At 43.6% G+C, this 144,179-nt stretch overlaps 1 long non-coding RNA gene across 1 annotated transcript; it reads right to left on the bottom strand.

Moving 5' to 3' along the window:
• Positions 1–14,654: 14,654 nt before the first annotated feature.
• Positions 14,655–89,008, bottom strand: LOC116660445. The gene is made up of 3 exons (XR_004315972.1): positions 88,618–89,008; positions 19,576–19,679; positions 14,655–18,565 (listed from the first exon to the last, which is right to left on the bottom strand). It is a non-coding gene; the product is annotated as an uncharacterized LOC116660445 (long non-coding RNA).
• Between the last annotated feature and the right edge of the window lie 55,171 nt (positions 89,009–144,179).

The following is a 144,179-nucleotide window of genomic DNA, read 5'->3' on the forward strand; positions in this document are numbered from 1 at the left end:
ATTATAGCTTTGGCCTTGATCTTCCATCCAGACTTTAAAACTGGATGTTGAACAGACTGGTTATCTCTCAGATAAAGCAGAGTTACCCCAGATGCTGGGCGATTCCAACATTCCTATGAAAAATACAAACCAAGTGCTTTACCTCAAAGCACCCCCTCTTCACCTACACTTTCCACTTTTCTCCTGCCTCCCACAAACAGGGTTGCACCTTCAGTCTCATTAGTCCTAGTTCTCACATGGTATGTCTCCTCTCTATCCACAACCCTTTCAATTTCTGGATTCAGACAATAAGATTCTATTGAGCATCTACTACATACTTTCTCCTAGGCAGTAGGGAGGTGAAGATACTGAACACATGGACCCAATCTTCAGGGGCTTTATAAGCTAGTAAATAATGGGAGGCATAGAAATAAACACCATAAAGAATGATGCATGTAAACACAGAACAAAGTCAGGGCCTGTGATGAGCCCTCAAAAGGGGGAGTGATCAGATCTCCCAGAAGACAGAGGAGGGGAACCTTCAGCTGCATTTTGAAAGCTCAGTGGATGTTCTCCATAAAGACAGAGTGGATGATATGGTGCCATGCACACTGCAGGGAGAGAGGGACACGTCAAAGTCACGATGCATATGAGAAACCACAACAGAAAATGTCACAGGAACTAAAGCAATTTAAAATGTAGGGTATTCATTTTCTTAAAATAGCATTCATTTGAAAACCTAACTACCAGGAGAATCTAAGGAAAGAAAAGAACTAGCGTTTCTAGAGTTTTGCTGGAAAATGTAGGGTTCGAATTATTAAGGCTCTGGACAAGTCTGTCTCCATTAGATCTGATGAGAGTAGCTACTATGCACCCTTCCTTTCATGAGACCAAGCGACAAGGGCCAAGTTCAAGTTCTAGGAGGGGAATGAGAGCAAAAAGGAGGATTATCAGAGGAAATCTCAAAAGGAGGGAAAGGGTAAGAAAGCCAATCAAAGATCCCAATAGGTGGGGCAAAATCGCTTCCCCAGGTAACTCTTGACAACTACAGGGTGGACGGAGGAGAGGCACTTGCGGAGGGCCTGTCTCACCACATCCATTCCAAGGTTGACCATTTCAGAAGTTGGCTGCATTCAGTATCAGTGTCATGTCTTTCTATAATGAATGTCACAGTCACTACTCACAGGAAAGAATGACTTTCTGGCACCTCTTAAATCACACCACAGTGTCCACTCTTCCTGGCCCCACTGCATCCCTGGACACAGACAGAACCCCAGCCCAGGCTCACCAGGGCAATGGCAGAGAATCCCTCCTGCGCCTCCCCTACTGCTCAGACTCGGCCTCCAGGCGTGTGCTCACCAAGACCCATAGCATCTACAGGAGAGATGTCACCCCAGGATTCTTCTCTCTTTATGTGTGAAGAGGTCCCACCTGAAACTCTCCCTCTGCCCCAAATGGTGCGCAAAGGCGGGCAGTCAAATGGTAGCATTTGTTCGATTTAACGACTGTCCAGCATTTTCTATGGCTAAGTAGCTACACGAGTTACCACTGAGCATTTTAGTATGTACAGGACATGCTCCCTGACCACCACAAAATAAATGGGCAATTCAACCAGAGCGTCGTAATTAGTCTACTGTTAGCAAACACAATGATCACAGAGTGAATCTCCAACATGGATATATGCTCAGGGCAGAAAAAGAAAATCAATGGGCATAAAGTGATTGCAAATAATCTTGACTCATTGCTGACTTCAAAAGTGTAGATTTTATTATATAATAAAGTTATATATGTATGTAAATACTAATATAATATATAGTCTTTTTCTCTAGGTCAACAAATGTACCTTTATTTTTGTTTCCAGGCTTATAAACACTTTTTACAGTATTGTGGTCTTAAAAACATAAGAGAGAAAATATTTCCTGCAATTTTCCCAGAAGGTTGCACATGATCAGAGAGCTCACGGCAGAGCAATAAGCAAATGGACACAGCAATGCAATTCCGACCCAGGTTCAACCATTCATTTTCTAGACTGTCACCACTAGCTGGACTGGAGATTGACTTCTCCTGAGTGGTTCACACTAACAAGGAGAGAATCATATCTATGGTCACAGGTTCTAATTTTCATAATTTTCCCCTTTGAAAAAGCCTGCTGTTCAAGACACTACAAAAATAATAATAATTCAAAAATCAAAACCCTTATTATAATCTCTATCCACCCATCACTCCGGGTAGCAGAATAAGTAGGCTGGAATTAGGTACTCATTTAAGTATTTCCAAACAGACTTAACACTTATTATTTTTCAAGGCCCCGTGACAACTTTGGAATTTTCCATCTAAAATTGAGATATGATACGTGAATGCAGATAAATACCAGTATGTCTAGAAATTAAATTTCACCTGTAAGTTTATCTCAACCCTAGGCCACTAATCAAAGATTACTTGGGTCGATTAATTAAATAGTTTAATTCTAGCACACGAAGAAATGATTTGTTAATTAAGCCAGAGGAAATAATATATGCAGACAGCAGATGATAATCACACTGTCTGTTGGGTACAAACATATTGACTTGATGAAACAGCACGTCTAAGCCTGAAAATCACCAGTGTCCTGTTATCATCGGGTCATCCATTAATTCCATTAATCACTAATCTGTCAGATAATGATCTGGCCTGGGAATAACTGCCGCCATCTTTTGAGAATTTATGGCACATCAAGAGTGGTCCTAAGAACTTCAAAGACATCACCGCTCAGATAATCCATCCAGCAACCCAATGAGGTAGCACTATTCTGATTTTCACTTTATGTACAAGGAAACAAAGAACCCAAGAGGTTAAGGAAGCTGTCCTGAGTTTGAAACTAACAAGCGGAAGTCCTGGAATCAGGAGCCGCAGGCCCTCTCCGCTGTACCAGACTCGTCCCACCGGCCGACCATCCTTCCCTGGGAGCCGGTGTCGCTCTCTGGTGTATTGTCTTTGTCTGTGGTGGACCCTGGGGGCCCCAGACTGGCCCCCTTGGAGACCATGCAACCCGAAGCATCTGGCCTGCTTTCTCCCTGCCCTGCAAAGGGAGAGTGAGAGACGCCACCGGAAAAAAGAGACTGTCTTTAATTTCCTCTCCAATTGTACAGAAGATTCCAAATACATAAAATACTATCAAAACTCTATACCAGTCCAATTCTCAACAGCAACTGTGACCAAAGCAAAGCACCATGCCGAACGAGTGGGGTAATTAAGGGTCCCTTTATTTCACAGCATCAAATATATCATCTCAAATGGACAAAATTACTGTAAAAGTAAAACATACAACATAAAGTTGTATAATGCATTTTCTCTGCATTTTATTCTTTAAATAATCTCTTATTTTTCTTACCTTGTTGGTATAAATTTGCCAACTATTTTTCTTTGGAGGAATTGTTCTCACTTGGAGATCATGCCCATCCTACTACTTTATTTTATGAAATTATAGAGATAGCAGGTGATACTAGTTTTACTTTGTTCTATTTTCAACACTCGATATGACAAAGTAAGACTTTGGCAACGTTAGGTTCCTCAGGGAAAACTATTGCTGTGGTTGTCTTTAAACAAATCCGCAAAATCTAAAAGTCTAGAAATGACCGCCTTTCTCTTCAGTCACTCCCCTCCGTCCATCCCTCAGGTGGAGACCTGGGGTTGGAAACCTGACCTGTTTCATGTGCTGGGTCAGACCTTTAGGGCTGGAGTGGAAGCTCAAGGAAAATCTCAATCTTCTTTAAAAAAAAAAAAAAAAATTCAATTCCTGGTCCAAAATTTAGCTGGAGTCATGTTGAATTTAAGTCTTCACATTAGAAGTTTCTTTTTTTAATTGATGTATAGTTGATTTATATTATGTTAGTTTCAGGTCTACAACACAGTGATTTGACATTTTTACAGATTATACTCCATTTAAAGTTATTACAAAATAATGGCTATGTTTTCCTGTTCTGTGCATTATATCTTTATTGCTTATTTGATTTATACATGGTAGTTTGTTTCTCTTAATCCCATGACTCTGTCTTGTCCCTTTCTCCTTCCTTCTCCCGACTGGTAACTACTAGTTTGTCTTCTATATCTGCAAGTCTGTTTCTGTTTTGTTATTTACCTTTGTTTGTTGTACTTTTCATATTCCATGTACAAATGATAACAGAGTATTTGTCTTTCTTTGACTTATTTCACTAAACATAATACTGTCTAGGTCCATCCACGTTGTTGCAAATGGTAGAATTTCATTCTTTTTATGGCTGAGTAATATTCCGATAGATAGATAGATAGATAGATAGATAGATAGATAGATAGATAGATAGATAGATAGATAGATAGACACACACACAAACCCCACATCTTCTTTATCCATTCATCTGTTGATGGACAATTAGGTTACTTCCATACCTTGGCTATTGTAAACAATGCTGCTATGAACAGTAGGGTGCATGTATCTTTTCGAGTTAGCATTTTCATTTTCTTCTGACATACACCCAGGAGTGGAATTACTGGATCATATGGTAGCTCTATTTTTAGTTTTTTGAGAGACCACCATACTGTTCTCCTTAGTGGCTGCACCAATTTACATTCCCACCAGCAGTATAAAAGGGTTCCCTTTTCTCCACATCTTTCCCAACATTTGTTATTTGTGATCTTTTTGATGATAACCATTCGGACAAATGTGAGGTGATATCTTTTTGGATCTGTCTCCTAGGGCAAAAGAAAGAAAAGCAAAAATAAACAAATGGGACCTAATTAAACTTAAAAGCTTTTGCACAGCAAAGAAAACCATCAATAAAATGAAAAGACAACCTACTGAATGGGAGAAGATACTTGCAAATAATATGACCAATAAGGGTTTAATATCCAAAATATACAAACACCTTGTACAACTCAATATCAAAAAACAAACAATCATATTAAAATATGGGCAGAAGACCTGAATAGACATTCCATACAGAGACCAAACAGGAACATGAAAAGATGCTCAACTTCACTTGATACAGAGGTCAAAGTCCTAGACTTGGACTCAAGAGATCTGGGCACAGATACCATCTCCATTCTGTCTGAGCAATCTCTCAATCTCCCTCAACTTCTCTTTTTCCATTTCTAGGTCAAGGTGTAAGATCTCTAAAGGTCATGCATTAATCTTATGTTTTATGTGATTCCATCAACTTCCCATCTTCAAGCCAAATCAATGAATTTCGAGCAGAAGAAACTTATCCTTTGGACCTGAGTTTATTAGTATTTCTACGGTAATGGTTCTTCCAGAGCATCTCCTTGTGTGATAAAGGAGACACTACTGAGGGGGGTAGGGCTGTTCTCTGAATCCGAGAAGCCCAAATAAAGGCAAGAAGACCTCCGTGTAGCAGTGTTTTTACAGACTTCATGAAAGGGGAGGCATTTTGAAAATTAGGGGGAATTTAGACACCTCTTCCCTCCTCCATTTGATCACAAGCTCAGATGACTTTAGATATCAGGCAGTTCAAATCTAGAGGGAGCTGGCGGGGCCAGTAGGGAGTGGTGAGGACTGTGGTGAATTGGAAAGGGGGCAGCCTACTGGCAGACATTCAAATTCAGATATTTTTACAATTCTGTGTCAGCCAAACTGAATAAAACTGTCACCTGAATTCAGCCTCTGTGCTGCCAAATTTCAACTTCAGATCTGAACTGTTCGGTCCCTGAGAAAGGGGGCTGGTCCTTGGGATACACACTTGCGGGTTTTGTCCAACCCATCAGATAGGAAATGAACAGCAGGCAGGAACTCACAGAGGGGCGGCAGCCACAGAGGGCTGTGCTCTCACTGGTCCATCATCTAGTGTGGAGTCCCACAGCCTTCCCCCAGAACTGTTTCAGGCTTTGTGGGGAAGCAGGGGGACTGAGTGCATCATGGACCAGCACTGATCACCCTGCTGATGCTCCACGGTGTTGGCCCTTACGTGCTTTCTCATAGGCCTCCTGCTCCAGGACTGTCCTACTCAGCACCTAGGTTTAACCTCTCCACTTCTTCACTGTGAGTCCCACCCTCAACTGCCCCATCTCCTCAGGAGAAATGTCTGTATAACCAGGTGTGGTGGCAAATGTGGGACTTGAGAAGCCAGGGTGAAAAGACCAAGGGGTCCTGCCCCGCTTCCAGCATCTGCTGCATCCCACAGAGAAAGCAGAGCATCTCCAGGCATCTGGGGCTGAGCAGAGACCCAGCGTCCAGGGAAGAGCAGGCACAAGTCAGGAAGGACCTTTTCCCGCCTGGACAACTCCAGAAGGACGAGGACCTGGAAGCCACGGGAGCCAATCACCTGCCTGAAGAAGCTGACCTCTGAGACGTGTAGGGGGAAAGGGATGGCAAACCGAAAGGGGTACAAGGGTTTCAAGTATGCACTGAATGTCCTGAAAATGTGAACCAGCAGGGGTTGCGGAGCTGAGAAGACATGGCGAGGCAGAGCCTAGAGTAGTAAGATTATTCCTGCACTTACTTCTCTATATTATTGTTAAAATGAGAATTCCAGACCCATCAGCCTCTTTTTTCTGTTGTTATAACTGCTGAAGTCCATAATTGTTCTCTTGCACATGTGGCTAGGAAATCCAGCCTTCACAGGGGCCACGTGGAAAAATCCCACCAGGTCCTAAAGCAAAAGCTGTCACACCCCAGCAGCGTCATCTTTCTCCCATTCTATTTGTAATGAGCATTGCCTTTCCTGGTGGGTTTTTAAAAAAAAAAAAAAATTAAATAAAACCTTAGCCAAATTTACACTGCAGAAGTTTCTTTTATGAAAAACAGATGGAAAAAGCTAACTTAAAAATGCAAATCATTACATTATAATGACTTCTTAATTTTAAAAGTTACGAATACAGCTTCCCAGGAGGGACGAAAGGAGACGGTGACAACAGCTGCTGAAGAAAGATCAGAAGCGGGAGGTGCCTGAAAAGCAAGGAAGGCTGGAGACCTGCAGAGATCATAAGGAATATTCCTAGTCCTTGGACGTGGTGGGCTGAGCGCTCACACAAGCTCATTTCGGCAGCGTTTATTCAGGTAAAGGAAAGAAATGGAGACACCACCAATCCTCAGGATGCAGGTTACTCCCAAAGGTGTCTGCATGTGCTACAAGGAATACAGAGTTCTAGCAACAGACATTTCATGTCCTTCCTCCACACTTTCTGCTCAGCTCCTCAGACAGGAATATGAAACCACAGTTCACAAATGTTCCTGATCCTAAGATATTTACTCAGATGTTAAACTCCTCCTGGAATGGGTATTTAGCACAGAGATTTCTTTATATTTTCATAACTGGCCTCTCTTGAAACCCACTGTTGAAGAGAGTTGAACTCTTAAACACGCTCTTATTTTTGGAAAAATTTGTTGGGCTTCCTCCCTCAGATTAACCCCTCTCCTTCCCTCTTTCCCAATAAAGGAGAGATTTTAGAAATATTTTCAACTTACCAGTAAATTTCACTGTTGCCCTTGTGAATAAAATTCAATATATATGCAAAATATGCCTCCTTCTCCCTTTTGATTCTTTGTACTTTTTGACTAGCAAGTCATCACAGGTTTAAAAAACACACATGCTGTCTCCTGATTAATACATTCAGTGTATCCGAGAGCTGACCCTGTCATCGGTGGCGTCATCTCTCTCCGACACACTGCTCGGGGCAGTCTGGCCTGTGTCAGAGCATTAACTGTGTCTTCTGGGTGAAGGGCTGACACGCATGTGCTTTGTGCAGCCCTGGTCTCAGCAGAACAGACTGAAATTAAACAGCTGGAAGTATTTTCAAATTTCTGCCTGGGGACCACTTAATGTATAGGAACTCAGCATGAATTTCCCACTGAGATAAAAGTGTAAAAGTTGTTCTTTCTTTTTCCTCTTTTTTGTTTTTTTCTGAAAGTCACCTCCTTTCTCTCCCAAACAGAACATCAATAGAATATCATGTCTTTCAAGTTCTTATCCTAGGTTAGGGGAAAGAAAAGGAGTCCTAAACTCAGCTGTCATTCATCTCCTAATAAAAAAAACGGATCAAAATCTCACTGGGGGAAGAAACAGAAGAGGAGGATGCATTAGAGCTTATGGCTGCTTTTTTCTCTCTACCGGAATGAGGCAGATTCCACTACAACTGCTGCACTGAAAGCCAGGAGCAGGAATCAGTTTGACTGCCATGTGTGGGGAACATGGGTCTCCCGGGGGCTCTCAGTCAACTCATAGCTCCGGAAAGCAAACACAGTCACCACAGCATCATGCCACTCAGCGGAGAGTTGAGTGTGATATACAAGGCTTTGTCTTGAACTGCATCCAGGGCGTCAAGTTGCTGAAACACCAAGTGCTCCTTCACTGCGTCTCCACTTCAGTGGAGGATCTCCTTTCAGATACTCCACCCCACACCCAGCACCGCCACCCATGGGACCTGCCACGGAGTGTGGCCCCAAGGGTCGCTCATGCTCCTCAGGAGGCTTCCGTTCATTCGACCTCGAGCTACTTACTCAGACTCAGCGTCCATAAGCATCCAAACAGAACCAGACGTCTAACAGATAAATCTGACAGCATTTGGACGTGAATCAAGAACCCTTGCAATGAAGCAGCAGCTGTCTGATTACAGAGACAATACGAGCCTTTCAGAGCTATCTATCCGTCCTGAGTTTGGGGTCACTTTTGCTTAGGTCATGTGGCTACATCCGGGCTCCAAACACAGTTAACTGTAAGGTTAGGGACGCAGAGAGCAACTGGGTGGCCTGTGAATGCACTTTTGGAGAAACTTTCAGAACCTAGAGGCATGCATCACCTTTCACACAGAAGAATGAAACTGCAAAATGTTGGAATGTTCTAGTGCCTTTGGCGTGTGTCAGCTAAGCTAAGCTAAAAGCACATTTCCCAGCGTCCTCATCCCCGTGTGGTCCTGGGTTAGTGCTGGCCACAAGGGACATTTCACATGAGATTTGAGATACAGAAGTGAATTAGCAGCTACATCTTTTCACGCTCTGAAGGCCCGCGCAGGGCTCAAGGCACAGTGGCAGCTCACGCACATTGTCACTGACCTGCTGGGTCACCTCGATGGTGTGGGGTGTGGGGGATGGTGGGGGATGGCACCCAAGTCACAGCCCCTCCAGGGCCACAAGCAGGACACTAGGAAACAGTGAGTGAGGCACTTACCTCGGGGCACACAGTGCACAGGGGCATCCAAAAGCTCAGTAATCAAGATAGGCAATATATTCATGTGATTTTTTTTTAAGAATGAGGGAAGATATATGGTAAACAAATTACCGAAATATTAAATCGACTGGATGGGTAACAGTGCTGGAATGAGCCATACTGCAGTTTGAGGCAAAAGGAAAAATCAGCAGCACTGAGCTCACAAGCCATGAGCTCTCCTTCAGCTTGTCCGGAGCCTGGGACAGGCTCACGTGCAGCCTCGGAGCTGAGGGTGTCTGTCCCAGGCATTGATGTAGACAGTGTGTGGCATTCACAAGTTCCATTCTGCCTCACTGGGTCCAGCTCTTCCCCCTCAGGTGTTCCAGTTTGTCAGTTTTCCCTTCTACATCCAGCAGTCCTTTCCAGTGGTCACTGGGGTGGCCCTACATCAACGCAATCTCAGCGCTCAATGCAGAAACCGGACACCATGTCGACAGGAGGCACGGGAAGCCCCAGCAGCACTCCATCCACCGTACCATGGTGGTGGTTCTGCTTCCCTGATGGATGAGGGCGTGACTGCTGTCTGCCAGCTAGCTTATGTCAACTAGGAACACAACTCGAGTTCCACGAACAGTTAGGCCAAGTTGAACAGTGAAATATCTACAGCTTTCCCTCTGTCCGTGTGAACCATCTCTTTGACAAGGTCAAGATGTTGCCTGGTGCATTTTTTTGCTAAATGACCAAAGGTTCCCTATGAGTGGAGCCTATGTTTACACCTGAGAGAAAACTGATAGCCAGGCTGTCCCTGCACCTCTACCAAGACAGAGACACTCTGCAACTTTGGTTTGTCTTTTTCTTTATCAGCAATAGAGACAAAGCCATAGTGCCCTGATGAAGGCATAGAGTGCACTTAAACTCAAATTCCACAAACCTGAACCCCATTGGAAGAAGCTACTACTGTTGTGTTTGAAAGCACCAGCTGCAAAGTGAAGTCATACTTAAAATATAATTAAAAGGGAAAAATTGTTTATCTTCTTTTAAGGATTTTTATGCTGGTCCCAGGCTATAAGATCATAGGTTAGTTTCTGAGTAACTTTGGTATTATTATAAGTCCTGAAGCTGGTTAAGGTGGAGACTGGGGCCGGATCACAAAAAGACTCACACTATCTCTGGGGAAGATACTGCTTTTTGAGGAATTTTGGCTCAGTTGGATAAACCATGGCTTATCCAAAAGTGAGTGACTCTGCTCCTGAGACTTGCTGTGAAACAAACTGGGACACAGAGATGTGGACACCTAAGGGCAGCTGCTGGGGGTTAGAGACTTCACTGTGAAGAGAGCCACTCTCTGTGACAGACCTAGACCAGCACTATTGATATCCTTGTGGGATAATTCTTTGCTGTAGGGGATGCTCCTTTACACTCTAGAATGTTGAGCAACATCCACAGCTCCATCTACTAGATGCTAGTAACACCGTCTCCCCCAGTGTGGCCACCAGAAAGGTCTCCAGACATTGCAAAACATCTGCTCAGTGACAAAAGTGCCCCCAGATAAGAACCACTGGTGTAGATGACAACACAGCCTCCTTCCAGCTACCCAGGCTGATGCTGGGGTAGCAAAGCCAGGGTGGGACCAACCCAGGGTCTGATACTGAAAGTTCAGGGGCAGATAAGGATGAAGTCTGCCTACAAATAAAGGCAGATTGTAGACAAGGAGAGGCTGATACCAAGTCAATCTCCAGAGATATCATATGCCAGATAAGAGTCAGATCAGGCTCAGATGAGGGACCAACTAGAAGACCAACCCAAGGAACCTGAAAGGGTATTTTGCACTGATGTGGTGGACATCGTGTGTTTGGTAACAGAGACTGGGAAGATTGAGGACCTTAAGAGCATCCTTTTAATATTCACAGACAAAGCTTTTCAGCCCTTCCAGACAAAATTGGTTGAGTCAGTTAGCTGTTGCTTTGTAACAAACTGCACCAAAAACTCAATGGAGTAAAAGAAAAATATTTTTATCCCCCCTAGTCTGTGGATCAGCTGGAGGGTCTTCTGGTCCTGGCTGGGCAGTTCTAGGCTCCTAGACTCTTTTAGGTAGTTAGGATAAACATAACAGAATATCTAATGTGAGATCTTGTAATCTTAATTGTTTAATTATGAAACATAAACTACTCTTCTTGATTACTAATGTATCATTCCACAGGAATCATGATGGTTCAATTCTGTCTGTCCTGTCATCCCTACTATTATTATGCTGTCAGCCTGGCATAATACTGTCAGCCTAGAAGTCACTCTTGCCAACACTAATTGGCCGTCCCACTCAGCTAATAACCCTATTTAAATGTTAGCACCAAATAACTTTGACCTTTTTCTAGGAAGTTGCTGTATGTCAAAAAAAAAAAAAAAGGATCATTTCAGGTAGCATGATACAAGATTAACATAGAGAAATCAGTTGCATTTCTTTACACTAACAAGGAAATATCAGAAAAGGAAAGTAAAAAAACAATCAAATCACATCCAAAAAAATAAAATACTTGGAAATAAATCTGACCAAAGAAGTGAAAGACTTATATGTGGAGAACTACAAAACACTGAGTAAGGAAATTAAAGGTGATTTAAAGAAATGGAAAGATATCCCATGTTCTTGGATTGAAAGAATTACTATTGTTAAAATGGCCATGCTGCCCAAAGCAATCTACAGATTTAATGCAATCCTTATCAAACTACCCAGGTTATTTTTCACAGAACTAGAACAAATAATCCTAAAATTTACATGGAATCACAAAAGACCCAGAACTGCCAAAGCATTACTGAAGAAAAAGAATGAAGCTGGAGGAATAACCCTCCCAGACTTCAGACAACACTACAGAGCTACAGTCATCAAAACAGCATGGTGTTGGTACAAAAACAGACATATGGATCAATGGAACAGAACAGAGAGCCCAGAAATAAACCCACAGACCTACAGTCAATTAATCTTCAACAAAGGGAGCAAGAATATACAATGGAGTAAAAACAATCTCCTCACCAAATGGTGCTGGGAAACTGGACAGCTGCATGTAAATCAATGAAGTTAGACTACTCCCTCACATCATACACAAATAAGCTCAAAATGGTTTAAAGACTTAAAAACATAAGACAAGACAGTGTAGACCTCTTAGAAGAAAACATACACAAAACATTATCTGACATAAATCCTAGCAATGTTCTCCTAGAGCAATAGAAATAAAAGCCAAAATAAACAAATGGGACATAATGAAACTTACAAGCTTCTGCACAGCAAAGGAAACCATAAGCAAAACTAAATGACAACCTATGGAATGGGAGAAAGTATTTGCAGAAGATGAGACTGACAAGGGCTTAATTTCCAGAATATATAAACAGCTGATACAACTTAATAAAAAAAAATCCAAAAATAGGGAGAATAACTGAGCAAGCAATTCTTCAATGAAGACATACAAATTTCCAAAAAGAACATGAAAAAATGTTCAATATCACTAATTACCAGAGAAATGCAAATCAAAACTACAATGAGGTATCACCTCACACCAGCCAGAATGGCCATCATTAAAAAGTCCACAAACAATAAATTCTGGAAAGGGTATGGAGAAAAGGGAGCCCTCCTCCACTGCTGGTGGGAATGTAGTCTGGTGCAGCCATTATGGAAAACATTATGGAAATTCCTCAAAAAACTAAAAGTAGACTTACTGTATGATCCAGCAATCCCACTCTTGAGCATATATCCAGAGGGAACCTTAATTCAACAAGATACATGCACCCCAATGTTCATAGCAGCACTATTTACAATAGCCAAGACATGGACACAACCTAAATGTCTATTGACAGATGACTGGATAAAGCTGTGGTATATTTATACAATGAAACACTACTCAGCTATAAAAAATAATAAAATAATGCTATTTGCAGCAACATGGATGGACTTGGAGATTGTCATTCTAAGTGAATAAGCAAGAAAGAGAAAGGAAAATACCATATATCACTTATATATGGAATCTAAAAAAAAGACAAATGAACTTATTTACAAAACAGAAACAGACTCACTGACATAGAAAACAAACTTACAGTTACCAGGGGGGAAGTGGGTGGGAAGGGATAAATTGGGAGTTCAAGATTTGCAGATACTGACTACTATATATAAAATAGATAAACAAGTTTTTTCTGTAGAGCACAGGGAACTATATTCAATATCTTGTAGTAGTTTATGGTGAAAACAAATATATGTATGTATATGTGTGACTGAACTATCATGCTTTACTAGAAATTGACACAATATTGCAAACTGACTATACTTTAATAAAATTTTTTAAAAAGATCATTTCTTTTTCTACATTCCAGATTACTCAAATTGTGCTTTTTGTTGTCACATGGACCCTTGCTACACACACACACACAAATGGCTTTACATTTTAAATTGACATTCACTCTCAGTCTTAAGTAATAGTTTGCCAGTTCTAACACAAATGTAACAATGGCAACAAAACCAACAAAACAGCTAGCATTTATCGAGCGCTTACTGTGTACCAGGCATAGAGGGTGTACATGGATAACTCTTTTCATCTTCTCAGTGACCCTTTTTTTACAGACAAAGAAACTAAGGCACCAGAAGGATAAGTGACTCATCCAAGGTCTCTCGGTTGACATGGAGTGGGATTCAAACCCCAGCGGTCTGCTCCAGAGTCCGTGTTTCCATCCGTACACTTTAAGTGCCTCTCCAATGTTGAATAAATTACAGATATTCGATGGAATTTTGATGTCTTGCCAATCATTATGAAGTTAACATTTCTTTTGGAGGGAAAGTTAAATATAAGTGCAGCCATTTGGTTAAAGATACAAGATTGGTGATCACTTTGAAATTCAAAGACTGCTGACTTGGCTAACTAGAGATGACATTAATTCCTTTCATTTGCTTTATGTAGATATCACTGTAGGCGAAACACAAATTATTTAGTGTAATAGAATCCAGTCTCTTGCTATAATATACCATAACTTTGTTTCTGCAACAGTGCTCTAATTGACTCTGATCAAACATTTTTCAGTTATGTGGTGTTGTAAAGTCTGGATGTTTTAAGAAACTGAGCTAGAAATGGTATAAGTCAGGGAAAAAGGAAGTTAAAGTATGGGAAGGTACAGTTCCATCAATAGTTCTGCAGAGGATCCAATTAAAATGTAAATTCATCCTTTAAGAGAAGAATAATTTGATCAACAGAAAACTAATGTGGGAGAAGAACACGTGTCATTGAGTCAGAAAAGCTGGGGGTGGGGAAGGACTACACGGCAGCAAATTAACCTTTACAGGAAGGGAGGCACTGGTGTAATAAATGCATATGAAATATAAAACACAGATTAGAGTTCCTTTTAACACAACTAGCAAAGTAGTCATTTGAAAATCCATTTGCAAATAAATCAGGAAAAGTTCTTTGGAGAAGAAACATCAATAAAGTTATTAGCAATATCAAAGAACTGGTTTCTCATAGAGAAATGACATTAAGAAAACTGAGGACGGTACACGTCTTTTTACTAACTTAAAATACGTAACAGTATTTCTACATTTGAAACAAGTTATTTTATTGCAGTTTGACACACATATGGAGACATCACAAGGCTTACGTGTGCATTTCAGTGAGCTATCAAGATTACATCCATGTAACCATCACTGAAGTCAAGAAACAGAACACCCCCCACAGAAATCCCCTCAAGCGTCCTCCCTACTAATCCCTCCCAATTTTTCCCCAGATACAACAACTCTCCTGGCCTTTAACACCACAGACTTTCCCTTTCCCTTAAGCTTTATAAAATAGTGACTCTCACAGTCAAATATTCTTTTCTGTCTGACTTCTTTCTTTTCACATTGTCTTTGTGAGATTTACCCATGCTGTTTCATTCTGCAGTGTTTCAGTGATTCCCATGGCTATACAGAGGCTTGTTGCATTATTGAATTTACCAAAATCTATTTGTTCTACTATTAATGGACATTGGGGTTGCTTCCCATTTAGGACTTTCATGTCTCATTTCATTGGGAACATTCCCACACACGTTGTTTGTTGCACACACATGTGCATTACTGTTAGGGGTGAAACTGCAAAGGCAAAGTACATGCGTGTTCACTTGAGTAGATACTGCCAAACTCTTTTCCCAAATAATAGAGCCAATTTACACTCCATCAGTAGGGCAAAGGAGTTTCTGTTGCCCATATCCAGCCGCCACTTTTATTTTAACTGAAAGGTAACTTTATCACACCGCTGCTAATAATCACACGCAGTGATTTAGCAAACCTCGTGCCATCAGCTCTGTGGTCACAGAGAAATTCAAAGCCTTTTCCTCCTGCTCCCCTACCACGTTCGCCCCCCAGACTTTGACTATCCACACGTTGCTTCTGTCGTCGCCCAATACTCGTCCCATGAGGCTTGTCCACCACCTGTACATCGAAGGTGGTGCCCCCTCCCCACAACCACCCTGGTCACCGGTCATCGTTTAATCACTTGTTCTAACCGTGACCATTTATGCAGTACTGACTGTGTGTTTGTCACTGAGCTCGCACTAGGGATAAAGGTGACTACGACCTGGACTCTGTCCTGAGGAGCTTACAGTCCAGGAGGGAAAACATATGAAAGTGGACAAGTGCAGTAAGTTACAATAAACATAACTGGAAAAATGTGTGGATGTAACACAGGTGTAAAAAGAAAGGGGGAGGAAGGAAGGAAGGAAGGAAGGAAAGAAGAAAGGGAAGGAAACAGGTCGGTTTGCTTGAAAAGAAAAGACAATGGATGGAACTTTGGCCAGAATCTTGAAAGCTAAGTAGAAGTACAGGAAAGGAGGTAGGAGTCAAGCAAATACAGCACAGATACAGGAGCAGAGGCTGAAGGGTGGAAATGGCCCGCTGCCCAGGACCAGTCCTGAGCAGATCCACATAGCTGGGGCTGAGACAAAGCTGGACGGTCCACAGACCTGACCCATAACCTCTGAGTCTCCCTCTCCCCACTCCCACCATGGCCTCCGCCCACCCAGACCACCCTGCCTGATCCAGTGCCCCCACCGACTGTCCCATCTCGGGCAGCCTCCTGGCTGCGCTTCCACCACAGCCACCTGATGCGGAGGCAGCCCCACAGTCTTCCTCTTCTCCTCTTGCTCTGGATGATGGACAAAGGGTTAGCAGCCACAGAGAGGGAATCTCCAGACAAAATGTGTACGACCTTGCCTGCATTTTCTCTGCTGGTCACTTCCCCAAGGCTCAAAGACTCTGGTGTTCTGTTAATTATAAAGAACTTGACCAACAGGGGACAGGCTTCTGCTGTCCTGACGCTTCCACAGTCTGCTAAATTATTTTAAAAGTTAATCAGTCCATAATGCTTGTCTGGAGAGCCTTATGTACGAAGCATGTAAATTGCTGGGCGCGCACTTCATGGGGTGGACCCAGGGTTACCCGCGGTGGTGAGAGAATGGCGCACTGTCTTCCCCTCAAAACATGTCCCGGGTCCTCACCAGCCTACAGTCTGACTGAGGAAATAGACATTCATCAGAGTTCCAGAAATACATGCCAAGTTACAGCCAATAGAAGTGCACAAAAGAAACGTCCTCGGTGCTCACAATATATAATGGGGGGCGCCTGGAGGGGATACAGACAGCCTTTTCTGGGGAAGCAGTGCCTGACTCCCCTAAGGAAGAGCATCTGTCCTCAACTCTGTGGCGCTGAGGACAGGGAGGGAGCACTCAGGTCCTGGGGAAGGAAAACCTGGGCGACACCAAGAGGGCACAGGAGGATGGCCCCTCTGAGGACGTGAGAACAGGCAGGTGTGGCCAGAGCGAAGAGGGCTGGGGAGCACTTCCGGGATGAAGAGGGAGGAGCAGGTAAAAGACAGGCCATGCAGAAGCTTGAAGGCCAGCTCGAGGATTTTAGATTTGAGTTTGCACTCCCAGTAATGACTCAGTAGCTACTATGAGGCCAACCTGCCCTCAAATTATTTAAAAAAAAAAAAATCTCCCTTAAACTATTTTTAAAACTACTAACTTGAGACCAGATATTATCAGCAACTGCCTGAGGTGCTGGAACATGACTAAAACAGGCAGATACTAGGCGGGTGGTGATATTTGAAAAAGGGGCAGGAGCTGGGTGAGTTTCTCGGCTTCGTCTTCTGCCCTGAGCGCAGGCCCCCATCTGTAGTGCGTGGGAGCAAATGAAAATTTGCAGTCTTATTGGACTGAAGATGGAGGCACAGAGACAGAGCAACCCCAGCAGCTAGAAACTATGGTGGGGGGTCATCTGGTAGGAGGAGAGCCCCGAACCCTGGGCATGAGCTCTGCCCGCATCTCTGGCAGACTCAGGACCATGCAGGCCCAGGGGAGCTCGGTGCTCCACCAGGAAAGCAGCTTCCACTTTTAAATGAAGTCTTTGAGCTTACAGTTTGAATTAAATCATTACAATGGGTACTTGGGGGTCACTGTTTTGGGTTTTTTTTTCCAGGGGGGTGGGTTTCCTGAAAAGATTTGTAGTTTTGCCTTTTCCAGTGGTGGTTCTGACTCCGTAATCAGCGGAGCAGGTTGTGCTGGGGCCACAGTGGGCCACAAAGAGACTTTAGGGGGCAGCTGTCAAGTCCCACAAGAGGTGATGGTGCCTCGGGTGGGCCTGGAAGAGGCATGGAGTCTGAGAAGTGGACATGGGGTCATCAGAACCTGGGAAGGGGCTGAGGGACACGAGGGCCAGGAAGGCCTCCAAGTTCCCTGACTAGAAACCAGTGGGGTCGGGGGCTGCTGGGGGGTGAAATTCATGGCAGCACGCAAGACAGGAAGGAGACAGGCCTGGCGAGGATCACGTCTGCCTTCAGACAAGTGCAGGGTCAGATACACTTGAGACGTCCCAGCAGAAATGCCAAGTAGGCTGTTTAACACAGGAGTCAGAGAAATTCAGAGCTAATGATATAAATCTGATATAAATTAGTAAGACAACTGGACTTTGGGGTAATGAAGCGGTGGGTATGGGTGAGATCCCCTGAGGATAGAATACGGGGAGGTGGGGGAGTAGGAAGAAAAAGGGACCTAAGATTTAAACTTCAGAAATCCCTCAATTTCATGACCAGGTTAGTTGGAAACAGAGGAAACAGAGAGGCAAAGTAAAAAGAAACCAGAAGTTTTGCAGCTACACAGTGGGTCAGTCTTAACCTGCTATGACCCCCAATTCAAGGGCTTTATCACTGTGTTTACCCGTAACTCACCCCAGACTGTTCTAAGAGTTAACCCTCAAATTCACCCTAAAACCTAATCTCCCTGGACTTTCGGGAACCCACCCCACTGAACAGCGAAGAACCAGCAGCTTCAGCACATCCGCTCTGTTCTCACTTTTAAGTCCATCCAGCCCCACTCTCTGTTCAGCATCCTCAGGCCACAGGGCTCACGTCGTCATCCAGAAATGATGGCGAATATCACAGCCACCTAGAGCACAGTCAGAGGGTCTGATCCCTTCCCTTGAAAGCAACACAAGAAAGGAAAAAAAAATGTTCGGCATGAGCAAGCCCGAGGGTCTATAAAAACTAGCGTTTTAAACATTGTGCGAGTCCGCGTGAAGGAATCATTTTTAGTTGGTTTTGCTTTGCTGTTTTCTTTTAACAAATCAACGCTTAAATGAACGATCTGACGAAATTGCCTGGCTCTGGTTTTGAGGGCCACTGTGACCTACATACAACCACATACCAGCCTTAACAGAGCTCAGCCAGAGCAGAGAAACGTGGAGATGAGATCATGACCAAATGTCGCTTCTACAAGGTTTGCTTGGAGCCCGTTCTTGCCCGTGGACATCCCTTCGGGGCAGCAGCCTGGGGCTCCCCCTGCTCCCTCCACCATCCTCAGGGGTCCAGGCATCTCTTGAGGTCCCATGACCATTTCAAGGGGCCACGAACTCAAAGCTATTTCCATAATAATACTAAGTCAATATTTGGCTTTTTCTACCTCATTCTCTCTCTGATCTTTAGCAGAGTTTTGATGTGATATCAAAGAACATCCACAATTATCTGGTGGAGAAACAAACCATTAAATACCTGTCACTCTTCCAACAACATATCTGCAAAACAACGAGTTGCCAGGACTGAACACAGGCGCAGATGAGAGATAACAGCTGTCTTCCATTAAAAAGTTATGTGAAAAAGAATGAAAACAATGCCAATCTCTCACCAATTTTTTTTGTTTTGGAAAATAGTGTTATTTTTCACTGAAATATGTTGTGCACATTATAACATAATAGATTGATCATTATTGTCTTTAATGAGTTATAAAATAAATACCTTTCAAATTAATTTAAAAATTAATTTAAAATCAATATGGTACATTTGGATAGATATAACCCATAGAAGTAAGCTCTCTGGGGCCAGGGGCAGGTGAACGCCAGGTCCTACCCACAGGTATGGGTCCAGGTGACTGGAGAGGACTCAGCCTGGGACCCGCCCCAACTAGCCGCTGCTAACCCACCAGGTGGACTTACCTCCATGTGGCTGCTGTTCTTCCAGAATCCCAGAACCAAACTGGGCAAGAACCTGCAGCCCACGGCATCCCCATGAGCTCCTCTAGAATGCACCACTTCCTCCTCTGCAGATAGAAGCCCAGAGAACAGACATTAGACCAAGACTTATACACAGCAGCACCTACCAGTACACCTGGACCAGTTGTTAAAACAGTAAAGAAAGTCTGTACCCCAAGTCTCCAAAGTGCTCCTCCCCCCAAACCCCACAGGCATAGCCCCATTATCTGTGAACAAAAAAGTTAGAGCCTGAGTCTGACTCCAAAGTGTCCCATCCCAAAGCATCCCATCTCACCCTCTCCGCTTCCCCAGGACCAGGTAGGGCCCTCACGGTCCTCCCCATGTTCTGTACTGGTTGTTACGTCCAGAGCATCCCTGCCCCTCAGCATCCACGTGGTCCCAGCACACAGCCCCTTCTCCACCCTCTCTCTGAATCCTTCTCCTTATAAAACTCTGACCCAGAAGAGTCAGACTGCAGGAGTTTTCTTCCTCTACTTCATCTCATCTTCCTACTCCAGAGCAACCAGCCCCTTGGCCTAGATTTCAAAGCAGAAGGGCCATCCTTACAGGCAGGCTGTGGAAGGCATACTGCTCTGAGTGCACCAGCCTCTGTCTTTGAAATGCTAAATGAATTCTGCACGTGCTGAAGCTCTAATTGACTCTTCTTCCCACATCAAGACCCAGCAACTCCATGACCTGTTTCTCAAGTTTTGGAGAACGCTTCCCTGCAACAGTTCCCAGCATGTTGGAAGAAGGACAGGTAGTTAATGGTTTTTTTTTCCCCCGGGAAATTGTGGATGCTCTTCTTTGATGTTGCCGTGTTTTCCTTCCCACTCTTCCCTTTCCAATCACATCGTTGGTAAGCCAGTGGTTCTTAGACTTCGCTATGTATTAGAATCACTGGGGGAGCTTCAGAAAGCACTGGTGCTCAGACACTCATGTCATCCTCGGGGAGAGACCCAGGTATCAGCAGTGTTTAAAGCTTCCCAGAGATGCCAATATGCAGGTAAGGTTGAGAAGCAATGTTCTAGGCTAGAAATTTACCATATATCTTCTCAATTTCCCACCCTGTAGCACGCCACCACCAGGTCTAGAACTACCCGGGGAGAAGTGCCTTCTCTGCTGGTTCTTGCCATTGGAACCTGCTCCCTGGCTGGCCGGGCCAGTGGAAGCAGGCTTCAGACCAGGTACAAGAGTCTTACACTCAAGAAGACAGCCTTTCTCCATAAGATTTAGGCTCATTTCTACTTACTTATGTCTTTGCTGATAAGGAATAAACTGGCCAAGGAGCCCTGCCTCCATTTGTCCTGCGGTCACTCCCAGGAGCATGCAGGACACACCTGACCATTGACAGTGCACCAGCCAAGACCACACGCCCCACATCAGAGTCACCTAGGCAGCATTTAGAAACTGCTGATGCCCGCCCCTCTACCAAGGTCCTTGAGGCTCTCTGGAACGGGGCCAGGGGAACAATATTATTACTGTTCCCGAGCTAATCCTTATGTGCAGCCAGAAACAAGAACTGCCAAGCCTCCCGGCCCAGGGAATCTCGGCGGGTCCCGCCGCCTGCCTTCCTCTACTAATACCTGGGTGACGCCTTGGTTCACCTCGCTTTTCATTTCAGGTTTTCTCCTGTCCTTCAGCTCGTAGGTCACCTGAGCCACCTGTGCTGCTGTCTGCGAGTCTGCCAGCCTGCTCTGCCCCGCCCTGACGGCCCGCTAAAGCCCCACCTCTGAGCGCCTTAGCGCAGATGGGTATTGCCCTTGAGTGACAAGCTCCTAGACGCAGCCTGAGGGTCTTTCAGCCACCATTTCCCAAGGGGCCGGTCGAAGATCCACTTTAAAAAAAAGGTTTTATTTTTAAATTAGTACATACATTTTTATTTTAAAAAGTAACACATATACGAAAGAAATCCAAACAGCGTCAAAATGTGTAACAGCGAGATGAGGGTCTTTCCTGCTGGAGTTCTGCAGTCCCTTCCCAGAGGGAGGGACTTCTAAACAAAAGCGTGTTCGTATTTGAGCATCTCTCCCCAGAGGGACTTTTCCATTTTGTAGAAACAGAAGAGATTCCTGAGACCTGACTACTCCGTGAGACTCTTGGAGGGAGAGGGAGGAGGGTCCCCGAAGCCTGTACCTTTAAGAGCTGCTCGGGGACCAAGGATCAGACGGCATATGATGAGAACTGCCGTGGACTACAGCCCCTGACACCTCAGGGGGCTTTCAGCAAATGTGATAAGACGTCTGTGAGTCTGTTTCTGCTTTATAAAGAAGTTCATTTGTGTCATTTTTTTTTTTAGATTCCACATACAAGTGATATCATATGGTATTTTTCTTTCTTTTTCCACATTACTTAGTATGACAATCTCCTGTTCAAGATTTGTAGATACTAACTGCTATACATAAAATAGATAAACAACAAATTTCTTCTCTACAGCACAGGGAACTATATTCAATATCTTGTACTAACTTATAATGAAAAAGAATATGAAAAGGAATATATGTATGTATATCTATGACTGAAACATTATGCTCTACACCAGAAATTGACACATTGTAAACTGACTAGACGTCAATTAAAAAAAAAAAAGTAATAAGATGGGTCCTAACTGTGGGAAGAAAATGGGGAAGGTCATTACTGGTACTAAATAAGTGTTGTGGGCCAATCTGCATTCTCCCGAAATTGAAGTTCCAATTCCCAGTGCCCAAAATGTAACTGTATTTGGTGACAAGATCTTTAAAGAGGTGATTAAGTTAAAATGAGGTCTTTCCCTTGGGCACTACTCCAATCCGATTGGTGTGTCCTTATGTGAAGAGGAAATTTGGACCCACAAAAACAGGCAGCAAAGGAAGATCTATGTGAGAATAAGGAGGGAAGGCGGCAGTCGAGCCAAGGAGAGGAGCCTCAGAAGCAGCCAAACCACTGACCCCTTGATCTTGGACCTCCAGCCTCCAGAATTGTGAGAAAGTCCATTTCTGTTGCTTAAGCCCCCAGTCTAATATTTTATTACGGTCGTCCGAGCAGACAAACACAAGTACGTCCACTCGACTCCACTCTGGTCACCTACGGATGTTACGGCGGGCTAGAAACACTGGACACTCCTGCATGATGTCGTCAGCCTCCAAGCCAGGAGGCCTCCTTGTCGGTGAGACCTACCACTCCACGGTAGGTTTCTTTGTGTGGTTCAGTTAGTACATTTTTGGCTAAGAAAGCACAATTTCCTTGTACCAACCTCAGGACAAGAGGAACAAGCACGAGAATAAGGTTTTCAGGCTTGATGCACGAGGTTCAACGTTCTTTTAAAATTTAAAACACGAATGTCCAAAAGTGGTCCACATGAAACAGCTAACATAAATACGCCATGTAACAATAGGGATATTTCTTGATGGGCAGAAGTGTGGCTAAGACTGACGAGGAGTGTTCGAGGAGCCCTGCATGACAAGTTAGCTCGCTCTGAATCTTTAGACCGAAGCCCTTGCTTTCTCAGGCCTGAGCGTGATCGAAGTTGTGGGGGAGAGGGGGAGGGGATGGGTGTAAACACACCACGGCTCATGCAGAAGAGCTGGGGCTGCGAAACTAGTGGCTTCTGGTGGAAAACTCGCTCACAAGGCACATGGCTTCCTCCTTGCTCTTTGAAAGTGGACCTGGCTTTGATCAATAAGCTATTATAAATATGATGCACAGTTGCGAGAGAAAATCACTTCTGTTTCAGAGGAAATGGCACAGATGAAGGCGCCGCCATCGCCTTTGAAAGTCAATACCCCCTGCGGTGATGCAGCGGCTGCAGTCGTGGGCAGCCCTGCAGGTTAGCCGGGCAGCAGGCGGGCAGTCTGGCTGACTACTGGAAGGGCGCTGCCTCCAAAAGCTTGCAGAAGCTAAGGTTTTCTTTGGAATCAGGGCAATGGTCGATTCAGGGGTTGGTTTTTTTCGTTTGGTGTTGTTTTGATTTTGGTTTTTTTTTGTTGTTGTTGTTGTTTTTGCTGAAACACTTTTTGGTAAACAATAACTGTCAGAGATCTGTTCTCTTGCAAATCCAATATATGCCGTCTGCCCTTCCGGGCACTCTCTTAAGAGGTCTGCCCCAGCCCACCAACCTTTTATTACACTGTCTGTAATGCTCCTAAAAATACTCCATCAGATCCAGTGTGATGTTGTGTATGTGCCAGTTCATTTAAATTACAACTGTAGAGACGTCAGCTGCTCTAGTAACAAATGGAGAGCCCAGCGGTGGTCTGAAGAAGTGATGGTCAGGAAGCAGCTTCCTGGGTGTCTGTTACCTACATCTCAGTCACCAAGCTGGACTGCACATATTAGCGCACTCAGTGTCTGAGATGCATCTTTATTAATGAAAATGGTGGCCTCTCAAACTTCACCGAGGGATGTCAGAACTAGTTTCTTCTTAGCAAAATTAAAGGTATTCAAGATGGCAAAAATATTTCAGAGATACCCCCCACTCTCCAAAGGGTATAAGAATTCAGAGAAGCTTGTTGTCACCCCCTTAGGAACAGGGCAAGGGCAGGGCCCCTCAGCATCCTGGGTTTAGCCACCCGGGGCTGGGGTAGGGGGTGGTTCTGGTTGTCAGAATTGCAAAGGCAGAGCCTGCTCCAACAAGTTGTCATGTCTCTCTAATTTCACCAGAACACCTACGGCACAGAGAGCTGGGACTTCATGTGTCTTATAAGCAGGTTGGATCTCTTGTGTCTTCTGCTAATAGGCATATGTTTAGTAAATACCCACATGAGATACAGGAGCATCTGAGCTGAGACTTGCCTTCATTAGAAACTAGCATTGATGTTGTAAGGAAGTAGCTAACCTGCAGTCACCTCTAAGGCTACACGGTGAAGGCTACACTATCAACCAAAAAGAATCAAATTGCCTCAAGTCATTCTCCAAACCACCTGGATGACCCCAAGCCCTGTTAGTGTTACCTACTTTCTCTAACCCCAATTCAAATCGAGACTTCCCTTCAACCACCTCCTTCTGCAGAAAGTCTTCTTCACCTAAGGTCTTACTTTGCATCCAGAAAATAAGGGTTAGAGAAATTACACTATACTCTCATCGTCTGGCCATGACCTTTGGGGCAATGTTTTCTAGGTCTAAGTATTTGAAGCCAATTTTCTAAGACCTCATTTTCTATGCTTGCAAATTATTTTCTATCTCCTTAAGCAATGAGCCAGTCCTATGAACACAGAAATGCTTGCCACATGTATCCCCTGTTTCTATGCCTACTGTGAGCATGATTAACTTCAGGGTCAAGAAGAGAGACCACAGTTTGGCTCTGAGCCCCAAGAAATGATCCAGGAAAAGAGTGTGGACAATGATGGTACAGAAAGACAGCACTGTTAGTGAGCCTTTGCATTCATGCATTTTACAGTGAAAACACCTGCATCATTGAATTTATGGAACCCTAGGAAAGAAGTCTACTGCCCCAGAGGCTTAGGGTGGTCTCAATTTTTCCTTCAGCTAATGCTTTAAAGGGAGGTAATGTGGCATTTTCTCAAGAAACCTGGATTTGCAATTGATGGGTTCAAGTTCATAGTCAACCATAGTGAATATAACATTAGGCAATGTATTTAGTATCTTTGAGACTCCAGATGTTCATATATAAAATGGAAATACTGTTTATGCAATAAGATCATTGTGAGGATTGAATAAGTGATTGGTGTATTATAAAATCCTATACCACCATAAGGCTTTGTTATTTTCAAGTATTCACTTCTTTTGACACCAAGATCATCTTGAAAGTACTATTTCAGTCTGAAAGTTCCATTGAAATTACACAAATAACCTATTAGAATCTTTAAATAAAAAGGAAAAAATTAACAAAAAGTTCCTTTTTGAGTTAAGAATGCTGCATTTTGGAAAGATTTTTGTTTTTATTAAAACAGATGGTGAATACAGAATTTCTCATAGACTTGATACCTGACATTTGGGACTTTTTCATTTCTTTTCAAAGTAGAGATAGAAGTAATAAATTAGAATGAATATAATTTATTTCTATCGGCAGCCCAGATGGTTCTGGAGGGCAGAGCAAAGCTCTAAGGCGAGCATGGTGACCCCAGCTAGCTCCCAGAAGCTCTGCCCGCGCTCATTTCCCCTGCTGAGATTCAAACGACACTTCCATCCCTAGCACTTGGAGGGAAGCTTGCTGTTCTCGACTGCAATAACTTTCTTGGAATGACAAAGTAGACACATATATATCTTTGCCTAAAGTCAAGTTTTATGAGACCATCTATTCCCATTCGTAGGCAGGTCCATTTTTTACTGAATTAACATTAAGAAGAAGGCATTTGGCTTTATCAAGCATGTTTCTTCCACTTTAGTAGAATAAGCAGTTCAAAATGTGCCAGAAAGATGATGAAAGCAACGAAACCATTTATCTGAAGGGAAAGAGAGATAAGATCACTAGGAGCCTGCAGATTAAAGAACCTAATTTCTGTTTTAGATTGATATATAAACACACTTGGAGACAAAACGCGGGCAAAGGACACATCTTCAATGTTCTCCCTCCAATTTTAACTTTAATTAATTCTCTGTATTTCATAACAATGTATTTCCTAATCACACAGGGGCTTGCTTCAGAATTCTAAGTAGGACTGTTACCGTTCACAAGTCATCCTTGTGTTTCTAATGACTCAGTTTTAAACTATTAACAGATATCTCATCTTTGGTTAATTAAATAGGCTAATTTTCCTTGCCTAACAATTATTCATAATACTCTGATATTTTTTAAACTCCAAAATAACCATCTGGAAAATATACACTCTCAACTTAAGTTTGTATCTGTATTAGAGTTCTCCAGAGAAACCGAGCCAGTAGGAGGTATATTGATAGATATGTAGGAAGAAATGTATTACAGGAATTGGCTCATGCAATTATGGTGCCAAGCAGACCCACAGTCTGCTGTCTGCAAGCAGGAGAACCAGGAAAGCAGGTGGAGTAATTCAGCCAGAGCCCAAAGGTTGAAGATGGCGTAAGTCCTGGGGCCCCTAGACCTGAGAACCAGAACCCTCAGTGTTCCAAGGCAGGAAAAGATGGACCACTCAGCTAAAGAAGAGAGAAATTTCACTCCTCATCTACCTTTTCTGTCTGTTTGGACTTTGGACAGAGTGGAGGATGCCCACTAGTGAGGGTGACTTCCCTCAGGTTACTGATTCAAAGTCTAATCTCTTCCAGAAGCAACTTCACAGATGCACCTAGAAATAAAGTTTTAACCAGCGATCTGGCCATCCTGTAGCCCATTACAGTTGACGCATAAAGTGAACCGTCACAGCATCCTACTATTTCCAATTGGGAAAGTGTGAGCGTAGATTGCTGAGTAAGATATTCACGATCCCCAGACACAGAGGGGCCCGAATTTCAAAGCACTTCCCGTTTCGCAGCACAGTAATCTGGGGTAAGAGGGAATTCTTTAAGCACGCAGAGCAAGACGGAAGTAGAATGTGTGTGTGGTTTTGACAGCCCTCCTAAGGTCAGCTCGTTCTTGCCTGCAGATAGTGGTGGTCTCTGGAGACGAGAAAGGGTGGGAGGTTCCCTGCCCCATGGCTTTGCTACCACCAGAGGGCACACCACTACGGAAGCAGGTTTCAGACTCACTTCTGCCACACACAATTCTTGGCAAGCACACACGTTGCAGGTTGCTCGGCAAGCAGGCATGAAGCAGTCTGTTCCCGGAAGCTCGATGGAGCCCCAGCTCTCAGGCACTTCAGCACCCCTGGAGCACCTTGTGTGATCCAGACACAGAATTCCCAGTTAAAAGGCCAGAAGTGAAAGGCAACCGAGCCCTAGGCCAAGGGCAACGCTCCAAAGGAGCACACAGAGCCTGCAGGGCCCCAGACACCTGCATCTTACCCACGGGAGGGCAGAGGGACACGGGCAGGGCTTATCCAACCCACGAGCACCAGGTACCACGAGTACCTCTCACTGCCCTCAACAAGAATTCTCTCCAGTGGTCTTTACATGGATTCACCAGTCTCCACCGCAGAGATTTGCAGATGAGGATGGTTGAGGATTTGGGGCAGAGGGCGCTGGGCTCTGGGCTCCGGTTCAGTATCTTTAAATTGCTAAGCACGCCTGTGGATGGAGTGTGCACTTCTCTTCAGGACCTTATAAATGCTAACCAACCACCCCCAGGATAGAAAGTAAAACTAACTAGCTCACCATATAAATATTTCACACTGTCTCTGCTGAAGTATTTCACAGGAAAATCACTTACGTGTGACCAATGGCACTCAGGGTGACGGCCAGTAGAAGGCAGAGGGACAGTGTGACCATTCTCTTAATTTCTCTGGCCTGTTCCCTTTCACACAGCCCAGGTTTTCTCAACTAGGGCACCAGAAGGGATTTTTCTCCTCCAAGTTTGAACAAAAGACCAAAAAGATAAATAAAAAATAGCTAGAGATGAAAATTTTAAACACGCAGGCACCCCAAGAGGAAAACTGGGGTTTAAGTAAACAGACGTAAAAAACAACGTGCGTTATAACTGCTTTTTTCTGATAAATGTTCTAGAAAAGATTCAGATAGGTGCCTTATAATCTTACAGGGCTTTTATTTGAGCAGTCGTCAAAGCTGAGATGCGCCCAGAGAGCCCAGGTGGTCAGGACATCACAGGAAGGTGGTCCCCAGCCCAGCGTCCGGTTCCCAAACAGGCTAATGGATTTCAATCTGTTTCCATTTCAAATGCACCACATCCAAGAAAGCCCAAACCCACAGCCTGCCCCCAGGGCAGAGTAAAGTTGATTTACACAAGACGAAGACATATGTTCCATTCCATATAAGTTATCCGCTCTATGTTTTAAGCTCACAGGGATTTAACTTGTGTCAGAAAGAACAATGCTGGCTGGGCTCAACAGAACTGTTTACCAGGGAGAGACCCTGTTTGAGAAGCATGTCTCTGAAACTCAGTTTTTCTCCCTTGGAGGGCAGGATACCTGAACTCAGATTCACTGCTTTGCTGTGTCTACTTACTGGTTCATCAAATATTTACCAAGAGTCCCCCTGCCATGCGGCACCAGGGCTGACCCCGAGCAGCTACAAAGAAAATAGGATGTGGTTCCAGCTCTCAAGGAGCTTTGATTCTGAGCTTGATTTAAAAATCAGAAGAAATGGCTGTGAACGGTGGTGAGTGACTCAGTACAAATGAATGTCAGAGTCCAGAAATGATATAGTGCCAAAACAGGAGACTGTATAAGAAAAACTCCCATTTTTCCTTTAGTCTCATGCCATGCACCACACTTCACTTCTGACACCCAATATATGGGGTGTCCTACCATTCAGTTCATTCCGACACTAACCAGAGTTAGTGCAGACCACGCAGGGGAAGGGCTCAGACCCACAGGACTGCCCTCCACTTCAGACCCCAAAGGCAAGCAGTGGGTCCCCAGGTTGCCCCCAACTTCAGTCCAACTTGGCTACCAACCAGGGGTTCTCACAACCCTCTCCCTGAATTAAATCATTTGCTAGAGCAGCTCACAGAACTCAGGGAAACACTCACTTAACGTTTACCAGTTTATTGCATAATAAAGGATGTGATGAAGGATGCTGGTGAGCAGCCTGATGCAGAGACACAGAGGTCTGGGAGAGTCACGAGTGCAGGAGCTTCTGTCCACATGGAGCTGGGGTGCCCAGTATATGGATGGGTTCACCGGCCTGGCGTGATTGACTGCTAACTCTATTTCCAGCCTCTGCCCCCACTTGGACAACGGGGGGAGGAGCTGAAAGTGACAAGCTTCCAGTCACGGCTTTGTCTCTCTGGTGACCAGCCCCCACTCAGAAGCCCCCCAAGGGTCACCTCATTAGAACAGAAAAATTTCATTACCCAGGATCTTTGAAGGGATTTAGGAGCTTTGCACCAGGAACCAGGGTCAAAGACGAAATATTAGAACAAACGATTCTCCTAGCATCTTTGTTTACAAGCGTTTCCCGGGCTCTATGTCAAGAACCGGGGGCAGAGACCAATATGTACATATTTCTAATTATTTCACAGAGACACCGGAAACTGAAGTGGTCAAAAAATAGAAATAAAACAAGCCTCTTAGAGAAGCTGGTTCTGGCGGGACTTGAAGCTGTCACAGAATATGTTTGGAGAGAGGAGAGTGTCCACTCGAATAAAGAGGAGGAACAGGCAAAGAGACAGTCATAGGAAAGGGGATCTGGTCTCCTGCAGAACAAGACAGCCAGAGGTGAACACGGGTGCCAGCGCATAACGGGAAGAAAATGTCGACAAGACTGCAGTCTGAACCCAGAAGATACTGAGTGAATTTTACCCTTTGCCCTGTATGCAATGGAGGCCTTTCAAAAAGGGAGGGTACATGATAAATAAGGTATTTTAGGGCCTAAAGGTTCCTGCAGTAAGAATGCACTGGAAGGAAGAAAGACACAAGGCAGGACAGTCTGTGGGAAAACAATTTCAGTGATGCAGGCATGAAGCAGTGTGGGTCTAGACCAGAGAGGGGCAGTGAGACTGGAAACCAAAGTGTTCTGTTCATTTTCCCCTGGGGAAAAAGAAAGCACAGCTACCCCAGAAAAATCGCTTTGGCAGGGGCCCCACATAATAGATTGTCCTTCAGTGATTTCTCCTGTGGTTTTTTGCTTTAACTGACCACCAAATAATTGCTCCGGCACCAGCCTATTTATCATCCTCCCAAGTCCAGCCCAGCAGACCTGAACTGAATGAAAGGATTTCGGAACTGGTGGGCTCACTGGACTGCAAGATCACTTTCCTGCTGATCTTCCATTGCTGTTTGAGGCGGTTTCTGTCTCCCGGGCAGCACAAGCAAGGTATGCCTACACATCACAGCTGACACCTGGGGCAGGCCAGGTTTTTGCCCCCAGCATAGCTGTACAGCGCTTCAACTCGGTGTGTCTTTGAATACCATGCTTTACCTTTTAGCCTTACCAAGGATCTATGAGGTTATAAAATCTTTATTACAAATTTTTAAGTCAAAACTGAGTGCTACCTGTGCATATATGAACTGAATGCAGCAACTGCTGTCCTGGGGGTATGTACTAGATATGTAACTGTGCTTTAGGTTCTCCCTAAAATCCAAAACCATTGCTGCCTGGTCCCTAGATCCTAGAGTCAGGAGCTCTAACTAATAGATAATACCTCAAAATTACCTCAACTACAGCTGCCACTTGGCTGCCCAGTAACCAATGAGATTCTTTTTATAAAAATTTCAACTTCTGTTTTCTAGTCTAGCATTTGAGGATCTTGGAACTCACCACTTCACCCTCACAACAAGTAAAAAGCTGAACAAGCTGAAAAATTAACCACATTCAAGGCTATTAAACACACTTTGACAATTTTTAAAAAGTAGAAATTAGATAAAGCCTGCTCTCAGACCACAAAGGAATTAAACTAGAAATCAATAATAGAAAGATAGCTGGGAAATCCCAAAACACTTGGAGAGTACACAAAGCATTTCTAAATAGCACGTGGGTCAAAAGATAAATCTCAAGAGATATTTTAAAATATTTTGAACTAATTGAAAATGAAACTACAATTTAGAAAAATCTGTAGAATGCAATGAAATCAGTGCTTAGAGAGAAATTTGTAGCATTGAAAGTATATATTAGAAAAGAAGCAAGATCTGAAATAAAAAATCCAAGCTTCCACCTTAGGAAACCAGAAAGAGGAGTAAAGTAAATCCAAAGTAAGCAGAAGAAAAGAAATAATAAAAATTAGAGCAGAAAGCAGTGAACTTGAAAATAGGAAATCAAGAGAGAAAACTGATGAAACCAAAAGCTGGTGCTTTGAAAAGATCAATAAAATCAATAAGCTGCTAGCCAGGCTAACTAAGAAAGCAGCAGAAGAGACAAATTACTGACACCAGGATTGAAAGAGGGGACATAACTACAGATCACACAGACATTAAAAGGATAATAAAGGAATACCATGAACAACTCTATGCCCACAAATTTGACAGCCTACATGAACTGGGCCAATTTCTTGAAAGATACAGTCTTCCAAAACTCACACAAGAAAAAGACAATCTGAGTAGGTCAATATGTATTAAAGAAACTGAATCAATAATATGTGGTTTTCCAAGCAGAAAGCACCAAGCTCAGATAGGTTCAATGGTGAATTCTACCAAATATTGAAGGAAAAATTAGACCGATTCTCCATAATCCCTTTCAGAAGACGGAAGAGGAGGAGACACTTCTTACTCATCCTGTGAAGTTATCACTACCTTAATACCAAAACCAGACAAAGACTCTACAAGAAAACTAGACATAATAACTTTCATGAACATAGATGCAAAAATTCTCAATCAAATATTAGCAAATCAAATCCAACAATGTATAAAAAGAATTATATACCATGACAAAATAGGATTCATCCCAGGTGTACAAGGCTGGTTCAACATTTGAAAATCAGTTAATGTAATCCATTATATGACAAGGCTAAAGAAAAAAATCACATGATTTTATCAATAGATGGAAAAAAAAAGCGTATGACAACATCCAACACTCATTCACAATAAAAATTCTCAACAGACTGTGAATGGAGAGGAAATTTCTCAACGGCATAAAGGCCATCTACAAAAAACCTACAACTACTATCACACTTAACAATGAGACACTAGAAGCTTTGCCACTATGATAATGAGCAAGGCAGGGGTGTAACTTCTCACCACTCCTTTTCAACACCATACTGCTAGTACTAGCTAAGGCACTAAGATTTTCTTTGAAAAGGAAATAAAAGGTATACAGTTTGGGGAAGAAGAAATAAAACTGCTCTTGTTTGAAGATGACATAATTGTCTATATAGGAAACCAAAAGAATCAACAAAAATCTTCTGGAATGAATAAATGATCATAGGAAGTTTGCAGGATGTAAGATTAATTACTAAAAAGTCAGTCACTTCCTTACAAGCAATGAACAAATGAAATTTGAAATAAAAAGCACAATACCATTTACAGTAGATCCCCTCCAAAATGAAATACTTAGAAATAAATACAATAAAATATACACTAGAGCTTTGTGAGGAAAACTATAAAACTCCGATAAAAGAAATCAAAGAAGAAGTAACTAAATGGGGATATTTTCCATGTTCATGGATAGGAGGACTCAATATTGTCAAGATGTCAGTTTCTCCCAACTTGATTCAAAATCCCAGCAACGTATTTTGTGGACATTGACAAACTGATTCTAAAGTTTCTCTGGAGAGTCAAAAGACCCAGAATAGTCAACACAATACTGATGGAGAGCCAGGTCAGAGGAGTGACAGGGCCCAACTTCAAGATTTGTACTAAAAAGCTACAGTAATCAAGAGAGTGTGGTATTAGTGAAAGAACAGATAAATAGATCAATGGAACAGAATAGAGAACTCAGAAATAGATCCTCATAAATACAGCCAACTGATCTTTGACAAAGGAACAAAGGCAATACAATGGAACAAAGATTGTCTTTTCAATAAATGGTGTTGGAACAACAGGACATCACATGCAAAAAAAAAAAAAAAAAGAATCTGGACACAGGCCTTATACTCTTCACAAAAATTAATGCAGAATGGATCACAGACCTAAATGTAAAACACAAAACTATAAAACTCCTAGAAGATAACATAACACAAAATAATAATGACCTTGGGCAGAGTGGTGATGTTTTAGATACAACACCAAAGGTGCAATCTATGAAAGAAAGAATTGATAAGCTAGACTTCATTAAAATTTAAAATTTCTGTTCTGTGGAAGCTGTAGCCAAGGGAGTGAGAAGACAAGCCATAGGCTGGATGAAAAATTTACAGAAGACATATCTGATAAAGGATGGTTATCCAAATATGCCAAAAAAAAAAAAAACCCTCAAAAATAGTAATTTAAAAACTGGTTTAAAAGTGGGCAAAAGACCTAAACAGATACTTCACCAAAAAAAGATATGCAGGTTGCAAATAAGCATATGAATAAATGTTCCACATCATAATTCATTAAGAAATTGAAAATCAAAACAACAATGAGATGCAACTACCACCTATTTAAATGGCCAAAATCCAGAACACTGACAACACCAAATGCTGACAAGGATGTGGAGCAACAGGAACTCTCATTCACTGCTGGTGGGAATGAAAAATGATGCAACCACTTTGGAAGAGTTTGGCAGTTCCTTTAAAAAACAAACATACTTTTACCATAGAATCTAACATTTATTCCTTGGTATTTACCCAAATGAGTTGAAAACTTATGTCCACACAGAAACCTGCACAAGGATGTATTCATAATTGCCAAAACTTGGAAGCAACAGGAACCAAGATGCCTTCAGTAGGTAACTTATAAATAAACTGTGTTGTATTCAGACAATAGAATGTTGTTCAATACTAAAAGGAAATGAGTTATCAAGCCATGAAAAGACACGACATACCCTGAAATGCATATTACTAAGTGAAGGAAGCCAATCTGGAAAGGCTACATACTGTATGATTCCAACTGTATGACATTCTAGAAAAGAAATACTTTGGAGACAATAAAAATATCAGTGGTTACAAGGAGTTGGTAGGGAGAGAGGGATGAATAGATAGAATGCAGACAAATTTGGGGGCAGTAAAAATACTCTGTAAGATACTATAATGGTGAATAAAGGTTACTACACATTTGTGAGAATCCGTAGAATGTACAACACACAGCTACATAGGATGGCTTCTCAGGAGTGACAAGCTATTAGCTCACATTCATGGAGGCTGGCGATGTGTCCAGCACTGTTAAATGAATTCACTCAGAAGCAAAGGGTATTTTTCTCTTAGCACATCCATTCTGCAGATGAAAAAACTAAGGATAAGAGAGCACATAAGAGATCTCCACCTGGAGGGAAGTGGAAGAGATCTGGAAGGCATGTGAGATGTTTACAGGAGCTTCTGGAGTCCCCTTCACCTGGTCACTTTTCCAGACGATAAGCAGTGAACCCTAGCATCTCTGACAGCACATCTGAGGCGCTCATGGTTGCACACAGGAGGATATATTGTTTCAGACGTTATTCTTCCAAGCTACTAAGCCCTAGATGGGAGGACTTGGGAGGCAGGCTGGGAGGACAGGATGGGTGGAAAGCTGCTGCAGTCTCCATGTCATAAGGAACTGCTGCTGCCCCTCACGTAGCAGTCCTATGGTCCTGAAGTGGCTCAGACTCTGGTCTGGGTTCAGGAGCTGGGTGGGGGCTTTCCCACGGCGCTGTGCTTGCTACTCCATCCCCTGTTCAAAGATCAGGAATGCAGTACAGGATAAGGGCCAAAATACAGAGACTTAGGGAATGTGAGAAGGCCTGGATGAAGACCACTGATGAAGAGCAATGATGGGGGAGAGTCAGGGTCCCCGAGACCAAACTACAGGAGACTTATCCCCAGGACTGGAGAGGCTCATGGCCTCCATCCACAACTGCTTCTTCTTTGGTTTTGCATTTTAGACATGTATCCTCTAGTTTTGATGACTTGGTCTGGGCTGAGGTTGCATTGTGATTTCCATTCTCCAATGTAATTCTGTTTCCTTATCTCCGTTGGAGAATCAAATAGCATATTAATATAATACATTACACTAGATTTCACCTACAGCATGCAGTGAAAGCTATTTTCCAACCTTTTCAGCCTGAGCTCAAATAAAGTTAATCAAATTTAATATGTCATTAATAAAAGTTGGTCTATGGACCAATAGTTATTTGGGGATGGGGGTTGGGGGAAAATTTTTGAAGGATAATTTAAAGGTCCATTTGATTTAAGATGAGTTCACGTTTAGCAGTGCAATTTCGCTGCATTTACTATGTATCTCTGTGATGTATGTAAGGCAGGAAAACCAACCTTTATGTTTTCTATCTATAATTAATGAGTGGCTTCTAGCAGTGTTGGGGAGAGGAGGGAATTGTGATTACAGAAGATCAACTCATTTGAGAAATGTCAAGTCTTCTAGAGGCCAGTTGAAACCAGCCCAAGTGTCAGCTTTCTCACTTTTGTATTATGAGATTTTACAGTCTTTTTCTTCAAGTCATGATTGGATGAAACATGATTAGAAAGGGGGCAAAAGAGACATGATATGATGATGGTTTAAATTATTAAAGCCAATTACTGGACATGAATGCCAACAGTCACAGTCCTGTGGGTTTTCTAAGGAAGTCCTGGGGAATAGGAGGGTCCTCAGCCCTTCTCTGGCCCTTCAGAGCAAGATCTCCCCAACCGGTCTCTGCCTACAGACCAAGTCCACCCTGGTGAGGCAGCCATAGTGGAAAATTCCAAGAAGAAGCCTTGGTCTCACTAGGCATCCAGAATTTGATCTCTCTTCCATCAAATGGAGCCCAAGATCTCAGGGCTGCTAACTCCTTGGCCTTTCTGTCCCTCCTTCCCGTCACCTGGGAGTGGCCTCCAGGAGAACTGTAGGGATCTGTGATTCCATCCACACTTGGCGGGGAAAGTGCCACACTGCAGGGGAAGTGGGAGGTCACCCATACTGCATATCTCCCATCTCTACCACTGCAACCCCCTTCCTGAGTCCACCTCCCCAGGAGACCATGTCGAGCCTTCTGGCGAAGAGTGCTACTCTTACACCTCCATCTACTGACAAGGGCCTAGTTTAGAAAGCACAGTCTGGTGAAACTACAAGCCAACCTGACCCAGCATTGCCCACCACATTCACTTTGCTAACCGGCCTGCAGTGCCCATCAAGTGGACGCCATCGCTCCCTATGACCCCCATCCCTGAACAAAGATGTGTCTCCCCCATTCCTGATCGCTCCTTTACAGTGCACATCAGTCTGCTTAGCCTAATCCTTTACTAAAAGAATCCAAACACAGCACAGTTTATTTCACTAAGGATTTGGTGTTTTCAGCACCTTGGTCAGTGGCTCTCAGCCCCGACGGTGCACCTGAAATTCTGTCTGTGTTTTTTTCAGTGCTGATGCCTAGGCCTCATTTCCTGGAGACTATAACATAACTGGTCTTCGTGGAGTCCAAGCACTGGCATTTTTGCTGTATGCGGGAAGGCAGCCAGGGGTAAGAATGTGCGTAGTGAGTCAACGAGTTCACTGCCAAGCTCTCTGGTCACCACACAACTCCCATGTCAGGTGGACCCTTTCAGCAACCCTCTGGTCTGCGTCCACTGGGTCTCTTGCTGCTAAATGACGAGCTCGTGTGCTAAGGGTGCTTCCCGCTTGTTCCCCACACCAGCTCCCCGAGGTGAAGCAATGTGACTGCCAGGAGGGAAAATACGAAGAATGAGGCCTTGACAGTGCTCCTTAGTGAAATGTCTGACCAGATTACTGGAGCAATCAGAATGACCAAACTAATGCTTCAGGTAGTGCCTTATGCCTGGAAAACTACAGTAAGAAATTCATGAAGCTTGAAAGGGGTCTTGTGAGGCCCCTTTGTCTGTGGCCATTCTGCACAGATGAAGAGAAACCTCTTCGCTGACTTCTAAAGGAAGACTCCACAAAAAAAATTCATCTAACTGGCTCCAGGGCAGAGCATTGCTGCTACCTAGAAATTCCTTCACTTGAGTCCCCCTCCAGCGGCTGTGGTTCTGGTTTCCTACTGAGAGAACAGGAGACAAGCCGTAGAGTCCAGTCACTTCCTAGCAAACAGCAGCACAGCTTCAGTTAGACGAAATCATGTTTTACTTCAGTTTTGCCATATTAATAAAATACTGACGCATTAAAAATTTGCCCCACTGCAAGGCAGCATTTCAAGGTTTTATGTTATAAAATGGCATGAGCCAATACAATATCTGATATTGTAACACCCAGAAACCACCAAAAAGTATAAAGAAAAAACAAAGAAATGATAGCCCAGCCAAAGACTCCAGACCCTCACATATTGATCTTTTATTTTGTACTAGTGTTATCCGTTTCAAATCAAAGATTTGCTCACAGGATGAGAGAATAAAATGATGAAAACACAGAAAGGTGCCACCTATAACAAGATATGTTACAAATTTCATGAGAATTAATCATATAATCGTCTAACAATCAATAAATTGTGCACCTCTTTCTCACTGTAACATATATGTGGACTCTGGTGGAGATAAAATTTATTTGAAAAAATTGATAAGAACTTTGATTGAAATTAAAAGAATCTCTAATGTTGGTTTCCTGGTTTTGATATTGTACTAGAGTTGTGTGATATAAGGGGCAACTGGGACCTCCCTGTACATTTTTTTTTTTATTGTTGTGAACCTATAATTATTCCAAACAAAAATTTAAAAAACAAAAAAGAAAGAAAAAATATTCTACCCACAAAGGAACTGAAGTGGGACCTTGGATGGAAAGAAGCCTATGGTCTGTAGAAGAACCATAGGATCAATCACCATCAGAGGTAGCAACAGTGGTAACAGTCATCACAGTAGCACTGGTAGTCAGCACAGTAACAGGAGTAACTGTAGCAGTCGCAGTAGCAGTAATTGTGGTAGTGGTAGTAATTGTTGTAGTAGTAATTGTAGTGGTGATAGTAATTGTCGTAGTGGTAGTAATTGTTGTAGTAGTAATTGTAGTGGTGATAGTAATTGTCGTAGTGGTAGTAATTGTCGTAGTAGTAATTGTCGTGGTGGTAGTAATTGTCATAGTAGTAATTGTGGTGGTGGTAGTAATTGTCGTAGTAGTAATTGTGGTGGTGGTAGTAATTGTCGTAGTAGTAATTGTGGTGGTGGTAGTAATTATTGTAGTAGTAATTGTGGTAGTGGTAGTAATTGTAGTAGTAATTGTGGTAGTGGTAGTAACTGTCATAGTAGTAATTGTAGTGGTGTTAGTAATTGTGTGTAGTAGTAATTGTAGTGGTTTAGTAATTGTTGTAGTAGTAATTGTAGTGGTGGTAGTAATTGTCGTAGAGTAGCAATTGTACGTAGCAGTGATTTTAGTAGTAGCAGCAGTAACGGGAATCACCGTCATAGTAAGCTTAGTAGAGTAGCAATTGTTGTAGGAGTACTAGTGGTGGTGGTAGTAATTGTCGTAGTAGTAATTGTGGTGGTGGTAGTAATTATTGTAGTAGTAATTGTGGTAGTGGTAGTAATTGTAGTAGTAATTGTGGTAGTGGTAGTAACTGTCATAGTAGTAATTGTAGTGGTGTTAGTAATTGTTGTAGTAGTAATTGTAGTGGTGTTAGTAATTGTTGTAGTAGTAATTGTAGTGGTGGTAGTAATTGTCGTAGTCGTAGCAATTGTACTAGTAGCAGTGATTTTAGTAGTAGCAGCAGTAACGGGAATCACCGTCATAGTAAGCTTAGTAGAGTAGCAATTGTTGTAGGAGTACTAGTTGCAAGTAGCAGTACTAATGGTAGTAGTAGGCAGTAATAGTAGTTGTCAGGAAGCATGTACGTTCCTCAACTGTTGGGGCAAGGTAAAGAAAAAGTCCTGTTAAGGTAGAGGGGAAACATCTTAATTAAATTGAAATCTGTGTAAATCTGTCTCGTCATATTTACCAAAAGAAAGCAAGAAGCTTCCCCAAATACTTCAACCCCAAACTGTATATTTCTCACTTAACTTCCCGGGAATTCAATCTTTAATTTGAAAGCATGTGAAGGGCTCACAGCATGTGAAATAGTGCATTGTTCATTAAATCTAAAGAAAGTATTTATTATAGGATATGGAATTTGTTTATATAACATTCATATTAATTCCTCAGCCTTGTATTAACTGCCCCCTACTCTTTAAGTTGGGTGGGTTCTTCCAGTTTTCAGAAAGCACCAGACTCTCTGGGACCTGCATGGCTTTCTCCCTACAGGTCAGCTTGAAAATAAATAATCACTGTAGCAGATTCAAGCCCACACGATTCAAAATTCATTTCTTTGTGAGGTGTCTCCCACTGTCAATCCAGTTGAGACATAAGGTGATGGGGCTGGAGAGGGAATATGGCAAAGATCCTGGAGATGCTTCAGATGTAAAGCACCTGCTAGGTGCCAATGCCATTCTAGACACAGAAGACTCGACAGCGAATGAGACAGTCGTGGTCTTCCCTGTTCTCAAGAAAGAGTGACCATAAGCACAAAATCCAACAAACAAGGCCATCTTGGGTAGGGTTACAAATTGGAGAAAATAAAAAGCAGACAATGTGATAGAGAACAGAGGTTTGCAGCAGCCCTGGGTCAGGGAAGTCCCCCTGCGGGGCGACGTTTGAACTGAGACCCAAGAAAGAAAGTCAAAGGGAAGAAAGGGATTTCCTGCAACAGAGACATCAAAGGCCTGAAAATGAAAATCCATTTGGTCTTTGTGACACAGAAGTGGCCAGAAGGACAATAATTGGTGAGATCAGAGAGGAAGCTTGGGGCCAGGTTATTAAATCTGGATTGTTTAGTGTGGATGGGTTGGGGGTGGGGATGTGGGGCAGGGCCTGTAGTGAGAACTGTTCCTAGCTTTCCAGTTGGTGCACTAGGTGGAGAGGGTGTCACCCACTATAGTTGGGGAAGGGCCCGAGTCTGGGCCTGGACTTGTCCAGCAGAGGGCGCTGTGAGACACCTTCCGGTCTCAGGTCTCTGCTTGTGGGCCAGGGTAGCGCAGGGTCCCAACTGTGGGGACCCCATCCTTGCAGCTGCTCCCCTCTACAGCCTGGCCCCCTCCCCTGGGGCACTGCTGGGGGCAGGTGCAGCCTCCTCCGCTCTCAGGGCCCAAAGACCCCACTCCAGCCCCACCCTTCTTCTCCCCTGAGCCCAGGGGGTGTCACCCCTCCCCACGTGTGACTCCAACTCTTCTGCTGGTGCCTGTGCTCATTCCCATGGCTGCCGGAACAAACTGCCACAAACACAGTGGCTTAAAATAACACAAATTAATTTCCTTGTAGTTCTTGTAGGAACTGAGCCTTCCCTGCGTGGCATTCAGGACTCATCAGGCGGGACAGAGAGCTGGGCTTTCCAGGTTTACACTCCTCTGTGTGAGCTGTTCTCCTCTGCTTTCTGGAGGTAACTGGCTTGGTCTGAGACTAGCTTCCACTACAAACGAGTAGGAAAGTTTGGGAGACATGACTAACCTCCAGGCGCCTGTCCCTGTTGAGCAGATACCATGCTCTGCTGAAGCGCACCCCAGGGACGTGTCAGGTGCGGCTGCCTCAGGGCAGCTCTCAGCAGAGAGACCGAGTGAAGGCCCATGATGTGCCAAGTCAGGGGGAACCGGATGGATCACAGGACCAACCTCCCCTTTCCAAGTGGCTCCCCTGTAGTAGTAGTCAGTGGTCACATGGCCTTGCTGAGCTGGGCAGGACCAGCACCGAAGCCACCAGGAGCCAATAGAAGTCTGGCTGCCACACACCACTGAGGGCCCAGGTCAGGGCCCAGGGATGCACTGCCCACAGACGACCCTGTAGTTAATCCCTCGTCTCCAGGCCCTGCGCTCTCCCACCAGGATGAAATTCCCGGACAAAGCCCACTGTTAAAGGCAGTGCACATCCTCCCAGTCCCTGCAGGCCTTGGGTCCCAACAACGTGACCATTCCAGGCTTTGCAAGGTAAGACTGTGCGCAGGGCTGCAGGAGGAAAGTGTGGCGAGCTCCCAAGCGGGGCTGTGGCCTTAAATGCAGAGAGGCCCCATGAACGTCCTGGAGGTAGTGAGTCACACACCGGAGATTACAAGAGAGGATGTGCGGGAGTTCACACCGACAGAGGGCACGCAGGCTGGCGAGAATGGAGCGTGTGCAGGCACACAGGAAATTGCACATGGTTCACATGGAGCCATCTGCATGGACTCACGGGAGGGAGACTCACATGAGCTCACATGGAGGGAGACACAAGGCTCACGAGGGGAGATGACTCAACCCTTCAGGACCTAATGCCCTTCCCCCAACTCCCCCATTTACAGAGAAGAATGACCCGGGAAGGCCCAAGACTTGTCTCACCCCCCGCCCCAGCTCAGGTCACATCTGGGACTAGAGACCAGGATCCGTGTGACACGGTGTGATTTCTTTTCTTTGTTTCTTTCTTTTCTTTTTTTTTTTTTGTGGGTGGGGGGGGCTTCTTTAATTTTAAAAGAGACTGAGACAGAATTTCTCTCATTTCCAATTTTGTGCACAGGCGGGGCGAGGAGGCCTGAAGTCCAGTTTTGAAGCTCTGGGGGCACTTCCTCAAAGGCTGCCTGTGAGCTGGTGACAGAGTGGCAGCTCTGTTCACTGCAGCCTGTGACTGTGGAAGAGGAATTAGCTGAGAAGCCAGGTGAGCGCCTCCCCTGGGGCTGCGCTCGTCCCTGAGCACCGCCCGCGTCTCCTGGGGTGCTCCGCTCGCTCGGGCGCTGCTCACGCGCCGCCTGCTCCGGAGCCTGGCCCAGAGGGCGCCTCTCTCTCAGCCCGAATCCTCCTTTAGTTTGCTTCGCAGTGTTTGTGCCAAGGGGGATTTGACTGTGCGCGTCTTGTCTCTTTACTGTCTCTCTCCTCTCTAGAACGTTAGCAGGGTGAGGGCAGGACCTGCCCCTGGTCTGCAGAGAGCCTGGCGTGGAGCCGAGGCGCAGTCAGCACAGCTCAAGTGAAATAAATGCACGAGGGTGTCGGCTGAAATAAAATGCACAGCTAAAAGCTGAGAGTTTGTTTTATTTGGTGGACCTTCTGAGGACTCAGCCTGGATGGCAGCCTCTCAGACGGCTCTGAGGGATGGCTCCAAAGAGGTGGGGGAGGAGCCGGGATTTACGGGAGCTTTTATAACAAAGACCTAGGGAGGCAGAACACCAAAAGATGGCTGTTAATTAAAGAAGACTGATGGCTGAGGTTTAGGAACTTAGCGCTTTTCTACGTGGGAAGGTGCACAGGTCTGGGCTCAAGGAAATCATCCCTTTGATGTGCCCCTAGCTCTCTAGGGCCAGTGTCCTGTGCTTTCCGATCCTGAGTCCCCTCAGGGGGCACCACTAGGGGTGGCCACAGAGGCCAGGCTGCCTGCTGTCTACATTCTGAGTCCCCCCACTCACTGTCGGGGGCAGTGGTAGCAGCTGATGACTTGATGGCCACAGCATGGCTTGCGATATTTTTCATTCACAGAGGGTTGGTTCCATTTCTAAAAGGCTATATTGGAGGATCTATGATGTTACATTAAAATAAAAAATTCTCTGGTGAGTTCCCAGAAAGCAACGATCTTGTGTCCCTACAACTCACTCTTGTTCCTGAAACAGTCATCATAGAGTAACCACTGAGTGGTGTAGGACTGTGTCTCTTTGATCTTGCCACAGGGGAGGCACTTCCCTGAGGGTTGATCTCCCAAGCCCACGTGCCGTGTCCCAAGGGCGGGGGAGTCACACCACGTACACGCCTCATCCCTGGCGACCATCCCGTGGCAGAAGTGAGCAAATGTCATTTTTCACACAGTTCCCTAGACTCCTGCTGAGAGCACATTTGTAAATGATTCAACGGTGATGGAAACTGACACTACACCGGAACCTTTCATCTTCCTGACAACTTGTCATAAAATCAAACGCAATCCATGACGGTGGTCTTTCGAGATCATTCCATGCTTGGACGGTCATGTCAACACCAGAGCAATCTGGGATGTGTCAGTAGTGGAGGTAATTCCAAGGAGCCTGTACTGTCAGCACTCCAGAGTGGGTCCTCGGTACGAGTTCACTGGGCTACAGGGTTCCTACCAGAGGAGCCACATCGGTGAGGAGAAGCCTGAGGGAGAAGTCACCGTCAGTTCACCCTCGAGGACACCCCTGACAAGTGCTGGGGTCAGACTAAGTGAAAGGCGTAGACCGGGTTACCCGGGCAGGTCTCATGACCCGTGATGTAAAATGTATGTTTAACACAGGCCACTCTGTCACCTGGAAACTGCTGCCCTTGAACAGGCGGTAAGCAGTGTGATGGTTTCTATGAGTTTTAAATCACATTGAAGGACAATAAGCAAGTATCCCAACACCCAGCAGAATCCTGATCCTTCTTCACGAGACCTAGATGTTCAAGGAGGAAGTTCCAAATCTTAGCAACTTCACAAGTGTCAGCATTTATGCCCTTTTGCCCCTCTGCCGCCACCATCCACACGCACACCCCATTCACACTGGGAAAAGCCTGTACCCACAACAGCCTCTTTAGTAATGCAGCGTGGCGAAGAGGGCTGGAGACTGTTATGTTGTTCTTCTGCCCGAACCCAAGTGACAGGAGGAAACAGTTCCCAGCCCTCACAACCCTAAGATGCTAAAACCTGATTTGCAATTAGTTTGGTGCTGAATGCAAGTACCCAACAGAGCAGCACGGTAGCCAGACCCACGATGCCACCGCACGAAACCATTAATAGTGCGCTTGTTGGAGACGGTTTGAATGCAGAACAAAAGGTACCTTGGAAATAATGGCCAGCTACAGAAACCACATTCCTGAGCGGCGAGGCCTGAATTTAATGAAATGATGTGAAATGTCTGCTTGAAGCATTTCAAGGGTTTGGAATGTACTCCCTCACTCTTTGGAATGGTTTGGGGTTGCACTGCTAATTAATACAAGTTCTCAGTGAAGTTCTGTGCACGTGTGCATGCGTGCATGTGTGCGGGTATGTGTGCATATGTGTGTGACAATAGCAAATACCTACACCAAAACGCACAATGCCAGAAACTGCATTTCTCTGGAAAGGAACACCATTAAGTTTTAGCATCCACATGCATGGTTTGGATGTATGCAGGAGCCTGCTTTAGGGATCAGGATGGTCATGATTCTGTAATGATCACTTCCTTTCCACCACTGCCAGCCTCTGTCTGCAGAGTTGTCTAATGGAGGTCCACAGAGAATAATCTGGAAGCCAGGAGGCCACAGGGACCTTCAGCACACAAGCATTAAGACATAAAAACAAACTCGGCGAATGCAAAAAGAAAATTAAATTACCTTTAAAAGGGTTATGAAGCCAGCTAGGAATGCTGAGGAAATTCATATAAGCCTCTTGCTGGCTGTCTTTGCTCCTAGAATCTAAATTCCAAATGGTGTTGATGGGTACTCTCTCCAGTCCTTAAAAATACACCGATTCCTGTCACATAAGGATGAGGGTTCAATGAAGAATCAACATACAGTTCTCATAGGAGATGGAAGAAAACGTCAGAAAAGACACTAGTTAACAAACGAAGAGAAATGACAGCCTCAATCTGGATTTGGAGAGCACCTCATAAATTGTTTGCACAGACGTGACATTATTTACATGGTAATTTCATGCTTCTCAGTACACAGACGACAATAAAACTTTTTAGGTGGCATAATGGGACCATTAATTCTATTAATGGATCAACAATTCTTTCTAGACATTTTCTGTTGCTTCACCATCTTGATGTAATTGGCAGTATTGTTACATCTGCATTTCATCACCTCCTGGGAAAGGCAAGTCAGAAAGAAAATGAGTTTGCTAGCTTGCCCAGAAAAATAATATTTACTAGTGTCAAAATGTTTGAGGCACTTAGCTTCCTTTATTTGGAATGACCCCTTAGCCAAAGTAGTGGGGAAAAAAAATGTTTCAGGACTAAATAGTTTTCCACTCATTGAAAGAACAGAAGAAAGAGCTTTGTCTCCAATCCTTACTTCAGAAAGCACCCGAGACATGAGCCCGTACCAGCCACAAAACCCTAAGCTTCTCGAACTTGATGTTGCTACTGTTCCCTCAGACTCAGCTGAGTCAGCTCCATTTCGGTGGCAATGCTCTGGAAGCAAAAAAATGATAGATGACGGTTGTGGTGAGCTCCATTTCCCAAGCTCAGGAGGAATTCTCTCCCCTCCGCAATCACATTTCATCACTTAATGTGCAATTTCCGCAGAGTACTCTCCAAACGGGGAAAGATAAGGAGGATGCCCTGGGATAGATTCAGATTCAAGAGATTCGAGCCTCACCCTTCACCTGGAAAAATAGTCCATGTTGACCATCTGTAAATAGAATTATAGCGCCACCAACAACCATCCCTGATGCAAAAGTGCCTCAGTGAACAAAAATTAAATGCCTATGAAAAATGTTCTCTGCCCATCAACGTCTATCTGTTCTGGCCTTCTTTGCTTTTCCCATTTGTCTTTATTTTCACTGAGAGCCATACAGGATGCTGCCTTTCACTCCAAGCACATTTCTTCACAGCTGTGGCGGGGTGTGTATTGTCCTTGTCACCTATGGAGCTACATGGGAGAAAGAAATTACTTATTGATTTTCCTTCCTGTGGAATGGTGTCTTTGGAACAGTTTCTTGCACTAGGTCAGGGATGCACACAGCTCCAGCAGTGGGAACTTAGACACTGCCAGGCTGGGGGTGTCCTGCTCACCTGCCAGCCCCTCTCGGCCGCTGCCCCTCCCAAGATCACCAGCTCCGAGCTCTTTTGATAAGACACACAAAAAAAGAGTAGGCACTTCAGAAGTTGAAAGAATGAACAAAAAAAAATGGTATTTTCCCACCTGACCGGTTGAAACAGCCTGGTGTGAGCTTTGTTTTATTCCTTTATTCTCAAAGAGGTTTGGGATGGCTCATTCTGAAAGGACGATGCAGCTTAGACGTGCGGAGAGAGCAGAAATAGACAAAGGCACAGAGCTGGATCAAGACCAGGCACAGGCAGCCGGCAGGCCCTGCATGCCAGGGGGTGGGAGGAAGCTGGGTGGGAGAGGTGAAGGACTCCTAAGAGAGGGAGGAGTCCTTCATAGAAGGCAGGGGCACCTGCGCTTTGTCCGGGGAGTGGCAAAAATCTGGCCCACCCCTGTTGTCTGTGTGGTTTTTGTTTTATCATGCGTGCTTTGCTTTGAGCGAACATTGATATTATAACATTATGTAAGTGTCCCATGTACAGCATCATGTTTCTTCTTGTGTGTACCCTTCAGAGTGCTTACTTCCCACCAAAAGTGTAGTTTCCAGATAAGCCTTTATTGGATCAGAGTGCTCCACCTGAGGCCAAAGTGTCCCGGCCAGTGGCTCACGTAGACCTGCGTCTGTAGGGACGGATGAAAGCTGAAGGTCTGGGGAAGACGGAGTCAGGCAGCAGCTCACACCCCACTGGCCCCGGGCCCCCACCCCACACTCTCTGTCTTTGTTCCTGCTGTGATCCCACTGGCCCTCGAGGGGGAGCCTCATTCTGCTCATCCTTCTGACAAATCCTCTTCTTGCTACAGAGATGCCCCAAACCCCAGCTTCCTGCCATCAGCTTAGAGCACTCTGGAAGTTCCAGAGGGTCATTGGGTGATACTGGCTTTTTTTTTTTCAATGATTATAATAAAAGCCAGTTGAAATCTCTTTCTCCAAACTATACTTTAATTTTGTCCCAATGAGCTGCTCTCTGTAGGAGATAACAGTAAGCTGTGAAGAAGACAGTTTTTAAAAGTCATCCGACTACCTCGTGCTTATAGATTAAGCCCTTGCTGCAGCTTTTGAAGAAGTAAACAAGAATCTGACTCAAATCAGGTTATGCTTGGTTGTAGTTAAAGAGAAAATGCCAAGGGGAATAAGTCATCAACTCTTCTAATAACAAAATTATATAGATACAGATACACAGATATGTACATCCTGTTGGTTCTGTTTCTCTAGAGAACCCTGGCTAACACACATGCACATATAGTAGGATCTCATTTTGATAAATTACTACAACAATGTAGATTTAGTTGTCAACAACGGATCGCAGTGTGCCCCCAGTTTGTTCGGGCCGCCCAGGATCTATACTCTTGATAGGCCCTTCCACGCTGACTCTGGGCTGAGCCGTTTAACTCGACTTTTACCAGTGAGACCACAGCAAATGTGATCTAAGCAAAGACTAGAAAAGTGCTGCATGTTGGAGCCTACCTTTCTGCTCCTCTTGAAATCGGAGGCCATCGTGTGACCTGGCCCAGGGTCGGCTGCTGGAGGGAGCAGAAGCCACTGAAGATAGGTCCCAGATGTCCCACCTGTGCAAGTCAAGGCCGACCCACCAGCTGACTGCAGGTAAGGAGGAAGCCCAGGTGAGGTCACCTGAGACTGGCCTGTGCCGGATGCCCAGCTGAACCCAGTCCAATTGCCAAAATGAAGAATCATGAGCTAAATAAACAGTGGGCATTTCAAGCTTCTAAGTCTGGGGATGGTTTCTTAATGAAGCAAATAATAACTAAAACATTACAATACAACAAAACAAGCCGAGCAGTCTATATCCTGAAGAGTCAACAGCGGTCATTTCTATGTAGAAATTATAGATGACTTTCTACTGTTCTCAGTACCTTTTCCCACTGTTTCTAATGAGTATACATTATGTCTCTGGGCATAAAAAATAATAAAAGCACATTTTCATTTTGAAAAATTAATTTTTTAAAGTGATCTCTCTCTTCTCAGATTTTCTGCAGTAATTACTGTTTGCACCATGAATTCGCCAATTAATCACAAAGTGTTTTGATATCTTGAACTGATTTAAGGCTCTCATTGCTATTCGACTATGGGAGCAGAACAGGGGAAGTGCATGTCTGTGTGTGCATCTTCCATAGTTATTACATCTAGTACTGGCATAGCGTAGACTCATAAATGATTTGCTTTACTTTGACCTGAAATCACTATTTTGTATTAACAAGCAAGGCAGGGTAAGAAATAGAATATTTGCAAGAAAAGGAGAACCCCTGGCCGCGGTAATGTCCAAAACTAGTGAATTGCCTACAAACCCAATACCAGTGCATCTGGGGCCATCTGTACCTGCCTTTGCCCTGCATAAACAGAAGTTCCTTTGGTTACATTACGAATCCACTTCCAATTTCAAGCTTAACTCAGATAGATTTAAGCAATAAATATACATACAAATCAGTAAATTAAACAAATTATGGAAATTTAGAATACACAGTTAAAATTCTGTTAAGAGAACTAACCTAGAAAGAGAATAGGTTTTGAAGACAAGTGAAGCAAATAATGGAAAAATGCGTAAGCCAGAAGAGTTCAAACGTGAAGCTTCCAGAATATAATTTTTAGACAATATAGCCAAGAAGCCAAAAAGCATCCACCTTCAACCGAGTTAATAAAGAAACAAAGAAAGCAGGCATTGTGCAGCTTTCTTTGATTTTTCAAAAAGACTCCATGTAAACTTTCAAGAGGGAGGTGATACAGAAGAGGAGACACAGGCTGGATGAGAAAAGAAGCGGGAACGTAACTGCCGTCAAGTTCAAGACGGTCACTGGGCCACCTGGAGGAGGGCTATGAGGCATCATAAAACCAAGTGGCTCTGACAGGACCTGAACACTGGGGCTCTGACATCTGCCGTCGGCACTAAAATGGGAGGGTGGAAAGGAGAATGAGAAGCAGTGTGACCAGGTTTAAAAGCGTTTGAATCATTTAGGTAATTGGGTTAGCAGATGGCAAACGCAGTTCGTCCTTCAAGACTGTGAAATAATTCGTCTGGGAGACGGAAGCTAATCTGGTAATAATGACCCTCCGTTTAGGTAGCGTTATTCTTCACCAAGTACCTTTCACCAAGAGGTTCCCATAATGCCTCTGCGCTGACCGTGCACAGTGTAGTAAGATGCTGGCTGCAATGGAACAGCCCTCTGGGGGAGACGTATAATCTGTGTGACTGGGGCCGGATGAGAAGGTGCTGCTCGGAGGAGAAGCAGGGAAAGCCCAAGGTGGTCTGTAAACAAAAATGTCTTCTGGACACTCACTGGACAGAACTCAACCAGCAGAATGTTTGCTGGATTCTGAATGAGGGATTAGAGTGTTAGCTCCTTGGGGTAAGATTAAATATATATATACACCAGATTTCAAGATTTTTTTCTAACTAAAGGGTTAAGGAGTTTAACTTTATCTTCCCAAAATGATGAAACACACACACACACACAAACACCTTTCAACTGGCCGAATGAAACTATTTAAAGTTTTGTAAATAATCCCCAAGACTGAGCAGGTGATTCAATGAGTGGTGGTCCCAGGGAGAATGATGAGAACATTGTTCTTTAACTGGCTGCTCTTGTTTCCCTCCTTCAGGGGCAGATTTCTCTCCTTTCTTTGCCCCACCTCCACTCCTCCTAGCTCTTGGTCAAGCAGAGGGTGTGGGATGTAGTTTTGATGGGACATGGTTAGACTTTAGTGCAATAAACAACCAGATGTCCGGTCCTGCTCCCGACCACTCCACCAGTCACCTCAAGTAAACCAAGATAAGCCTCTGGAACATTTTGAGAGCTTAAATTTTCCATCCACCTAAAACAGTGATGTCACCTATAGATCAAATATGGCTTTGGGTGAGTCAGGAGTGGATAGCCTTCTTATGTGAGATGATGCTTGAGCAATCAGAAGCCCAGAGAAGAGAGATGGAACCTTCCCTGCACAGCTTTGGAGGCACTTGAATTCCAAGTTCCCAGAGCCCAGCTGTTAAAAACACAGCACCTCTTGTTTATATAACCAGGGAAATTTTACCTGAATCATTTCTCCCAAGGGGAGTAGGTGGGAGAGAGTCCAATTGAATCTACAAGTCATACTGCTGTAAGAATGAGGAAAGGGCTAGGTCTGCAGATGCACAGAAGGAAGAATGAGTAACCAGGACCAAAGGGACCGTGATTCTTTCTTCCATCTCCCTGAGGGCCTTCCTCCTGTCAGAGGATCAGATCCAAGCCAGCCCGCAGCCCACCTCACAGTGAAGTCACCTGAAAGACTGAACTTAACACTAACGTGCGAGAGAGGTAGCAATCTCAGTCTGTACCATGCAGACTGCAGGGCCTTGGACCGTTCCCTCCCCCAAGTCCTTTCTCAGCTATACTCAGGAATCATAGCATTCGGTTCCAGGCATCGTATTTCAAGAGAGACATTGACAAAGGGATGTCTGATAAGTGGGGTGACATGCCTGGTGAGCCCTCTGGAACCAGATCATTTAGGGAGTAATTGATGGAATTAGGGATGTTCATTTTTTAAACTGGGGGACTTAAAATATTTTGAAGTGTGATCATGCATAAGAGAGATTTAACTCAGTCTGTTTAGATAACTCTGGAGCAGCCTTGTCTGGTAGAAATATAAAGTGAACCACATGGATGATTTTAAATTTCCTTCTACCAATTTAAAAAGTAAAGAGAAATTGGTGAAATTAATTTTGTACTTACATTATCATCTCATTACTGAGATATAATTGACATAAAACATTATGTTAGTTTCAAGCAGGCAACATAATGATCTGATATTTGTATGTATTGTGACATGTTCGCCACAATAAATATAGTTAACATCCATCACAACACAGAGTTACAGTATTTTTCCCTTGTGATAAAAACTTTTAAGATCTACTCCCTTAGCAACTTTGAAATATTCAATACAGTATTAACCATACTCACCATTAATTATATCCCATGACTTATTTATGTTACAACTAGAAGCCTGTAGTGAAATTAATTTTAATAATGGACTTTATTAACCCAATATATCCTAAATAGTATCATTATAACAGATCATCAATATTTTTAAAAAATTACTGAGATATTCAATAGCCATTTTTTCTTATTGGGTCTTTGAAATACAAAATGCATTTGACACAATTCACACCAGCCACTTTTCAAGGACTCACCGGACACATGTTGCCACTGGCTGCCACACTGATCAGAACAGCTCTAGAGCCTAAATTAGGCCATGACATCCTAGGAAAAATATCAGAGGATCTGTCTTCAATGTCCTGTGTGACCGAGGCCCAACCTTCTCTAAATTATTATGAGCCATAAATGTTTGCTGCTGGTGGTAATTCCTCAACTGAAAAAAAATCCACAGCTCTTGTCTCTTTTCAACTAAAGCTAACAAAGGGCCACCTTTGTCAAGGTCCCTTTCTCCCTGTCATCTTCCACACCTTCCCTCCTCCATGTGGCAAATGCCTGCAGCTCCTCCTCTGTCCTGCCCTCTTCCACGTCCTCTCACGTTCTGCGCTGTCACACCACCTCCAGGCTCCATCTCACACCTAGTTCCCGCACTGAACGCCCATGGACTGAGTCGTGACGGCGCATTACTGCAAACCACAGGCAGCTTGACAACACCATCCACAGCTGCAAGCAAGGGAGACGAAGCCCGGAAGCTCTCACAGCTACAGCGCTTCAGCCCGACATCAGTGCCCTCTGAGTTTCTCGTCTGTCTCGCAGTTGTTGCTGTTGTTGTTTTAGCAGACACAAGCTACAAAACTACTGTGAAAAGTATGTCCTCCAAGACTTGCCTATTTTTGTCTAATTCCAGGAGCCTAAACAGTTTTCTGAGCAAAAATTTTGTTCTAGAAAACCTCAGAGTGTGTTACCCAAGGGGTATTCCACCAAGAGAAGTCCACAGCTGGTGTATCTGGCAAAAGTCAGACCTACGGCTGTTACAGGTGTCTCAGAGTGTCTTGGGAATTGCAGAACTTTGGCCTGTGACCCTTCTGTAGATCCTTTTACATATGGCAGCTTTATAATACTTTATGCTAGAACGAGAAGCTAATAAATAGGGCTCTTATCCCTCTCTTTCTCTTTGACATCAGAAGAAATGGCCTCTGGTTCTCTCTAGTTGCATCCTCTCACTGTTCTTGGCACCAGATGATGCCAGCAAGTAAAAGTTGCTAAGTGTCGCTTTTAGAAAGAAAATAAGATGCATGTTAGGTCTCAGTGTGACTTAAGCAAAGTGCCAAGTTCAGGACTTTTTAAAATATCCACACCATAGGTATGGGAGAGAAAAAAAAAAGTGTCAGAGCAATCTGTGAATCCAAATCCTTTTTAATTGCGATGTTGACTGTAGTTTTCATCTGCTGGTTTAGCAAAATGTCTGCACACCAAGAAAGACTACGTGTGTTAGCAGGTATGACCCTGCCAGCGGTCTCCACAGGCATGGGGAGTGGGGAACTGAGGAGTGCGGATTCTTTTAAGGCGTTATTTAAGGTTCTCCTCAACTGTCCACACCGCATATTGATTTCCTGTCACAGCTCTATGTCTGGCGTGTAGGTACTCTCCATTGATCTAGAGAGAGCATTTTTAGTGCATCAAAGAGATACAGAAGGTGAGTCTCAGAGGGAAAGACGGAAGCCATGCTTTTAGGGCTGGACACGGCTAAGCAGTGTAAAAGTCACATCAAATATGAAGCTAAACTTGAGATTTTTTTTTAAAGCTTTGAAATCTGTTGATGTATGAGACTCAATGGGACACAAAAAAAGGTTAGAATTATTACTTCTTTTAACGGAAAAACTCCCTTTGGTGGAATGGAAATAAGCCATAGGACCTAATAAACTAAATTCTGCATATACCTTTTCATGGAGGACTTCAGGTTGTAAATTACAAGTGTGTAGGTTGTGAAGTTCAATCAGCAAGAAGTGATGTTGATAGGTCAAGGTCATGAGTCACTCCAAGGACAAGCTGGTTAGTTTTGCTCCATCATCAAAAGCTGTCCCAGGAACCCTGATGATGGAATCCATGCTGTTACCAGCAGCAGGGAGAGGCTGACTTCATAGAGTCTATTATGGCAAAGGGCAAAACTGTTCTGGAACAGAGCTACCCACCTTCGAGGCCAGAATGCCAACCAGCCACAAAAGCCCTGAATGCACCAAAAGCTTAGATTTGAATTCACTGTATTAGTGCGGCTGCCATAACAAAACACCACAGACCAGGTGGCTTAGACAACAGAAATTTATTTCTCATGGCTCTGGAGGCTGGAAGTCTGAGATCAGGGTATCAGCACGGTCACATTCTGGGGGGAGCTCTTTCTCTGCCTTGGAGATGACCACCTTATCCTTGTGTGTTCACGTGACTTCTCCTTGGTTCAAGCACATGGAGGAAAAGAGAGGCCTCTGGTATGTCTTCCTGTTCTTATAAAACCACCAGTCCTATCAGATTAAAACACTGCCCACTGACCTCACTTCACTTTACCTCCTAAAAGCTTTATCATCAAATACAGTCACATTAGGGGTATAGGGTGTCAACATATGAATTAAGGGGGGGGCTCAATTCAGTCCATAACACTTACCTTTCTTCACAGCTTTATTTCATCTTCCTAAGTAGACTTGGTCTTCACTTAAAAAAAAAAAAGAAAAGAAAAGAAAAGAAAAAGAAAGGATATCTTTTTTCCTCTGAGTAAGACAGAGTTTGGACATCCTTTACCCAAATTTTCTTGGGTACTAATAGAGTTGAACATGTAAGTGAATAATAAAAAGATAATCCACTTATATGTATGTGGATAACTAACTCAACTCATGAAGGCTATGAAGACAAAAAGCAAGGTCAAAGGAAGACAATTATGAATCTGCAAATGTGAGTTTCCAGTATGATGACTTGCGTGGTTTCTGGTACTAAATAAACTTCCAATGTCAAATGAATGAATGAAGGAATATTTTCCAATAATGAATTAAAATCAAAGCCAGAAATGACCTCATTTGTCAATGCTTATTCAAGGCTAAATTTGACCTAAAATGACTTCCCTTTTAAAGTCAGGATTTCAAAATATAAAACTGTAGCATTTCAAAGACAGATAACTACATTTCTTATCAAATGCACTGGTTCTTGTAAAATAATTCAGTTTAATATATATCCAGTTTAATTAAAATTTATAAGTGGTTGTGGACCAAACCAAGTGTATCTTAATTAAATCTGAACATGGCTCACAGATGTTAAGGGCGACCCCAATTTTAATAAAGGAGAAGCAAATACAATCATTAGAGCCTTGGCTGAGTAATTCTGGTCAGGTGGGAAGCAAGATGAATGGGAGGCAAGACAGTCCCTTCTACTCAAGGCTGGAAGGTAAATGACCTGCTCATCAGAGCATACAGAAGACGGGGTGACCTGCTCAGGAAGCTGCCGAAGTGGCAATAGGGAGTTAATGTGCGAACGTTCAAGTCCATCACCAGGTAACAACCTTACACCTGATAAGGAAGGAGGCAGCACCCACTCGGACAGTTCACACATCTTGGAAGGCCTCAGTCAGTTCTGCCACTGTTCAAACTCATCAAAACTGGAGGCAGACAGTCTCAGCAAAGCCCTTGCTCGAGGCTGTGAGTCCGCATGAATAAGGTTACTCGGTGAAACATAGGGCACCCAGTTAAGTTAGAACTTCAGATGAACAACGAATAATTCTTTGCTATAGGTATGTCCCATGCAATGCATATCCTGCATTTTTTTCCCTAAATTTGGCAACCCTCTGCACAAACCATCTCCATCTTATGACAAAAGGCTCGTCAAGAAGCTTCCTGTCACCCCATGGGCTGAACAATCATTAAGGGCTGAAGGAAGTCCGACATGGTAACTGCACACCTGGGTTCCAGCCCTTAGAGGGCGTGGGAGAGACAACATGTGTTTTAACCATCAGGCGATTCCTATCCTCCTGGCTGGGAGTCCTTCTTTTTAATCTGTCTGCCTCTGAGCAGACCAGACCTGGAGGAATGTGTCAGTCAGAGGGGACTATGTGGTCAGATAATCGATCTAGAAAGGTTTATCCCAGGTCTCTTCTGTAAACAGAGCTGTGCCGTTGATCGCATCTGAAATGAAGCCCCACAGCAACCTGCCCTCCAGGAGCCACCCTGGGGGGACTAAGAAATGAGGCCCTGGAGGGGGAGTGGCTTTATCAAGGCTTAGCTTGTTCTCACTGGCAGAGCCAAGACTAATGCTCTCCTATTACAAGTTATCCATCCATGAGCTTTTTAGCACATAATGATGTTTATAAGTGCAAATGACACTCAAAGAAAAAAGATATTCTCTTCTAATTTGGATGCTCAGGAAAGATTCAGATAGTTAAAATATATTCATTCATTCATTCAACAATATTTATTCATTATCAACCCAATGACAACACTCTAGACTCACAGATGCAAGCAATGCCTGCCTGGAAGGAGACTGACCAGATGCTCACCATGCCCTATCCTGGCTCCGCTGGGCACAACCAGACTACATTTCCCAGCCTGCCTTGCAGCTATGTGGCCACATGACTGAGCACTAGCCAATGGGATGTGGGCAGGAGTGGTGCTGGGTGTTCCCAGCCCAGGTCCATTGAAAACCTTCCATATGAAAGTCTCCATCTCCCTCCTTCCCCTGTCTGCCAGCTGGAGGCAAAGGATCCAGCAGAACAGTCCCAGCAGAGGAAGGAGAAGACAAAAAATGGGGAATGGAATGCTTGTGCATCACACCTTCACATGGAATCGCCATTTGAAGAAAGAAAATAGGTAATCTTCTACCACGTGAAATCACTCAGGTGCAGAAGCTATTCATTACAGAAGTGAGACTACCCTGATACACTGCCTTGGTGGCATTTATAACGGCAGTTAGAAATGGGTAGATTAAACAAAGATGGATACAATTACAAATTAATTACAACTTGTGAGTGTTCTACAAAAACAACCAAAGTGCAACCGTCAAGAATAACTGAGACGGAGGGGCTGTTTTGAAATGTTTGGACCTGGCTAATAATGAGCCAGTTATAGTAAGGATGGCAGGGTGGGGCGAGTGAATGCTTACACAGCATCCCCTCTATGGCAGGCCCTGGGATAAGCACTGCAGACACCTAAACTCATTTGCATTCTCAACACTCCCCTACAAGGGGTCATATTCTGATCCGTTAAAGCCCGTGCTATACCAGTTGTTAAGTCTTTTCAATATTGCCCCTGGGTAAGGGGATGACTGGTGGGGAGTATTTCAAATAGAGCAGTGGCTCTCAACCAGGAGTGATTTTGCACCAAGAGATATTTGACAATGTCTGGAGAGATTTTCAGTTGTCACAGCTTAGCGAGAGTAGATGCTACTGACATCTACTTGGTAGAGGCCAGAGACACTGCCAAACATTCTATAATGCGCATGACAGCCCTCACAACAAGGAATTATCCAGCCCCTAAAGGTCAATAGCGCTGAGGTTGAGAAATCCTCGGAAGGAGAAAAAAGTCTGGGCAATGCCACTAACACAGGAGAGGCCCAGCGCAACTGGCGTTGAGGGAATATTAGACAGAGTAGAACAAGTCAGCAAGGTAGGTGGGACACACAGAGCACCCTGAAAGCGATGTTGAGGCCTGGGTCTTTATTTTAAAAGTACAGGGGGAATAAAATGGGTCACTGATGACTGAGATAGAAAACAGAATAGAAACGGGGTCAAGAATTGTAATGCTGCCACTGTGGACCAGGTGGCATGTCACGAAGGCTGGAACATGGAGTGATGGTGGAGGTAGAGAGAAGCAAATCGGTTGGAACTGCACCTCGGAGCCAGGAGTGGCGGGATTTATGGATGGCTGGCGTGGGGTGGGGGATGAGGAAGTGGGAGGAGGGGGGAATTATACTCACAGCTCTGGCCTTGGTTGGGGGTCATGTACTGACTGTGGAAAGAGGGGAGGAAAATGGCAGGATGACATGGACATGGCGATTCTGAGATGCCTGGGAGCCAACAGATGGATTCATCAAGTGGGTGGCTGGATGCGGGAGTTTCAGGCTTGAGATTTCCATGTGGGAGTCATGAGAACAAATCATTTATCTCAGGAGCAGACAGAGAAGGGGGACAAAAAGTGAGCCCCAGGGCCCTCAAATATTTAGCAGTTAGAGAGAAGAGGTGGAATAAGCAATGGAAAAGAGAAAGAAGAGGCCGGATGGAAAGAAAGCCTAGAGGGTGATGTTCTAGCGGAGAGAATCTGTCCAGAAGCAGGGACATCATCTGTGCCAATGACAGCAAGAAGCTGGATGAAATGGAAGACGGGGGCCATTGGTCACCCTGAAGAGAGTAGCTCAGAACAAAGGTGGGCCAAGACCAGATTAGATGGTTCTGGGTCTGAGAATGCAAACAAATGGAGAAAGGAGGTATAGATCAACCTGAGAATTGAGATTTTTTGCTGTGGAATGGAGCAGAAGGACAGGGTGCTCCCTGGAGCAGGAGGAGGTGAAGGAAGAGTTAAGAGGATTAGAAAAAATGCAAAAAACACTGTTTGGATGCTATGAAAAATGGTCCAGCAGAGAGGCTGGTGATGCTGGAGGAAGGAACCTGAAGGGGTTAAGTCCTTGAGAAGACAGTAGGGTTGTGGGCTCCAAAGAGCAAAGGACTGGCCTGGGGAGAGAGGAAGGGGATGGACTCCTGGTGCAGGTCGGTTTCTAGATGTGATGGTGCTACATTAAGGTGTTTCCATCCAATTCCTTCTATTTTCACAGCACACTAACACCTAGCTGATGACCTGCTTGGGGACAGGATAGGTAGGAAGACAGGGGGTGGAAGATTTAAGGTGAAAAATGAGGCATGAAATTGTTATCCCCAGAATGGAGAGCAAATAGTCCAGGAAAAAAAATGGATTTGGTGGATGGTGCTGAGAACTCACTGGAAGTTTGAGACTGTGATTTAGAAGTAAATTGAATCAGCCCAGTTCTCCAAAATTCTCCAACAACACCTGACAGCTCAGATGCAGACCTAGACAAAGCAAGGGCTGGGTATTTCCGAGACTGGAGTGGGACCGCTGGGGTGGGCTCTCCTGGGTGCACCCAGATCTCCCTTCAGGAAGAGATGCTCCCCCTGCCGCAGACCAGAGCACTGCCCACTGACAGCCCACAGAGGAGCACCCCCATGGCGCCTGCCCCGGCTGAAGGGGCTGCCCCCCCTGCAGTCAGCACTGGTCAGTGCAGGGGACAAAGGCCTTCTTACCTCGATGAAGCAATGCATAGGGTCAGACTGTATCCATCAGTGCAAAGACAGTCGCGTTTTCTCAGAGGAGACGGGAAAGGAGGCAAGTTGGCCATGTTTTTAATAGACTATTTTTTAGAGCAGTTTTAGACTCCCAGCAAAATTGAACAGAAAATATAGAGAGTTCCCATTTACCCCCTGAACACCCTCAACAAACACACACACACACACACACACACACACACACACACACACACAAAGCCCCCTCATTATCAACATTCCCCACCAGAGGGACACATTTGTTACAATCAATGAATCTCCATTGACATACCATCACCCCAAGTCTATAGTTGACATTTGGGTTCACTTTGACAGCACACAATCTGTGATTTTTGACAAGTGTAGAAGGACATGTATCCATCATTATAATATCACGCATAGCAGTTTCACTGCCGTAAAAATCCTCTGTGTCATCACCATTTTGACTGAGTTACCATTTCATTTTCTAGGCTGCCATAACAAATTACCACAAACTTAGTGACTTAAAACAATAGAAATTTATTTCCTCTAGTTCTAGAGGCCAAAAGTCCAAAATCAAGATGTTGGTAGGGCTATTCTCCCTGGGGAAGAATCTATTTCTGCTTCTTCAAGTGTCTGGTGATTGCCGGCATTCCTTGGTGTTCCTTGGCTTGTAGTGATACCTCTGCCTGAATCTTCACACATCTTCTTCTTTGTGTCCCTTAGAAGGATGCTTGCTTTGGATTTAGGACACACCGAGATGCTCAGATGAATCATCTCAAGATCCTTAACAAAGTGTTCCAATGGGTTGCATCTGCAAAGACCTTTTTTCCATATAAGGTCACATTCACCCAATTCCAAGGACTAGGACACAGATATAACTCTTTAGAGGCCACCATTCAACCCACTACAGTTACTTAGAGGTGACTTCCTCTGAGGGGCAGAGATGGATAGAAATGTCTCTGGCCTTCTCCACCAAGGGGAGAAAAGGATAATGGACTCCCATGGATGAGACTGGAGGCCGTGCTGGGCACCATTAACAGGCTGGAGCTGGTGGAGAGGGCACAGGTGGCTCAAAGTGTCTAATTCTGACACCTTTAATACTCGAGAATTAAGATCAGCTCCCTCCTAGACATCCTTGCATGCCGTTCTCAGTGACTCGTACTAAACCCAGTTGTCCAAAAGTAAGTGAACAACAACCAAACCCTGGGTAGATGCAGCTGTTTCAGTAATTATGTACCCAACAACATACCTGCACCAGAGCTGAGACAACAAAAGAGAAAGAAGGGATTTCCGGCTTTCACTGTCATATGTAAACAGCCAGCAGTACGGACCCCCGCTGTGCAGCAAAATGTCCAAATATTTTTAAACAGCATATGTCAATATCTACTCCCAATCTGGGGACAGGCACACTCACGTATAATTTCCTTAAATAAAATGCTGGATTAATTTTCTCTTGAAAATTCTTCTTAAAAGGTTATTGCTTCTTAAAGTATGGATTTACAATTGACCCCACAACCCACCTACCCAGTTTTCAATCAGTACCACTGGGGATAGATTGTTTAGACATTCTACGCACATTATCTTGAGACAGGAAGGAAGGGGGCAGGGCACAGCCATTCAAGGAATGACGCAGCAATTAACATCAAAATGGTGGACGATTCAACTCCCAGTAGGCTTTGAGACTCAAGATGGCAGGAGATTTGACTTCTAGTAGACCTTGAGCCTCATTATACACCCATTATAATATATTAGCATGGTGAATAACATGCCCACAGGCGCCATGGCAGCTCCAAGACTAACCATAAAAGGTCAGAGTGGGCAATGGCCAACTTCCTGGGAATCCCAGCCCCTTCCCCAGGGTGGTTAAAATGGTCCTCCCACTTGTTAGCATGTGAAGCTACTAAGGCCATAAAAACGCAACATGGCACCTGGTGTCCGCATCTCACTCCCTCATCTTCAGAGATGGCCTGCAGTCTGTGGAGTGTGTACCTACTTCTACTTTAACCTGAGCATCCAACCCCCACAGCTCGTGGCCTTTCTCCTGCCTTCTGAAACAGCCTACACTCCAGGCAGTATGTATCTCTCTAAATAAATCTACTTTTACTGAACTGTGGCTTGCTCTTGAATTCTTTCCTGCACGAAGCCAGGGACCCACACCTGGCGGAGCACATCCCAGGGACTCAACGGAGAGCTGAGACATGGGCTTCCTTACACCCCATATCCTGCATCAGTTTCTGAGCAACACAATAAACAGGGCTGGATTTCTGGGTCAGCCCTTAAAGTCATTACCTTAGAGTCTAATTAGAAGTTGTTTAAGATATAGAAACTATGCAATGAAAAAAAATAGTAAAGAATACAGTTCTGGTCGTGTTACAGCAAACAGCAATGATGAAAAGGAATGTGTTGTTAGGTCTCCTGAACTGTGGTCAAAGAAAGCCTGACTCGAGGAGGGTGAAGGGTGAGGCGGGGGTAGAAATTATGCAGGGCAGTTCGGGGACCCCCAAAACCCCAGCCATTGGTGATGCCTGTTCATTTCATCTCCAGTGTCATCTTGAGAAAGGCTTGGGTCACCCTGACACATGGTAACAATCAGCCCTGCCCCTTACCCCTTCTCAGCAGAGGAGTCTAATGAGTTTATGTGTCTTATTGGGTTTTTGTTTTTGTTTTTGCTTTTTGCCTGGCTCACCAAGAGAACTAAGAAAGAGAGTGTAAAGGAAATATTTTTGAGGATACTGAACAAAATTATAGAAAAAGATGTGGGAGGAGGTGTGAGGTAGGCAGGTGTGTGGATCTGAGAGATGCTGGGAATGGTGGAGATTGTCAAGCCCCTGGGCAATGGGAAGAGGACAGCAGGAGCGAGACATGCAGAAGATGCTCTGTAGGTTCCCAAGCCCCACACCTGCATTTCAAGTCCCCACACCCCAGCCTCCCACCCCTGCTGCTCGGATAGGTGCCTGCACCTGACAGCCACTGAGGAGGAGGAAGTAAGCAAGTGGCTCTGGTATATCCTGATACATACTGGTACATACTGGTATATCCTGGTACATCCTGGGAGTGTGTACCTCTGGAATTGCTGGGAAGACCACGTGACGGGGGAGGTGGCTGCTGGGAGGCTGATTCCAAGTGCTGCTGCCTGAGGAGGATGCAAGGGCTCTGCCCTCCCTAAGGCCCTGCCCTCTGGGCTGCACACCTTCCCTCTGCGGGACGGAGATGCTCGTGAGCATCCTGGGTCATTGAGAAGGGAGGCTTGGCCCAGGACAAAGCAGCTGGGGCCAAACAGATCTCAGGGCTCACACTGACCTGGCCCCTCAGCACCCTCAGGTGACTTCAAAGGATGATCAGTAAAAGGGCAAGGGTCACGGCTCCTCACAGTGCCTGCTTGTGGGACCCACTGGATGCTGGCAAGAGAGTCTGCACAGCTGGTTCAGCAAATACCAGGAGCCCAGTGATCAGGGCAGAACGGACTGGACTGGGCTGACTCCCGTCTGTCCTTCTCATGACCCACTGACCTGGACCTTGCTCCCTGGACCACAGACCTAACTTTCTGCCCCCACCCTCTCAGTTCTCCAGCCTGCACCTTCACAAAGCACTGAATCTTTAACCAGTAGGGTGACAAGGTAGTCTGGCTCTTTCTTCATTTCCCCCAACCCATTTTTTATAGTATAAACATTATAAATCAACACACAGGGGCTCATTTAGCTTTTGAGAGCCAAAGACAAGTCCATGAATCTCAAACACCTTTTTCTTTTTCAAAAGGCTCGATTCCTGAAATCAATAGCCTTGAATCTCAAGATTACTATCTCTTCATAAATTCTAAAACCCAGCTAAGAAACCCCAGGAATAAGATGTGATTTCTCCACTATCTGCACAGTTCACTGTTCACGACTTTCTCGAGAGAAGAATGTGGAAGTCCCCAGTCCATGGAAATCCTGAGATTGAGGAAAAGTAGGTGTGAAAAACACCAAAAATTGTATGTGTATTACACTGGTTAATAAATCAAGATGTTTTCCCATAATAACAGCTGCATAACTGCTGCAAAAAAAAAAAATGTCTTACATGCTTGTAGAATAGTTGGTCCCTGTTGTGGGTTATCTGCGTATTTGGCTGGGACAAGGGAGAGCCCTGCCTTTGAATAGTAGATGCCTGGATTCTGATTAATTTATGGATTTCTGAATTATTCAAAGGTTCTATCCTGAACGTGAATTGTGACCATTGTTTGAAGCAAATAATAAATAGACTTTTTAAAAAGAATGAACAATAAAGGTAAAATGAAATTGTTAAGATAAAGCCTTTGCATGTGTGGGGTGTTTTTGAATCACACCTCTGTCACCGGTGAGGAAACTGAGGCTAAGGGACTTGCCTGCAAGTGTAGAGGGTCAGGGACATCCTGTGGTCTCCAGGGGTCAGGGCATACGGCAGAGGGCACCTAGCACTTCTAGATCTTTCTGGCTTTTTCCAGACAGAATTGATTCCTGAGGACTTTCATCAGCCTAGGGCTTTTTCATCCCTGTCTCCATGCTCCCGTGAATGAGAGGTTTCCAGAATCAGACACTCTGAGAATCCCACTGATTATCAGAGGCTCAGAGTGTCATCCTACATCCAACTGTGAACAGAAGACGTCAGAAAACCTGCCCACCTCCTTCACCCTCCAGAGGAGACGGGGCCACTTCCAGCCTTGGTCACTTCTGGGGGCTGCATTCACTCTGATCCCCACCCCAGTCTGAGAACTGCCTGGTGTGCTAGTTAAATAGTGGCCCCCAAGATGTCCTCATACCCATCCCCAGATCGTGTGAATGTGTTACCTTATATGTCAAAGGAGCACCTCAGATGTGACAAAGGAGCACCTCAGATGTGACAAAGGATCTTGAGATGGGACGACTATCCTGGATTACCTAGGCGCGCCCACGTTTGTAAGCAGACTGGAATACAATGACACAGCCAAGGAACGAGCAACCTTAGAAGCTGGAGAGCCAAGGAATACATTCTCACCTTGAAATCCTCCCTTACGGGGATTTTAGCCCCGTAAGACACCTTGCAGATTTCTGGAAACTCCAGAACTGTGCCAGAATAAAGGTGTGTTGTTTTAAATTCATGATAATTTGCTGCAACAGCCAAAGAGAAAAAACACCCCTGGTTTAGAGCCAGAGAGAGCCCCTCCCCTTCCATGCCCCAGTTCTCTGGTCTAATGGCCATCACAAGGCTGCTCGCGGCCCTGGTCATTCAAGCTGCATGGTGAGCACACATGCCTGCAGGGACAAGATCAACCAAAGGGTCCAAGCAAGAAGCACAGACCCTGTCTGCCTTTGATTTCTCTTGCTTCTGGGGCAGGAATTTCAATGCTGAAATCCTATCACCACTATAAAGCAGTCAAGTGCAAGTTGTGTCGGTGACCAGAATTAGCAATATGTGGCTACTGCCTTCTCCATCAGAGGCAGCAAACTGGAATGAAAAAGCTAGCAGCAAGAAAAAGGCACTAGGAAAGACGGCTTGGATGTCACATGCTTGGGTTCCAGCCCTGGCTGTCTAATGACCCATCCGGTGTCGTGCAGGGCATCCTTTAAATACTTTGCATTTCCAGCTTTTCATCTCTAAGATCAGGATTAATTATGCCTTCTCTCCAGAGATGCTGTGAAATCCATTCAATTAAGGCTGTACTAATTTTCTCACTGTTGGTAACTAGTCTGTGACTTGAATACAGCCTGAGAGATGGAGGCTGTAAACACCTTTGAACCAGGTGAGAGAGCGGTACCATTGTTAGACACTTCCTGGACCCTGCATCTCTCACACATAGCTGGGGGACGGAGTGGAAGAGAGGAAAGCGAGGCTGTTCTAGAAAAGAGAGGACCTGCCATCACTGGCTAGGCAACTTACCTCCCCAAAATACTCTGTGGCAAAGTTTTCAAAATGTTGATGTGAAAGACAATTTCTACAAAGCGAAATGTTGGTAGAAGTCCAACCTGTAAAACTGCTAAGTGTGGCATTATTTGGATTGACACAGGGAACAGATCTCAGCACCCAGCCAGGTCCCCTGCGGCCGCCCCAGATCCGCCGGAAAAACGTTGTGTGGCTCTGGGGAGCTCAGCCCGAGACCACTGCTCCGCTCTGTCCTCGTGGCTGTTAGAGCCACTGGTCCCACTGGGTCTAGAATGTTTTTAATGAAAACAGGGGCCTTTCACAGGAAAAAAACAGAAGCCCAGAATTATTGTCTCATCAGGCAAATGTCAGACTAGTAGCAGAGTGTGAATTATGGAGCAGAAGGGAGCTCCAACAATCCTATAAATCGGCCCCTTGTTTCCCATCACCCCAGTCACCTGACTTTCAGCCCTGTGCTATTTATATTAAGCCACATGGCCCCTCACACCTTCTCACACTGTTTCATGTTTTCCTCTCTCTGCGGCCCTGATTTGCCCCTTTAGAGGTTAACCCCTTCCAGCCTCCTCTGCTCTTCTGTCATAGTGAGCTTCATACAGTCACATGTGCCTAAAACACTCTTACTCTTCGATGTGCCAGCCCATCAATTCTCCATAATTGCAAGGCAGTAGAAAATAAATGTTGATTTATCCCAAATGCAATCCCATTCGTTAACCAAGGGAAGGCCAAAGAAATCTAACTATAACACAGTTTCTAAAAACGCCGGGGTTGCAAACACAAATCGTTTAATGTGTGCAGATTTTAAGGATGGTGTTTTGAATGATTTCTGCGGTCTGTCCTGACATCTCATCAGGAGTCCTATTGTTTCTACCCTGGTGGCCCTGGTACCACTTAGCCCTTTGCTCGTTGCATGTCCCGGGCCTACCCTCCAGTACCACTCGGTTCTACCCACGTGACACAGTACCCCTCTGACAGCAGGTGGACACTAAGTTGCAGAAAGGGATGTGAAAGGCAGAATAGGCCCCAACTGAGATCGTTTGCCTGATGCGGTCAGAGGAATGGCACCCAGCACCTGTTAACATGTTCATTCCCTGGAGCTCACCCACCCCTCCTGACCTGACCAGCCCCCTCGCTGGCTCGCTGCCTCTTTTCCTGCTGCCTCTGCGCCCCTGTGCAGCTCAGGTGCAGTCAGCTGCCGCCGCCTAAGCTAAAACCCAAGGAATTTCAGCAGGGTCCTAAGGACAGTTGATTCCCCTCTGGATCTTGCTATCTGGGGGCACAGGGCTTCTCTGCTCTCATACCACAAAACCATCAGAAGTTTCTGCCTTCAATGGCACTTGTGGGAAGGCAGGGCCCTGGGGCTCCCTTTTCAGGGGTCCACCAACATCTGTGCCCAATTGCTTCCCCAAGGCAGTTGTCCTGGTCTGAAAAAGGATGGGCACTCTGCTGGGGTCATTGCTCAGAGCCTCCTGCCTCATTGTCCTGACACCAGTTCTCTGATATCCACTGGGTGTCCTGCGATTCCATTCAGTTCGGACACTAACTCCTCAGAGTTGGAGCGGAGCCCACAGGTTAAGGGCAAAGTCCTCCACAAGACCATCCCAACTTCATATCCCAGCCACAAATCTTGAAGGCCACCTCCACTCCTGCCCAATGGCTTTAAGTTCAGAAGTCCCTCGTGACCCCCTTGGTTTTAATAATTCAGTAGAACAAGTCATACACTCACGAGACTGCTGCACTTACTATCAGAATTTTATTACAAAGGACATAACTCAGGAAGAGCCAGATGTCAGAGACGCACAAGGCCAGGTCTGGAAGGGTCCCACACGCAGAGCTCCCACGCCCTGTCTGTGGAGTCCAGACACATCACCTTCCTGGCGTATCAAAGTGGTGCTCAGATAGGATGCTTTTGCAACTTTGGGTGTCTAGACTTTTATAGGGGTCTTAGTATGTCATTGGCCACGTGACTAGCCCCTCTCTCATATCTAAGGGCCCATATCTTGAGTTACCTCATTAGCATAAATTCAGGTGTGTTTGAAAGGGTTCATTAATAAAGGACACTCCCATCACTCAGAGAACGCACAGGGTCTTGAAGGTGTGGGCTAGAAGCTGGGAACAAGGACCAGATACGTTCTTTATCATACTACACTCAGGCTTCACAGCCCACAAGCCAGAGAGAGACCCACCGGCCTTTCTCCACGCTCAGCTCTTAACACCCACTTCCTTAGGGGATGACTGTACCAGACGGGAGGATGCGTAATGGAAGAGATGGAACGTGCTGGCTAACATTTGCTCCCATTATGCTGCCATAACCTGCACATATATTCTTGGTTCCTGATCTTTCAAGCACATATAAGCACTCCCCCAGGCACAGTGACCACGCATCTCAGGTTCTCATTTATTTTTCTATTCAACAAATATGCAATAAGTCCCTGCAATACGGTGGGCTCCCAGTGAAGCTCTGATATAGAGACATCATAGCGGACAAAGTGTCTGCCCCCAGGGAAGCTTACAGGCTAGCATATGAAAGAAACCAACTAACAGTTCATTATTTCATCACAATGGTGCCACAGTGGGTGAATTACTGGGTGCTGTGTGAGCAGATGGTGGGGAGACCCAGCCCAGACAGGCCTGGGCACCTACCATCACTGTGAGAGCTCAAGCATCACTAGGTGGCAGGGAGGTAAAGGTTGGGGAGGTGGAAGCGGGAGGAGGAGGATCCAAGCAGAGGAAATGTGCATGCAAGCTCCAAGGTGGGAAGCCTTGGTTAAAGGAACTGAATGAAGGGTTGCATGGCGCCCAGAGAATGGGAGACGGCAGGACAACATGATCGTTTATGATTTAGAAACAGAATTCTGCTGCCATGTAGAGAGTGAGTGGAAGGGAGCTAAGAGGAATTTGGGAGGCAAATTTGATGGCTAGTTCTATAGTCCACATAGATGTGATTGTGGCTTCACCCAAGATAGTGGTGCGATGGATGTTTATAAAAGCTTTATTCATAATTGCCAAAACTTGGAAGCAACTAAGACGTCCTTCAATGGATGGATGGCTAAACAAGCTGTGGTAATCCAGACAGTGGAAAAGTAATGACTATCAAGTCCTGAAAAGACACAGAGGAACTATAAATGCATACTGCTAAGTGAAAGAAGCCAATCTGAAAAACTTACCTACTGTGTGATTCCATCTATATGACATTCTGGAAAAGACAAAACTGGAGACATGAGAAGATCAGTGGTTTCTAGGAGACTGGGGAGAGTGAGGTAAAAAATGAATAGGTGGAGAACAGGGGAATTTTAGGGCAGTGAAGCTATTCTACAGGATACTGTTATGGTGGATACACGTCATTATATATTTGTCCAAGCCCATAGAACTGAACAACAAAAAGAGTGATCTCTAATGTAAACAATGGATTTCAGTTAATTTTTCAATATTGGCTCATCTGCTGTAACAAATGTACCACACTGATGCAAGAGGTTAAGAATAGGGAAGGGGAGAGGAGACTAGGGAAATTCTCCATACTTTTCGCCTAATTTTTCTGTAAACCTAAAACTGCTCTAAAAAAGAAAATCTATTAATAAAAAAAAAACTTTTTTAAAAGATGGTGGTGTGGAGGTGGAGGTATTTTCAGTGGACTTGGTAGCTGATTGGATAGAGGAGCTCTGCAAGGGGGAGGTGTCGCAGGTGGAGCCTCATTTTCTAGCTTGAGCTGCCTGGTGGTGCTTTGAACTTGTAAATAATGGTGAGGGGTCCAATTAGGGGACAGGTGGGTGGGGGGAGAATCAGGGTAGAGCATGAGTTTAGTTTCACTAATATAGTCCCAGTTTCAAATATTCTATTCTGCTGTCTCCATAAACTCAACATCTCTCAGAAAATCTGCTATTTTGGTAACTAAACCACATTTCCAGATTTCCTTTAGTACAAAAGTATCCCTGAGTTTTATTTTATCAGACCAAGAGCCTTTGGATCCAAAAATGTGGTTACTAAATCTGTAAGATATCCCTTTACACTTATGAAGTTGGTTAATTAACCACTTTCCTAAAGCCCACATCCATGGTAAGTTTTAGCACAGTGACAATAATAACACAAGTAAGCTATTTTCTTTTAGGCAAAAAAACAAAAAAAAAAACATTTGGAAACCTCAACCTGGAGACAATTCTATCCCGGAAAAGAATAGATCCCTCTGAGATGATTATTCCCACCACCACCCCACTCCATCTTCTGTGTTCAACCTTGATTAAATAATGGGAAACACTTGCACATAATGAGTGGCCCGCAATTGTCAACAGCCCAAGAACTTTACCCCCAGGTCCCCCCCTGCAACATGGCAGGTTGCCCTACTACACAGTGATTAATTCTGGGATACGGAGCTAATCTATAACCAAGTTCCAACAGAAACATTTTAGTACTGCTTGTCATAAGCAAAACAGGATGGTGCATACTGAAATGGTTACTAACCAATTTTCATAATCAAAAAGCATTGTGCTGTATTGGCTAAAACATTAGTCATGGGATTAGAATCCATCCTCCCCTGAATAGTCTAATCCTCTTAAAATGGCTCAGAGTAATCAGGTTAGCTCCACTATAAATTTTAGTAAACCCATCACTCTTATAAAGGAGTTTCAGAAAAGGAAAGATCAAACAGCTTCTTAAATCCTTGATGCTGATGAAACGTTGGGCAAAATAAAAGTCTTACAGAGCACTTACATAATTGACTTGAGCTAAAATATACTAATAGAGATACATTTGCCATCATAAATGGATTTGTACTCTAAAAACTTCCACTGTGGAAACAGATTCTGAGTGCTGATCTTCTAAATAATGTGACAGTAATGAGAAAAATTACGGGGAAATATCTCACTGAGCGCCCCAACTCCAGCAATTATTATGTGGAAGCCCCATTCAGCAATGCTGTGTGAGACTATGACTAGTGGTGATTGTTTCGCGACTTTCTGGTGAGGATCGTACCCTCCGCCAGTGGGTGATGCTGACTTGACAAGTACACTCAGCTCAAGCTTCTCAGTACATCCAGTTGGCCTCAGGAAATTCATCAAATCCATTCTCACCTCAAGTCTCCTACGTCTCTGTTACACATACCCTATGACTAAGCCATGACTCCGCTTTCCAACAGTTTGCAGACGTACTCGAGAAGCCAAGAGTAGGGTCACCAATGTGCTCCTGTAAGTCTCTACTTAGATTCAGTTTTTCATTTTTCTCTTCTCCCCATGATCCTGGATCCTTATGTTTATGGTCTGACTTATCCACTGTCCAATCTAGATTTGTGACATCAAAAATTATAATAATCACACCTGCCTATTTTTATTCAAGCTACATATAAAAATGTTGAAAGTTACAGATTCTAGAATAACATCCTGTTTCAAATTCAAATTGACATAAGATGGCATCGTCACCCAACTGTTCATTCTTTCCGATAAGCATCCTTGCATTCAACCCAAAGTTTTCTGAAGGTTTACCTGAGGCTGGACATACACACAAACATAGCAGTGTAGGGCTCATGAACTTACACTGAATGCAGTCAAACAGGTTCTAAGATTCAAACTCCCCCACTGACTCACCAGAAGGGAACACTTCCCCACTATTCCACCCCCACCTAAATATGGCTTCCCGTGACTGCCCCTTCTTTGCCATTTATGCAGGAGAAGTCAACCACCCTCTCAAAAGTGAAAAAGCTGCTACCAATGTAATTCCAATCAAAATGCTTTCACACTTTAGGAGAGCGTTAGTGTGAGGGTTCATTTTATGTATCGATTTGGCTGGACCTGGTGCCCAGATACATGACCCAATACTATTCTGAGTGTTTCTGGGATGAGATTTGCATTTAAGTTGGTGGACTACGAATAAAGCAGACTGCCGTCCATAATGTGGGGCATCTGTTCATCCAATCAGTTGAAGGTCTTAAGTGAACAAAAGATTGACCTCCCAGGACTAAGAGGGAATTCTGCCAGCAGACAGCCTTCAGTCATGAACTGCAGAATCAGCTCTTTCCCTGCAGCAGGACAGCCTTTGGACTTGAAAACAACATAGGATTTTTTCTGGGGCTCTAGTCTGATGGCCTTCAGATTTGAACTGCAGATTTTGGACCTCCCAGTATATATATATTATGTTATTATATATGGTATATTATATACTGTACATACATATATCCTGGAGAACTCTAACACAATTGAAAAGTATCTTAATATAAAAGTACAAAAATGTAATAATACATTGGACAAAAACAGTCTCTATATCCATTGTCCTCCAAATTAATTATGAATGATATCCCAATAGCCTCTTTATTCTCTTCAAATGACTCACATCCATTGTTCTTTAGACTTCCTTCAGGATGCATTCACCTTCTCCTTCGTCCTTGAAATCTTGGGTGAAGGAAAGTATATAAATATCGTGTCTCTGCAATTCCAGTGTTCGACTCTTTGAAAGGTATCTACTGAATCATAGGTCAAGATACAGCCACTCTCTGGAGCCAAAGTCACAAGAACATTAATAACTCCTAGTGGATTTATGAGTCAGGCTTATTGAGCAAAAAAATTACATTCAGGGCACAAGAGCCCCTCAAGTCAAATGAGAAAGGGAAGTTTGATTGAGAGTGGTAGGAACTGGACTTGCTCAGGGCAAGAGACTCCTGCGCTCAACACTTCTGGGAGGGGAAGAGAAGGGCCACGTTAGATGTAGGTTACCACCAGTGACAGCCACCCTACACACACACACACACGGACACGTGCTGCAGCTAAAATGATTTTTTTAATGACAAGTCACTTCTTAGAGGAGGTCTTGGTATAATGAGATGCCACCATAAAGTAACAAAACCACAAGAGGATGCAGAAACACAGGGGGACAACAGTATCTAATGCTGCCAAGTTACCTGCTCATCTCAATTACTCGTGCAACAGGAGACAGTCAGAATGTGGGTAATAAAAAAGCCAACAATCCACAAATGCAAATGGTTCAAAGTCTTCCCACAAGATCCTTCACGAAAAGGACTGACAAGTGTTTCATGTGCAAGGAAGACAGATTCAGAAGCTGCTGGGAGGACTGGGTAGGACCCAGTCTCCCACGAGAGCAGCACTGGACACTTAGTCCTGGGCTCTGCCAGGTACACAGAGGTCTCCTGGGAACTGGCTCCAGCCGTTCCTGAGAGACTGATACCTAAATAAAAATGACGACTTCTTAATTCACAACAAGAGAATTCCTTACTCACCATGACACTTACTTCTTCTGGTCAGCAAATTCCAGCATCAACAGGAAAGCCACTTTACAGGGGGAACAGAGGTATCTGTTTTGCCCAGATCACATAATTAGCTCGAAGTAATGGATGAGTACAGATGTAAGAAGCCTTGTGTACGTAGTCATTCACACTCTTAAATATTTATGAATAATTGTCTCCATTCGAACCTAGGGGTTCCCCTGCTCCTTCATTCTCAACCCCTGCAACCCTCTCTCCCCTCCAAAATCATTCCACCTCAAAAGAAACTTCTTCTTGCTCTTTATTGCTAAATCCTTGGATGATTTTCTACTATTTTTCTGGACCTCCTATACATTTGATCCTTTCTTGCTTTTTGAAACTCTCCCTTCTTCCATTTGATCACATCACAATTAACTGACTCTCTTCCTACATCTCTGACTGTACTTTTTTGGTCTCTGCCATGGATGTTATTCATCTAGTTGCCTCCTAAAGACTACTATTCCTTGAATTTCTTCCAGCCCATTTCTAACAACACATACATTTGTCCATCACTTATACTCTGATGACTCCCGAATCTACATCAAGAACCAGCCCTCTCCCCAGTGCTTTCAGCCCAGTATAGCACATCCAGCTTTTGACAAGGAAACCCAATATTCCTTCCCCTCATCTTTTAGAGAGAACCATTTCCGTGGCCCCTCCTGCAGCCCCTTCTCAGCCATATCCCTGCATCCTGAGAAAAGAAGCACCTATTCTGTTGGCCACAGAATATAGACCACATCAGCTCATAGGTACCTGAGAATTTGCACTGCCTATAGAAGAAGCCAGGAACTCCTTAACATAGGATGCAAGACCCTTCACAAACTGACCCTAGTTTGTCTTTCCAGACTTAACTTCATTCTCTCTCTGTCTTCTAATCTTGTAGCAGGTAATCTGTTCCTTCTCAGATATTTCCAGGGCTTTGCTCATATTCTTTCCATGTTTAGAATATCTTTCTCTGTTAATCTACCTTAGCAAGACCTTACTCATCTTCCTAATATTACACACACACACACACACACACACAGACTTCTTCCCTTTAGCTTTCACTGAACCTTAGCCAAGTAGAATTCCACCATATGCTGTGTTTTCAAGGTATTTATAAATTCCACCAGTACAGTGTCTATACTGTGTCATGATCGTTTGTTTTTGAACCTGCTTCCCCATCATTCCATTACTCATTGAGGGGACCATGGCTCTCTCATTTCTGAAGTTCCTTGATCCTGCTACAATCATCAAGATAGTAATTCATGAGTGTTCCTCCTCAAAATTAAACTATTCTGGGGAGGAAGTATGTGCAACACATATAAAATTAGGAGAAAAATCAGCTTTGTTAAGAAATACAAAACAGTATTCACACATAGAATCAGCATACTAGTCACCCTCTTTAGGATTTAGGACTTTTGAACATGAAACTGTCCGGGAGGTATCATGGAGAACAGCACATCCAAGGTCGGAACATACACCCTGAAACTCCTGATGCACAGCCTTGCCGACTACAGATTCAGGTGACCTCTTCTTCATTTAGCTTCGTGAAAGTAAAAATTGACCTTTCACCTTCTGACAAGATTTTTGTTAAGATCAACACAGCCTGTGAAATCAAGGTCTGGATATTTGTATATGAAGGTGCCCTGTCTGAAACTGGACTCTAAATCTCTGGATCTGCAGAGCTGTCTCTTGATGCACCCTCTCAGCTCCACGGATGTAAAGTGAGTTCCTGCGCATTGTTCCAGGAGAAAACTGCGAGGTGACCCAATACAAAAGCAACCATATAGGACTGTGTTTGAACTGTGCTCTTGGGGGGGCAGAGGGGGAAGATGAAAGAAGTGACTCTTGGCTGGCTGTGAATAAGCTAAGGCTCACTGGGGATTTAAGTTCATCTTTCTCAGTAACTCACTGGGCTGCAAACTTGAGGCTTGGAGCTTCAGGAAAGTCTCAAAGACGTAGATCTTCCCCTCCTGCTGCAGTCCGGACTAGAAAAAGAAGTACGCTTGGCCCAGCAAGACTAAAGCTGCTGTTAACATGCACGCTGGTGTTATCTGCGTGGACTCTCCTGGACCCTGGAGAGTATCTTGATGTTGAATCATCATCTTCTGACATGATCATCCTGGGAGCCCCTGGGGTGAGAGGTGAGCACTTTGGCCTGGAGTGAGTATGTATTCCCAGAATCCATCCGCCTGGGAAGAGGTGCCCGTGGGAACACAGAACACAGACTTTGGAGATGGATCGTAGTCTGCGATAAAGGGGATCGTTGTCTTCTCTTTGACTTTGTAATGGTTGGACGTCAAATGTGTGGCTATAATGGGTAAAGGGAGTGGCTCCTTCTGAAAACCATGCCTCGTAACAGTCGTAAACTATTCTTGCCATCGTACTTCCTTCTGTCGCCCACAGACATGCAGCAGAACCTTAGTGATGCAGCCTGACTCTGACTGTGCTGTGGACTCTGAAGGAAAGGACTGTTTATGTTAGAGACAGAAAAGCAAAGGGGGCCAGGATGTCCCTTCCTATGGCCAGAGTAGTGGCCCTTTAGCCTTCACCAAAAGAGGGAGGCTGTGTCCAACAGTGGGGACTCCCCATGAGGGCCAATGACAGCAGGGGCTGTGGGGTGGTGACAAGAAGATGAGACTGGAGGTGAAGGTCATGAGAGAGCTGAACACATAAAGCCCAAATACACAGAAATCCCTCCAAATACCTAAGGCATCATTTAAGGGGTCAGGGATCTGCAGGGGGAAGTTTGAAGTCACGTCACTTAGAGAATTAAAGAAAAAGTGATTTCAGTTGGCACCTGCAGGCTGATAAGGGACGGGCACCTAGTGACCATTTGGAAGCAGCTCTTTTTTATGAAGATGCGTCACAGTACTTTTCCCTCATTAAGACGAGCTCCAAAAACCAGGCTGCAGAATGTAATCATCATTTCTTAGTTCCAAGTTTTTGTGGTTGTGAAATACATTCTTATTCTCAGAAGCAGACTGAGAAGTGAGGTACGCACTGAACAGGTGCCAGTGGTAGAGATCATCACTCTCCTCTTGGGTTTGCTAATCTTGCCCATTTATGAATTAAAAGACGTGAATGTGTGTGTGTGTTTACGGTTAATATTGAAAGGTACTAAAGGCAAAATATACTACGTAAACTTTTTTGGCAGTTTCATATAACCAGGGAAAAATAACTTCTTTAAAATTTTTAAAGTCTTAAATTCAATTGACAAAAATTAATGAGCAAGGGGAAGAAGGAGCATAAACACTTGGAATTATTACCCAGAACATCTCGTACTTCTCAATTTGTGCAGGAAGACCAGCTCTTTTGGAACAACTCATTAAAGTTGAGAACTGGACTTTTGGCCCATAATTATTTCTGGAAGACAATCCTAGATGTCACTGACTAATTGGGCTAATTGGAAGAGAAAAATTAGCACGAAATGTTCCTTCAACATATACATTAATTTACTTTCATTTTCAGCTAAGACTTTTCTAATTGTATTGATTTGTAGCTCCAAACAAATGAAAAATCCTAAGGGAAAAACATTTATAAAGGGCAATTCTAAGAGGAAGTAAAGATAAAGGAGGAGAAGGAGGTCAAAAGTGCCATAAAACCTAAAATATTATTCTTCTGACAACCTGCTTTAAGATATTAAGATCACTTAAAATTCACTAAAAATATCATCTTGAACACTCTTAGGAACTGAGAACTGCATGTCCCAAATAATTGTCAACATGACAGAGAGCTTTTGCTCAGGCTGTAAGGCAGTTCCCAGCTGACAAATGGGTTGTGCTCAAAAAGTTCTCTTGAAGTTAATTGTTCAGAACTCAGGCCAGCTCAAAAGAAAAGTAACCCTAAATGCTCCTGTTTTAGTTTTCTCGGACTTCCATACAAAGGACCCCACACTGGGTGGCTTGAACACAGAAATGTATTGTCTCACAAGCTGGAGGCTGGAAGTCCAAGATGGCAGTGTTGGCAGGGCTGGTTCCTGCCGGGGGCTGTGGCGGAGCCTCTCTCCTTGTTTCCTGGGAGTTTGTTGGTCATCTTTGGCATTCCGTCTCTGCCTTCATCTTCACACTGTGTCTTCCCTGGTTGTATGTCTGTGTCCAAATTTCCCTTTTTATGGGACCGCAGTCACCCTGCATGAGGGACCTACCTTGTTCTAGTATGACCTCCACTTAGCCTGTTGTATCTGCAATGACCTTCTCTCCAAATAAGAGCACTTTCTGAGGTGATGGTTCAATATATGAATGGGGGAGGGGCACAATTCAGCCCACAACCCTCCCAAAGTGCATTTGAGCAGCTGAGAGCCCTGCTTCTCTCAGAGGAGCTGTTCTGAGCTGGGGCTTCTCTGGGCTCACAGCTCTTCCACACCTGGGATGGGAGGAGGAGGAGGAGGGCAGGGCTGAACCCTTGGCACCAGGAAACTATACATCTCCCAGGGTACCAGAACACAGTCCTGCAGAAGAGAGCGAGTTTCTTCTGAAAGCACCTGGCTCCACAGCAGAAGTTCTCCAACTTGAGATGCCCAGGATGCCCAAACTGGCCTGCAGGGACACAGATCACTGGACCACAGCATCCCTTCCTGAGCCAGCAGGGCTGGTGCGGGGCCCTGGAAACTGCATCTCTCACAAGTGCTCAGGTGAGGCCCACGCTGCCGGTCCTGGGCCACAGTTCAAGAACCACTGGCCTGAAGGATACCTTATTGAAAAGATTTGCTTCTTGAGTAAAAGAAAGTATGTATAAAGGAGATAAAATTCGTCTCCTGGGGAAATACCTCTGCAGGAAGAGGGGCTGCAGTGGGTTAAGTGACAGTCTACCCAAAAATCATCCCACCACATGGTTGTATGTGTCTCAATAAATAAATCCATGTGCAATCACCTACATCATAAATAATACTGTATAGATGGCAGAGATGTATTAATAACATTGTATTATGTGTGTATTCATGTAACATGTAACACCTTAACATATTATATATTGCATATACTATATATGTAATAGAATATATAGTATATATGTGTATGACATAGCTATTAATATATTACAAATATTACATATTATAATATTATGCTATCTCATAAATCACATATCTACATCTACATCTATTCATCTGTCTCACTTTGGAATACAGACCCAGTTGTTCTCAACATATCCCTTCGTCCACTGTCATAAAGTTCTGTATAGGAGACCCTATCCAACTACTGCAGACAGAGGATCTGAGAGTGCCTGACAGATGCCACGTCGTGAGACTTACATCAGCCTGAGTGTGTGGTGTGACTCACTGCTCTGCACCACGAACAGGGGAGAGGCCCTGGGCTTCAGTGGCTATTTCTGAGTTGGAAGCTCCTACGTCCCCTTTGCGGGCATCCAGAGAAGTCAGTGGGTGGTCAGAAGAGACCTGCCCACACTGCCCAGCCTCCAAGGGGGTTTCTCCCACGTTTCATCACACCTAGCTTTCCCCCTTGCTCCAGTTCAGGCAAGCCCCGGGGAGTAAGACGAGCCTGATGCCCTTCGCTGCCTCGGTGGAACTTCGTCTTCCCTGTCCATCCCCTCCAGGCACGTGGACACACACTGGATAAAGGGATGTCATAGCAAAGCTGGTCGGAGCAAATAGACAGCTGCCTGCTTTTCCCCCGCAGACATCCGACTTCCCTCTGCTTCCTTCGTGGCCCTCCAGCCGGCATAACCAGGCTGGTTTGAAAGCCCCACTGCCACCACTGGGTCTAAACCAATTTCCAAAGAAATGGAGGAGAACAAGATCAAAGACCACTGTGTCAATACAAACTACGTCATGTCCAGGTCGACTCCCTAAGTGAAGAATTTTACTGTACAGCACAGGGAACTATATTCAATGTCTTGTAATAACCTACAATAGAAAATAATCTGAAGTATACATGCATAGCTGAAAATAGAGAGACAAATTTCAACAGAATGATTTTTTTCCTCTCCATCTCTATGACTGAAGTCTAATAGCACATCACTTTTCCAAGTAATTAAAAATGATGGCCCAGGATGCAAATGACCTAAAGTCTTAATAATAGAGAGGATGTTTGTGTCTCTTGTTTAGTAAATACTCTCAGAGTTTCTGGCACTGAAGAAACTCAATCCACTCAAACCAGCATAAAGCACTTATGTGATAAACCTACTGTACCATTTCCCCTTGGAAATATTTATAATCTACTGTATCAGGGATGGAGAGTTTCTATTAAAAATATATCAACACTCTCATAAAGACCATTTTCCCCTTACAATTTATCCCGAGTAATAACATTCCAAGCCACAAACTTGTTGACAATCAATTTTTGCTTCTCCATGCAATTCGACTGAAGAGTATCTGTTTCTTAACAACAGAATGGCTCAAACACAAAACAACATTCACCTGGCAGGGGCGGTGACACTGTCAACCCCGAGATGCTTCCTCTTCTGTGCTGGCATGTCCACGTATCAGCCATCGGCCCTAGAGGCCTGCTGTTCTGTCGCGATTTCAGATCCCAAATGAATTTAACTGACTCCGAGCATGAGTAATATAAATACTGAACCTCAGCTAAATCATGAGCAGTGTCTCGTGAGTACAGATGTGTAAAAGAGTCACTGATGCTGATTAGGGGACACTCTTGACCTCACTTCTCATCAGAGAAAATACTGAAGGCAGGAAACAGTGAGTTTGGTGGCTTGAGTAAATGAAGGCAGTGGTTGGGTACCTGCAGCTGTCTCCTGCTTCTTCTGGAAGGTGGCTGGGGTGGACTGTTGTAATTATGGGTTTTATCCTCTCACTTTGCCTTCCCTCCATTTTATCCAGTAACAGAAGCCCTTCCAACAGATGAACCTCTTCCCCCACCCTAGGAGAGGGAACATGACTCGGGTTTGGTGCACCAGAGAAACCCAAGCCCCTGGGCAGAGCTATTACTTCAGGGACTGACACTCATGGGAGCTGGACGGGCAGCCCCTCTCCCCACAGCGATCTTGTTGGAATCATCAGAAAAGAGACACTCTCTGTGGACTTCTAGCTTCATCACTGGGAAGACCTAAGCCCAGGTGTGCTGGCAGCCACCTTTGCCACCACGTGGAGAATCTGCTTGAGAATGAAGCAACTCAGGGCAGCAGATTCAAAAGGTAGACAGGCCACATTGTGATGTCACTGCATGTGCTCCTCAAGCCTAGGCAACCCTGGACTTCCCTGACACGGGAAATATATGTTACATTAAATTCAGTTTCTGTCCCTTATAACTAAAACTACCCTCACACAGCTGCTGAGAGGGCAGAAACATCACCTACATCTAGGCTAAAAGAAAACCCTTGTTTCTTCTTCTTACAAAACTCTGACACCCAATGTGTGGCTTCCATTTCCATTTCCATTTCCATTTCCATTTCCATTCTATCTGGGCACTATGTATCCAGAGTCAGACAGATTCATGGGTTAAGGGCTCAGTCCCACAAGCCTGCCCCTCACTGCAGACGCCAGTTGCGAGTCTGGCCTCTTGCGAGTCTGGTACTTTTGACCAACTAACTGCCTATAAGTGAAGAGTTCCCATCCCCCTTCTTGGGCTCAATAATTTGCTAGAACAGCTTGCAGAACTCAGAAAAACACTTTACTCACTATTATTGGGTTTACTATAATGGCTACAACTCAGGAACAGCCAAATGGAAGAGAGGCACAGGGCAGGGTGTGACAGGCAGGTGAGGAAAGAGACTTTCATTACAACCTCCCACACCTCGATGTGTTCACCAACCCAGAAACTCCCTTTACCCTGTTGTTGGGGGTTTTGTGGAGAATTTACCTATGATCCAGCAATCCCACTCCTGGTATTTGCACACTTCATTTAATGAAATGCTCTTGTAGAGTCAAGACATTTTGATAGAATGTCTGTAGTTAAACAATCTGATATGTGACTCATCTGACACTCCTTACATTTTACCTCTTTTCAAGTTAGCAGGTGATCTTTTTCCTACATACTTCTTTTTTCTGGCCCTAAATAATTCCTTTTCTTTCTGCGTGGCCTCAGATCGCATATTTGAGACTCAATCTTCTCACTCTAAATAGTTAAGCTTAATTCCTGGGTCTCATGGAACTCATACAGAGCATCTAAAATACATGGCAGGTAGGAGTTAACTCTCTCTGGGCAATATTAAAGGGACATAATGAACGACAATTAACTGGAACTAATGCTTGATTGAAAAATTGAGGTGATAAACAGGGATAAAGCAAGAACATAGCCCAGAAGTCCATGCCAACAGAAACCTAAAATTATTGACAAAATAGAAAATTTTAAATATTTTTAATCAATACTGACTTAAGCATATGAATAAATGTTTGACTAATGCATCTTACCACTTATAATTCAGTTTCAAACTGCCATGAGATGTCATAAGACCATCTGAGAGGAAATTGGGGGAAGAAAGCCTAGATCACAAAAAAAAAAAATCATCACTTTTATGGCATTTGTACTGGAATTATTTCTAGAATAATGCGGTTTCACAGCTATAATTCAAACTAAGTTTTAGTCTATTGGTTTAACTGCAGCATATCTAAAATTTAGAAGTTTTTATAGCCCTTAATCCCCCATAATGGTGGCTAAAACCTTAGAGAAAATTCAATTATAGTAGAAGAGAGTTTTGTTCTTTTTTTTCTTCTTCTTCTTAAAAATGGACTTCATTTGGAGACCTGCTAAATATATAGCAGTTCCAAATTTTCCAACCCAATGTGTATAAAAATGGAGTGGATTACCAATCCAGAAATGCTGTAGAGGGACACAAAGATTATTAAATGTGGCATAGGAACATTAAAAGAGAATTTAATTGTCTAAGAGAGGGATTCTTGCTCAGGTAAAATCTATCTGGCTAAGGTTTAAATATATCTCATAACGAAATAATTGCACAAATTTCTTTAAGTACACATGGCATCAGAAAGAATCCAGAAAGGGCCCAGTGATGCTGAGGGCTACAGGTCTCACCTTTTACCTTAAAGAAACCAGAAAAGGGAAGAGGAGCTAAGCCTGCAGGATGCTGGCACATCATCTACCAAGGACAGCTCCGCACCTGGCAGCGGGCTGCTCAGTGGTTTGGCGCTTTCTTGTCTTCCGCTCCACACCCACCTACTTAACTAGGGCTATCCTTCAAGCTATAACTTTCTCTTGGAGAGGAGCAGGGTAAGAAAAGCTGAGAGGTGAGGTGAGGGATGGAGTTCTGATTCCTCAGAAGGGATCACACAATTATTTAGAGATGAAGTTTAGAAATTATTTCATCCAAATCATTCGGTTTGGTTAAAGAAAATGAGGTCCAAAGAAATCAAGTGGCTTGCCCAAGATTAGAAAGGTAAGTCACAGTGGAGCCACCAAGAACCCAGCCTCCAGACTCCGAGTCTCTGGCAGCTTCTCCTGCACCAGAGCCCCGCACACCCTTCTCCCCTGGGATGGGCATCCTCTCATCACGACCTTCTCCTCCAGGCAGTAGATGTCTTTGGCTGGCTGAACTGACAGAAGTCACAAAAGGACCCGGTCATGATATCTGAAGGTTATGACAATGAGCTCTCAGGCTGGATTTGCACTGAGCTGTGGAATAAATCTTTATCTGTAGGATTCCACTGAAAGCAAGTTCAAGTGTGTCACGTTTATGAATGTCTGCCTGGGAGCCTCTGCACGCAGTGCTTTATCAGCATACATGCTTATGCATCACCCCTGGTTTGCCAGCTGGAGTGTAGAGAAGAACCCAGGGCTGCAGCAGCCCCGCAGGTAGTCTCAGTCGCTGTGAGGCCCCCAGGCAATGACCTATAGCCTCCAACTACAATTTTGTCGTTCCTACAGTGGGACAGCAATAATTGGATGATTTTTCAAAACCAAATATTTAAGGAAGAGTATAGCAAATATGAAGTATACAACAGATTTGTTTACCCCATTAACAAAGCCAACTTTCCCTTTTGGAGTTGGGATTGCTGGGCTGGGGGTGGGGAATTGCACATTTATGCATACTAGCAGTGTGCCAAGAGCCTTGACTTATTTCAAAACCATGAAGATTCCATTACTCTAAGCAAATTTTAGAGATTTTCTTTAAGAGAATCATTTGTTTGTGGTTCTATTGAGTGATGCTTTACCTCCTTTGTGTGTGTGTGTGTGTGTGTGTTTCAGTCTCATCCTCATGATTTATTTTTATTAGCTTAGTTTCATATGTATTCAAAGAGACTTGCCAAGTAAGTCAAATCTACTTTTATTTTTAAAGATGATATATTTTTCAGAATTGAATAATGTAATTTTAAGTAAATTTTTAAAATGTACACTAGAAATTGTATTAACAGTTTAAAGGGGAGAGTAATTGTAACAGGAATTTGTTTGCATTCTATTTAAACCACGTATGTGAAATGAATTATATCCCACCAACCAGCACCCGCAGAATGCTATGGGATGGAGCAGGAGGGAAGAGCTACCTGTGGTCCCGTGAGATTTCTCCTGGTTTTCTCATGATCCCCAAATCGCGCCAGTTTCCTTTCAAACTCTGAGAACTGCCTGGTGATCAGGTGTGATCTTGGCTGCCACCAGAAGCAATCTGGCTGTCATTCCCACTGTGTTCACTCACAACCACAGAAGAGGGACCATGCTTTCTTCAATCCCAAACAGCATGCTTTCTCCTTAGAAAATTTTGTCCATGACAGGTCAGTACCTCAGCCCCTCCTATTTTTATATCCTTGGTTAACACTGATTCCTAGTTACTGGGATCAGGGAACAGAGGAGTTAACTTTATCAAATTACTAGTTTAAAAAAATGTATGGGAATCTGGCAATACCAGTGAATCAACCTAGGAGGATAGAATTGCATAAAGACGATATTAGGCATCTGACTTGGTCTTCTGTTTTTGACTCCTAATCAGAGAAGGCTAAAATTCTTCTGCTGGACACAGCACATGGTGAACTGGATTAATGGCTCAAGCTACATGTTTCTATCAAGCACCTTCTGAGTGCTATAACTTCTCCGAAGGCCTGATCTAAAATGATTAAGAAGAGTACGTGTCATCCTCAAGGCAGCATCGAGGTCTGCTAAATATTTGTTCAGAAGATTTCCAAAATATTCTGGATAGAATCTGTCCCTTTCATGATGAAAGCCTGTGACTTTAGGAGCCTTTTCTAGCAAAAACGCTTCCTCATTCTTAAGCGGCTGCCACCGCCCCAGGCCTTTCTCTCATCTTCCCTGTCGGAGGATTGAGGAGGAAATAACCACTTTTACATACTTGAGGAAAACAGTTCTGAGAATGAGTTGACTGGGACAAGCTGTAATTCCCTACCATTACTAAAGAGTTGCTAAGCAAATATTACAAAGCCAACAGAAAGGGGGAAACGTCCATTTCACTTCCAACAAAGGAAAACTGAAAGTTAGCTCCTTGGATACGAGAAATAAAGGGAAGAGGGCGAGTTATCATCTCCGTGTTTGTTTTCTAAATAGAGCTGAGTCTTGTTTGCCTTTTTTGGTCTGGTTCAGTTTTGCTTTTGCTTCAGATGAGAAAAAATGGGAGATCTGGTCAAGAAGAAAGGAATGGAACCCACCAGTCCTGCTCTCCTGACAACCCTCCCAGCAGCTGCAGAGGCTTAAGGCATCCTTACAGGTGGGCAGGGAGCCGTGGTGGCCTGAAACTCACGCAAAACCAGAGCAGAGAAGCCCCCCTGGTTTCATAGTGAGGAAAAGGAGCTCAGAGCTCTCTCTGAACGCTAGTACAAGATTAAAGGGCTCTGACAGGACACTGAGATCCTTCATGTCCTGGGAAAGACCCAGAGAAGTAAGAGATCTGGCCTCTAACTGGAGGAATCTATCATCTCCTCTGGAACACAGTTATTCCCCCCGGAAAAGTAAGGCAAAGACAAAGGTAGAATATACCAAGTTTGCCATGAGTGGCTCTGGGCACAAGTAGTGTAAGACGCCTGTCTCCCTCGTGTCTTTTGCTGCAGTTCAGGTTCCCTAAATTTTTATCCCCATCTTGACCCACTGGACTCTTGATTTGTGTATTTAACTGCTTATTTGATGTCTCTACTTGTATATCAATAGAAATATCAAACTTTTCTCCCTGGACCAATTCCTCTCAACCCAGTCCTTCCAGTCTTAGCAGTGATCCTTTCCTTTACCTCGTATCTCAGGTCAAAAGCCTGAGAATCATCTCTGATGTCTTCATTTTTTTTCTCACGCCCCACCTCCAGTCCATCAGACCCTCCTGGGCCTGTAACAGAGGAAGAGCAGAACTAACACTATGTTGGAACTGCCTCCCTCATTCTTTAGCTTAAATACTTTTATCACTCTAGCCTGGCACAGAAAGAACTAAATATTAGAGAAATGTTGCTTGTCCCCGAATAGCTCATTAAGTTCCTTGAAGAAAGTTTCCATCCCATGGTCCCAAGCTAGTTATGGCTAGTACTTGGTATAGATAAGTTTGCTTTCAGCCCAGAAACCTTGTTAATAGGCAGAAATAAGAATGGTAGAGTAAAAATAACTGCTAACAATTTGAAGTTTTTGCAGGAGTCTTGTGAGCCGGCACCACGTGAGAAAGCAGAAGAACAAAGAATAGTTATTCATCCCCTGAAGGCCAGATGACTCCGAGAAGTCTGCACTCAGCTTTGTCCTTTAATCTTGAACCTTACTGCCTCCCCTTTCTCTTAACATAAAAGAAGTCTCAGTTTTATTCCACATTAAGATGGTTCTTTAGGACATCAGTCCACCATCTTCTTGGTTTGCTGGCTTTGCAAATAAAGTAGCTATTCCTTGCCCCAGTCACTCATCTTTCGATTTATTGGCTAGTCGTGCGGCAAGCGGTATGAACTTGGACTCATTAACATCTCTACCTCCAAAGCTTAACCCAAATCCATCCATCTCTTGCCATGGCCACATCACCACCATCTCTGGCCTTCATGACAGCAGTCGTCTCCTTTGCTCATTCCTGTCCCTCTATGGTCCATAATGTAGCCAGAGATTATTTCCCATCCCCTCTCGGGGTCTTTGTAGGAATATTTCCCAGCCAAGAATGCACTTCTCCCAAACCTGCTCCTGCTGGCACTACTCTCATCCTTCAGTGGCCCTCAACTCACAGTGGTCCATCCTGATCTCCTGATCTGAGGAGCCCTCAGTCATTCTCTGTCCCTCCACCCAGTTTTAAAAATAGAAGAATTTTATTACAAATGGCTATGTTATTGTTTATGCATTGATTACCTGGCTTCCCCTTAATGATTAAGCTCTAGAGAGGAGAAACTGGGTCCTTTTTAAAAATTATTTTTCATTGGAGTATAGTTGATATACAATATTATCTAAGTTACAGGTGTATGACAGTGACTCACAATTTTTAAAGGTTATATTCCATTTGTAGTTATTATAAAACATTGGCTATATTCCCCGTGTTGTACAATACATCCTTGTAGCTTATTTTATACATTATAGTTTGTACCTCTTAATCCCCTACCCCTATATTGCTCCTCCCCTCTTCCTTCTCCCCACTGGTAACCACCAATTTGTTCTCTATATCTGTGAGTCTGCTTCTTTTTTGTTATATTCACTAGTTTGTTGTATTTTTTTAGATTCCACATATAAGTGACATTACACAGTATTTGTCTTTCTCTGTCTGATTTATCTCACTTAGCATAATACCCTATAAGTACATCATATTGCAGCAAATGACAAAATTACAGTCTTTTTTACAGCTGAGTAATATTCCATTGTGTGTGTGTGTGTGTGTGTGTGTGTGTGTGTGTGTGTGTGTAGAGCACATCTTCACCCATTTATCTGTTGATGGACACTGAGATTGCTTCCGTATCTTGGCAATTGTAAATAATGCTATTAACATTGGGGGTGCATGTATCTTTTCAAATTAGTGTTTTGGATTTTTTTTCAGACATACCCATGAGTGGAATTGCTAGGTCATATGGTATCTGTTTTTAGTTTGGGGGGTTTTTTTTAACATTTTTTTATTGAGTTATAGTTATTTTACAATGTTGTGTTGAATTCCAGTGTAGAGCACAAATTTTCAGCTATACATGAACATACATATATTCATTGTCATATTTTTTTCACTGTGTTTTTAGTTTTTTGAGGAACCTCCATACTGTTTTCCACAGTGGCTGCACCAATTTACATTCCCAACAACAGTGTACAAGGGTTCCCTTTTCTCCACATTCTCACCAATATTTGTTATTTGTGGTCTTTTTGATGATGGCTATTCTGACAGGGAGTGAGGTGCTATCTCACTGTGGTTTTGATGTGCATTTCCCTGATGATTAGCAATGTTGAGCATCTTTTCATGTGCCCGTTGGCCATCTGCATTTCCTCTTTGGAAAAATATCTACTCAGTTCTTCAGCTCATTTCTTAATTGGGTTGTGTGATTTTTTGATGTTGAGTTGTATGAGCTGTTTATATATGTTGGATATTAACCCCTTATCAGTTATATCATTTGCAAATATCTTCTCCCATTCAAGTAGGTTGTCTTGTTTTGTCAATGGTTTCCTTTGTCGTGCAAAAGCTTTTAAATTTAATTAGGTCCCATTTGTTTATTTTTGTTTTTATTTCCTTTGCTTTATGAGACAGATCCAAAAAAAATACTGCTACAATTTATGGCAAATAGTGATCTGCCTATGTTTTCCTTGAAGAGTTTTATGGTTTGGGGTCTTACATTCAGATCTTTAACCTGTTTTGAGTTTATTTTTGTTTATGATGTTAGAGAATGTTCTAATTTCATTTTTTATATGTAGCTGTCCAGTTTTTGAAGCACCACTTATCACACAGACTGTCTTTTCTCCATTGTATACGCTTGCCTCCTTTATTGTAGATTAATTGATCGTGAGTGTATGGGTTTCTTTCTGGGCTGGGTCCTTCTAGATTGTTGCTGTGTATCCAGGAACCGGAATAATGCCTGGCACACAGTAAGGACTTAATAAATGATGACTGAATAAGTAAGCAGACAATGAATCCTTCAATCCTCTACATTGAAGCCAATCAACACAGCAACAGGAAAGAAATGAAAACCCCCAAAGATGTTTGTAGGGAAGGCTGTTCTTGACCCCTTACAAGTTCACGTCTGATGAGGGAGCAGACGGGAACTTGGATGAGCTGTCCTGTAACAGGTGATCTATTCTGGAATCCTCAGCCCATCCCATAGTCTCCACCCTTGAATTGACACCTCTGATCTCCCTCAGGGGGCTTCAGAGAAAGTCATGTGATATTACCACAAATATCACCATTTCTATAGCCTTGACGAAAACAGTTTTGAGAATTCATTGACTGGGACAGGTTTTAAGAAAGGAAAGCTTCCTAGAGAAGTCTGAATGTTAGCTGGGCCTCGAAACGTGGCCAAGAAAATGACCTCACTTAACGTAGATCAGTGTTTCTCAACTTTTTTTCATCATCATCCCTCCCACCCAAGGAGCCTTTTTAGACTTTTCCTAATCACCCCTTCTCATGAAATTTTAATGGCACCAGTATACTATATGTCTATGCACCATGACACTTTAGAGGTCCACAAATCATTATAACATCTAAAGTTTGTTCACCAACCCTCCTCCCCTCCAAGAACCAATTTTTGCCTCCTTGGGGGAAATATCACTCTGTAGAGAATGAATGTCACATTCGTTTCTCTTGTGTAAATAACGATGTTCCTCTGCTATCCTATTGTTGGTAGACAAATTTCTCCTTTAAGAAAGACCTTTTCCAGTGTGGCTTACTTAAGAAAATGTTTGGGGGAAATAACTGAACCCCTCAAAAAATGAGCCTTGTGTTGGCAAGATACACTTCATCTCTCCTTTGACTTTGCTCTTTGGCTCTAGACGTTAAGGAGTCCAGATGTCTTAGCAGGGTGAGAGGTGGCCCCTGAATCATGGACACTGGGAAGGCCAGCTTTCTTAGAGCAGACATTACCCTGAGATTAGAAACAATGCTTGGTGAGGTAGATTACTTTTTCATGTTACTCTGTGTTTATACACATGTGCTAAGTCTGTGAATTCACCAGTCAGCAGGAGTAGGAAAGAGAGGTGAGGAAGTAAGATGGAAGAGAGGACATGCCATAGCACGTTCAGTAGGACCAGGGAGGACCATGGACACCTTTTCCTGAAGATATAAGGACAGCTTTACACAAGAGATGAAAACCAAACACGGCCTATTCTTAGTTTTGCTCATAGCCTTGACCTAAACTGAATGAAACTGGCCTGCCTCCTTCCTCTCTTCACTCATTCTTTCAACAAATATTTGAGTGTCACGTATTTGTGAATACTATAAAAATGCAAAGGTCAAGATCTATCGATTTTTTCCCCCAAAGAGCCTACATACAGCCCACTGGGAAATCACACAAGTGATTCAATTAGTGGAGTGACTGAGACATTCCCCAGGGTATTTGTTCCAGGCTCCACCTTGTGACCCACTGAGGATATTCACCGTTTGCTGTTCTTCAAGGACAAACTCACCCTTCAGGAACGTAATCTCACTTGCACTTCCAAATTCACTGTTTTCATAATCAAGTGGCATAATGTCAAGCTGCTCCTTAAATTAAGGTCTCTTCTCTCATTTCCCTCTCCCCACAAAATCAGTGATCACAATCAAAGAAACAATTACTTTTGTTCAGCAAGATCTGCTTTTAATTAACCTATGTTTGTTCCTTATTGAAAACACCTCTACCAAGAATACACCGAATGAGTCCTTTCTGCTCTGGTACCTGGAAGAATAGACAGGCAATAGCCAATGGCCTGATGGCCCCACAGCTGCTTCATTCTCAAGACCTTAAATCTCAAGGAAATCATGTCTGCATGTGGGATCCCAGGAACCAGAGCTTGCTCCAGACAGCTTCTGAGCACACGGCAATGTCCATGTCCAACTGCGGGAGGTTGGCCTTGAAAGATGGAAGGGCTTCTGTGGGAAGGACTGAGGCTTTTCTCCTGGCTCATTCTTAAAGGGATTATGTCAGCTTCATAAGGTGTTGTACTGACGTTCTGATGTGATGACCTTTTCACATCATTAGGACCAACCTGGGTCAGTAGATCTCCCTGGCCACCAGCCAGCTCTCACAGCCACTGTGTAGCAGCCTGCTGAATCTGCTTATTCTGTTTAGAAGGTGCAGAGGCCAATATGGAGGCCAGCCTGTTGAATGATTCCTTTTGAAATCCAATTCTGAAAGTGCATTTCTTATCCTACATTGAGCTTACCTCCTGAGCGTGGCTACAGTCAGTTGCTCCTGCCAGCAGGAGACCTGAGTCCTAACAAGTTATGCTGGAGCTCTCACTTCTTAGCCCCCTCTAAATGGCCATCACCACATCACAGTCCTCTCTTGAGGAATTCTTTCAAAAATCCTTATCTTATCAGTGGCAGAGCAGAGGCGTGTAAGATAGGGAGACTTTGGGCTGCAAGCATGTTTCAACAGTATGGTTCTCAAGTTTGAGATCCCTGTGTTTCCACCTTCTAGGCCACCATGGGGGGAGATTACCTTGAAGATTAACCATGAACTATCCTGTATCTTTAGCTGATCTAATAGTTTATCAAGCTGGCCTTCAACCTTGAAGAGCAAATTGATCTCCCAGCATGAAGCAAAGATTTCTTTTGAATATTATGAATTCTTACCTTGGGCTTCCCAGTGAGCTGCTACGTTTCATAAGAACTTGAGAACTTCGAGGCTGCTCCACGCCTTCAAAGCCCTTCTGATGCTTTTCTCCGCTGCAATAACAAGTAGGCCACCCCTGTGGTAGAGAAAATGACTAATTAAAAAATTACCTTGCACTGGTCTCTTAGGAAAGTTCCAGAATTCCACCAGACCCCCAAGTTGCATCAGTTCAAACAAAAAAAAGTATCACTCCATAAACAAATCACGTCACAAAAACATGATACAGATTGACTGCTTTTCTCTGATAAATTTCCCCATCGTCTTCTATTTCCCAAAAATGAGCAAAAAGCCTCCATTGCGTTCCTTCCCTTGCTTCATGTAATTTGAGCTCAAATTTAAATGCAGTGGTTTCTTTAAAAACTGTTGCAGCCAGAGACTTTGATAGCCAGTTTCTAGCTACAAACTCAAGCTTATCTACGAATGTAAGTTTTAAAATAATATTGAAATAGAACTTTAAAACTGAGATTCTAATTTTTTTAAAGAAAGACTTATAAGTAAGGAAATAAAAAAGGAAATAAAGTTTGGTATATGAAGGTGAGTAGGCTGTTTCATAAAAGTCATGCCTCTGAAACGTGTCTGTAAGGAGTTGAACCTGCTGATGTCTTTTGAAATTTGCTAAGAATAAATTTGAAATCACATTTCCATGGAAGTAATTGCCTATCCTCTGGAGCAATGATTCCTAACTTTTTCAAAGATCCTTTTTAAGTACCAAGAAATTTAGTGAGAACTCTCATGTGGTTGGAAAAATGTAGAACATGTGCAGAGAGAGGCTCACTGGTCTTTTCATTAATTCCGCAGCCCCTCAGGAGTCTGGCTCCCACCTGCTGGCTTCCACAGATCCTGCGTTGGGAGAGCCATAAAATTATCCAGAAATGACGGCCCCTGTGCAAACATCCTAGAACACGCTCACGGCTCGCATTAAACCTTCAGAGATTACTGTGTCTACACCGGATTTGCCAATGCAGAAAACAAACTGTAGGTCAGAAACACATAATGTTTGTCAGAGAACAAATAGCTTCCATTTTTTTCTTTCAGTCTTAATACGTGGTCTACTATTGATGTTTTATACCCTCTCAATTTACCTTTCTGGTACTCACTAATTAAATCGAAAAGCTATTCACCTTCTTCTCAAGCATAGGGTTGAATTGTGAGAACCCAGAGAATTCATGAAAGGCCTTACTATATGCAAATGATAAATGTGATAACTTATCATTCCCAGCATCGGGATGATTATCCACATAAATCTTCACTGTCCCACTGAGAGCTGCATTAAATCATCCCACTGGTCCATTGCATTGTGGGTGATAAGCCAGCATTTTCACATGTTTAACCCTATTGCACTTGCATAGGAAACACACCCTAGGCTTTCCGTAAGAACCTCTGAAAGCAATCCAGGCCAAAAATGACCTATGCCAACCCTCGCCTCCTTCGGGGGCGTAAGAATTCAATGTCATGCTGCCTCTCAATCCTTTATGTCACAGAAGTTGCCTCTAGAGTGAACGTTTTGCCCTTTGGAAAGGGATTTTCTAATTTCCACATTCTCTAGACCTTCCCGCTGACAGATCAGGAATGCTGTGGCTGTTGTTTAGAAATTCCTCTTTCCTAACCCTGGGCAGGCCTTCCAACCTACGTATCATTACGCATCTGCCTTTGGGTCATAGAACCACAGACATTATTGGGGTGGCATGAATTCAGGGGATCTATAAACTTGGATGGGAAAAAAATTAACATCTTTGTTTTCACTAACCTCTAACTGAAATTTAGCACTTCCTTCAAATGGGAATGCAGGCAGCCAACCACTGTCCTCTCGGAGACTTTATCACCAAGAGAAATCACCAGTATTTTCACATCACATTAAGGTTGTGCAGGTATCTGAAAATATTTACTCTCATCACTATTTCAAAATTTAGGTGGCTGTTAGACCTGCCATGGGAGCTTGAGCTGGCTATTTAATACAGTAATAAAGAAGCCCATATATTACTGAATCACCAACTTTATATATACACATACATGTATATCAGCTATATATTATACATGTATAATTATATATATGGTAATTATATTTTAACCCAATTGGTTTTCTTTATAATCCTATGTATTTTATTTTGTGTATTTAAAAATATTATTTGCAGAAAGGTTGCATGGACCTCATCAGATGGCCAAAGGGGTCCAAGGGACAAAGAAAGTTAAGGATTCTTGCCTTGAAAGTGTATGTCTTTGAATCATCACTGCTGCCACCACCTCCTTGGAAACCCTGCACTTGGCTCCTTTGTTCTCAGTACCCCAGTTCAGGGAGCCCTGGTTTACAGCCTGTGAACCCCAGGCTTGCTTGTGTGGGGCCAGTTCTGTTTGGCAAGAGACATTCTGGGCAGAACACCTGTCCAGGTGGGAGGACCTTATTGTCACCCTTCATGGCTTCTTTTCCAACCTGTTACTCCTAGGGGAAATGGCATGGACTTCAGGAAGTGCAAAAAGCCCCTCATTCATTCCAATTTACTGTTGAGAGGCCCTTGGAGAACATTCCATCTGCCTCCTAATTCCACGGTCACGTCAGCAGACTCAAAGAGCAAAATGACCTGACTCAAAATCCCACAGCTAGTTAATCGTCCTGACTCCCAGGAATTCTCCCTTCTATACACCACCCACGGACACATAACAATAAACAACCTTTATGTTGAGCCCCTTAAAGACCATGCACTGTTTCATGTGCTTTTCATATGTTAATTTCTTTAATTATCACAATGACCTTAGTAGTAAGTTCAGTGATTCTCCTCACTATACAGATGGGAAAACTGAGGCCAAGAATGGTTAAGGGACTTACTAGGTTACACAACTAGTAAATGATGGAAATAAGATCCGAATCAGACAGGCAGACTCCTCTTGGCCCTGTGACCATCCTGCCTCTCCAGTCAGCTGCCACCAGGCAGTGTGGATGCCGATGACAAAAATTCAAGTCAAACTGAGCAGAAGTAACCTCACAAAGCTCCAGTTTCCCCACCTTGTAAAATAGGGATAGAAAGATCTGCCTTGCAGAGCTGGTCTGAAAATTAAGCTAAACATATACATCAAGTGCTAAGCATGTCTAGTACATAAGCTCTTGAAAAGGGTAGGTACTATCATTTTTGCAATTATTTTTATTAAGGTGGGCACACAAGATTGCAGAGATGAAGCAGATGGTGAAAAACCAAACCTTTGAGAGTAAAGGCGTGAGCGGAAAACCACAGCCAGGTGGACTAGAGGTCAGGCAATCCAACCCACATTGGCAGAAACCTATGAGACTCCTCCAAACTCTTAAGGTTTAAAACTCTACCTATAATTCATTCATGTATTCCCTTAGTGAGAACTGCTATATGCAACTTCATTCATCTTCTTTCTTGCTCCACTACTCTCACCCCGTTCACAAACCCTGCCGACCTACCCCTGAAATATCCGCTATGGTTCAAAACATGAGTCAAGCATGGAATTTAATTCCTCAAAATCAGCAACGAGTAACAAAGAAAATCTACACATCAATGCGAGAAAATTGGTTGAAAATGACATTCAAATGCTATTCAAGGATTTTTCATGCAATACAATGAAGTGAGACCAGCCAGAGAACAGGATGCTCTGGCCAGCAACTGCCAAATGAGGTGAAACCCACATGGGAGCAAGTGGCAACAAGGACAGAGAGCCCCGGCGAAGCCCCGCCCGCAGCTCCTGGCTTGGAGCGCGTGGGAAGTGAATGTTTGTTTTACCTACTTCACCTTTTCTGTTGGGGGAACTATACTGACCTTCTGTGTCCCCCAGTGATAGGATCTGCCACACCCTAACCACGGAGCTGAGTATGTGAGCAATCTAGGTCAAACAGGTTTTCCTTCCTGGGAACTCACCCTTGAAGGAGACACACAGGAGAGAGGGGAGTTGGAGCTGAATCATCGGATTGACAACCATACACTAGAGAGGTCATCTGGAAACTTTTGTTTCTAAGATCCCCAGAACTAGAAGTCCTATCCTCCCGAGGCCCAGTGGCTCCATCTTCCTTTGATTCTACAAGGTATTCCTGGTGTTTATCGCATCACTGTGCGTCATAGGATACACGTACACTATATACATTCTCCTACATGGGTCAAAATTTCATAATCCATGTTAGAGAATAAAACAGCAAGAAAAAGAGAATTTCCAAAAGAGATTTATTTCAAGGCAGTGGGGTGGGACTCACTGCAGACTCAAATGAGGGGAAAGAATTATGGGCTAATTTTGCTAAGGAAAACGGAAACCATTAAAATTATTTAAGGGAACTGAAGAAATGCAAAATCAAACCAAGTAAGGAGGGAAGTCAGTGCCATCTCAGCGAGACTGAGGGCTTCACTCAACTCACAGTTACTTCAGTAACTGGTAAGAGTTAACTTGACCCAGGAGGACACGGGGTGCAAGTTCATCCCATTGGAAGGGTGTGGTCTAGGAGTCCCAGTAGTTCCCCATGGATGATTATTAAAAGGCTCCATATGTCCACCTGAAGCACCAGAAGACTGGCGCATCCAGAGCATGGAACTCAGACGAAATTCTCCTAGAGAGAAGTGACATCTTTCTGCTAAGGCTGTGAACCCCATACATCTGGAATGGTGTATTAGCTCAGGCTCTCATAACAAAACACCATGGACTGAATGACTTAAAGAACAGATTTGTATTTCTCACAGTTCTGGAGGATGGAAGTCCAAGATCAAGGCACCCACATGGTCAGGTACGGGTGAAGACCCTCTTTCTGGCTTGCAGATGATGCCTTTGTCTTCACATAGATGAGAGAGGAGAGAAGGAGAGAGATAGCTCTCTGTATCTCTTCTTTAAAGGACACTAATCCCATCTTGAGGGCTCCACACTCATGACCTCATCTAAAACTAATTATCTCCTAAAGGCCTCACCTCCTAATGTCATCACATTGAGTATTAGGGCTTCAAAGTATGAATTTGAGGGGTGGGGACACAATTCAGTCCATAACAAACTGTAAAACTGTTTTTTTGGTGAGTGTCCTCATTTACTCTTGGAAGATGTTAAGATGTATATAATCTATCTTGAAATAGTGCAATGCAATGTGTCAGTTCAAGTGACCCCTTAGGCACAGTCAGTGGCCTTATGGAGAACCCCAGCCTGAGGTCAGCATTCTACCAACAAGCCCACTGTACACCAAGAAGGCTACAGCAAAAGACCCAAATCTCCATCAACACCCAAGATTTTTCTCATTAACATAGAAAGAGTCTGAAGGGGATTTTGTTAGTAAAATTAGTGGTATGCAAGTTAATGTGATTAAGTAAAATATGTTAGTAACAATCCCCACACTTCATGAACAGGATAGAGGAGGCCAGTAAATAATGTCACCAACTTTTTATATCTTAAGACTCCCATGTCCACCATCAAGTTGGGAGACATCTGTGGATAACATCGTATCTTCCTCAGGTGAACTTCTGTGCAACATGGTCGGACCACCCACAAGATAGAGAAATGGGACTTCATGAGCTCACAGGCTTGATCATAGGAGTTTGTTTAATAAATATCCATATGGAGGGCAGAGTCAGGTTTGAGACCTGCTCCTATCACCTGGTTGGACCATCACCATCCACCTAAAAATACCTGAGAGCTTCTGACAATCAGAGGACACCCAGCTCCCAAAAGAAGGTTAGAGTACAGATGCTTGTTTGCTACACTGAGGAATAAACATTGTATGTTATACTGAGGAATATCCTGTGAGTGTTTGGTATTTAAAGTGTTTCGGGATAATTTGCCCTATCAGAACCAATGGATTCCCTTGGTGATTCCATTAAAATGTGCATCTTATTTTAGACTTGAGATTTTAAGCTGAAAGGTTTAAAAGAATTTGGCTAGGTTTGTAAACAGGGCTGGAATGCTTAAGAGAAGTTGAGATTTACTATATCCATAAGTTTAATTTATGACTTTAACTACAGAGGCAAAATCAAATATATTATATTTAGAAATGCAGTAAAAATGTTTAAAGGAATTTAATTAACTAAGTTGTAAACAGGGCTGATTATTTAAGGTAGTCTGGTCTGTCCAACTGAAACACTAATAAAAGCACCCTTGAATAGGACTGTTAAAATTCACTGGATTTATAAAAAGAACAATAAGATTTATAAGCAGGGCTGACAAGCTTAAGGAAAACAAAACTTGTACTTTTTTTATTTGAATAAATTGAATGTTAATCTAAAACCCCAAATAAATGTAAGCCATCCCTTTTAGGGGGAAAAAGCCACCTTAAAGACCAAAAAACTCTTATCAACAAATCAGAAGTTATGAATTGTTGTTCACTTAAATATGGGCATGATTTTCCCACAAAAATAATCAGCTTTCAAGGACAGTTGTTACCCAACTTTTTGACTATACACCCCTAACAGGAAAACACTTGAAAATATATCTTTGGAATATGTATATTTATTGACACACCGTGGGCAGAGGCACGGGGTCCTGAGAGACAGTGCCAGGAGCTCTCTTAGGTGAAGGACTCGATGTCCAGCTACTCAAAGACAGACCTTTCAGGGATGATGGTCCAGAAAGGTGAGATCTTTCAGGGATGTCTCAGCTGCACAGAGCCTCCTGGCTGACTGCTTGTGCCCCTCAGAGTAGCCCCCATCCAGAGACTCTTCTCAGCGGGTGTGGAAAGGACTGGCCAGCTGGGTCCAGCTCTGGACAGATCTGAAGGGTCATCCAGCACCCAAGTTCCACACGTGGCTGGCTGTGGCCACCACAGCCATCCTGCTTCCTTCGAGTGCCCCTAAGTAAACATCCTACACACTCTACTGCTTCCTGGAAACTCAAACCGTACCACAAACTATGTGCACAAACCCCTCAGTGGCTTTATTCAACATTAGCCAAGTTTAATATCCTTCTGATTTTAGCATCTTCAGACTGGGAAACCAAGGTGAGGAGACCAGAATTCCGGTGGGCCTTAAAGTACGGATAATTGAGAGATTCCCTGCTAGATGGTCTGTGACAGGCCAGAAAAATACTCATCATAGGCTACATAACATCGTATTGCAAAGACTTTTTTTCACACATTACCATCTCTGACTCACCTCCTGGCTGGGCAGTAGTCCTGTGTCATCGCCAGTGACTGCATAGGAGCAAACACCAAAAAACTACCAGCATCAAAGCCTGCAGGGTGGACGTCTGCTTCCAAAAGGGAATAGATGCAGGTTTTTTTTCAATTCCTTTCAGTAGGTAAAAATTAAAACCCTGGACATTAAATTTAAAACAAATGTAAGGAGACTCTAAATGGTAAAGAGAAGGCAGGCAAATTATGATCAATCTCCAAAGAATTATGCTGAGTGGAAAAAAAAAAAAACCTCAAAAGGTTACATACTATGTGATCCATTTACAATGATCCTCCCTTATCCACAGGGATATGTTCTAAGACCAGCCCTAGACCAGTGGATGCCTGAAATCACAGAGAGTACCAAACCCCATATACGTTATGTTTTATCCTGTACTAATGGGTGGCTAGTGTATAGAGCATGGATATGCTGGGAAAAGGGATGGTTCACATCCCAGCCAGGATGGAGACGGTCAGCGAGAGATTTCCTCATGCTACTCAGAAGGGTGTACAATTTAAAACTTATGAATTATCTCTGGAATTTTCCTTTTAATAATTTCAGACTGCAGTTGAATGCAGATAATTGAAACCACAGGCAGCAAAACCACAGGTAAGAGGGTACTACTATATACAACGTTCTCAAAATGACAAAATTTTAGAAATGGAGAATAGTGAGTGGCTGCCAGGGATTGAGGAGAGGATGGGGGTGGGAGGGAAGTGGCTGTGGCTAAAAAGGGACAGCAGGAGGGGCCCTGATGGTGATGGAAATTCTCTATGTCTTGACTGTATCTGTGTCCCTGTCCTGGTTGTGATGTTGCACCATCGTTTTGCAAGATGCTGCCACTGGGGAGAACTGAGTAAGGGGGACACTGGATCTTTCTATATTATTTTCTACAACTGCATATGAATCTCCATTATCTTAAAATAAGAGGTTTCATTTGGGAAAAAAAAAAAAACTTTCAGGTTGGATGTTAGCCGTTTAGAAGAAAAGCCTACAGATGAAGTAGGATACTTTTTAACCCCTAGGATCCAAATAGTTGTCAGGAGGGGTTTGAGATGGTAAATCTCATGTGTTTGGGGGTTTTCCCAAACTTGTCATCAAAAGCAAGTGAGTTCTCAGAGATGGATTTACCATGAAACTAATCACGTTTAAGCTTCTGGGCTCCTCACTTGCAGGGGACCCTACTGAGGACCTAAGATGTAGCCTAGTAGTATAATCGCATGAGTAAAATCTGCAAAGGTTAGATATTCAACCAGTAGTGGTGAGGACCATGGTCTCCTTTTACCCTGACGTGTCCCCATCTCCATTCTCCTCATGTCAGGTAGGGACCTTGTTAAGGAGAAGCTGAACAGGAAAAACGGGTGGTAGTTGAGGTTTGATGAGGTTTACATGGCTCACGGTCACTTGGAAGTTTAACTCAGTCATCACTAGTCATCCCTCTATAGGAATGCTTCCAGGTCTTCCCCTCCACCCACTGTGTCACCCCTCTCAGCATCCTGGCACAACGATGTAGGGCCAGAGGTGGCCCTGCTAACAGACTGAATTGTGTCCCTCCCCAACTCCCTCAAATTCATAGATTGAAGCCCTGGCTCCCAGTGTGGGCCTTTCAGGAGGTGATTAAGGTTAAATGAGGTCATAAGGGTGGCGCCCTAATCCAATAGGACTGGTGTCCTTGTAAGAAGAGGAAGAGACACCAGGGATACCTGTGCAAAAAGAAAAGGCCACGTGAAGACACAGCCAGAAGGCAGTGGTCTGCCAGCCAAGGAGAGAGGCCGCAAGAGAAACCAAACCTGCAGACACCTTGATTTTGGACTTCCTGTCTCCAGAACTGTGAGAGGATATGTTTCTGGCGTTTCAGCTGCCCTCTCTGTGGTGTTTTTCTATGGCCGCTGGAGCAAACTAATACAGCTCCAATGCCTCAAGCATGGGGGGCGGGTGAGGGGAAAACAAGCTTACAAATGGACCAGCCAAAAGCTAGTCCGCACACGTCTCTTCCAGTCATCAAAGGTATAAAACTGTAAGCAGAGCGCTCGGCTATCATCAATCCAAATCCACGTGGACGTGCTCTTCTTTAGGGAAACTGAACAAAGAAATGTGTACAACTGGAAACAAACCTCATCTTTTTATGAAAATCACACAGTTTACTGTGTGATTATTATTCCTCTGTTTTAAGAGAACAGACATGTAACGGTGCCCTGAACGGCAAGAGCTGCAGACATCCCTGTGGGCGAAGTTTCAGACACACCAGTACCTGAGGCGGCTTTTTAGTGTAACAACAGCATCTTGTCCTGATGGAATCTGGCAGTCTCCTATAAAACGGCATGGAAAACTGAACCAAAGCAGTGAAAGAGTCTGGAGGATCGAGGGTCCCAATGACGAAAACTGCTTCTCACAAGGAACAATAAGTCAATTTGATAACTACTACGTCGTAACTCAATACAACGCAGCAACCACTGAGCATGCAGCCAAAACTAGCAGGAAATAGAACATCGCAGAGGCAGGTCAAGCAGTCAATTAATGAAAGTATTTATGTTATTTGGGGGGTATTTTGGAACGTTTGTGGTATTTGACAGCTTTTGATTAAAAAATTTGACTTTGCAAATTTGTTAGTATTTTGTAGTATTTATTTTCTCATTCTAAATTTCTCGTTAATGATCATACCTAATTTTGTATTTATGAGTTTGTGCTCTTTTTTTGAAAGCCTCCTTCCCTAAATTTTATAAACTTCAGTCCCCCATCACCTAGGTCCATCCCTGCTAAATCTATATGTTGACAGAGCCAGGTGAGAGCCAGCACCAACAGTTTTAGTTATTCTAAGAAAAGGTGCATGCATCTTCACTGTCCTTGATAACACACACACACACACACACACACACACACACACACACACACAAGACTTTCTTTGTCAAGGAAGTGATTTTAAAAAGTCAAATTTTGGATGGGAAGATTTTCTAAGGAAAGCTGTAGCAATTCTTCATGTATTTTTTTTCCTTCTTACTCTATGAAACATGCTCACTATATGGTAAAAATCTAAGTCCAATCTTCTTTCAACAAATGTAAAATAAAATGTTAATGTGATTGAGAAGCACTGTATCCGTTTTATTGGCAGCATTTCTTTTCTTAGTGATACATAAAAAGGCACGTCTTACAAGTGATGGCATCTGAGATTGGATAAAATACACAAGTGTGTGTGTGAAGCAGTTTTAATTTACAATCTGGGAGTGGTTTGCCAACATATTAAACATCCTAATCAGGAATCTACACTCCAGGGGCAGTTCCTTCATATTTGAAAGATCCTTTTCAGAAACCCACAATGCAGTCTTAACTATCACACTCTGACTCTACTGAAGGGCATTATGCTAAGTGAAATAAGTCAGACAGAGAAAGACAATACTGTAAGATATCACTTACATGTGGAATCTAAAAATAATACAACAAATTTGTGAGTATAACAGAAAAGAAACAGACTCACAGATGTAGAGAAGGAACTAGTGGTTACCAGTGGGGAGAGGAGAAGGGGGAGGGGCAAGATGGAGGTGGACGATTAAGAGGTACAAACTATCAGGTATAAAATAAGTTACAAAGGTGTGTTGTACAACACAATGAATACAGCCAGTATTTTATAATAACTATAAATGAAGTGTAACCTTTAAAAATGGTGAACTAATAGCCAAGACATGGAAACAGCCTAAGTGTCCACCAACAGATGATTGGATAAAGAAGATGTGGTATATTCATACAATGGAATACTATTCAGCCATAAAAACTGACAACGTAACGCCATTTGCAGCAACATGGATGCTCCTGGAGAACGTCATTCTAAGTGAAGTAAGCCAGAAAGAGAAAGAAAAATACCATATGAGATCACTCATATGTGGAATCTAAAAAAAAAAACAAAAACAAACAAACAAACAAAACATAAATACAAAAGAGAAACAGACTCATAGACATAGAATACAAACTTGTGGTTGCCAAGGGGGCAGGGAGTGGGAAGGGATAGACTGGGATTTCAAAATGTAGAATAAACAAGATTATACTGTATAGCACAGGGAAATATATACAAGATCTTATGGTAGCTCACAGAGAAAAAAATGTGACAATGAATATATATATGTTCATATATAATTGAAAAATTGTGCTCTACACTGGAATTTGACACAACATTGTAAAATAATTATAAGTCAATTTAAAAAGTTAAAAAATTATATTAAAAAATGCATAGATTAAAAAATAAATTTAAAAATATATATACCAAAAAAAAAAAAAAAAAAGAAAGAAACCCACAACACAGTCTTCAACTATCACACTCTGACCCTATCAGAGGGTTTGGTAATTAGCACAAAAAGTGTGAGAAATAATTTTTTGTTGGTGAAATGAGTGGTGTTCAAGGTTTGTGAATTGGGGGCTAGAAATATTTTCCAGGTACTGCTGTCCAGATACGAGCAGTGTGCGAGAGTCTGGCCAGCAGGTTGACACCACACCTACAACCTCATCAAGTCTTGGATTCTATGAAATTGCTAAGGATTCTGTTGTGTGGTCTGACCTTCAGAGAGGAGAAGGACAGACAGCTGAGACCTCCCTGTACTTCCAAGGATAGGTTTTGTGCTCTTGGCTAAACAAAGCTTGTTCGTGTGCTGGCTGAATTCATTCTGGAACTTGCTTTCAGTGTCAACACTTGGTGATGAGGTTCTAGAGGACGAAAACTAGAACCTTCACCCATCTTTGCTCTTGGGAGCAACCAGTATCCACAAAAACAGACAGCTGTGAAGACCCAACTGACCATCTGCAGCTGAGAACCTCCCCAGTTCCTGACCTGCCTTCACCGTCACCACCCTCCCAAACCAAAGCCACTTCTCTGAGCCACCAAGATTCAAGAGTCACAACCCAAGTCACGAAGCTTCATAATCATGAAAATCACACTCCTTGGCACAATTGTATGAACAAAATGATGTTGGCCTAGGTTTAGCTTTATGGAAATTCGTTTAATTTTGCCCCAGGTAATTAGTTTATTTGTTCTCTGAATGTGGCCCAAAACTTATCCATTTGGAATCTCTGTTACTAACAGACATATAGTGGTTGCCTAGCAACATCACGCATTGTTATTTCTTCATCTAATTTAAAATTCTCAATTTGCAGTAAAGGTCTTCAGGGAGAAGTTATTGTTCAGGGTAGGCCAAATACCATTTTTCACTGTAGCCCATTCAATTTAGAAAAGAAATTACAGCGTACTGTTTAATCAACATAAAATGATATGTACAAAACATTTAACATCTTCTTGAAACGTAGCTATCTTCTTCTACTAATCAAATCTACTTAATTTATTCTAAACTTCCCCACGGAGAGTTCCTTCCTCCTTCCATCTTTGCTCCGTCTTCCAGTCCCTCAACTTTCAAGGCGATTTGTAGATACCTTTTAGACAGGAACTGGAAGGTCTGGGAAGGAAGATTTGGAACCATAAGATACACTTTTATTATCCTGTAATTAGTCATGGAAAGGAGCCTCCAGTTGCCAAGTCATCATTCTAATGAGTCACTAACCCAAAATTCCAACTTCATTGGAAGATACATTTAACACTGAAGTTTTCTGATATGAATGATGCAAAATTCATCAATTGTTTGCTTTCATGATAATCTGGCATCATTTCAAATACTAGAGGAGAGTGTTGTTGAGGTGCCCTCCTAGAGGACAGCGGGTCACATTTTTTTCACTCATTGAATAATATTTCTTGACATTAAGATTAACTTCTTGGTGAAACACATTGGAAAGGACTCATTTTCAGAAAACAGGTGAAGGTATTTCTACAGAGTGACCCTCTCATTATGTGTTAAGTGTACAGAAACATAAAGTGAATCAAAATGGATCTCAAAAGACACTTGATCGTGAGTGCTTGGAATTTGGAACAATCTAGAATGCAAACTCACAAATTTAGGCTAATGGGGGAAAAGAACCATAAAAGTGCATAAATGGGCAAAAAATAAATGGAATATTTGAAAGGAAATGTAATTTTGTTACTACAGCCATATGGAGAAAATCTTATTTTCATAGCAGTAAAATTTCTCCTAGGACAGACAAGATTGATTTTTGTTGACTTCAAACCTTATTAAGCTTCTTGGTTGTGGGGAGGAGGCTCCCCAGGGAGTATGCTTAAATTACAATAAAATTGATAAATCACTGGGGTGGGGGGCAGTTTATTCTTGGCTTTGGGGATTTGTTTTCAGAATGGAGACTGTGATTTGGGGGACTAAGAATAGGGGCAGCTAGCAACACCAGAAAAGGAACTTGGGAAGAAGAGTCTGGCTATCTCATGGAGGGGTTTCTGAAAGTTTACAGTAGGTAGGGATCCAGCCCTCTCCTCCTTGGAGAGGCAGCTAAGGTCCCTGCTTAGGGGCTCACATTGGAACCAAGAACCCTTATGTTCTGATCTTAGCTGTGCTGTGTTTTCATCCTGTGACCTCAGACTGATCACACTTATCCTGGACCTTAGCATTCCCATCTGTTAAATGGGGACAGTAATTCCTCAAAATGTTATGAGCATTAAAGAGTTAATACACAACAGGCAGGTTTCAAGGGCTTGTGACCTGAACAGACCCACAGGCCCCCACTCCCCACTACTGCCCTCCAACCATGCATAGAAGGGCCCTCTCCCCACCCCACCCCTGGCTTGGTTTAATGCTCTGCTGTTATCATTGTGAGATTCCTAATCATTTTTTCTTTTCTTTTCTTTTTTTTTTTCTGTTTTTATTGGGGTGGGGTGTAATTAGGTTTATTTATTTATTTCTAGTGGAGGTGCTGGGGATTGAACCCAGGACTTTGTGCATGCTAGGCATGAGCTCTACCCCTGAGCTATACCCTCCCCTCTAATCATTTTTGAACAAGGGGCCCAGTATTTTCATTTTGACCTGGGTACCATAAATTCTGTATCGGTGCCCTAAATGCATTATATCAAGTATTTAGAACAAGTCCTGGCCCACAGTCAGTGCTGGCTATTCTCTTTACTCCCCTTTTCCCACCACAAAATTTTAGGAAAATTCCCAAGACTCAGACATAGTAGTGAAGCTGGAAGTTGAGAACCAGCCCGGTGCACACAGCACTAATTTCCGCACTATCCCACCAGCGGGGCAGGATGAGAACACAGGCTGCCTGGGGATCCAGTCTATCCTATTGGAGCTATTTTACTTTCAAGTCTGGATAGAAACTGCATAGGCTGATAAAACATGTATGACAGAGAGGGCCTTAAGAGTCCAGTTTAATGACTGGCTGATAGCACTTGTGATGACTACGTCGATTGTTTACACGCAAACAGGCACTTAAAAAGCAAGAAAGATCATCTGAAGATCCTTTATCCTTTTAAGGATTTTGAATATTAGGACACCCCACCGTACCCCCCACACTATTTGCAGGTCCCAAGGCAACAGTACAGGGGAGGCCCATAAGTCCTATGTCTAAATATGCACAAGCTATTCATCAAAGCAATAAACTTTTTTTAAATTTAAGTATAGTCGATTTACAATGTTGTGTTAACTTCTGGTGTACAGCATAGTGACTTAGTTATACACATACATATTCTTTTTCATTATAGGTCATTACAAGGTATTGAATATATTTCCCTGTGCTACACAGTAGGACCTTGTTGTTTATCTATTTTATATATAGTAGTTAGTATCTGCTCATCTCAAACTCCCAATTTATCCCTTACCACACCCTTACTCCCTGGTAACCATAAATTTGTTTTCTATGTCTGTGAGTCTACCTCTGTTTTGTAAATAAGTTCATTTGTGTCCTTTTTTTTTTTTTTAGATTATATATATATAAGTGATATCATATGGTATTTTTCTTTCTCTTTCTGGCTTACTTCACTTAGTACGACAATCTCCATATCCGTCCATGTTGCCACAAATGGCATTATTTTATACTTTATATGGCTGAGTAGTATTCCATTGTATATGTGTATTCCACAGCTTCTTTATCTAGTCATCTGTCAATGAACATTTAGGTTGCTTCCATGTCTTGGCTATTGTAAATAGTGCTCCTACTGAACATTGGGGTACATGTATTTTTTTGAATTAAGAGTTTCTTCCAGATATATGCCCAGGAATGGGATTGCTGGATCATAGGGTAAGTCTATTTTCAGTTTTTTAAAGAACCTCCATACTGTTTTTCATAGTGGCTGCACCAAACTACATTCCCACCAACTACATTCCCACCAACAGTGTAGGAGAGTTCCCTCTTCTCCACACCCTCTCCAGCTTTTATCATTTGTGAACTTTCTAAGGATAAGCCAACAAACTTTTAAATGTTATTTTCTATACTGCTACCTTGTCAAATACACCTTCAAGTGAACTGGAAGGCCAAGTTCAAGTTTAAAATCCCTTTCAATTCTTAAAGTTGTTCATGTGTTTGTGGGTGAACAGCCCTACCTTCACATCCAAGCTCCAACCAACCCTTATTCTTGAAACCATCCAAACCTCAGCCACCCTTGGGGCCTGGGCACATATGCACCCATGAGGTGGCCCACTGTCCATAGGACAAACCTGAGGAAGACACCAGTACAGGCCTACACAGCGGGATCAGGACTGTTTGGACTGGGAATTCCAGGGCCTCGGACACCCAGTTCAAGGTCTAGGAAGTGGAGTAGGGCTAAGAGTGGCCACTATCTTTTTGTCCACAGACTCTTTACCTGGTGAGGAGGCACATGGCTGGAAGGGGGTCCAAAGAAAGGCCCTCTAAACACAGGCTGACCATTGCCCCAAGATCATACTAAAAGCCTGTGCTCTGAAGTGTCAACTTAAATGAAAGCGAGCTCCATCTTTCCCCACCACACAGTCACAAATTCCAAGTCATCGCGGCTTTCTGTGTAGAGGAACCCAGATTTTCTGGAAGTAAATTCATACCCTAATTGTGCTGCCCACTACCCACTACAGCTCCAGCCCAGCCCTTCTCCGGTTCCTTCAAAGCGCCCTGGCCAGCAATCTCCAACCTCCCCTCACCCCCACCCACCAGCTCTGTGTCCCTCAGGCTCCCCACAAACATTTCAGACCAGCTGTATCTATTTATTCACTCCCCAAGATGAAATCTCGGCACCTTCTCCAGGGATAAATGGGTTAATTTATATTGTTGTGCTACTAACTAAGATAAAAAATATTGGAACCATATCTATTATAAATATGAAGGTCACCATAAAAAAGAGAGAGATGTCATCATAGCAGATGGAGCCCGAGAGTATTCTAAATATAGCCCTCGTCAGGACTTGTGCTGATAGTCGAGGGACCTTTTAGAAAATCATTTTTCTCATGTTGCCCTTTGTATCTGACAAATATTGATTTGAATTGCATTTTGAATAACAATGAAAAGAATGCTTTAGATAGGAGTTTACTCTTAAACTATTCAACAACTTCGAAAGTTGAAAGAACACTGGACTTAACAATTCTGCAATTCTGAGGCCAGGGTCCCACTTTTTAGTAGCTGTGTAAGTCAGGGCAAACTCTTCAGCCTGCCTCCCTCTCTCTCTCTCACCCACATTGTAAAGAATCGATGCAAGTTTGGAAATAAGAGGCTTGGAATCCTCTTAGATAATCAAGTCTAATCCCCAAATTTCACACTTGACAGCACTGATAACTCCCCAGTGGCACCTAGATCTCCTCAGAGAGGCTCAAGGTAAACCCCTGGAAGTGGTGTGTGGGGGTGAGACCCCTCTAGGGGACCTTCTGGGTCTAAAAGTTAATGCTGTTTAAAATCAAAACACTTCAGTAAGCCAGCACCTCAATTAGCACACAGTTCTTACCAATAGATTCTTCCTGTTTAAAAAAAAAAAATCAGATCATTTCCATCCATTAGGAAATCATCAGAATAATAATTAAGGGGAAAAATGAGAGATGACCAAAGAAGGAGTAGGGAGAAGTGGGTTCTGGGCCCTGTTCCAGAACATTCTATCATGGCCCTTGAACAGGTGTTGCCAACCGATCTCAGCAGTTCGGATGCTTATCATTGCCAATGCGTTTGAGTGGGACCAGCAGTGATGAAAGTCCTTGACTGGCTGAGACTAAGACAAGGAATATCTTCCCTTGGAAGGAAAAAGAGCATTTTGTCATAAGCAACAGAACAGAATTTGGAGGGAAAATAGATACTTTAATGAAGACTATCTGATCAATCAAATACTAGTGGACACTAAGCCTGTGACAGTATCTCAGCACACATTTCCAGTACACACAGAGTGAGGGAATACGTCCATAATTGGTGGGCTGACATTTTAACATGGGAAATCATGTGTTCCTTACAGAGTCCTTTTAAAACCCAGACCTGCAGAAAGAAATCGTTAGCAATTCCCTGCTAATGGTTTTTAAAATTCTTGTTAGTACAGGCATCAGGTATCATTGGAAGAATCTATTTCATTAAGAATGGTTCATAATCTGTAGGACAGCTGAACTGCCCAAAATGTCAGGCAGCAGGGCGAAAACTGACCCTTGTTATCTCAGCATGAGTTGTAGGTAATAGAACAAAACATCTCTGCAGTTAGGACTATCAGCCACAGAGCCCAAAACGGCCTTGTGTCTCCAACACTGCCCTTGGGTCTGGAGCATCCCCCCTCCTGCCCTTTAACCGGCCCCCGCTGGTGCACTCCTCCTCCCCCTCCAGGGTCCCACTGAAAGCCTCACCTTCTCCAGGAAGCCTGCCAAGACTGCACCCCTCCTGTTGACCCCCTCTCACATGGACTTCCTCGCTTCTGTTTGCCTGTGTGCATCTCCCACTAGACTGTGGTAGGCCCCCTATGGCAAGGGCTGTGTCTTCTTTACCATTTTATTCCCAGGACGCAGCAGAAGCCCCTGTGCAAGGAGAGGTTTAGAGACATTTGTTGGATGAGCATACAGTGTATGAACAATTCTGGTTGCAAGAATGAAGATGCACCACCCTCTGCTCCTTTTTCACTGCAGTAAAGGAACAGACACATAAACTGCCTCATTGCAGGGTGTTTACAAATAGAAGAAGGTCCAGCACATTTTTCAGGAACCATACTTGGGGACAAGAAAATGACTGAGGATTAGGGAAGCTTTTTCTCCCCCTCTCCTTTCTCGTCCTTTCTCTCTGTGCATGCTCCATTCTCTTGCTCCCCACGGGAGGCGAGCCTTCTCCTTTTCCTCTCAAGCCCGGCTCCACATGACCTTCAGTTCTAATACTTGAAAGTTCTGATGTAGAGTGTGGAGATGCCCCAACCAATGTTCAAATCCAGCATGCAAGGCTGCAGGAGGTAGGGACAAGCCTTGGGAAACATTCCTCTGGGCTGCCCAGCAACAGAGGATCCGTTACCACGTTTTACTTGGTGCTGTGAACTGAATGTGTGTGTCCTCCTGCCCCAAATTCACCCATGGAAGCCTTAACCTCTACTGTGATGAAGTGACTTGACCTCTGTCTCTCTCCGCCAAGGGAGGACACAGCAAGAAAGCAGTGGCTGCAAGCCAGGAAAGGAGCTGTCTCCACAAGCTGATCATGCTGGCACTCAGATCTCAGACTGCCCAGTCTCCAGAACTGTGAGAAGTAAGTTTCTGCTGTATGAGCTGCCCAGTCTGTGGCACTTTGTTGTAGCAGCAAGAGCTAACTAAGACACATGGCATCTGCCTCTGGTCGCCTTTCAGATGGCAGACCCCAGTACTGGGTTCCTTCCCTTGCCTCAGCCTTGACCCAGCCTACAAAGAGCCACAGCTGGCTCTGTACCTACATTCCATGCACATCCCCACCCCAACCCCCAGGGAAGAGGGGGATGCAACTCCATAACATCATTTGGGTGTTGCTTGATACAGCAAGAGTAAGCCAACAAGCATTGCCAACATCTGGTGGTCAGGCCTCCAGGCTCCGCTGCCAGGACCTGTGTCCAGGAAGTGGGACTGATTGGGGATGCAGTCTCCTAAAGCACTCAGGCTTTCTGACATGAGGGGTTGAGAATCAGAATCTTGGATCCACCTAGCAGAATTCCACCCGCAGCCCAATGACAGCCGCTGTGTCATCCAGTTATAATTATGAGAAAGAGAATCTGATTGGTCACACCTGGCCAATGCCGTTACCTCCCTTTGGATCAATCAGAAATGTCCAGGGGTATAGGGTCACTGGATGAAAACAAGGCTACCTCCCGCACACTTTCTGTGAAGGTGGCATGGGCTCATTTGGTTAATATGATCAGGACTGTCAAACATTTACTAACATACCCAAAACTAGATAGTTCACTGACCAGGATTCTCTGGCAAACCAGTGATGTTGTGGAAGGTCAGTTGGTACTCCAGTCCAGAGGGAAGGTTGGCTAGACACTAGCTGGTGCTGAAAAGTGCAGATCACTGATGCTCCTTACAGCCACCCCTGGTGGACATCACTAGTCCTTGCCGACACCCCATTCTCTTCCTACTCTGGCCAATGTGAGACCACACATCTCAAGCCCTTGTGTTTGGGGGCTGAGGGACCTGGAGACTAGCTGCTGACCAATGGGGTGCCTGAGCTAGCAAAGAGCCCCAGTCCCTCCTCCCCTTCTGCTGCCACCTAGAAGTCCATGTATTCCAGAGAGCACAGCCCAAAAATGGCAGAGCCTCCATCATCCAGGGCCCCTGACAACTGTGTGGGCACAGCCGTCTACCCACTGTGTTGGATACCAAGTGTGAGTGAGGATAAACTCTTGTGTTACTCCATTGAGCTGCTGGGGTTGTTTCTTACTGTAGCAAAACCCAGCCTCATCCAACGGATACACTCGATCTGCTCAATTAAATTCCAGATGAATCAAACTTAGACCTAAAGCCAACAAAAAAGGCTTACAGACAGCCTTTGATATTTACAGCCATCTTTCAATTAGCAGGATTTCTGCTTCTTTCATAAGTGGGAAAGAGAAAGTCCCAGGAACTTTAAGTTGATGGCAACCAAATTCAGAGGGAGTTGGATGTATAAAAGCACATGTGACTCTGCCAATTAATCTGGGACTTGATGAACAAACCCGGACTGATCAACCCAGAGCATGCCAACCACTGCCTCGAGCCTTCATGAGAGACATCATCACAGTCAGAGCAGTGGTCCATGCAGCCCAATAATTTGTCTCAGACAAGACACGAAAGTGCACCCCCACCATTCTGCCTTGAACTGCACATGGTTTTAACCTAATTTCCTATCATTTTATTCCTTGTCGCTTTTCCCTCAAACAACCTCATAATTGTGATAATTAGAAGCAATAGGGCAGATGTTTGTAAGGAGAAATTAGAGCCGTTCAGGGTATTGCCCTACCCAGTCAAGGTAATTATCTTGAAATTGGAATGCCACAACCAGAATTGAGAGCACCTACTCACAGTCGAGTCACGCCAGTCACATCTATTGTGTTGCACTTTACTAACAATTGTCATTACAGAAATAAACAAGCTGCCTCAGCAGGCAAGGCAGGAGAAAAGACAGGGCTCTCCTTAATTCACGTCCACACAGACATGATAACCCACATCCCTTAGAACCCAGCAGTGTCTTAGTCAGTGTCTCTGCCATTCTTGAGCTTGAGGGCTTTCCTTGAAACTCTCTATTCCTTTGTCCCAATGACAGGACTGGCTTATGCTCTCCTCCTACCCCTGTGACCGCGCCTTCTCGGTCTCCTTGGTGGACCCGCACTCTTCTAAGTCCCCTTACTCGCTGGCATTCCTCAGGATTCACTCTTAGTCACGGTCTTTATTGTTATGCATGCTCTCCTTGAAAATTCTCACCTACATTCGTGCATCAAACATAGATGATGATACCCAACCCCTTTCCTGAGCTCCCAACTCATGTACCTCGTGCCCACCTCCACCTGGATGTCCCACAGACACTTCTACACGCCCCAGACTAAACCTTGTCACGCTCTCTCAGACTCCTTCCTCATTGGTATTCTCTATTTTGCTCAGATGATACAGTGGGTTGAATGGTATCCCACCAAAGATACGTCCATCTTGAACATCAGAATGTAATCTTATTTGGAATAATAGTCTTTGAAGATGTAATTAAGTTAGGAACATCAAGATGAGATCATCCTGAATTCAGGGTGCGTGCTAAATCTAATGGCTGATGTCCTTCTAAGAGAGAGATGGAGGGAGGTCTGAGGCAATGAGACACAGTGAAAACACAGGCAGAGATTGAAGGAGCACCAAGGATTGCCAGTAACACCAGAGATAGAGAAAGAAAGGCCACGGAAGGGATTCTCTCTCAGAGCCTCCAGAGGGAACCCATCCTGCCGACACTCTGATTGTGGACTTCTGGCCTCCGGAACTGTAGCACAATAAATTTATGTTGCTTTAAGCACCCCAAGTCTGTAGTAATTTGTCACATAGCCCCAGGACACTAATACAGATGGCATGCCTCCAGCCATCTAAAACTTGGCAGTGACCTTGGACTCCTTCCTCCTCTCTCACTTCCCATTTCCAAACAGTCACCAAACCTTGCTGATTCTTCCTCCAAAATATCCGCCATGTCTGCTTCTATCTTGTCTCTCTCAAGTCCAGCCTTCCCACAGACATGGAACCACTATTCTAAAACACGAAGGAGAGTGTCCGAGAGCCCTACGCTGGTGCTCACAGCCCTTTCTTGCCCCTCCTTATTCCACTGCTGGCTTCCCACTGCCCCCTTGGTGGCACCCCTATCCTGCTCTGGTTCCCCAAATCCCCCAGGTTGTTTCTCACCTCCTTGCATTTGCTTGGACTCTCCCTTGGATCATCTGTCTTCATCCCACACTGTCTATCTCCCATTCACCTGACCATATCCTACCTAGCTACTCACCCTTTAATATCCCAGCAGGTGTCACCTTCCCCAACAATTGTCCTTCCTTGGCTGGGGAGCCCCAAGCATATCCAGGAGTGCTTCTCAAGATACTTAATGACTAGGCACTGGTCAAGCAGTGCTGATGCTGGCTGCAGCACTGGGCCAGTGAGTGAGAAAAACCCTGCTTCTATAACAGACCTAAGCCCATGATTACTTACCCATGAGGGACAGAACCACTGGAAGAGCATACAATTTGTATATCAGCCTTGTCCCTGTTAGTATAAGTTACATCTACAATATCATATTGTAACCACTTCTGTGTCTATCATCCCACTAGGTTATCAAGTCCTCTAGAGCAAGTGTCTGTGTCTTAATTCATCTTTATATCCTAACAGGCAGCATGATGTCTGTCCTAAGTAGATATTCTACGACGTTTACTGAAGCACATGAATCAGTAAATGAATTGATGAGTGAATGAATGATCAAATGAATGCACTGAAAATAACAACAAGAAATTATTAGCTCCCATTGAATTTGAATTAAGGAGCATATACTGTGGCAGAAAGATTCTGTGTTAATGCAAAGGAATGTTCTGCAATATAGGACATGTCACAGAGGGAAAGCTCATGAATGAAGGAATCGTTCCTAAGAGCCTAACTGGATTGTTGCCGTCTAGTCCCAAAAAGGCTAAAGGCAGTGCACTCCCAACAAAAGAAGCCACAGGCTATCGCTTAGGACAAGCAAAATCAGAGCACTCCCAGCCTTGTTTCTTGTGGGCCATGATCCAGGCACGTGTCGGGATGGGGCACAGGTCACACCATGGGGGTTGTGCTAATCTTGTCTGCCTGGCACTAGAAGATCATTTTTGACCTTCTGGGGCTGCACATCTATTATGGTCCAGGTTTGGGTACTTATAACTTGGCCTCCTGCCCAAAGATATCATATGGAGAAACTTCTGGAAAACCTTAGAAAGTGAGGAAAATAAGTTTGTCTTTTTTTTTAGATTCCACATATAAGTGATATCATATGGTATTTTTCTTTCTCTTTCTGGCTTACAGAAACAGACTCACAGACACTGAAAACAAACTTATGGTTACCAACGGGGAAAGGGGGTGGGAAGGGATAAATTGGGATTTTGAGATTTACAGATACTAACTACTATATATATAAACTAGATAAACAACAAGTTCATGCTGTACAGCACAGGGAACTACATTCAGTATCATGTAGTAACTTATGGTGAAAAAGAATATGAAAATGAATATATTTATGTTCATGTATGACTGAAGCATTGTGCTATAGATCAGAAATTGACACAACATTGTAAACTGACTGTACTTCAATTAAATATATATATTTATTTATATATGTGTATATATATATGTTTTTATATACACACACACACACACACACAAAGTGGGGAAGAGCCAACATATCTGAAATGGTTCCATTGAAACTGACTGTGGACTAGATGATCTCTGACACTCTGCAAGGTCTATGTTGTTCACCTACAGGTGAATGAATTTAGCTACAGTTACATGATTTAGCAAATTTTGTTGGCATCTAGTTAGATAATAATACTTACTATTACTTCCTGATAGATAAGCAACAATAACCTACAGTACAGCACAGGAAACTATATTCCACATCTCATAATAACTTATAACAAAAAAGAATATGAAAAGATATACATATGTATAACTGAATCACTATGCTGTACACCAGAAACTAACACAATGTTGTAAATTGACAATACTTCAATTAAAAAAATAAATAAATAATAATTTTTTAAAAATACAATTACTGAAAGAGATGTGCTGAATGTCTTAGAACAGAAGCTCGAGGCTCAGTAACCAGTAGAACAAGGCACACCTGAACAGGTGTTGACATAGACATCAGGTCATCAGTGAGAGTGAAGAGAAGGGTCCAGGCTCAGTCACTGATGTTCCAGAATGTCAGGGGGCTACATGGTCCCCTTGAGACCTATTAAAACCCCTTGAGTTCACAGTGTTCTTTTTTCCTTTTTTTTTAGACTCCACATATGAGTGATATCATATGGTATTTTTCTTTCTCTTTCTGGCTTACTTCACTTAGAATGACAGTCTCCAGTTCCATCCATGTTGCTGCAAATGGCATTATTTTATTATTTTTTATGTCTGAGTAGTATTCCATTGTATAAATATACCACAACTTCTTTATTCAGTCATCTGTCAATGGACATTTAGGTTGTTTCTGTGTCTTGGCTATTGTATATAGTACTGCTATGAACATTGGGGTGCATGTATCTTTTCAAATTAGAGTTCCCTCTGGATATATACTTAGAAGTTTAAAAAAAAAAAAGGACACTATGAACTCATCTACAAAACAGAAACAGACTCGTAGACAGCTGGGCATTTGTGGTTCAGTGGTAGAATTCTTGCCTGCCAGACTCGCAGACATAGTAAACAGTCTTACAGTTACTGCAGAAAGAGGGTGAGAAGGGATATATCTGGGAGTTTGAGATTTGCAAATGTTAGCCACTATAAAAATAGATTTTAAAAAAAAGTTTCTCCTATATATCATAGGGAACTATATTCAGTATCTTGTAATAATCTTTAATGAAAAAGAATATGAAAACAAATACATGTATATATATGCTTGACTGGGACACTGAGCTGTACACCAGAAACTGACACATTGTAACTCATTGTACTTTAGTAAATAAAGAAATAGTCCATATTTTACTAAAAAAAAAACAAAACAAACCTTGAAATAAACTGCATGTGGTTTGCACAAATGTATACCCTCATACATACTCAAGCAGTGCTTAATTAGCATATAAGAGATCCTTATCAAAAGCAACACCAGAGAGTTTAGTCTTCAGAATTAGAAGCTGTTAAGAATTTTTTTACTGTGACAAATATACATAACATAAAATTTACCATTTTGACCATTTTAGGTGTCAGTTCGTTAAGCACCTGCACACTGCCGTGCAGCCATCACCACCAGCCATCTCCGGAACTTCTTTCATGTTGCAAAACTGAAACTCTGTACCCGTTAGACACGGACTCCTATTCTTCTCAAGCCTCTAGCAACCACCATTTTCTTCCTCAAGCCTCTAGTCAACCACGTTGACTACTTCAAGCATGTCACATAAGTGGAATCATACAATATTTGTCCTTGTGGCTGACTTATTTCACTTTAGGATAACGCCCTCAAGGTCTGTCCGTGCTGTGGCACATGACCGGATTTCCTTCCTTCACAAAGCTGAATGACATTCCACTGTAGAGATGGACCACATTTATCCATTCATCTGTCAAATGGCTGTTCCCACCATTTGGCTCTTGTGAATAATGAACAATGCTGCTATGAACATCAGTGTACAAATATCTGTTCAAGTTCCTTATTTCAATTCTTTAGGGTCTCCTTGGTGAAATTAATGGCATTTAAGATTAGTGGCTGGTGGGGCACATGTAGGAAGGGGGCACAGGAATCAGGTGGGGCCAGCAGCCTGTACCAGAGGAGCAGGTGGTTGCTCCAGAACCCCTTGGGCTCGTGACCCTGCACTAAGCTGCTATGAGAAGGCAGTTTCTGCCACCCGTGGCAAGGCAAGGCTTACAGCCTGAGGAAAGAAAAAGGGACAATACCTGCCTTCCTCCCTGGTGATCATCTGCAAACCTCCAGGGCCTTCGCATATTTACCCAGATCGGCTCAGGCCAGCTCACGACCTAGGGGGATCCTGCTATCAGCACAGGACGGGTTAAGTGAGATGGTGACTGAAGACACACACTGGAACATGCCAGGCACTGAGCTGAGTGCTCACCAACGTGAGCTAGGAAGGGCTAGCACAGCGGGAAATGGCAGGTGTGGTCCAGGCAGGTGGTCAGAGTGGGGAGGGGCAGAAGATGCGGGGTCAGGGAGCTGGGCAGTGAGAAAAAGTGTGTGAGTTTCCTCTTGCATAACAAGTTACCATGACCATAGTGGCTTAAAACAACACAGATTTACGACAATCGTTATTTACAATAATTACAACAATTTACAATAATTTGACATAATTGTAACTTACAATTACCAATTTGCTTACAATTCTGAGGGTCATCAGTCTAGAGAAGGTCTCACTGGGATAAAATCAAGGTGTCAGCAGGGCTGCATTCCTTTCCAGAGGCTCTCAGGAGAGAGCCTATACCTCACCTTTTCCAACTTCCACAGGCCACCTGCCTTCCTTGACCGGTAGCTCCTGCCTCCATCCTCAAAGCCAGCAACCAAGGGCAGGTCCAGTCCTTTTCACACAGCATCACTCTGACCTCCTCTCCCGCCTCCCCTTCCACTTTTAAGGACCCTTGGGATGACAATGGGCCCAGCTAATCCTGGGTCAGCTCCCCATGTGCTCATTAGCAAACTTAATTCCATCTGCAGCCATAGTCCCCCTTTTCCACATAACCTGACGTATTTGTAGGTTCTGGGGATTCAGACGTGGACATCTTTGCAAAGGTGGTGGCGACTATTCTGCTCACCACACAAGATCTGGGGACGATAATACGGGGAGGTGGAGGGGAAATCTGTCAGAATCAGAGAAGAGGGCAACTGGTAGCAGGACTTCAAATACCAGGGAGAAGCTTAAGAATCTAGAATGGTCTTGCAAGAGCAAAGCAGGGTGTCAGGCTGGGGAGACTGGGGTTAACAGGTGTGTCATCATAGCAAAAATGGAGGCCTAGGGAACAAAGCAGGGGCTGGTTGATGAGACTGAGTTACAAGTGGGAACTTGGCCTCAAGAACAAGGTGAAAGTACATTCACGGTCCCTGGGGCAGGATCAGAGCAGCGGGGCCAACAAGGCTAATGAAACGTGGGTTCAACTGAGCATTTAACCAATTCTCAGGGGATCCGCAAGTCCCCCTGACCTTGCAGCAAAGCAGATCACAGCCTAAAGTTAGAAGGCGAGGGTTGGCAGGAAACAGCCAGGGCATCCTGGTTCAAACCCCAGATTCAAAAAGGCTGAACGCTGATGGAGGGTGCAACCCAAAAAACGGGACAACGGGAGGAGGAGTTTGATTCAGGATGCAGACTCAGCCAAACGAGGAGATGAACCCGTACACCTGGGGCGTGCCGAGGAGCGGGAACGGACGGCATGGCTCAGCTCCCCCACGCCAGCTCTGCAGAGTGAGCAGGCAGGTTGCCAGCCAAAGCCAAAAGGGATCCAGAAGATAGAGGGGAACTTTCGAGGGTGCGTTGGGGTTGGAAGGCAAAGAGGAATGTTGACAGCGATCAGAGCTGTCCATTGGGAATTGGATTCCAATTCTGCTGTGCAGCCAGCGATGTGAGTAATCTTCACCGCCGCTCCAGAAAATAGGAAGCCAACCATCCCTCCATCACTAACGCAGAGTCAAATCAGATGTGCTGAGGGCTGCTCAGAAACACCAAATCCTGCCTCAGAGTGGCTTGGGCGTGAGCACAGTCACTCCGCAGGCCTTGTGTCACCAAAGGAAGACGATTATAAGGAATATGTCAGTAATTCAGAAGTCAAATAAGCACAAGGCATAAAAAGGACCTCTCTCCATGTTGACTTCTCCCTTCGCGCTTAGATGCTCTGATTTCCTAGGAGGCCTTAAGGCATCGCTTTGTTTAAGATGCTGAAAGCCCAGCAGCCCCATGTTGTAATTGGTTTTAGCCGTCAGCACAAAGCACCTTTGTCTTATTTCTCGAAAGTCAAAGCCAATCAATACACACTACACTTTCTACCTCCCCTGGCTAATCAGAAGGTCAACTGGCAAGAAAGTCTCCACCCTGGGGATGGCGAAAATCCTGAGGACTACAGAAAAGAGCAAACCTCCCCCTGCCTCCCCCTGCCTTCCTCTGGGAAGTTATCAGAGGTGAACCCAAGGGCACTGGCCAAGCAGGGCAATAAGGTTCCAGGTTAACTTCAAAACGCAGGAGCTAGGACCCAGACGGCGCTCCCATGCCTTTCTGAGTTAGTGCCTTTTCCTAGCCTGGGGCCCCACTATTAAAAACGAATATATTAATTGGATCACAGCCAGCACTTTTAACCAAGAGCTTCTGATTTGCAATTTAATAAACTCCTGCCACAGTGGCTAGTTAATGAAAACTAGAGCATTAAGACCCCATTCAAACACCTCCTTGGCAGCCTTGCCGGGCCAGTTAGCGATAGCACCCAATTTTAAAAGTCAAGCCTTTCATTTCGGAAAGCCTCAAGATCACACATGGTTTGCCATGCAAGAGCTATGACTACAAAATGATTTTAAGTCTGCTTAAAAGGTACAGCCCTGGTTAAGTCCAAAATGGAATATTATTTTTGTATTATTGCTTCTGGAGGCAAGTCTCAGCCCCCAGGCATTTCCCATGAAATGAAACAACGACCCAACTCAGGGTGATTTAAAAGCAGAGCAGGCCGTTGGGCGGCCGTGGGGGAGCTTGGGAGGAAATCTCTCTTTCTGCCATTTTCGTGCAATCACCAGGAGAGAAAAAGAACAGTGGATAAGGAAAACAGAAGTAGGTCACACCCAGGCATTAATTTCAGGAAATCCAGCACAGGCTTTCATCTCCATTCAGCTGCCACCCATCCCTGGCTGGAGGAGAAATCATCCAGGTCCAGAATAAATGGGCACCCACCGCCTTCCTGGGTAAGGCCTAAGGGCTTGGAGCTGTCTGGTGGCAAATCCATCCGGGGGGAATCGCAGCCCCTGGTGACGGGGCGATATCACATACCTCCCCAACTGCTACCCCGAAAGAGGGATAAAGCACAACAGACCCACCTCCCACAGCATGTGCTCGGGGCCCCAGTTAATTGGGGCCCACAGATTTGGCCGGCAGGAGTTTGCATTCACACTTTCCAGGTGACTGATGCGGTAAGGCTGCTGAGACTTAATAGCGTGGATGAGTGACCGCCTTCCGCCTTGTCTGGAAGTGCTTCCTGGACGGCCAAAGTTCTGCATCTGTGGCCCAGGCCTCGTTACTGAGCTTCACTTCTCATAAACAACAATCATCCAGCGTCCTCCACAAATTTCTAGAGGCCCACCCCTCATCATCTACACAGTCAAACCATCACGTGTATCCCACAGTTCTCAGACCCCAGGGATTCCCGGGACTAAGTCCTGGGGAGGCTGCACTTTTACAGGCTCCTCATCGGGGGACATGGCTCTAGGCTCCAAATCAAGAGCCCTCCTCCCAGCCTCTCCTTCGTTATCCACATCCACGTGTCCCAAGCTGTAGGATGTGGTCCCCAGTGCAGGGGTTGCAGTCAATTTAGGTAAAGAGTGAGAGAAGCATTTTTCACAAATTAGAATACAATTGCAGGTGTCAGAAATCATTACGGGATCCTTGGTAAATACCGTTTCTTCAAACTTTTCTCCCAGCTGATGCCCGTCCACCCACACACTTCCGGGCATCACACTGTGCCACGCGCGGTTCCTGAGGTGGTGGTTGTTACAAAAAATTGGAAAACATGATCTAAACAAATAGTGTCCAGTGGTTTCTCATCTCACACTTCATCCTTTAAGATTTTTTGAAGACTGAACTCTCAATAGATGTATATTTATACATGTATCACTTGTATTTATATACTTATTATGTACATGATATATAATATGATATACCTTATACTCAGAAATAAAAATTTTAAATTTCATGTAAAACTAAACAGAAATGTTATATAACTGAATCACATTGCTGTACACCTGAAACTAACACTGTAAATCAACTACACTTCAATAAAAAAAATAAGAATTCTTAAATAGAAAAGTTGCTTCCAGTGTTTTCCACTTGCATCCATTCCAATAGCCCTGGGTGCCCAGAACCTGCCCCCTTGGCAGGAGAGGACAGATACTCCCCGGTCCCTCACCTGTCCTCCACTGTCACAAAGTCCTGCACTTGGGATATGTGATTCCTGCCCACGAGTCCCTCAGAACCTGGTGAGAAAACTGATACACAAACATCACTATGTTGCAAGAGGAGAAGTGCCAGGACACTGAAGACAAAACGAAGGTGGCGTTACAGAGGAGAGCTCGTCGGTGTTCCTGCGAGAGGCGGGGGGCGTCCCCCAGATGGCGGCCTGTGAGCTGGTTGGTAGAGGGTGGGTGGGCGACACTGGACTGCGGAGAGGAGGAATGAATCTCCAGACAAAAGGAGTCAACACTGTGGCCCTTCCTGCCCTTCACAATCACCTGGGCACTTGTTTAAAATTCCCTGAACTCCTCCTCCCAGAGTCCAACTCGGCCCAGCTCTTGCACAGAGCTGCCTCCCGCTTCCTGCCGCCCCCCAGTGGACTGCAGCATCAGCTAAACGTGGAGTAAGAAATCCCAGGTTCTCAGCGCACGTATAGGAGCCAGCAAGTCACTCAGGCAAAGTTGGTTTTGGTTGTATTTTTGGTTTTGGTTTTTTTTGTTTGTTTGTTTTTTTACACTGATAGAGTTCAGTCTTATACCACTCACACTCAGTGGGAAAAGGCTTCACACCCCCAAATGCAGTTCAGCCTGATGTCCTTTGTAGAAATTGTTTAATTGTTTCTCCATCTACCAGCCATGCCTCCTCTCTCCTCCTTATGGGAAACCTCCTCTCACAACTTCCAGGGTTCCCACTCGCACTCCAGGATGATGGTGCCTAAGGTAATTTATCAGCATATTGCAACCCTCAAACTACAGCGATTGATTGGGGGGGGGGGCATAAATCCACACAGGAAATCAGAACAAGGGAGCAAGGTGACCTCGGCTGGGACTGTTCGCAGAGAGACGCGTGCTCTTCCCCTCCCATCCCCACATGAACTTAAGATGAGGCGACGCCCAGGCTGCGGCTGCCTCTAACCACCCTGGGGTGGGGCAGGGGACTTTCTGAGACAGAATTCACACAGAGGAAGTAGAACTCATACCTGGAGAGGGAAACCAGGTCAGGGTAACAAAGTGGGAGCCCTGGAGCCTGGTCCAGCTTTTCTGTTATATACACAGGAAACTCCCTGTTTGTGTTTAGACCAGTTAGAGTAGCATTTTTTATTTCTTGCAACTACAGGGTCCAACTAATATATCTTCCATCTCCTAGACACACTGCAAGGTGATTGGAGGTTCCCAGCTCCTCGAACCTCTATGCACAGGGTAGGCACTCGGTAAATTTTTATTGACTACATGAACAGATGGTTCTTTTTCAAAGCAGAAAAACAAAAGTTACAACAGAAAATTTTATTTTTCCAAAGAGCAATTTTGGGCATGGCTAGCATACCCTCTACCTGATCAGATGTCAAAATAAAACCACTTTCTTAAACATCTAAAAGAGAAACTATAAAACATAAGTGGCCAAAATTCATTTGATCTGTATAACCCAATATGCATGATAAACCATGGCTATCAATGTTCCCCTGATCCTTAATAATCTAATTCTATAATTTTCTAAGATTCTCTTCCAAAATCCAAATGTAAAATTAAGATTAAAGGATCATTACAACTGAGTCAAGCTCAATAAAACGTGCATCCATCCAACAGTAAGTCAGTTCACAGGGCCAGCATGCCTCTATGTGCCACCAACGTGAGATGCCTCAGAAGCTATGATGACACTGGACTCGGTAACTAGAGAGAAGGGTGAAGTCTACCAAGTTGTTCCAGGCATTTTGTAGAAAGGAATTCTGTCTTATCTGCTAGATTAGCTTCTGGATTCTCTAAGATCTTTTCCAACCAAAACACTAATTACTATCAAAAATGTTTCTACTCTTTATTTTGTAAGTTTTATAAGACTGGGGAAAATTATAACTAAAAAGATTAAAAGTTACAAACTCCTAACTTGTCTAGGTGCAAACATTGTATAAGAATTCTTTACTTGTAATTAACAGAAACCCAATTAGAAAAGTGTGGGCAAAAGCTGGCGGTCCATTGGCTCATGTTAAGCCTGTTGTCCTTGCGAAAGGTGGGGAGAGATGGAACCAAAGACCTAAATGGTTTCAGGATTCTATTTCTAGCTCGTTCTCCAGAAGTTGACTCTATCATCCCAGGAGGCCTGAGGCTGAAAGCAGAGCCACCAGCTACTCTGCATTTCGTATTCACAGCTTGGTGGCCAGAAGGAGGAAGACTTCGTATCCAGTCCGTATCTCCCAGGGGAGAACTCTGATCAGCCAGTTCAGGTTAGATGTTGGGTAGCCAACTGTCCCAGTCTGCCTGGGACTGGGGAGGTTCCTGGGATGTGGAGCTTTCCATTTTGAAACTGGGGAAGTCTGAGCTAGTAGAACCCTAGAGTTAATGCTACTTCCAAACCAATTACTGTAGCCAGTGAGGTGAGTTATTAACACTCTAATCTAGGCCAGGTGTCTGCCCTTTCATGGATGACAGCTGGGACCCATTCACGACCCACAATGTGGGACCAGGGAAAAGAGTGACTTCCAACAAGAAGGGTGGCTTAGAAATGACCACCAAAAGATGACCGTGAGGTGGGCAGCTGTCCCAGTCTGTCTATCATACATACCTAGTAATCTGGCTAAGGGATTCCTGAAACCATTCCAGTCAAACTTATCATGGAATTTTAATTCTCTAAACTCACCAGAATGAGTCTTATTCCATTATTGCGTCAACTTGATAAATGCTACCCTGGTGAACCGAAATAGTTAACACACACCTTCAACCACTTCCGTATCCAAGAAATCTAATTCATTTCTTAGAAACTATCCCACTAAGTACTACATTAATCACTTGCCTTGTCTTCAAAACTACATGCTCTGTCAAAACACATCCTACAGTTTGATGTTAAACAGTCTGAAGCATTTATAACAATATAATGTATGCACGCTGTCAAATTGCACCTTTCACCTTCCAGCAATTTTCTTTTCCTGAGAATTTAGTTTCCCCTCCATGGACTTTAGAATTGCTTGAATTCTTTAGCTCATTCTTTCAGGAAACGGAATTAATATTTAAAAGCAGTAACAGTGTAATTTCAAGAATGTCTCAGCAATAACCAGAGTTCCCATAACATAAATTTTCCTCTCCTTTTAGTTATCTTATTTCCTTTACCAAGTCACACAATCAAGACAAGCTGGGGGAAAAAAAGAGTTTGAATTATATTATATCTCCCAAGAAGACTTAAGTTTGTTGAACCAAGATGCAAATACAAACAGGCAAGGACATTTCTGGGCTGCCTTCAGTTGCTTGCGTTTTAAGAAAATAGATTCAGTACCACGTCATAGTGTCAAGAATCACCCTGGGTGACAAAAGTGGAAAAAGTCACAACTGTCCCTAATTGTCCCACTCTCAGCATTGCTTCTCACTACCTGTGTCCCAACTGCCAATAGACTAGAAAATAGAGTTTTCTAGCTAGAAGGTGGTCACTCTAGGACCACTGATGGCCGCCAGGGACATCCTGACCTCTCGAGCATGAAGGATCTATTTGTTCCTTGATTCAGATGATTCAACTTGGATATTTCTCCAAAGGATAGTTAATAGAAAACTAAGGGCAAACAGAGCAGTAGAAAATATCAAAGGACAGGTGTGGATATGTTTTACAGAGCGAAGGTGCTATGTTCTGAGGCTACTGAAATAAGACAGGTCTTGTTCCTCCCTGAGCAAAGAAATGGCCTCCTTAATCCTCAGCTCAGAAAGTGAACAAAATACTTGCATCCTCATAGAACGACTGAGTTCCACGTGGTCCCTAATCCCTTCCCACCTCACTTTCAGCATCTTTGCAAAAATTGCACAATGTTAGGTGAAGAAGAAGCTGTAAGACTGGGAGGAAAGTACACCCTGGAGGATGGACAGAAAGGTTTAGAAGGAAGGGGAAATTCCTGGAAAGGAAGGAAAGTGGGTTAACCACACAACAGAGAGTAGAACCAAGACATCTTGGGGAGCACACTGATGGGGGACAAACGGAGCCCCCACGGCCAGGCAGAGGTGGAGCCCCCACTGGGTCCAGGACAGAGAGGTTCTGCCTTGTGTCCCAGGCCCAGCTGCCCTCAGCTTGACTTTGCCCCCAGCCCCAGTTAGTGAACTGGTGAAAGACGCCTTGAATCATGAACTGCATCACCTAATTTTAAAATGACTGTTGTTTTTTGAATCCCTGAAACTGAAGGCAAACTGAGACAAACAAACCTAAACAACGGAGAAAGGATTTTTCTCAAGTGAGTTTGCAACACAACATTTTGAATGCACATTCTTAAAGTTTTCATTCTAGGGACCAAAAAAAAAATGACGTCTTAAAGTTGAACTTCACTTGGTATTTTTATAGTTTGTAATAATATGTGCACAGATACCTTGAAGCTGTTCACTTTGTATTATATGACCGAGTAATAAGTAAGTATGCTAACAACTGCTGTAGGTTGAATATCGGCCCTCCAAAAAGAACCGTGATTTAGTCCCTGGAACCTGTGAATGTCACCTTAAATGAAAGAAAAAAATTACTCTGCAGAAGTGATCAAGTTAAGGATCTTGAAGAGGGGAGGTTAGCCTGTATTATGCAGGTGGCCCTTAAATGCAGTCACATGTATAAGAGCGAGGCAGAGGGAGGTGACACAGGCCCACAGAGGAGGGGCCTGTGCGATCACAGAGGCAGAGATTAGGATGACACGGCCCTGAGCCAGGAAGCCCACACCCACCCAGCTCTGGAGGGGCCAGGAACAGACATCCTCCAAAGCTCCCTGCAAGGGCACAGCTCTGATGACACCTGGATTTCACTCCAATGATACTGATTTCAGACTTGTGGCTTCCAGAACTGCAAGAGGATGAATTTCTATTGCTTTACGTTACCAAGGTGTAATAATTAATTTGTTACAGCAGCCACGGGAAACTCATACAACACCATACATCATGATCATGATGTTAGGAATCAGTAATTCCAGGGTAAGAGGAAAGATGTACAATTACGAACATCAGAGAAACTAAGTGTACATACTGTCATTAAAATCAACTTGGAACTATCGGTATGAACTCATGGGTCTTTTTAAATGAGGTATAATTAATATACAGCATTACATTAGTTTCAGGTGTACAACATAATGATTTGATATTTGTATATATAATAAAATGATCACGACAATAGGTCTCATTAACACCTATCGCCACGTGTAGTTACAGGATTTTATGTTCTTGTGATGCAAACTTTTAAGATCTGCTCTCTTAGCAACTTTCAAATATGCGATACAGTATTATTAACTATAGTCACCATGTTGTACATTACATTTTAAAATAAGATATTGTGTTGAATCTGAGTCACCTTTTTTGTTACATCTTGTGATCTATTTTTTCAATATTACGTAAAATAATTATGCAACATACAATGAATGAAGGCTTAGTTTTGGTGAAATGTAAAATATACTTCCTAGTTTTGAGAACAGACATTGCCTAGGAGCTCCTACTATCCAAATTTGTGACAATTTGAACCACAAAAAAAAGAATACCAATTAGAGTGGATTGAAAAAATGAATCATTGAGAATAGATTAGTCCATAATGATACTAAAAAAAAAAAAAAAGGAGAGATCAAGAAAAATTTCTTAGGTCACAATCTGCTGTAACTTACTTTGAAGTTGGTGATTAAAATGAAAGAATTTAGGTTTTATCAAACCTTCCCAGTAAAAATAGTATTTCAGAGAAATCAATTATCTGGTTGATGAAGGAAAGCTCTGCTTTACAGAAGAATGACAGATAACAGTGAGAAGAAATAATGGAACTGAGAAATCAGCACTCTGCAAAGCTTTACAAAGCCACTGGGCAGGCAAGGATAGTCAAATGATGTTAAAACTATTGTGTATGACTGATGGAAATTGGACATTCATATAGCGCCCAAGAAGCAACACACAGATTATTTGCCAACATCAAGAAGAAAAATCAGTAATTTTGTCATGGAGGAATCAAGCCATTATCATCATAATCTAGTGGCCAAACTCACTACTGGTGTCATAAGATATTATGTGCCCAAAGCAAAATGAGGCACACAACATCACCTGTGATGGTTTCTAATCAAAAACTTGTGAATCGGATCCATTAATCCTGTGGAAATAACTCTTCATTTATGGGAAACAGAAGGGCGAGAGGACCAAGTTCAATGGCACCATGAAAGGCAAATCTCACAAATCCAGGAAGTGGGCATCTCGCAGGGAAGTTGCCTGGCCATCTCAACAAGTTATGGTCGCGAAAACAAAGAGGGAAGTGCGTCTGAGTGAAGGAGACTTGAGCATTCAACAGCCAGATTCAGTGAGTGGTCCTGGGTTGGGCTGAGTTTGAACAAATCACCTACACTGGACATTCGGGGGACAATTGGAAAAACCTGAATCAGGACTGTGTATAGGATAAAGCAAAAATGGATGGACGTGGAAAGGTGGAGGTTATTAACTGAAAAAGCACCTTATTACACAGCCTGGGTAGTATGGTCTTATTTTGGTTTTAAAAAGCACACAGAGACATACATATAAAAAATAATTTTTATGTGTAATATATATATAATATTACACACACATGGAACAATATGCCCTAAGGTATTTAAAGTGATCGTTTCTGAATGATAGGAATAAGGTGCTTTTATTTCTCTGCATTTTCTAACTTCCAAGGATATTCATTTATTGCATTTGCAACAATGAAATTATAGTTAAATAGAAAATAAAACTCATTCAGGATTTCCTTTTTTCTCAGTGTAAAAGACTTAGATACCCTGGTCGACTTTCTCACTGACTCAACTAAAAATCCTGGATAAATAAACATAAAAACATCTTTCATCTATCTTTTTTTTTTACTGAAGTACAGTCAGCTACAATGTGTCAGTATCTGGTGTACAAGCACAATGTCCCAGTTATGCATATACATACATATATTCATTTTCATAGTCTTTTTCACTAAAGGTTATTACAAGATATTGAATATAGTTCCCTGTGCTGTACAATATGAACTTGTTGTTCATCTATTTTCTATATATATTAGTATCGGCAAATCTTGAACTCCCAATTTATCCCCTCCCAATCCTCTCTCCTCCTGGTAACCATAAGTTTGTTCTCTATGTCTGTGAGTCTGTTTCTGTTTTGCAAATAAGTTTGTTTGCCTTTTATTTTTTAGATTCCACATATAAGGGATATCATATGGTATTTTTCCTTCTTTCTGGCTTACTTCACTTAGAATGACAATCTCCAGGTCCATCCATGTTGCTGCAAATGCTATTACTTTATTGTTTTTTATGGCTGAGTAATATTCCATTGTATACCACCACTTCTTTATCCAGTCATCTGTTGATGGACATTAGGTTGTTTCCAGGTCTTGGCTATTGTAAATAGTGCTGCTATGAACATTGGAGATCGTGTATCTTTTGAATTAAAGTTCCCTCTGAATATATGCCCAGGAGTGAGATTGTTGGATCATACGGTAAGTCTTTTTTTAGTTTTTTGAGGAATCTCCATACTGATTTCCATAACAGCTGCACCAAACTACATTCCCACCAGCAGTGTAGGAGGGTTCCGTTTTCTCGACAGCCTCTCCAGCATTTATCGTTTGTGGACTTTTTAATGATGGCCATTCTGACTGGTATAAGGTGATACCTCATTATAGCTTTGGCTCACATTTCTCTGATAATTAGAAAAACATCTTTTAAATATAGTAATGAAATAGCTAAAAAGTAAAGACTCTTCCAAAGCGCCCCACCCCTAAAGAAGGAAAAGAAGGAGCTAGAGAATTAACTTCAGTGTGCAAGTTAAAATTTCTAAGATAGACACTAAAAAGAATTGAAAAAAAGTGTAGAACTTCTAAACTATTAGTGAGGATACTGAATTGGGGGGGGGAGACAGAAAAAAGGAGAAATAAATAACAAGAATAAAAGTATATGATAAATATTAACCCAAATATATGTTATGGCAATAATGCAAATGGATGAAATGTTTCAGTTTAAAGACAAAAATGTTCAGATTCAATTAAAACATTCAGTTGCATGTAGTTTACAGAGGGCACATGTACAATGAGAGAACACATGAAGGTTCAAAGGAAAAAGATATGAGAAGATAGACCAGGAAAAGAGTAACAAAAAAGAGCTGGTATCACTCTGCTAGGCATTCAACTGATGGATAGAGAGATACACTTACAGATACACACACGTATGAATTTACATTATTAGATATGTATACCTTAAGGCAAAAAGCATTTCTAAACAAGGAGTTAAAATTAAAATTTTAATTTACCAGGAAGATATAATAATTTGAAACTTGGATACAACTTATAAAATAGACTCTAAATTGACAAAGCCAAAATGACTGAACTATGGAAGAAAAATTCAAATCAGTAAGTATATGGGAAATTTTCACATACCCTTTTTAGCAACTGATTGGTCAAATTAATTTGCTTAATTAAACAAATGATCATCCTAATGAAGGCTATAATATAATTAAGGCTGTAACAGACTTGACCTTAATCACTAAGATTTATTTAAGGTACCATAAAGAATATTGCATCCAAAAAAAAAGGGAAATGCAAATTCTTCTCAGGCATATACAAAATATTTATAAATATCAACAATATACTGGTTGTAGAACAAGTCTGAACACATTTTAAAGGATTTAAAGACCACTAGGCAATTATTAAAAATCAGTAACAAAGATTTTTAAATACATACGTATTTGTATTATCATTGAGTTACAATAAATTTGGTTATAGCAAAATAATGTGTCTGACTGGGTGAGCTGGCCATATAGAATCCTCATTAGAATTCTAACAGATGAATATGAGCAACTAACCACAACCATCCAAGGAAGAAATTAATGTTTGCATCTGTGCGTAAGGGGTTAATTTCGGCTTAATGGGATCTTTTCTTCTTTGGAATGTGGGAACTCATTTGTATCGAAGCAATTCACAGGGTTTTCTGCTTCAGTCCCTGTGCTTTCCAAGCCAAAATCTTCTTTCCCACGGTCCAGCAAAATAAAATACTCGGGACAGCTGGATTTTAAAAACACCCTCGTGAGTTGGATCTTTATTAGGATAAGCACCAAAAAAAAAAAATCACTAAATTTAGTTCTTCTCGTATATTTTATATACTCAGGACCGAATTCTAAGTACCAGCACCAGAAAACACAAATTGGGCACATGGACTTTGCATGTTTAATCCATGCTAAAAAAAGGAAATTTGTAAGCCAAACTGCAATTGAACTTCTTGATAAAGGCCAAAGAACCACTGTGTGGTTATTTTACATTTGATGTGATATGTGGTTCTCTCTGCTTTTATTTGGAAGATATTCTGGAGCTTAGAAAAGAAGAGTGTGAGTTTAATTAACAGTAATGGGAAAATTCCAAAATGCCGTTAGAATGCTTGGCAGACCCTTCCAGTTGTAACTAGAACCTTGAATCATCATCCTGGGCGCTGAAGGGTTTCAGAGCTGTTTCTATTCTACATTCTTTCTGCAACACTATAGGAAAAACCAAGAGCTCAGAGATGTAGTCTACCCTGAACAGTTTCATCTTCCAGTGAAGACAGATCACAATCCCATGCAATTGTTCAAAGATGTCACAATAAAACATTGAAGGAAAGGAAGATGCTCATCAAAGAAGTGGTGACAGGATGACAAGAAAGGGATGGAAGGGGATAGTGGATTTCAAAGTAATTTCAAGGGTAGCCATGTGTATGTGGCTCATTGCTGCAAGCGGACAAGTTACCCAGTGGTTGGGGAGATTCTGAAAAGTCTCTTTGCTTCTGTCTTATCTGCACCACCCTGCCCCCAGCCTCCATCATCCCTTGCCCTGATTAGTGCAGTAGCTTCCTAACCTGGTCTCCCCCTCCCCCTTCACCCCCTCTCTTCCCCAGCGATCTTTTTTCAGCACAGGAATCCAAGTCATCCCTTTAAAAGCTATGTGAAATCACATCCCCTCCTGCTCAGATGGGACAGCTAGCTATCCCATCTCACCCAGCACAAAGGTCAAAGTCCACCCAATGCCCAACAAGACCTCCCATGGTCTGGTTCCCTGGTACCACTCCGTCCAACTTCACAGCACATTCTTTGATCTCCCTTGTCCCTGCATGCTCCCCACTCAGAGTTCTGGCACCTGTTGCTCCCTCTGCATCAAACCTTCCTCCTCCAGATGTCTACGTGGACGTCTCCCACATCTCCCTCGGGTCGTATCTCCTCGAGGAGGCTTTCCCTGGCCATTCCATGCAGAGCCACAACACTCCTCCCCACCCTGGCCCCAAGCCCCTGCCTTCTCTGTAGCAGTACCCTCTCCTGACATCTATGCATTTTGAGTCCTGTTTGCAGTGTAATTCCCCACTCTCAGCGGTGACGGTTATGAAGACAGAATTTTATCTGCTTGGTTCACTGCCTACCCAAAGCATTTGGAACAGGGCTTCGGCATGGTGTTCCCTCAATAAACAGTTACCGTATTGCAGGAAAGAATGCTTCTCACACCCTCACCTCCTGCTCTCACCCGAAGGAACAGTTCTGCATCTGGCCCCGTGGCACCAATACAGTCTGACTCTGGGGAGTGGGGGCTGCCTGAGAGGTGAGGAATCTCTGCCAGGAAAGAAAGAGAACTGTTGCCTGGACCATCCTAATCTACTAACGGGCAGGAAAGTGTGGCTTACAGGGAAATATCAAGGAGTTTGAGAAGATAGCTAAATAAGAAGAAAAAAAGAGAAAAAATCACCCATGAAACTACCTGTGACAAAAAAAAGAGAGAAACAGGACATGAGAAGAAACCCCACATGCAGAAGGGTAGGTTTGTATGTGCAGGTTCCTGGAGACACTAGGTTCCTACAATATACTTTGGACCCAGTATTTTTAAAAAAGAGCTGTGGTGATTTTGTTATAACTGCCCAAAGAAGTATGATGTCTTTATCATTGATATGACTATTTCATTGTATGGAGGAAGAGAGAATGAACGGGAACCTGCAAAATACATGATCAGGCAAGTCAAAAGAGAAACAGTAAAAAGCCAATAAATATTGTATTTATTGAAAAAAAATGTGTTTAACTCCACAAATCATCAATGTAGCACACCTAAGAACAATAACAAAACAATTTTCCTGTATGCTGGGTAGGATTATTAAATGATAAATCCGATGAATTTCAGAATAAGCATGGTTGGAGTGTAAGATTGGCATAAAGTTTCTGAAGGAAAAGTTGGCATTATACATCAGAAGGGTTTTTAATTCATACTCTATTATTCAGTGACAGCACATATAATTTACTCCCATTCACTCACAATGTTTTCTGTACTTAAAAAATCATTGCTCCCAGTAAAGTGCCAGAGTTGGGATTGGAATTCAGATCTATCAGCTTCAAAGATCAGGAACCTACCAGGTCCTCAAGCCTTCCACAAGAAGGAAAGTATATCTGGAGAATTTGAAATAGACTTTAGATGCAAAACTATGTTCAGTCTATCGGCAAACGGGATGGAAAATGTTTAAGCAGTTTAAGTCATCCTTTGACCTGCAGAACACCAGAACCCAGATCATTCCCGGCCAAATGAGACAGTACACTGAGCATTTAAAAACCCAAGCACAGATAACTTCTGACTATAGGAACACATTACCAATTCGCATCACAATGGTGTACTCAGGAAGGTTATCTTAACAAAAAATTTCCTGACACTCACATGAATAAATGGATGTACACATCTGAATAGATTTAAGATGCTTGCTCTAGAACTCTTTGCTGAAAAGAAGTTTAACTTGAGACACAAAACACCAATTATTTTGCAGGCTCAAGCTTAAGCAATTTAGCCTTATTTTGAAAGCCCTTGTCACAAAAGCAAACAAAAGGCAAGCGAGGCTCTGCCGCGTCTCAGCCTTTCCCTCCAGTCCGCCCACCGCGTAGGATTTTACAAGGTTAGTTGCAAACGTGAACAACTCCAAGCGAGCTGTTCTCTCGGAATTAATCCATTTCGAAGTCGAGAGCCAGGCAAGTGGCAATGCTAATCAAGCAAGTGACAGCATTAATCTCCTTTGGCTCAGCTCAAAATAGGCTATGCCACAGGTGACCCTGAGTCCTTCCCGCCCCTTCTCAAGCCATTAGCTGAACATCATATTTCTTTCTGCTGCCAATGCTGGCGCCACCAGCAGCACAATTCAAATAGGGGGAAACGAACACATGCGATGAGAACAGCTTATTAACTCTGTCTGGGAATGTCTGTGCTCACCTACGGCTGGTTCTAAGGAATTCTCCTAATTTGCCAAAAGTAATGAGAAGAGAGCCCACAAACCAATTATCCTCTCCATGTTACAGGAGGATGAACAACTAAAACCATTAGGATTCAAATTTAAATTGAGTGTTACAATGACGGCAGAGAGGCTGATGCCACAGGAAACTTCAGGAAGTGATTTCAATATGAATGAATTCTCAGAGAAACACATGTGTTGCTCTTCCACTGCAGGATCTCCAACATGACAAGGGGCCACAGAGGAACTAGACCTGAGGGATGACTATGAAATAGGCCTGAAATAGACACCTGAAGTGTGACAAGGTGTCTGATCTCCTGAAACCTGGACAAACGCTGCTCTGAAAGGATGATTTAAAGAACAAACCAGATGCGAATGTATAAATCACTCTCCACATGCAAGGGCTCTACAGAGAACCTGGCGAACCAAATCGAAGTTCTGTGATCGTCTATACAAATGAAGAAATGCCCTCAGGTCTAATTCCCATCCCTTAAAGTTCCAAATGCCCCTTAATATAAAGGTCAAATGGCTGGCAATTTCCCTTTTAACTGTTCTTTACTGTTTTATGCATACACGTGTGTACCCTCCTCTCCGGGTTTATAGGAGTCCAGAATTCCTTCCCTGTCTTTGATTGCCCTTCAGAGAACAGGGTGCTGGTGCAGAAGGACATCAGCTCTATTCCATTCTGGCTTTCAGCTCTTGCCAAGCACAGAGGTGGAATCCTCACTGCTCATTTCCAGGCCTGAAATGCATCCTTATTGGTCTCCTCCTTCCTGGAGCATATGTACTTCAGGATGACGCAGTGTCCTTCCCTACTGACCTGCAGGCTCTAACAGAAGTGTCTGGATCTATTCCCTTTGGAGAAGGAAGTTAGGAAAGGAATAACCTTGAAAGTATTTCTTGCACCCCCTTCACTGTGAATAACTCGATTGAGCCAGTGAGGATCTGGCCCAAGGACAGCCAATCAGCAAACTGGTATGTGACCTGAGACAGAAGCTCAGCAGCAGAGGACTTGGAGAGGATGTGTAGTTTGATAAAGGACAGTAAGATGTAGTTTAGAGTTGGAAATGTATGGCCAAAAAAAGTAACACCAGCTGTTTTCATAATACACACTATAGAACATATTGCTTGACAAGAATGTTGGGGCCTGTGGGGAAACACAGGAGCCAGAGATGTGAAATTTCAAGGGTGGAGTACTGAGTATCCCCAAAGAGAGCAAAGGTGGCCCAGTGAGTGGAGGAAACAAGGAAGGACCTGCACACTCACTGTCAGGGTGGGCGGTGCCCTTTCCAAGGCTCCAGCGGATGTGTGTCCTACAAGGACACCCTAAATACTTAGAGTAACTCAAAGAGGTCACTCTCCTTAAAACCAAAGAGCCTGAAGAGGACACTAGTTAAATGGCACTTAAATTAGTATGTAAGGGTTAAAGGACTGTTGAAATTAATCTATGACTGAAATATTATTACAAAATTTTTTGTATAATAGTAACTTAAACTACTTTCCCTTAAAAAAATTCCATTTCTAAGAATGATGATTATAGTTTTGTTGACTGAAAAGATGCACAACCTAAAAGTTGAGAATTATGGGGGGTTTTGTGTGGGGGGTTTTTGTATATATATATATATTTTTGAAGTATAGTCAGTTTACAATGTTGTGTCAATTTCTGGTGTACAGCACAATGCTCTGGTCATACGTGAACATATATATACTTGTTTTCATATTCTCTTTCACCATAAGTTACTACAAGATAGCAAATGTAGTTCCCTGTGCTATACAGTAGGAACCTGTTGTTTATCTATTTTATACATATTAGTTAGTGTCTGAAAACCTTGAACTCCCAATTTATCCTTCACCAATCCTTTCCCCCCGGTAACCATAAGTTTGTTTTCTATGTGAGTCTGTTTCTGTTTTGTAAACAAGTTCATTTGTCTTTTTTTTTTTTAGATTCCACATATAAGGGATATCATATGGTATTTTTCTTTCTCTTTCTGGCTTAACTTCACTTAGAATGACAATCTCCAGGTCCATCCATGTTGCTGCAAATGCTATTACTTTATTATTTTTATGGCTGGGTAGTATTCCATTGTATAAATATACCACAGCTTCTTTCCAGTCATCTTTTGATGGACATTAGGTTGTTTCCATGTCTTGGCTATTATAAGTAATGCTGCTATGAACACTGGGGTGCATGTATCTTTTTGAATTAAGGTTCCCTCTGGATATATGCCCAGGAGTGGGATTGCTGGATCATATGGTAAATCTATTTTTAGTCTTTTGAGGCATCTCCATACTGTTTTCCATGGCTGCACCAAACTACATTCCCACCAACAGTGTAGGAGGGTTCCCTTGAGAATTATGTTTTATTTGGCAAACTTTCTGAGGATCTCAAGCCTGGGAGGCAGCTCTGCAGGACTGCTCTGAATTGATAAGGGAGGAGCCAGGATACATAGGAGTTTTTGCAACAAACACCAGGTAGCTGGAACTTCAAAAGATTGTTGTTAGTTAAAGGAAACAAGACATCTCAAGTTAATGAATTTAGTGCTTTTCTCTGTATGCAGAGATGCAAGAGCCTGGCTCCTTGGCATCATTCCTATAATATGCACCTTAGCTGTCTCGGGCCAATCTCCTGTGCTTTCCCATCCTGAGTCCTCTCAGGGTGCGAGTCTGGGGGTGACTGCAGTGGCTGCTGGCTTGATAGCCACAGCATCCTTTGTTTGCTGAAATGGCAGGCAACATTTTTCATTCACATTTTATACATAATGATATATATTCCTTAAATATGCAATTCCAGGCACAGGACTCATTTCCACTGTTAAAGAGTAACCAGCTTATATACTGTATGTGAATCTGTGGATTGTATTTCACTGGAGATATATCTGAAATGGTCTGATGAGAAAAGGAAGGATAACAGGGCTCAACTGCATTTTAATAAAGTTAATTGTCGCCACTAGTGCTAATTACTGTTTTGAGAGACTGAATATATAAAGGGACAGTGGCCAGACCATACATGAAAGCAGAACTCTGACCCACATCCTGCAGCAACTAGCCCAGGAAACCAACTCATTCTCTATGTAACCAGCCCAGGAAGCCAGCCTGCTCTCTTTAAGTCAGACTTCTAGGAAGTCAGACCACTATCTCTAGTAACTGGTCCCAGAAGCCAACCAATAACTCCTGTAACAATTGGCCAAAAGGATCAAGACTTGGTTAATAACTGACAGCTTCCCTAATCTTTGTCCCCATTTCCAATTTAGGACCAATCAGAAAAAAGCCAAATGTGCAGTCCCAACCAATACACAGGACGTCCTGCTTCTCATTAGCCGGCCCCAGCTTCTCAAGGGCAACAGCCTCCCATCAGGGCACATCTGAAGCCACCCTTTTTTTTCCCTGTAAACCTTTCCTGGTCCCCACCTGCCTTTGAGTGCCTGCCAAGGTGACTGACCCCCTTGCTGTAGTAAGTGAAGGATAAACAGCTGTGGTTGTCCTCATTTGGTTGGTCTTCATCTATTTCCACACTTCTATGGACATTTCTAAAAAGAATTCTTATAAAAACAAGCAACACAGTAAAGCAAGGTAGGTAAACGTGGTGTTACCTATCACTGTGGCACCTGGATGTGAGAATCTGAAGTGCTGTTTTTCTGCCACCTTGTCTAAAAGAATGACCTGAGTCCAAAACCCATCCTACACGTGGGTAAGTTTATGAGTCAGTTTCTGTAAAGTATTATTTCCACAACATGTATATTTCATGATAAAAACAAGAGGACTTTCTCAACAGGCTTCCAAAGGAGACAACAAAAAGATTTATAAAAGAAAGCTGGGCCAGTATGGAGCTCCCCAAGTCATCATAAAAATTAGAAATGGCGGGGAAGGGTGTAGCTCAGTGGTTAAAGCACATACTTAGCATGCACGAGGTCCTGGATTAAATCCCCAGTACCTCCGTTAAAATAACTAACTGAATAAATAAACCTAATTACCTCCCGCCCAAAACAAAAACAAAAACAAAACAAACAAGAAACACAAACAAATTTAGAAATAAAAGAGTAGGAGAGACATCCTTACTCTATCTTATAGTTTTTAAGAGTCTATTAAGAACAATGAAATTAATAATCTGATGAGAAAGGTGAAAAAAAGAACAGCCAGCTGTCAACAACTCTCCATTTGCCACTGAACCTCAAGCCACGTATCTTAAGGTCTTCACTTTGGGGTTTGAAGTTCTCTGCCCAGCAGACGCCCAGAGGTGTCAGTTACCGCCCCCCACCCCAAAATGGGGGAAGCGTGATGGACAATTGCAATGGAGAAAAAGCTCTAAAGTAACAGAAGCAAAATGATCATGACCCATGGAAGGAATGAGTCCATGTACTTGAGTACACAGAAACTCAAACTCGAAAACTAGTGAAACAAAACACCCCACAAGGGGGAAATGAGGAGGAAGCAAGCACACTGCGGACCTATGTGCTGTGTAAATTAGTTACCCGTGGAACGCCCGGAGTTACAACCTGAGCACACTTCCCGCCAACATTCTGTTGGATCTGGTTCTGCTGAGAAACGTGCTTTTCACAATATGCATGAAACCTGTCTGCAATGATTACCTAAGAAGCAGAAATGTGGCATTTTAAATTTTAGTGACACATTAATGAACAAGATAATACTCTTGACAGATACAGAGAAAGATTCACCCCATAGAGCTAAGCAGCAGCTCCTCAGATCAAAACTCCAGCCGTGGAACTGGCCTTGGCACCAGAGCTGCAGTGCAGGTAACCGCGTCCCCTTCAGACACCTCGCAGGCACTGACGTATTTACTGCCCTTATTGTCCCTGGCAGACTTTGGCAGGCATCTCCTCTCAGAAGACTCAAGCCTTTGTCCTGGAGTCAAGAGTTAACAGGATTCCTTAACTGCAGTATCAGTTATAACAAGGTCCTGCCTTTTTAAAACCAATGCTTCTTCAAGCCTAAGAATTGATGTTCCAGTTGGAGATGGCATGATCTCAAAGGGCAGCAATCCAAAGGACAACGCTAGGACCTGAATGGATGCAGGTTTCCCATGGAGTAGTTTATGTTATGGTCACGAACATGTTCCTGGATATGTGCTGTGGCACCTCTGACCAACCACCAGAGCCAGTAAGGGGAGAGGTGGGTGTCGGAGCCCCTGAGGGGCTCTCCTGAGGCCCCTGAAGGCTCCTCGTGGTGGCTGTGTCTCCTGCAAACAGTCTGAGCAGGAACTAAGCTCAGGGTCAGTGTTAGAGGCTGAACTGTGCCCCTGGAACATTCATATGCTGAATCCTAGCATCCCCAGCCCCTGTATCTCCGAATGTGACCTTATTTGGAAACAGGGTCACTGCAGATGTAAATAGTTAAGGTGAGGTCATTAGGGTGGCCCCTAATTCAGTAAAGCTGGTGTCCTTGTGAAAAGGGGGGTTTGGACACAAAGATTTTCCCTCACAGCCTCAGAAGGAACACCTTGATCTCAGACTTCTGACAGTAAATTTCTGTTGTTTAAACTACCCTGTTCGTGGTAGAGCAGTTCTAGGAAACAAATACGGTCTCCCTTTGCCATTCTTGGAAACATTAACCAACTTCCAATAACCACACATCACCATTGGTGGAAACCCTTGACCTGGAGTGAAAACTGGGACTTTCCCTAAATTTCCAGCACATTCTTCTTTGGTTTACTCTGGCCACCCACCAGCTCTTCTTACATTCTGAAACTGCCCATTTCATGTTCTAAAACATTAACTTGCATTCCAGCGAATGGTCACTGGAATGTCCAAAAAATGAGTGTCCTGGACTATGACTTTTTCTTGACTTAAGGTCATAGGTTTGTAAATCCAGCTAATTAAGGAATAAAAAGGAAGAACTGCAGAGAACAAGGAGGGGAGAGAGAACGTAAGGAAATTCTAAACAGTTGCTCTCTTCACCCATCCAATCCTCATCAAAATGGAAAACCGAGTTTCCGTCTGTTGATGGCTGTTCTAAAATCCAGATAGTGGTTCTCAAAGTGTGCTCTCCACCAGGCAGCATTGACAGAAGTCTCTGGCCCCACCCCAGACCTATTAAATCAGGAGTGGAGCCCAGTTCCTGGGTTGGAACAAGTCTTCCAGGGGCTTCTGATGCCCACTGAAGGGTGAGCATCTCTTACCACATTCAAAGTCAGGAGGCGAGTTGGTTCCACCTGATTGACAATTCAGTTGGGAGTGACTGCCTAAGAGCCCTGTGTTAAGAAGGATTCTGGAACAGATTCTGAGTTCTGATTTTAAAATGAGGAATCTCTTAGGTAGGAAGAATAAGGGATAGCAGCCAGCAAGCCACTTACCAACCATCCCATGAGTCTCACTCAGGCTCATAAGCCATCACCATTATATCTTCCTTCCTATCAGTGATTCTAAATTTTAAAAAAGTCCCAAATTCCTTCAGTGACTTGGACCCTAAATACACTGACATAAAAAGTGAAAAGAAGAAATTAAAAAACTTGCTCTCAGTCCTGAGACAAAACTCAAAATAAAATAAGTACTTGATGGCACTGTTCTTTCTTCTACTAAATATTTATTTCCCCCTTCTCTCTCCATATCCTGCTTCTCTTTCAGGATGACGTTACTTTGGTGATGGGATAAAAGAAATAGAGTTGTACTTCACTTAGTTCAGGAAAACAAGCCATAGACAATATTTAAACTTACAAGATAAGTAAATTTGAAAGTTACTGAGTTTTTTTCACTGCATTTACATGATAAAGGATTCTCTTCATTTTTTAAAGGATTTACAAAACAGTTCTTTAGAAGATTGTTTTCCTCTGAGGTATTTCATATCTGATTTGATTTATTTTAAAAATCACCTACTGCTTCCTGCTGCCTTCAAATTTCAACTCCTGGGGTCCGAGGGCTGTAACTTGGGTGCCTTCTACCTGGCAACCTCTCCCACTCCTGCTTCTCCCCAGGGTCAAGTGAAGCCACTTTTCCCTCTATTGTCTCCCAGAGTGCTGGCCTTCGTCCTATTGCCATGGATACCTTGCCCTCCTCCACACCCAGGTCACATCCTCCCTTCCTTTGGACCCCTGCTCTGGCCCCTTTGCTTCCCCCTAGCCCACTTTGCCCAACCCAGACTTGGGGGCCTCTTCTCTCCCTAAAGCCACATACTTTGTCCTGTGGTTCCTGCATATCCCTCCTTCCCCAGCCAGTCCCCAAGGGACACCATCTCCAGCCTATGTCCTGCAGCAGCAATGCAGTGATTGAACAGATTCACTGCATGAATAGACTCCTTGCTGGGAGACGGCAGCAAGCCAGTCCCTCAGCTCTTTCTTCCAGGGAACCTTGCATGCCTAGCCTAGGCTCCAAATGGAATGACTGGATTTCTTACCTGTTAAGGGCTGTTCCTGGCCTCTGGGAAGCACGCAGGGGGATTTGGCTACCAGATAATCTAGTGAACAGTTGGGGTGGTTGTGAGGCATCCATAGACCAGAAACCCAGGAAATCGGATTCTTCCACTCAGTGGCCCCTAAGGACGTGTGTGGCCTGGGGCATTGTGTCTCTGGCCTTCACTTGGGCCACAGGCTCTCTCATGCCCATCCTTAAGAATAATTCACAAGGGAGATCAGCTAAAACGGCTCGAAGCATCAGCCAACCTCAGCACGGCCTGAACAGTATCATTAATCCTTTGCCCCGACCTCCTAAGATATCCCTCTAATCCTTCTATTTTCTAGTACAAATGACAGGAGGCATTTTTAAATCTTATTTATAGCTCTAAATAAATTGGTATGAGCATCCAGCAAACATACTTATTTTATTTCCCAAGAAATATACCCCCAGAAAATGTCAAGGAAATGATCTTTGAAAAACGCACATCCGAATGCAGTTTAAAATTTTTCAAGGAATGACTGTGCTCTTGGTTTCCATTTTCTGTAAGATTATTCTACAGGCTCCCGTAAAAGTCAAGCCAGTGCTTTTAAAGGCGGAAAATGGCCACGAGTTAAGAAAAGCCTTCAAAGCCCCAGGGCTCTCCTTGATTTCGCTTTTACTTTCAGCATTTTGCCTTGAGTGAGCGACCTCGAATAGCTCACATATTCAAAAATTGATGGAGAGTTCTTAGCAAAGTAAAACCCAAGTTAAAGATGGTGAGAACTAAGGTGGTCACCAAAATTGCTTAAAAATTCACGACTGCATTCAGCACTTCCTGATGCGGCATCTCCTCACGCCACTTCCAATGGGTCCTTCCTATCCATCCGCCTCCCCCGGATCCCCCCCTAGTAAGGGACCTTTCCCACATTTGTGAGCAGTGTCAAACCAGCAAATTACGTGGCAAAAAACAGAACTCCAGGAAAGAAGATTACTACCTAAGTCACAACAAAACTCCATTCCGTTGAGTTGGCTGGGGAGCGAATCCTCACATAGATTATCTCACTTAATCCACCAAAAATTTTATCCTCATTCTAAGATGAAAAAGCACAGAGACATCAAATCAATCACTCAACCATCGCACAGCCAGCAAGTGGCGAAGCCGGAGTCTGCCCCGCCTGGCCCCAGAGCCTGGGTGCTCAGCCACCATGCTGTGTGCCCTGACCAATACCATCGCTTGACATGTGCTGTGTTAGTCTCGTAAATGATGACTTACATGGGAATTTTTAATGAATTGCAGTTCATCAAATTCAAGCATAAACTGCGTTGGTAGAAATGGCTGTTACACAGAGGAAAAGGTGAAGCCCACAAAAAGCAAAGCCTTCCTCAGGGTCTGTGAGAGTGACCCAGGGAACGTGAAAGCCCCCAAGAGAACATGCCAAGACCAGGTCCAGGCGGTCCAGGCGGTCCAGGCAGGCAAGGAGGATCCCAGCGTGCAGGGTAGCGCCCTGCCCACAGCTCCCGGATGGCCCATCCAGGGTGGGGCTCATCTCGGGGGCACAGCTGGAGGACAAGCCTGGACCACAGTTTTGGGGCAGCTGTAAGATGACTTACACCTGACCCTCGTCTACTCACCCGGACAGACCTGCTTTAGATCCCTGAGTAGCTGAGGCACCTGTGTCAACACTTTCCACGCTGGCCTCTTATCTTTGGGACCAGCAGTCTGGTGAGGTCCAGCCACCACCCGAGCAAGGACACCTGCAGCCAGTTCCTGAAACCTGCCATGCCAAGAGTTGTTTCACAGCTCTTACCGGCTGATTAGCAGTTTGCTTTGGGTCCAACCCAGTGGGCAGCAAAGATGTTCTAAGCTCAGGTCACTGGGGTCAATATCTCTGCCTTTACTAGCTATTGACCTTGGGAGAGTTTAGAAGTTCTTGGATCCTCAATTTCCTTACCTGAAAGACGAAGATAATGAGCTGAGTTATCGTGAGGACTGCAGGAGATGATGAGCGGAGGACACAGGGAACAGTGGCGCGCCCCACACGCCAGCTGCCGCTCTTGCTACTGGTGTCACCTCTGGTGGCAGAGGGGGCTGGGAGCACAGGCTCAGCTCGCCCGATGTCATCTGTTAACCATCTCCACGTCTGGACTTCACTTTAAAATACTCCAGATGGACCAAGTGATGTGAAGTGTGTTGCCAGTATCCTCGTCAAGAGAGCAGAGCTCAGGGTAGACCGCTGCTGTTCCGCTCGGGAAGCCCGGACACCGGGGCGCTACTGTAGGCACTTCTGTTGTCATCAGACAAGGCTGACGGAATGTCAAAAATGGTTCCTATAGGTGCAGTTAGCGGCCTATTAATTACCATGATGGCTGCTAGAAATGAACTCTCATGGGTGACGTTAAAGGCATTCAGGGTAAGTGCAATGGCTAAAATATTTAAGAAAATGTCCCCACCCTTGCAGGAAGACGGTGCATGAATCCAGTGATGCCTGGACCCTTTCCTGTGGGAACATTTGTGACAACTTCCCTAAACACCCCCTGCAACCTGGAAATGGAGGTCTTTGCTTGCCCAACGCAGGCTATCAGGGTGACAGTGTCTCCTCTGCAGTCTTGGCATTTGCCTGGAGGCTCTTTCTGTCCAGTGGGAGTTGGAGCACCTATGGGGCAGGGAGCTGGCATTTCCTTAAAGCTCACAGAACACGTGGATGAGCACTTGGGGGCCTGCTGGCAAATTAATGCTTCTTCAATCAATGTCTTGTGTGTGGCTGAAGCTGGCTGGAGAATTGCTGTCACAAAAACTGAGGAGCTAAAAGTCAAAAGACAAATCAGTCCTGACCTGCCTCCAACTTGTATAGCTGCTACCCAAACGGTCCCAAAAGTGCCCAAGAGACACAGGTGGCCAAATCGGCGTAGGTCTCCTTACCCGGTGCCTGTAAGCTTCATGGGAGAGGGTCTAGGGCAAGTTTTCTCAGCTCTGGAGGAGCTGCTCAAGCTAAGGAGAGCTACAGCCACCTCCTTGGAGTCGACAGGGGAAACCCACCAAAGCCAGGAGATCACATCCAAAGTCCCACCATGAGCCACAAGGAGACGAGCTGGACAAGAAACCGGTTCCAGTAAAGGAACCACTTCTCCCTGGTTGTTCCCACATGTTAAACAAGCAACCCCAAATAAAAGCTCTTTTCCTCACCCACAAGGTGAGTGCAACCCAAAATCCCCATTAGAGGCAAAAAGGGAATTCTGGATCCCCAAAATGGGGAAGGAGAAGAGGGGGTGGTCATCAAACCCAGCCTCAGAGTTTCCCGTACTTTAAGGATGTCTGTTCCCTGGGCAGACCTTTTATGTCAAAGAACCTGCCCTAAGTTCCATCCCGACCTGCTTTCATGCTGCTGAGAAACGTGTGTACCAACAGACGGTTTTAGTAAAAAAGGCAAATGACACAAGTAACCAAATGAAGTGCCCAGCGCGGCCACAGGAGTGCTAAGCCCATGTCACCGGGGGGACACAGGCAAGGACATCGTGGGCACTGGTGCAGATTTCCAAATCCCAATCCAGAGCTGCAGTACCGAGCTGAATGTATCAGTCGATCATGGTGAAACGCACTTGCCCTGTTTAGATTCCAACCTTGAAAGTGAGGAGTTCAGTTAGAGCTAAGTGGTGCCACACAAGAAGAAAACCCAGACTCTCCACGGGGCTTAATGTCACGAAGATGTTCTGGCTCCTGGAGTCTGGCTTGAGTTGGCGGTGTTGCACCATCTTGCAGCTGTGTATGCCATCCCGAGCACGCATCCAGCAAGGTGGCCGCAGGGGATGGTTTCACCACCTCTGCCCACACCTCTGGCCAGTCCCATGGCCCATCCTGCCTGCAGGGAAGCCTGGGTGAGTGGGGCCAGTCTCTGCCCTGGGAAGGAAGAGGTCTGGGTTTGATATGTGTCTGGGACTTGTCACAAAGTTGGTGCCCCCAACCCTCCCCACCGCTCCCCATCCCCTCTGGCACACCTGAATCCCCAAAGATTTCTTCTTTGAAGGATTACAGATGCTTCGGAATTCATGGCACTCCTTCTGGACTATACATACCACCTGGAAGATATGAAATACAGTTTTATCATTAATATTATTGTCATTCCGAGGCACTGACATGTGAGAAGCAATCAGAAAAATCTAGGAATCATTCCTGGCCAAGGTCGGGGTCCAGGAGGTACAGGTGGGTGACAACAGTCAAGAGGAGGTAGAATGAGGTTGGAAAACAAATATGAGCCCAAGTCAAGGTCAAGACAGAAGATGAGCTGCTAAACCCTCAGCAGGGGCCGAAGGCAAGAGGCCGTGTGAGTGCAGGGCAGGGGGAGTCAGGCAAAGAAGCAGTGGAAGAGGCTGGAGGTGCATGGGAGACAGGGGTGCCTGCTCCCCAAGCAGACACCCTTGAGAATCACTGTTGAGGACCCACTGCAGGCAGGAGAGGCTTACTTATGCTGCTAACCAGAAATCCAGGGACCTCAGTGATATGCGTTCTTCCCTGACTTCTCCAACCCCCTGCACACTGAGACCTGCAACCAGAGCCACCCATGTACCTGCCTACACCTCCCCACATGAACTGGCCTCCATGAACTTGGCACTTTGTCTGCCCAAAAGGAAAGAAGTAATCTGCCAGCGACTTCCCTCTTAGCTGGTTCCTGGGTTCCTGGCTCTGTCCTGGTCCCCCTGTTCTGGTGTCACCCACAATCTGACACGAGAGTGAAGTTTAACTTTTTCTTTTTTGCTTAAATTATGGGTCTTCAATTTGACCTTTCAAAAGAGTTCCTTTCCTCAGTCTGAGATCTTACATTTTTCTTAAACCACTTCAGAAAGGGTTCTGCTCCTTCTGCCTATGCTCCTACAGACAGCAGATAAAACCCTGACTCTCAGCATGAGAACATTTATCCCAACAGGTCACTTTTTGAAAAAGGTTAAAGCAATTGAAAGAAGCCTTTTCCTTGATATCAAAGCTGTAGACTTAGATAATTTTTTTTAGGCCAAAAGAAACCCACTGTAAAAAAAAAAAAAAAAAAAAAAAAAGACATTTCCTAAAAAGAAAAATGCCTGCTGCTTTTTCTTAGCCCAGAAAATTATTAGTTCACAAGGTGAATCTCCCCATGAATAAACTCAATATGGATGGGGAAATAAATCATTTGACTGTCTACATTTTTTCTTTTTGACAGTCATCTTGTTGAAAAGGGCCATTATTTTTTGTGCTAATGGAAGTGTCTTGCTAGCTAAGACTTAAACGTTATCTAAAATGTATAGAAAGCTTCATCTTTTTGGTATATTTTATTTTCTTTAGCTAATAATTTTCTGCAGAAGTGCTACACATTAGGTTATAGGTATAAATCACTGCATTTTAGAGGTGTGGCTATTGAGAAACCTTACTTAAGGTCACTTTCAAATGACCTTGATGTTATCTTGGATGTGTCCAAAAAGGTGAATGAGATTAATATTTGAATTGGTAGACTGACTAAAGCAGATAACTCTTCCTAACGTAGGTGGGTCTCATCTAATCAGTTGAAGGTCTGAATAGAGCAAAGAAGCTGATCTTAACCTCAAATAAGGGAAACTCTTCCTGCCTGACTGCCTTCAGGCTGAGACATCATTCTTTCCCTGCCTTCAGACTCAAACTGAAACATCTGCTCCCTTTGGGTCTCAAGTGTGCCAGTCTTGAGACTCCCCTGGGTCCCCAGCTTGTTGACTTCAGATCTTGGAACTTTTTAGCTTCCATAACCACGTGGGTCAATTCCTTATATTAAATCTCTTTCCAATTATACATATATCCTGTTTCTCCAGAGAACCCAAATATAGTGCTATGCCACATGCTCGTGTAAAGAAGACGTAAAACATTGAAGGACTAATAATCTCCCCATTTGGAATTCATTAAAGTCTCATTTTCTAAAAATTCAACAAAGTCAACTAAACCATGGGCGGCTCACTACGGGTTCAATGGCCACTCCCCTGGAATGCTTGTCTCTCTGGATAACTCAGTTCTGCATACCTTCTGGCACACTTGGAACATAACCAGAGGGAATGGAGCCAGCTTGCCCTTGACCTTCTATAATGACTTCTGACTTCTCCTAAACTATCCTAGATGTCTTTAATGCTCTTTAAATAAATAATGATGATAATTAATAGCAGCTAAAAATCGATGGTTAAAAATTAACCATTGATATTAAATATTCAGCAAGCGTTTACATACGATTTTAGCATTGGAGGAGTCCTGCTTGAAAAGAGCCTCAACATGTCATTTCCTAAGATTAGAAAAACACTATTCTATTTAGGAAAGCATCTCAATTAATACATGTAT

Source organism: Camelus ferus, chromosome 3 (genome assembly GCF_009834535.1).
Source record: "Camelus ferus isolate YT-003-E chromosome 3, BCGSAC_Cfer_1.0, whole genome shotgun sequence".
NCBI classification, from domain to species: domain Eukaryota; kingdom Metazoa; phylum Chordata; class Mammalia; order Artiodactyla; family Camelidae; genus Camelus; species Camelus ferus.